The 135,005-nt window shown below is 36.0% G+C and overlaps 7 protein-coding genes across 13 annotated transcripts; 5 read left to right on the forward strand and 2 right to left on the reverse strand.

Moving 5' to 3' along the window:
• Positions 1–2,042: 2,042 nt before the first annotated feature.
• Positions 2,043–13,963, forward strand: supv3l1 (SUV3-like helicase). Its single transcript, XM_073833987.1, has 15 exons — positions 2,043–2,434; positions 2,667–2,744; positions 2,931–3,038; positions 3,118–3,232; positions 3,319–3,487; positions 3,583–3,694; positions 7,796–7,873; positions 10,269–10,360; positions 10,554–10,734; positions 10,929–11,022; positions 11,119–11,338; positions 11,426–11,506; positions 11,604–11,780; positions 13,047–13,195; positions 13,363–13,963. The coding sequence occupies exons 1-15, from the start codon at positions 2,176–2,178 to the stop codon at positions 13,739–13,741; spliced, it is 2,292 nt and encodes a 763-aa protein (XP_073690088.1). The 5' UTR covers positions 2,043–2,175; the 3' UTR covers positions 13,742–13,963.
• Positions 13,964–16,072: 2,109 nt separating this feature from the next.
• Positions 16,073–28,229, forward strand: hkdc1 (hexokinase domain containing 1). Its single transcript, XM_073833986.1, has 18 exons — positions 16,073–16,279; positions 17,715–17,877; positions 18,408–18,556; positions 19,097–19,216; positions 19,385–19,480; positions 19,578–19,677; positions 19,804–19,987; positions 20,301–20,456; positions 20,952–21,185; positions 21,282–21,586; positions 22,771–22,919; positions 23,521–23,640; positions 23,790–23,885; positions 24,146–24,245; positions 24,339–24,522; positions 24,874–25,029; positions 27,015–27,248; positions 27,341–28,229. The coding sequence occupies exons 1-18, from the start codon at positions 16,217–16,219 to the stop codon at positions 27,489–27,491; spliced, it is 2,760 nt and encodes a 919-aa protein (XP_073690087.1). The 5' UTR covers positions 16,073–16,216; the 3' UTR covers positions 27,492–28,229.
• A 1,064-nt stretch (positions 28,230–29,293) lies between these two features.
• On the forward strand, positions 29,294–52,887 carry hk1 (hexokinase 1). 2 transcript variants are annotated; one of them, XM_073833984.1, is made up of 18 exons: positions 29,294–29,421; positions 37,632–37,794; positions 40,711–40,859; positions 41,842–41,961; positions 42,132–42,227; positions 42,321–42,420; positions 43,917–44,100; positions 44,186–44,341; positions 44,462–44,695; positions 46,955–47,259; positions 47,786–47,934; positions 48,348–48,467; positions 48,555–48,650; positions 48,773–48,872; positions 48,992–49,175; positions 49,820–49,975; positions 50,099–50,332; positions 51,722–52,887. In XM_073833984.1, the coding sequence occupies exons 1-18, from the start codon at positions 29,308–29,310 to the stop codon at positions 51,867–51,869; spliced, it is 2,808 nt and encodes a 935-aa protein (XP_073690085.1). In that variant the 5' UTR covers positions 29,294–29,307; the 3' UTR covers positions 51,870–52,887. The 2 variants fall into 2 exon arrangements, with proteins under 2 accessions (XP_073690085.1, XP_073690086.1); XM_073833985.1 differs by lacking the exon at positions 29,294–29,421 and adding an exon at positions 34,147–34,416.
• A 969-nt stretch (positions 52,888–53,856) lies between these two features.
• Positions 53,857–63,845, reverse strand: tacr2 (tachykinin receptor 2). Its single transcript, XM_073833988.1, has 5 exons — positions 63,288–63,845; positions 61,446–61,640; positions 60,115–60,265; positions 59,464–59,660; positions 53,857–58,503 (listed from the first exon to the last, which is right to left on the reverse strand). The coding sequence occupies exons 1-5, from the start codon at positions 63,680–63,682 to the stop codon at positions 58,311–58,313; spliced, it is 1,131 nt and encodes a 376-aa protein (XP_073690089.1). The 5' UTR covers positions 63,683–63,845; the 3' UTR covers positions 53,857–58,310.
• Positions 63,846–68,632: 4,787 nt separating this feature from the next.
• Positions 68,633–92,443, forward strand: tspan15 (tetraspanin 15). Its single transcript, XM_073833990.1, has 8 exons — positions 68,633–68,766; positions 74,682–74,867; positions 76,659–76,733; positions 77,349–77,444; positions 80,196–80,309; positions 84,875–84,925; positions 85,314–85,430; positions 89,561–92,443. Exons 1-8 carry the CDS (start codon positions 68,683–68,685, stop codon positions 89,720–89,722), a joined length of 885 nt encoding a protein of 294 aa, XP_073690091.1. The 5' UTR covers positions 68,633–68,682; the 3' UTR covers positions 89,723–92,443.
• Positions 92,444–103,761: 11,318 nt separating this feature from the next.
• rufy2 (RUN and FYVE domain containing 2) lies at positions 103,762–122,287 on the forward strand. Of its 4 annotated transcripts, none has more exons than XM_073835052.1 (19): positions 103,762–103,952; positions 105,228–105,362; positions 110,149–110,322; positions 110,702–110,819; positions 111,206–111,307; positions 113,655–113,778; positions 113,867–113,931; positions 114,042–114,107; positions 114,219–114,288; positions 114,373–114,474; positions 114,701–114,817; positions 114,920–115,087; positions 115,164–115,261; positions 117,737–117,856; positions 117,945–118,074; positions 118,733–118,827; positions 118,911–118,959; positions 119,120–119,200; positions 121,369–122,287. In XM_073835052.1, exons 2-19 carry the CDS (start codon positions 105,287–105,289, stop codon positions 121,510–121,512), a joined length of 1,899 nt encoding a protein of 632 aa, XP_073691153.1. In that variant the 5' UTR covers positions 103,762–103,952; positions 105,228–105,286; the 3' UTR covers positions 121,513–122,287. The 4 variants fall into 4 exon arrangements, with proteins under 4 accessions (XP_073691153.1, XP_073691154.1, XP_073691152.1 ...); XM_073835053.1 differs by lacking the exon at positions 103,762–103,952 and adding an exon at positions 104,772–104,780; XM_073835051.1 differs by lacking the exons at positions 103,762–103,952; positions 105,228–105,362 and adding an exon at positions 107,636–108,164.
• Positions 122,288–125,262: 2,975 nt separating this feature from the next.
• hnrnph3 (heterogeneous nuclear ribonucleoprotein H3 (2H9)) lies at positions 125,263–133,703 on the reverse strand. Of its 3 annotated transcripts, none has more exons than XM_073833991.1 (10): positions 133,657–133,703; positions 132,691–132,800; positions 132,439–132,594; positions 132,206–132,349; positions 130,486–130,624; positions 129,808–129,998; positions 126,289–126,494; positions 126,052–126,187; positions 125,913–125,969; positions 125,263–125,798 (listed from the first exon to the last, which is right to left on the reverse strand). In XM_073833991.1, exons 2-10 carry the CDS (start codon positions 132,776–132,778, stop codon positions 125,725–125,727), a joined length of 1,191 nt encoding a protein of 396 aa, XP_073690092.1. In that variant the 5' UTR covers positions 132,779–132,800; positions 133,657–133,703; the 3' UTR covers positions 125,263–125,724. The 3 variants fall into 3 exon arrangements, with proteins under 3 accessions (XP_073690092.1, XP_073690093.1, XP_073690094.1); XM_073833992.1 differs by having other exon boundaries at positions 133,634–133,666; XM_073833993.1 differs by lacking the exons at positions 130,486–130,624; positions 132,439–132,594; positions 132,691–132,800; positions 133,657–133,703 and having other exon boundaries at positions 132,206–132,334.
• Between the last annotated feature and the right edge of the window lie 1,302 nt (positions 133,704–135,005).

Genomic DNA, 135,005 nt, shown 5'->3' on the forward strand with positions numbered 1-135,005 from the left:
ATTACTGTGCTCAATTGGCCTGCCAACTCTCCTGACCTGAACCCCATAGACTAGAGAATCTGTGGGTTATTGTGAAGAGAAAGTTGAGAGACGCAAGACCCAACACTCTGGATGAGCTTAAGGCCGCTATCGAAGCATCCTGGGCCTCCATAACACCTCAGCAGTGCCACAGGCTGATTGCCTCCATGCCACGCCGCATTGAAGCAGTCATTTCTGCAAAAGGATTCCTGACCAAGTATTGAGTGCATAACTGAACATAATTATTTGAAGGTTGACTTTTTTTGTATTAAAAACACTTTTCTTTTATTGGTCCGATGAAATATGCTAATTTTTTTAGATTTTTGGGTTTTCATGAGCTGTATGCCAAAATCATCAATATTAAAACAATAAAAGGCTTGAACTACTTCAGTTGTGTGTAATGAATCTAAAATATATGAAAGTCAAATGTTTATCAGTACATTACAGAAATAATGAACTTTATCACAATATGCTAATTTTTTGAGAAGGACCAGTATTATCTATTAAAACCCACAATAATATTTTGAATATTAGTAAGCTTAATATATATATAAAATCATCATTTATTAGGTATTTTCAATTGGGAGGTGGCTGTCCTGAACCCTAACCACTAAATTTCAACATTTTATTCCATTGTTGTTTTTAAAATTATATTTAAGGTTTTTTTGTGTTTTTTTTTAAGTGAAGTTCAAAAAAATATTTATTTTGTTTTTGTTTTATATTATATATTTTTACATTAAACATGTAATCATTGTTTTGGAAGTGACAAAAGGGAACACATAGTCCTTTATTTGGGGGAAATAAACTTTTAGTAGCCTACAGTTCTGCATTTTTTGTGTGGTCGCTACTGAAACATTACTGTCACTACTGAAAATGTGCAGTCACTACCGTTCTGTCAAAAATAAAGTATACTAAATTATTAACTAAGATGTTATGATAGTGTTTGGTTCAATATATGATCAACTTTTTGCCTTTTGCAAAGAAGAATTGTATTCAAAATGCAACAAATCTCATAAATCACACTTGAAATATTGTTTAAATTGTAATTATTGATTAACCTGTGAAAACGTTTTAATAAAATAGAAAAAACTGTACTTACAAGGAAGATGTAAGCTAAATAATAGGTCAGTATAACGCTTCCTAACTGTGTTTCGATTGTGACAATTTGGGGAGAGGACAAATATTACAAACCTTTCTAAAAATACAATATGACAATTAACTAACTGCACAATTACCAGAAATGTGTAGCTTGGATATAATACATTTCGCATATATACAATATTTGTCGAAAAAGACATTTTCAACTCTGACTTTGAAGCAATTCGAGCTCTCCTGACGGATTTCGCGGGAAATTCCATATGGCTCATTTGCGTGTGCGTGACTTTGCTATTTGTTTAGCAAAGTCATGGTAAAATATTTTTAGTGAATATAATTTAACGGTTATAATCTGCTGTAAAATATTTAAACTAGATTATAAATCTTTCAAGCCTTGAATATATTTGATTTGTGATTGAATTATTCAGAAGAGATATATTGGGGTCATGGAAATTCTGGAAACCTTTCTTTTCTTGAAATAAAATATTAATGGAAATAAAAAAGTGCTCAGTTTTGCTTCCATGTTGTCATAATTTATTTGCTATTGTTGCTTTAAGATTATAGCATAAAAGTGAGCTTTAAGAAAATAACGTCATTCAAACGAGTTAGTTTCGTTTGCGCTGAAGTCAACTGGTTACAACTGTTTGTACCACATGTCTAGTGTAATACCTCGCAAGCAGTTTCCGTTTGTGCCACTTTTAAAAAAAATATTAACCTTTAAGATTGCACATGTTATAGTGAACGTATTCTCTTGATATCACATTTAGAACTCACTCGTAATCTATTTAATAAATTTGTCAAATCTTGACTTTAGCATTTGACTCAATAGTGAAATAGAAAGACAGGCATTACTTCGGGCACCAAAAATTATTGGGTCCTTCAGCACGTTGTTACTGAGAGGAACTTGACCTCTTGTCATCATAGGAGGTGGCACTGCTGCTGAAGCTAAATAGAGTATACGTATAAACGTAACATGAAATTTATAATATAAATTGTGCGACCGCGACTGTTAATTTTTATTATTCTGTTTAACCAATTGTACATGGTTAACAGAAGCTTAAAATGTCGGTAAATCGCTGTGTTTACTTATTGTCGCGCTCTCATATCCGAAACCGGGTATGTGCTAGCACTGCTGCTGTAGCAAACAACACTTTACTGCATCCAACGAGAAGGACATTTGAAAAATTATTAAGTAGACATTCATCCTCAAACAGTTCATCCAGACCCCTAGACACATCACTGTTTGTACCGCTCACCGTCAAAAGTGATGAAGGCGGAGACGGGGCAGTCGGCGAGGAGTTGACGCAACCGCTGGACAAAAGTAAAGACTGTGTTTATTAGCGTTATGCTATTAGTATATTATGTAATCGATTTATAAATGACTCACTTGAAGTTCTAGACATTCGTATTTGCATCTGAATGCGTCTTTAATATACCTCATTCAACATATTTATAAACCATGCAGATTAAAATGGGAATATTAAATATTACTTGATTCAGTTAACCATTATCAGAAATACATCTGATCGTTGTTTATTTACCCGGTTTAACAGGTGAACTTCTCAGGGTGCTAAATAGGTTCTACAAAAGGAAAGAGATTCAAAAACTGGCTGCTGACCAAGGGCTTGATGGTAAGAATCGTGAACCCATTATTATTACGTGATTTTACATAATTAACATTTTATTTGTCAGTCATTTTGTTATTATGACAACACACCCATCTAAAAACTGTACACATTAAAGTATGCCAGGAATACTACTGTATTTAGATTTTTACAAAGCCTTTTTGTGATTGTTGTTTATTTGTTTATCAACAGCTCGTCTCTTTCATCAAGCGTTTGTCAGTTTTAGGAAATTTGTGCTGGAAATGAACTCACTAAATGCTGACTTGCACATCAGTCTTAATGACATAATTTGTGGAGCTGGTAAGTATTCACATCAGACATATTGCAATGACAATATCCATAAAACCTGTGTGCATAATATTTCTTCCCGTCTTTCCAGGTCACATAGATGACATTTTCCCATACTTTATGAGACATGCCAAACAGATTTTCCCTATGTTAGACTGTATGGATGATTTACGCAAGATCAGTGACTTGCGGGTCCCAGCAAACTGGTACTGAGAGTTTCAGATCATCTTTACATTCTCATCTGCACAATACTGTTTTTTTTTTTTTTTTTAACGTGATAAATGTGTTACAGGTATCCAGAGGCCAGGGCTATTCAGAGAAAGATAGTTTTTCACGCAGGACCCACCAACAGTGGTAAAACCTATCACGCTATCCAGAGATTCCTTGCAGCCAAGTCTGGAGTTTACTGTGGACCGCTAAAGCTGCTGGCCCATGAAATCTATGAAAAGAGTAATGACGCAGTGAGTTTCATTCCTCAGACTAGGTTGTTTTGGTTTTTAATGTAATTACACCTTAGTTGTGAATGTTAAAGCCACTATGTATGGTTTTCTAATAGGGAGTGCCATGTGATCTGGTCACAGGAGAAGAAAGAATATTTGTTAATCCAGATGGAAGACAGTCTAACCACATTGCCTCTACGATAGAGATGTGCAGCGTCACAACTCCATGTGAGTATAAAGAACATGAACTGTTAAAACAATATACGATACCTGGGTTTATGTTGAGTGCTGATAGTATCTTAAAGGATTAGTTCACCCCAGAATAAACATTTCCTGATAGTTTATTCACCCTCAAGTCATCCAAGATGTTCATGTCTTTCTTCAGTCAACAAGAAATTAAAGGAGTAGTTCACTTTCAGAACAAAAATTTACAGATAATGTACTCACCCCCTTGTCATCCAAGATGTCATGTTTCTTTCTGAAGTCAGGGCTCTAGACTAACTTTTTGCACTGGTTGCACTGGTGCGCCTAACTTTTTTTCTTAGGTGCACCAGCACAAAAGTTAGGTGCACCCAAATTTTCAGCTGCATCACATTTTTCACCGTAGTTTTACAAGTTCACTTTTTTTTTTACTTTTTTTTTTTATTTATTTTTTAATCCCTGTCCATATAGGCAATATTGACTTGTAAATGATTAATTAACAATCTGGTCAATATAAAGTTCTTTATTTGAAGCATATTTTTTTCCCCAGTACTTTACCCTACTTTGTGTAATAACGAAAACATTTCAGTGAAAAAATAAGTCCAAAACTCTCTATTTTAACATTTTGAACAATAGGGCTCTACAAATTTTTTTATTTTTTAGAAATTCTTGTTTTAATTTTTCTCATAATCAAATGAAAGCATAAACATTTATTTATTTTTAATCAAATGAAAAATAAACTTTTTTTAATTTTTGGCAAACATATATATGATTTATAAATAGGAATATATAAACACCTACATTATACTGTACAAAAGTAATACATGACTAATATTGTTCTGTTTCATGTTAAACCGTACTTTTATTTTGACAGATTGCCGTGAAGTTTATGTGTGTACAGTATGATATGATGCTTTCTCAAATGAAACGGTAAAAGTGACACAGTAGGTTTGGAGATTGAGTTTATCTGTTCATGTGAGATGCAAATGCCAAAAATTAGCGGGAGCGTCACGCGTGCTTCAGTAGCCTATACGCGTGTAGTTAAAAAAAATAAAAAATACACGTCTCCACCATTAATACATAGAGGCAAACGGAACATGCAGGATTTATTTTAAACGGTCTTTTTGCCTTTCAGTTTTCATAGACACTAGTCCATATCGCGATTTGAATTAAGTGACAGACCAACTTTTGATTAATCAATCCAGAAATCAACGTATTACGTGGCATTCCGCGCCATAGTAAATTCGGTTTTTATGAATGGAGTCCGCGATCCAGTCCGTGTTTTTGCGGAGGAGGCATTGTAAACGCTTGACAATGTAGAGACATCCTGACTGCATCACATGCATTTTCAAACGTACACACGTACAGGAATATCTGGACCACGGACAATCAGAGGGGGGGCGGGATCCGTCCTTCATCTCTGATTGGTTTAGACCACGATATGGGTCTAATGTGTGTCTGTTGTTGAGCAACAGGGAGACTTTAAGAGTGACGGAGTTTCGTTTTTTTCCCCCTCGAACGGCTGGTCGCACCGGTGCAACCTTTGATTTTTTTTAGTCGCACCATTGAGAAATTAGGTCGCACGTGCGACCAAATTGGTCGCACTCTAGAGCCCTGGAAGTTGTAAGGAAATTGTTTTTTTGAGGAAAACATTTCAGGATTTCTCTCCATATAATGGACTTCTATGGTCCCCCCGAGTTTGAACTTCCAAAATGCAGCTTCAAATGGCTCTAAACCAAGTGTGCCGCAGGAGTCCCGAAAAATGAAGCCCCCCGGTGGCCGGCTGCAGTATAGGTCATAAACCCCGCCCTCTCCATGTAATCTAATGGGACGTGAGACAAACTAAATAATCGAATAACACTTCAAATAATTTATTTCCAAAGATGGTTTCCATCATGTAAGGTAGTTTTTATAATGCTGATTCATGTTCAAGTGTTCCTTTTTCTAAAAAGTTTACTTTTAGGTAGTTATTTGATACTATTAAAACGGGGTGTAGTGTCATGATTGTGATCTTGCAGGAGTTTGGGCGGGACTTTGATACTGCCGCTCCGCCTCACAACACTACTGCGCAGACACTGGCTCCAAACGAACCTCTAATGCGCAAACTCTGGCTCCAAATGACGTAATTTCCCCCAGATGGCAGCTGCCATATTGAGACGCTTTGGCTTCACTTTTTTATATGGAATGAAGTGGAGATGCGTCGTCCATCTTTTTTTACAGTCTGTGCTCTAAACGATCACAGCCGAGGAAAAAAAGGGTCTAATCTAGTGAAACGATCAGTTATGGCGCTTTTCCACTACACAGTACCAGCTCACCTCAGCTCGACTCGACTCAACTCGGCTCTGTTTGGTTTTCCACTGTGTAAAAGTTGTACCTGTACCTCCACAATAGTACCTGGTTGTCATAGTGACGCTGCAGGAAACTGCCGTGACGTAATCTTCTACGCGACACACACCTGCTGTCTGCACCTCCTCGTTTGACCATGGCGTATTCTTCTGAGTTGCCATAATATGTAATGGATTGGATATGTCACGCAATCTCTGGCCAAACTTTTTAAAAATGGCGGGTTATTCTGGATACTATTGCTGGCGCGTGCAATGATGACGCAGTGAATAGTGACGATTCTCTCTGACCAATCAGCAGTCTGCTGTGTTTTCACGTCACATTTTAGTATTGCCTCAGCTCGCCTCAGCTCGCTTGGAACCTCGCCGGAGGTGGTACGAAAAAAAGTACCTGGAAGCCGGTACAGGTACAACTTTTACACAGTGGAAAACCAAACAGAGCCGAGTCGAGTCGAGTCGAGCCGAGGCAAGCTGGTACTGTGTAGTGGAAAAGCGCCATTATTTTCTAAAAAAAAGTACAATTTATATACTTTTTAACCTCAAATGCTTGTCATGTCTAGCTCTGTGTGTACTCTGTGTAGAGATTAAAAAGTATATAAATTGTAAATGTTTTTAGAAAATAACCGATCGTTTCGCTAGATAAGACCCTTCTTCTTCGGCTGGGATCATTTAGAGCCCTTTAAAGCTGCATTTAAACTGCATTTTGGAAGTTCAAACTTGGGGCACCATAGAAGTCCATTATAAAGAGAGAAATCCTGAAATGTTTTCCTTTAGAAAATATAATTTCTTTACGACTGAAGAAAGAGACATGAACATCTTGGATGACAAGGGGGTGATTACATTATCTGTAAATATTTGTTCTGAAAGTGAACTAGTCCTTTAAGATTTCTGAGGAAAACATTCTGGGATTTTTCTCCATATAGTGGACATCAGTGGTGTTTAGCGGGGTTGAAGGTCCAAATTGTCTCAATGCAGCTTCAAAGGAGTCTACACAATCCCAGCCGAGGAATAGGGGTATTATCTAGCGATCAAACAATCGGCCATTTTCTTAAAAATAAAAATACATACATTTTAACCACAAATGCTTGTGCACTAGGTCTGCGTAGCACATCTGTAATTGACATATCACATTGGAAAAGTCACATGTGGTTAGTTCTTTGTCTATGTACTCCGCTTCCAAAAGGTATGTTAGGGTGAAAAACTCCATCTCATTTTCTTCTCCAACTTCAAAATTGTCCGACATTGTTGTTTTACCATTTTTTGTAAAGGATGTTTGACTTTTCACATTCGCTTTGTAAACACAGGGTCAGTAATTTCACCTACGTCACGCATGACCCTTTCAACGTGAAGTCATGGACATAGAGCTACTGCAAGACAAGCATTAGTGGTTAAAAAGTATGCAGTTTTGCTAAATAAGACCCTTATTACTCGGCCCTTATTAATAAGCCCTTTGAAGCTGCATTGAAACTGCAATTTGGACCTTTAACCTGTTGGGCACCATTTAAGTCCACTATATGGAGAAAAATCATGGAATGTTTTCCTCAGAAACCTTCATTTCTTAAATTATAAGGGAATTTTAATTCTGGAGTGAACTAACCCTTTAAACTATCTAATGAAAAGGCATAAGTAAAAAGATATATGAAATAGAAGTAAATGTTAAAAATCATTCTTATTTTTTTTAACTTGATTGTTCTTTAATCGAATATTGACTGTAAAGATACTTTGAGCTTAACGAAAGGTACTGTGTAACTAAAACATATTATTATTGTTTGGATATTTTGTTTAGATGAAGTGGCTGTCATTGATGAGATTCAAATGATCAAAGATCCTTCCAGAGGATGGGCTTGGACGAGAGCTCTTCTTGGTGAGTTGGCTTTGGGAAGTTACCAGAAATGGTATTTATTTACATATACAGTAGGGTTCAAATATTTGGGAGCATATGAATTATTTGAGAGTTTAAACAAATTAAAACAAGGAAAAACAAGCTTTGCAAACTTATAAAAAAGATAAAATAAAGTCACTAACTAATTTTTAGCAAATTTCTGAAATTTAATAAGAAAAAGTTCTTTTCACCTAAAGCTATATATTGATTAATATCATTTGTAATGAAAACAAATGCATTACATCAGTAAAACTGCAAATTAAAAGCATTTTCATCAGTGGCCTTATTTATTTTCTTTTTTATGAATAATATTTAGATGCCATTCTAAATACTACTTTGCAAATGTTAAACTCTCAGACTATGCTACTTTTCATCTGCATGCATGTGTCATAGTTTGGTTTTATGTAAATATGTTGAATGAGTTATGTTGAAGGGATAGTTCACCCAAAAATAAAAATTCTGTTATTAATTACTCACCCTCATGTTGTTCCAAACCCGTAAGACCTTTGTTCATCTTCAAAACACAAATTAAGATATTTTTGATGAAATCTGAGAGCTTTCTCAGGGCTCTAGACTAACTTTTTGCACTGGTTGCACTGGTGCGCCTAACTTTTTTTCTTAGGTGCACCAGCACAAGAGTTAGGTGCACCCAAATTTTCAACCGCATCACATTCAACACCGCAGTTTTACAAGTTAACTTTTTTTTTACTTTTTTATTTTATTTATTTTTTAATCCCTGTCCATATAGGCAATATTGACTTGTAAATGATTAACTAACAATCTGGTCAATATAAAGTTCTTTATTTGAAGCATATTTTTTTCCCCAGTACTTTACCCTACTTTGTGTAATAACGAAAACATTTCAGTGAAAAAATAAGTCCAAAACTCTCTATTTTAACATTTTGAACAATAGGGCTCTACAATTGTTTTTTTTAGTTTATTTTTCGAAATTCTTGTTTGAATTTTTCTCATAATCAAATGAAAGCATAAACATGTATTTATTTTTAATCAAATGAAAAATAAACCTTTTTAATTTTTGGCAAACATATATATGATTTATAAATAGGAATATATAAACACCTACATTATACTGTACAAAAGTAATACAGTACTAATATTGTTCTGTTTCATGTTAAACCGTCCTTTTATTTTGACAGATTGCCGTGAAGTTTCTGTTTGTACAGTATGATATGATGCTTTCTCAAATGAAACGGTAAAAGTGACACAGTAGGTTTGGAGATTGAGTTTATCTGTTCATTTGAGATGCAAATGCCAAAAATTAGCGGGAGCGTCACGCGTGCTTCAGTAGCCTATACGTTTGCAGTTAAAAAAAATACGTCTCCACCATTAATACATAGAGGCAAACGGAACATGCAGGATTCATTTTAAACGGTCTTTTTGCCTTTCAGTTTTCATAGACACTAGTCCATATCGCGATTTGAATTAAGTGACAGACCAACTTTTGATTTATCAATCCAGAAATCAACGTGTTACGTGGCATTCCGCGCCATAGTAAATTCGGTTTTTATGAATGGAGTCCGCGATCCAGTCCGTGTTTTTGCGGAGGAGGCATTGTGAACGCTTAACAAGGTAGAGACATCCTGACTGCATCACATGCATTTTCAAATTTCAATCAGAGGGGGGGCGGGATCCGTCCTTTATCTCTGATTGGTTTAGACCACGATATGGGTCTAATGTGTGTCTGTTGTTGAGCAACATGGAGACTTTAAGATTGACGGAGTTTCGTTTTTTTCCCCCTCGAACGGCTGGTCGCACCGGTGCAACCTTTGATTTTTTTTAGTCGCACCATTGAGAAATTAGGTCGCACATGCGACCAAATTGGTCGCACTCTAGAGCCCTGTTTCTAACCCTGCATAGACGGCAACACAACTGCCACATTCAAGGTCCAGAAAAGTAGCAAGGACATTGTTAAAATGGTCCATGTGACATCAGTGGTTCAAACATAATGTTATGAAGCTGCGAGAATACTTTTTGCGCACAAAGAAATAAAAATAATGAAATTAACAATTTCTTCTTTTCCGTGTCAGTTTCTATACCAGACCACCAGCTTCTTTGTCAGCAGCACCACACGCATGCATTCTTTTTTTTGTTTGTTTTTTTGCGCACAAAATATTCTCATAAGGTTGAACCACTAATGTCACATGAACTATTTTAACAATGTCCTTACTACCTTTTTGGAGGGTCAGAAATCTCTCGAATCTCATCAAAAATATCTTAATTAGTGTTACGAAAGTGAACAAAGGTCTTACGGGTTTGGAACAACATGAGGGTGAGTAATCAATGACAGAATTTTTGGGTGAACTATCACTTTAAAGATATATTTAGATGCAAATATGAAGTCACTCTTTTTGAATAGGTTTGTGTGCTGAAGAGATCCATGTGTGTGGTGAAGCTGCAGCAGTGGACTTTGTCACTGAGCTCATGTACACCACTGGTGAAGAGGTTGAGGTGAGTCTCAGTAGTTCTAATTAAAAAATGTTGATTATTGCAACATAAATGCACATGCATTTTTTTTTTATTATGTTGATGCTCACTATTTGTTAATTTGTCTGGAACATAAAAATAATTCATTGTTCGCCTAATGGTTTGAGATACTGAGGCCATTATTATGCTTTGACATAAATGCTTTTTTATCTTTAAGGTACATAATTATAAGAGGCTGACCCCTTTTTCAGTCTCGAATCATGCAGTGGAATCCTTAGATAACCTAAAGCCTGGCGACTGCATCGTGTGCTTCAGCAAAAATGACATCTACTCAATCAGCCGACAGATAGAAGTTCGTGGCCTGGAGTGTGCTGTCATTTATGGCAGTCTGCCCCCTGGTAAGAGTCCTTGAGTCTATCGGTTCAGAAGTGTCATAAGAGTAATCGTGAGGGCCACATGATGCATTTATGATCTAGTTCTAGTTTGCTGAACTTACTGTATTATCATCATATTGCCGTCTCGTCATTCCGTCACAATGATTCAGTCGTAAATTTTATCTGGAAACTAAACTAACATTTTGATTGGTCAACAGGCACCAAGCTGGCTCAAGCAAAGAAGTTTAATGATCCAGACGACCCTTGCAAAATTCTTGTTGCCACAGATGCAATTGGAATGGGACTGAACCTGTAAGTAACTTTGTTACAAACGTTGTTTTATTTTGCACAACAGAGCTTGATTTATTCAGCATCTGAAGGAAAATACTGGTTCTTTGCTTTCTTTAGGAGTATTAGGAGAATCATCTTTAACTCTCTGGTAAAACCCAATGTGAATGAGAAGGGGGAGAAGGAGTTGGACACTATTTCCACCTCGCAGGCGCTGCAGATCGCTGGCCGAGCGGGACGCTTCAGCTCTGTGTTCAAAGAGGGTGAGGTCACTACTATGCAAAGGGACGACTTGCCTGTTTTAAAGGAGATCTTGGGAAAGTCTGTTGACCCTATTGAGGTAAGAGTCATTTATCTATTATTAAAGTAAATATGTTGTTTGAAAAACGTATTTATTAGTTCATTTCTCATCCATTCCTGATCTCAGACAGCAGGATTACATCCCACAGCAGAGCAGATCGAGATGTTTGCCTACCATCTTCCCCAAGCGACTCTCTCAAACCTCATTGTAGGTCTAAATATTCAACATTATCGCATAAATATATTATTGACTAGTAATTGTCGTCATTTAAAACACTGCCTTTCCTTTCTGTTCCTCTGTACAGGATATATTTGTGAGTCTTGCACAAGTGGATGGACTTTACTTTGTCTGCAACATTGATGACTTCAAATTCTTGGCGGATATGATTCAGCATATTCCTCTGAATTTGCGTTCTCGCTATGTGTTCTGCACAGCCCCCATTAATAAGAAACAGCCATTTGTTTGCACATCCTTTCTCAAGGTCAGTGAACCACTTGTGAGCTCAAAACCTGAATAATTTTTTATTTAATAGATTTAATAGAAAATAATAGAATTTTGCCATTTGACCATGAACATTTAGTCATTCAATTTGGTTTAGTTAAGAAATGATTTCCAATGCAAGAAGGAAGTAGCATGTGAAAATTTGAAAAATAAATTGTGCTATTGTGAGTTTGGACAAATGGTGCAGGAACCCTGTCATGGTTTGGGATCAGTAAGATTTTTTTAAGAAATCTTTTCTGCTCATCAAGGCTGTTTTTATTTAAATAAAAATACAGGAAAAACAGTAATATTGTGAAATATTATTGTAATTTAAAATAGTGTTTTTCTATTGTAACATACTTTAAAATAGAATTTATTCCTGTGATGCAAAGCTGAATTTTCAGCATCATTACTTCAGTCTTCAGTGTCCTTCTAAATCATTTAGAAATCATTCTCATATGCTGATTTATTATCAATGTTGGAAAGAGTTGTGCGGCTTAATTATTTTTTGGAACCTGTGATACTTTTTTCAGGATTCTTTGATGAACAAAAAAAGTTACTTTTTTTATTTGAAATAGATTTTTTTTTCTAACAATACACAACAATTGTTCAAACATTTGGGGTCAGTACATTTTTATTCTTTCTTTTCTTGAAAGAAATTAATACTTTTTATTTAGCAAGGATGTGTTAAATTGGTAAAAAGTAATAGCAAAGACTTATTGCTAAAAAAGTTTAATATTTTGAATAAATGCAGTTCTTAACTTTTTATTCATCAAAAAATCCTGAAAAAAGTATCACAGGTTCCAAAAAAAATATTTGGCAGCACAACTGTTTCCAACATTGATAAATCTAATAATAATTCAGTGACATAGAATGGTTTCTAAAGGATCAAGACTGTAGAAATAGATGATGAAAATTCAGCTTTGCATCACAGGAATAAATTATATTTTAAAGTGTATTAAAATAGAAACCATTATTTTATATTGTAATAACATTTCACAATATGACTGTTTTTTTTTTTTTTCAGTATTTTTGATTGAATAAATGCAGCCTTGATGAGCTTAAGTGACTACACATTACAAGTCTTACTGATTATTATTATTATTTTGTTGTTATTTCAGTTTTAGTAATTTTAGTATTATTTTAGCTGTATTTCAGTTATCGTAAACCATTTTTAATAGTTTATAGTGGTGTAGTTGTATAATAGTATATTAATAAATGAACTTTGATCTAGTTAATAAATGCTGTAAAAATCTGTCCTCTACAGTTTGCCAGACAGTTCAGCAGAGATGAGCCTCTGACGTTTAACTGGGTGTGTCGACATGTGAATTGGCCCCTGGCCCCTCCCAAAAACATCAAGGACCTTGTTCATCTGGAGGCTGTCCATGATGTGCTAGATCTTTACCTTTGGCTCAGGTATGTTTTTTGCTTTTGTTTTTTTACATTAAAGTTGAACCCAAATCATCTCTACCTATTTATCTACATTGCAGCATTAAACCACAGAGCAATAATAAAAATTAAAAAAATCCCATTTCCCATTTCATCCATAACGTTTAACCTCTTGGACTGCTTCCCTCTCACAGCTATCGCTTCATGGACATGTTCCCAGATGCTAATCTCATCCGTGATATTCAAAACGAACTAGACGGAACCATTCAGATCGGCGTGCGGAACATCACACGGCTTATCCGTGCCACAGAGGCTCAACCCGCCTCTGCAGAAACCAATGCATCTGTAAAACTTCCTGTTTTAGACGGACTGCCACTGAGGAGGGGACGAGGGTCAAAGATTCAAAGAACAGAGGCTAGGGTGACGGACTCTTCACTGAGCTCAAGGTTGGTGCGGGATGGACTACTGACAAAAGAATTGTTACAGCAGCTGCAGAGAGAATGGGTCCAAAAGCAAAGCCAAAGTGGAGACGACTCCAATTCAGCAAATAAAGGGAAAAGAAAGAAAACCTGAACGCTAACCTGCGCAACATAGACTTTTCTGTACTTTTAGAGGATCAAGAGAACTGTATCGCTGATGTTCTGAACTGGACATAATGGTTGCCTCTCCATTTCTGGAGCATTATCTTACTATAAAATGACAGTTTTCATAGAAATTCTAAACTGAGTGTCAAAAAGAGGCCTGTAACACCCCCTATTAGATGTGACAATAAAATTATATTGCTATTTTTAATAACTCCATTGTCTAACCATAGAAGAATTGTGTTTGGAAAAACTAAAAAAGATATAATTTTGGACACCCTCAGGTTCCCATGATCGAAAAAACGCAAGGTTGCACAATGACCTATAGACTAGATCTTGTCAGGCCACTGAACCTGTCATTGAAAACCAATAATTTGTATTTACCCTCTTCTATTTTTAGCATGGTTCTGCAGTCTGATGTTATTTTAAGAACTCTACTCGACCAATGAAATACTACAGCTGATATGTGGATTGATTTAGACATTGTTCAACTTACTGCAACAGCCTTGTACGGTTGAGGGTAGTGTCTGGGTCAGTTCAAAATCTGAGCAAATCAGAACTTGTCATATGTTAAACGATAACTTTAATAGTACCATCTACTAATAGGAAAAAAAGTCAATTTTCTTTTTTCACAAAATTGTTCTTAAAGGGATAGTTCACCGAAAAATTTAAATTTGTTATTTGTACAAAGTGCTTGAATTTGACTTTTTGAAATGTAAGGTCTGGAAACCCTTAAAAATAGCAATATTCCTGAAGAGGTACTTGAAAAGTGCTTGAATTATTGAAAGTCATTGTAGCTATATAATAAGTGTTTGATTCAAATCAGGACTTCGGAGCGAATCATTTGTTTTAGATCGGAACGGGTCTGTGAATTTATTGCTTATTGAAATATTCAAATCAAATGATTCCCAATACGCAAAGTTCTGATCTTAGTCAAATGATTTGTGATATGCGATCAAAGTCCTGATCTGAAATGTGACCCTGCACCACAAAACCACAAAGTAGCACAAGTAATAGCCAAAAATACATTGTATGGGTCAAAATGATTCTTTTATGCCAAAAATCATTGTGAAATTAAGATCAGATCATGAAACATTTGATTCAAATCAGGATTTGAAACTATTTTTTTTTCAGATTTTTTTTCTTAAATAGTAGAAAACATCAAACCATTAAAGCAGTATAGTTACGAAACAAAAATAAAATATACACAAATACAGTATCCTTAAGAAAAATAACCGTGGTTTTCCTATAGAAAAAGTGAAGTAATTTGTAATACTCTAGTAGTAATACTTAGTAATACATGTGCTTCTCTTTATTTTTGCCATTTTTTTGTGTATTTTTATTTATTTATTTCTGTATTTATTTATTTTTTTTGAAAGATAAGACATTGTTTGATAAGTGAGATCTCTGATTGAAGTCTTTGAAAATCAAAAAAGTAGTGCTTAAAAAAACAAAAACAAAATGTTATTTTGCAGTATCTGTACGAACCCTGTTAATTACTCGCCCTTATGTCATTCCAAACCCGAAAGACAGGTTTGGAACGACATGAGGGTGAGTAATTAATGACAGTATTTTAACTTTTAGGTGAACTATCCCTTTAAACCTTTAGAAAATTATTCAGGAAGTCAAACTAAGCACACGTTTTTTTGTATGTAATTTGTGAAAAACACCTTTATAGTTGCATTTTACACCATTGTAAATATCAACTAAAATGGAGCAGCTGACAGCGTTTATCATGATGCTGGGTCATTTTTTCAGGATGAATAATTCAGCAAAGAAGTGAAGTGTTAAAAATGTTTGGTAGATCAACCTGCTCTGTTTGCTAAAGGCCCCCGGTTAATCTCTGCCTGCTCCTATGGTAACCGCATTAGCTGAACGCCTGAGCAACATCTTAATCCCTGAACATTTTCTTTGGTTTTAGCCCATTAAACCCTTGTGAACTTACATTACATTTAATATCTTACAAAAGTTACAAACCCAGAGGAGCAAAGACCAGAAAACATCTGGGCAGAAATACCCTCTCATTGATCTTGTCAGCTCTGTCCTGGTGAATGTAGATAAGGCCGTTCTGCATTTAAAATGTTTTTATCACTTACTCTCTAAGGATGTTTACATACTGAACTTGAACCGAACAGAAAGGACTCTTTTTGATCTATTGTTTCGCTCATGATTGTTTTAAGGTGCTCCTGCTGTTTGGAGTGAATCCAAACACATTGCTAGGAGAGGCTGGAGAGCAAAGGGGCCGGACGAAGCTTAGATATTAATTATTTAGCCGTGAAAGGGGAGGGAAAAGCAAGTGCTGAACTCTCGCATAGAGAAATACAAGATCAGAGGAAAACTTTACCTCAGTCATACTATTGCTCCTGAGGAGTCAGGGGGACATACTTTGAAATCTGATGATTCATTTGGTCTTTCAATAAGTAAATCACATTTTATCTGAGGTTGCCACCTGTGTTAGGAAGTCAAGATGTTTGCGGTTCATCTACTATCCTTTTACTTCTCAAAGCTTCAGGAGGATCAGATCAAGAAGGTAACTGTTTTCAGACAAACTAATGATTGTTTTTCACAAAACAATTGTGAAATCTGTTTTTATTCAGTTCTCTTTGTTAAGGTGTCTGTGAAGTTCTTTGCTGTTTTGTGATTTTGTGTTTAATTCGGTGAATTGTCAGATGTAGTCTGGTGTCCATGATGAATGTGATTTTACTGCAGCCTGTGGAATCATTAACTCTTCACACAAATGCTTTCTGTGGGCAGATAACTGACTGCATGAGGAGAGAGAGGACCTTGACCTACTCATCCGCATTTATTGAACAGATTTTTATTTCCATAAAAGTTAACACCTTTTGTGAACCAAAATGTAAACAATGATTTTTTTTTTTTTTTTTACAATTTAATCTCTCTCTCTCTGTCAGTAGTTTACAAAGAAGGTATCTGTTATACTTTACCAGTTAAAGAGGCCTACTCGCTCTTTATTATTACTGTTTTTACCATTTTATAATAAAAGTTAAGTCATTGAAGTGATAAACTAACACAAAATAGAAGGATGGGAAATATATAGGGAGCAAAGGTACATCCTGGGTTTTTTTTTAAACCGTATTATAGGAGTTCATAGATACGCTGGACAATTGTTCATGCATGTTCAGTAAATATATAAATCAAATGTACAAATTCATAAAGAACTCTATAGAGAGCTTAGATTTGGATGAAATGTATCTCCACGTGTTCACTGATAGTTTAGACTATGTCATTTTACAACAGGTATCATTTTTATCTCCAGAAACACACCTGCATTATCTTTCAATATGACATATAATTGCACGTCACCGATAGTATTAGTGTTACTTTTTGCTTGGTCATTGGTCACACATATTGTCATTCCTCCACAGTGTTGAAATACATTTTATCATTCTTGATATTATTTTTTGTCAGTACTTTGTCTTTGAATCATTTGTTTTAACTTGTTATTCAGCCACGTATTCCATAATATTTAGTTTCACTAAATGTATTGAAGAGATAGTTCACAAAAAAAGGAAAATTCTGTCATTAATTACTCACTTTCCAAACCTGTAAGACCTTTGTTCATCTTCAGAACATGAAGATATTTTTAATGAAATCTGCGAGCTTTCTGGTATTAGTAAGGACATTTTTAAAATAGTCCATGTGACATCGGTGGTTCATGCATCATGGTATTGTTGTGAATGGTGGTCAAATGGATCATTTTATCAATGTCCTTACTACCTTTCTGGGCCTTAAACATGTCAGTTGCATTGCTGTCTATGCAGGGTCAGAAAGAGTTTGAAGATGAACAAAGGTCTTACAGGTTTGGAATGACATGAAGGTGAGTAATTAATGACAGAATTTTCATATTTGGGTGAACCATCCTTTCAAAATAAGAACGTGTGAAGGAAACAAAGCTGGCCATCAAAAGAGAAATCAAAGAGTTAAATAATTGTGTTTCTCCACAGGTAGACCGATATCTGTACGCAATGCGCCTGTCAGATGATCAGCTGAAGGACATATCAGCTCGGTTTCGGCGGGAGATTGAGAAAGGACTGTCAAACGAGAGCAATGCTACAGCTGCAGTAAAGATGCTGCCGACTCACGTTTATTCAACACCTGATGGCTCAGGTACACTGATATTTACAAGGCTACTATTCTAATTTTTCACATGCACAAGAAAAAGCCGAAACCACTTCATTTGAGTAATATTGAATAATTAAATCCTATGTTTATGAGAACTTTCCATATGTGACCCTGGACTAGAAAACCAGTCATAAGTTTTGAAATTGAGATTCATACATCAGCTGAAAGCGGATATATAAACTTTCCATTGATGAATGGTTTGTTAGGATTGGACAATATTTGGCTGAAATACAACTATTTGAAAATCTGGAATCTGAGGGTGAATCTGAGAAAATTGCCTTTAAAGTTGTCTAAATGATGTTCTTAGCAATGCATGTTACTAATCAAAAATTAAGTTTTGGTATATTTATGGTAATAAATTCACAATTTATCTTTACGGAGCATGATCTTTACTAATCAATAATTTTGACCCATACAATGTATTGTTGGCTGTCGCTGCTAATTTAACTGTGCTACTTATGACTGGTTTTGTGGTCCAGGGTCACATGGTTCTCTTTCATATATTTCTCCCACAGAAAAGGGTGAGTTTCTGGCACTGGATCTGGGGGGTTCGAAATTTAAGGTGCTACAGGTTAAGGTTTCAGAAGATGGCAAGGGGAAAGTTGAAATGGAGAGTGAAACCTTCCCCATCCCTGAAGAGATCCTTAATGGCAGAGGAAGTGAGGTGATTATTGCTTCACAAATATGAGTTGTTATAATAAGGAAACCATTGCAGATTACAAGCTGTTTCCAGTGAATTGTAATTAGGGGCAGCCGTGGCCTAATGGTTAGATAGTCGGACTTGTAACCCAAAGGTTGCAGTTTCGAGTCCCAGGTCCGGCAGGGATTGTAGGTGGAGATTGTGAATGTACAGCACTCTCTCCAACCTCAATACCACGACTTATCCCTTGATAATTTCCCTTGAGCAAGGCACCGTTCCCCCAACTCCGCAACAATGGCTGCCCACTTCTCCGGGTGTGTGTGTGTGTGTGTCCACTACTGTATGTGTGCACTTGGATGGGTTAATTGCAGAGCACAAATTCCGAGAATGGGTCACCATACTTGGCCTCACGTCACATCCTTTCCTGTAATACCAATGCTGATAAAGCAATTATATATTTATTCATGCATTGCTCTAGTGCAATAAACAATATCAGCTGACCTTGATATGAATAAGGGTCAGATTATATTCATTTAAAATATGTTTTATTCATTTCTCTTGCAGCTTTTTGAGCATGTGGCGGAATCTTTGAAGTCTTTTCTACAGAAAAAACACATTAATCACACAACAAAACCTCTTGGCTTCACCTTCTCTTTCCCATGTGCACAGTCCAAAATAGATGAGGTATATAAACTCTATATAAAATTTAATCTTAACTTAGCCTGTTTAAATTGAATCATGGTGTTAAAGTAATTGAAATATGGATTCAGTACACTAGTGAAATGGAAGAATAGATACACATATCATCAGTGTCGATCTCATCACTGACGTGTTTTGTTTGTGTTGAAACAGGGTGTCTTGCTGTCATGGTCAAAGAATTTCAAGGCTAGAGGTGTTCAAGGCAACAATGTGGTGCAGTTGTTACGGAAAGCCATTAAAAAAGTTGAGGTATGGATACCATTTTCTTCTCTCATCATTTACATTGGTAGACTTTGTAATTCATGTTCATGTTTTTCAAGCAAAGATTTTTTTGTTGTGTGTGAAGGATATTGACGTGGATGTCCTGGCTATGGTCAATGATACGGTGGGGGCCATGATGACCTGTGGATATGATGATCAAAACTGTGAGGTGGGGGTTATTATAGGTAAGGCCTCACTGGATGCTTTTCTCACAATAGGTTTAAAAAGAAATACAACTTTTAAATTTATATGAATCATGCAAAGGTAAGAAAAAATAAATGTTTCATTTTCTTTTCTTTGCATTTCTTCAGGTACCGGCACTAATGCGTGTTACATGGAGGAAATGCGACACATTGATCTGGTGGAAGGAGATGAAGGCAGGATGTGTATTAATACTGAATGGGGGGCATTTGGAGATGATGGTGTGCTTAATGATTTCATCACAAGCTTTGACCGTGAAATTGATGCCGCCTCAATTAACCCAGGAAAACAGCTGTAAGTGCTCATTAATAGGCAAGTCATCAGACTGCTTTAACACAGAGATGCCGAAATCAGGGCTTGTGGGCAAAGTTGACTCTTAGGCTACATTCACACTGCAGGCAAATGTGGCCCAAATAGTGGCCCATATAGTTGGATATAATGCAACATTTACTTTATCATTTGACCCTCAATTAAGTTTTATAGTAAAATGTTTGGGCACCTCTGATTTAAGGTTATTCCCAAAATATGTGCATTTAACTCTATTGTTTCACCAAGTTTTATAGTCTATGTATTACCACCTTTGTAACTCTGGTTGTGTCATTCCCAGGTTTGAAAAGATGGTGAGTGGGATGTACATGGGAGAGCTTGTGAGACTCATCCTGCTGAAGATGGCCAAAAAGGGTCTACTCTTTCGTGGCCAAATCTCTGATGCTCTCCGAACCAAGGGAACTTTCCAGACCAACCACATTTGCTTGATTGAACAGTAAGATTACATACTCACAAATATAAACTAATATAAAATGGGTTAAAATAAGCAATATATTTTTCTTGTAAGAGTGGGTGTGGCCATTTGTAAATTTTATAGGTCTGGCTTCTGGTCCTATCTCCATCCAAAAATTTTTAGCTGTACAAAACAGCTCGTTTTGCTGCTTCATATTGCAAATTGGTGTGTCTTACTATGTTATTTTAATGTATTATCTTATTTGAACACACTGGTTCTTGTCATTATTATTTTTATAGCGACTAATGAACCGGAGGTCTTGCACATAGTCTTACTTCTGTGGTAAAGAATAAGGTGGATATGATTGATTTTAAGTTCTAAATCGTCATGTTTTAGTGATTATCTGAGAACTTCCCCTGCTGAATAGATTATCTTATATTAGTTTGAATTTCCACCCTAGCTCAGCTTGGTTTTTGGCGGTTAGTGCTGGTCAAGAAGGGGTTTAAATGTACATATTCTAACTGAGGATGTTTCCAGGTATAAAGGCGGTTTGGAGAACACCAAGGAGATCCTGGAAGACCTGGGGCTAAATCCCAGTGACGAGGATTGCATTGCTGTCCAGCATGTCTGTACCATCGTCTCCTTTAGGTCAGCTAATCTGGTTGCTGCCGCTTTGGCTGCCATCCTCACACGGATCAGAGAAAACAAGAAAATGAAGACCCTTCGGACCACAGTAGGAGTGGATGGGATGGTCTACAGAACACATCCACAGTACGTCAATTCACCTTCACATACAAAACCCAAGAAGATTTTGTATGAAAAGTTTTTTTTTTTTTTAAACCCACAACTTGGTTTTGAATTTTAAAGGTACCCCAAGAGGCTCCACAAGGTGGTCCGCCATCTGGTGCCAGACTGTCATGTCCGTTTTGTGCTGTCTGAAAGTGGCAGTGCAAAAGGTGCCGCCATGGTCACTGCAGTAGCTCAGCGGTTAGCGTCCCAACGGAAGGAGATTGACGATACTCTTGCAGCCTTTGCCTTGAGCCCCACACAGCTTCAGGAAGTGAAGGCAAGGATGCGCGTGGAGTTGGAACGAGGCTTGAAGAAAGACTCCCATCCCACTGCCTCAGTCAAAATGCTGCCCACATATGTTTACAGGACTCCAGATGGGACAGGTAAAGGAAACGGTCTACTCATTAAAGCTGCACGATTAATTGTTTAAAGATCGCAATCTCAATTCAAACACCCACGTAATCTATTAAACCTTTGTCAAAGTCATATCAGAACATTCAAATCTGTGTTTGCGCTGCTGCTGACAAGGAGAGTTTGTCATGTTTAGTCTATTCAACCACATAGTATTATTTCTGTCTTACAATTGTTCATATTATCAAAGAAGTATTGGGAAAAAATGTATATGGTAGTGATCAAAATGAAGCAAATCATCTTTTGAAAGTAATTTTTGCTTTGAATTGGAGCTTCAAATAACATTTCTTGGTTACAGTGAATCATTACAGATTTGTGCAAAGCTTTTGTGATATTTTGTAAATGACGATAAAAAACCTATTGCGAATTGATAGCGTTTTGATCAACTGATGTTATGCGACTAAAACATTTTTTTTCCTCAAGATAAGTCATAGCCACAGATGTTGATAGGTTTACATATATTGCAGTCACCGCTCTAGCCATTATTTTTAATCAAAGGAAAGACCCTTATACTTAAAACCACCTCATGTGAGTGTAAAAACCTTTTTGCAATGTATGGATGTTTCCATTGGGCATATTTTCAATTTCAATTTGCGCAATTTGAATGGAAATGCTACTGTTAATTACATTGTTTCACCACTAGGCTTTGACTGTTAAATAATGATTTGACATTGAATCATTCATTCAAGAGATTTGTTCAAAAATGCTGATTCATTCAAATTATTGAAACATTTTTGAAAAGAAAAAGGCAATGAATATTTTGTCACAGCCTCTAGTAAATTATATCATATTTAGCTTAGTTGAAAATCGTGGGAGAATCATGATCTCAGTTTGAAACAAAAAAATCGGAAAAAAATACTCAATTTATCCAGAATGGTGCAGCTCTACTCCTCATAGAAATCAGTAATTTTTCTTCTTTTTTTGTGAGTTATCATTTATTTTAGCCCTGTTATATAATTTAATATAATATCCATTTTCCAAACCTCTTGTCATATTTACAGGTAAGGAGATGCTGCAGATTATATAGTTTTTCTTTTTTTCTTTTTGATGTTATTTGTATAATCAGTGGGAAACCGAATAGATGTAATGTCTGAGCATAATGATAATTGACTTATTAACATATATTTTATGTCATTGAATGTTGTTAATTTCATAGAAAGAGGAAAGTACCTTGCCTTGGATCTTGGTGGAACCAATTTCCGTGTGTTGGTGGTTAAGATTCGTACCGGTATGCGAAATTCAGTTCGGATGTACAACAAGATTTATGCCATTCCACTGGAGATCATGCAAGGCACAGGAGAAGAGGTAAACACTATCAACAAGGAAACAAAATCACATTAGTCCAAATGAATACATTAGTATCACATATGTGACCCTGGACCACAAAACCAGTCATAAGTAGCCAAGTATATTTGTAGCAATTGCCAACAATACATTGTATGTAAAATTATCAATTTTTCTTTTATGCCAGAAATCATTGGGATATTAAATAAAGATCATGTTCCATGAAGTTATTTTGTAAATTTCCTACTGTAAAAATATCAAAACTTAATTTTTGGATAGTAATATGCATTATCAAGAACTTCATTTGGACAACTTTAAAGGCGATTTACTCATTATTTAGATTTTTTTTTGCACCCTCAGATTCCAGATTTTCAAATAGTTGTATCTCGGATAATATTGTCCTATGCTAACAAACCATACATCTATTATTCTTATTTATTTAGCTTTCAGATGATGTATGAATTTCAGTTTAAAAAAATGTACCTCTATGACTTGTGGTACAGGGTCACATATTTAAGGTCATTGTGCTATATAGGGTCCAGAAATGTATCAGTACAACCTTCACAAGATATTTTAAGCTATTTTAATGATTGTTTTTAAAGGTTGTTTTTTATTATTTCAGTTGTTTGACCACATAGTTCAGTGTATCTCGGATTTCTTGGACTATATGGGGATGAAGAACACTCGCTTACCACTTGGCTTCACCTTCTCTTTCCCATGCAATCAGACAGGTATTGATAAGGTAAACAAGCATCTACTTTGGGTTATCAGAGGTCACTTCAGTTGTCAATATAATTCTCATAACAAGACTTAAACACTTTAAAACAAACTGTTAAAGCACACAGACAAACAATACTCTCAATTCATAATTCTTGCCATCCACTTGTTTAGGGAGATCTGGTCTGCTGGACGAAAGGCTTCAAAGCAACAGATTGCGAGGGGGTTGATGTTGTGGATATGCTGAGAGAGGCCATCAAAAGACGAAATGTGAGAGGAAGCAAACATTAAGTTGTTTTTGCATGCATGACACACTCATCCACTTACACAGAAGCACTATTTTTATTATTAATGTTAATTAATGTTGAATTGTCAAATAATCAGAGTATTCAGACTTAACCAAATGCTTATTTTTTTATAAATGATTATAATGTAGCTTATAATCTTTTTTGAATGAGACTCTAGTTTTGCCTATTTTGTGCTGCTGATGTTTGTATTGGTGTGATCATGAATGAATTTGTTCCTTTCAGGAATTTGACCTTGATATCGTTGCGATAGTGAATGACACAGTTGGCACAATGATGACATGTGCATATGAGGACCCTAAATGTCAGATTGGTCTTATTGCTGGTATGCATTTCTGTGGTGTTTCAGTGAGGCTGTATGGTAACTGACAACCATGTTTGCAACATGTCAACACTTCTATGATTCTTAACTCTGCAGGAACGGGAAGTAATGTGTGTTACATGGAAGAGATGAAGAACATTGAGGTTGTGGAGGGTGATGAAGGCCAGATGTGTGTGAACACTGAATGGGGAGGATTTGGAGAGAATGATAATATTGAGGACATCCGGACTAGATATGACAGAGAAGTGGACCAAGGCTCACTCAATCCAGGAAAACAAAGGTAAAGATGACCAATGTTATTTTTCAATGGTTATCTAAACAGTGCAAGTGCAATCCAAGTTTTCTGCATTAGTCCACATGGAGGCAGTATACGATCAGGAGTTCATGCAAACAGCATGAAAACAATGTTAGCACCCTGTTGTAATACACATAGCCTTTTAAGGGCGAAAAGGCAAAAAATAAGTCGCATTAAAATATTTATTAATTACTTTCTTTGCTATTAATGTTAAGATTATCATTTAATTATATATTTATATTAAATTATTAAATTAATTCTTTTTTCTTTTCTTTTTTTATATACAAAGTGTCAAGTTTTCAAAATATAATCTGATGTGTTATCTCTCATTTCCAGGTTTGAAAAGATGACCAGTGGAATGTATTTGGGAGAGATTGTAAGACAGATCCTCATTGATCTCACAAAGCGTGGTCTTCTGTTTCGTGGTCGCATCACAGAGAGACTGAAGACCAGAGGCATCTTTGAGACCAAGTTCCTTTCACAGATTGAGAGGTACAGTACCCATTTACAACAGAAATATTGGTCATGTGACTGACCCCAACTCCCTAAATATTTTTGCATATTCTTGATATATCATGCCAATATTGTTCAGCATACTCTGTAGATTTTACCTTTAGCTGAAGGCCATATTTAGTATGCACCTAGTTGCTTATTTATGAGCAATATGTGAGTATATGATACTAATGTCCTGGCTCTTTCTAGCTTTATAATTGCAGTGAATGGGTGTCCAATTGAAGTCCAATGAAGTGTGTCCATCCACCATAAAAACTACGCCATACAGCTCCAGGGGTTATTAAACAGTGTTGTTTTCATCAACGATGACGATGATGAAATCATTTCATTGACGCATCTTTTTTTCATGACAATAACGAGACGATGACGAGATAAAAATGGCTCGTTGATGACTAAAACATGACGAGACGTGTGTGAGTTTTCGTTAACGAGACGAGAATAGACGAAAATGTTAGTGGGTGGTCCGTCAGACGTTTAAAATGCACGACATTTCTGCTTATTGTGCATGCCTAAAAAGTATCTGCCGCTATGGCAAGCCGTTTTAGCATTAAATACTCTTTGCCATACTAGTAGGCTATGGCAAGCCGTTTTAGCATTAAATACTCTTTGCCATACTAGTAGGCTATGGCAAGCCCTTTTAGCATTCTATCCTTGTTTGGTTACGCCCACCACCTGGCGTGCAGCGCACAACCTGCTCAACATGTTACATTGTTGTCACTCAGACAGACAGACGATTAACCATGATGGCGGCAGTTTGCACATTATTTCAAATATATGTCTTTTATGTCTAAAACCATTCCTTCATTATTGTAATTATTGGTGAAAATAGTCGATCCGGAAGCTCAAATTGAGTTGAACTATAGATCTGCTATTTTCACAACTTATAAGTGACACTACCCAACAGCAAAATACTTACTGACCTACATTAATTTGTTAAAAGACTACTTTTCCCCCTTTTTTTGACTAAAACTAGACTAAAACCTTTATGACTTTTCGTCGACTAAAATTGGACTAAAACTATCACATATAGAAGTGACAAAAATTTGACTAAAACTAATAAGCATTTTAGTCCAAAAGACTAAGACTAAGACTAAATCTAAGATGGTTGTCAAAAACAACACTGTTATTAAAGGCCTTCTAAAGTGAATCTATCTATTTGTGTGAGAAAAATATCCACTTTTCATCCATAACCGTATAAACCGTAATCTCTAGCTTCCGTTAACTGTCATGCGTGTGTTCACGAGAGAGTGGTGTTCCAGCGGATGACGTAGGCATAGCGTAAGCTACAATGAAAATATGCTAGTCTTGTGAGAACCAAATTTTGTTTACAGCAACTGAAAATGTCCTCTTGGCTTATATCGAAATCCTTCAACATTTTCTTTACAGATTCTTGTTTTGTACCTCGTTTTGACCAATGTTGTTTTGCTTTCTTCTCTGCGCTTCTGCGTATGTAATTTCCACATTCATCACCACGTTTACCTACGTCATCTGCTGAAATGGCACTCTCTCATGAACATGCATACGACAGTAAGCGAAAGCTACATATTATGGTTTTAAGAATTTTAAAATGGATATTTTTCTAACAAAAATGCATCGATTCACTTCAGAAGGCCTTTTTTTAACACCCCGGAGCCGTGTGGAGTACTTTTTATGATGGATGGACGCACTTTATTTTGGACTTCAAACTTTCAACACCCATTCATGGCCATTATAAACCTGGGAAAAGCCAGGACATTTTTAATATAACTCCAATTGTATTCATCTGAAAGAAGAAAGTCATATACACCTAGGATGGCTTGAGGGTGAGTAAATCATTTGGTAATTTTCATTTTTGGATGAGCCATCCCCTTTTTTTCCCATTTTTTTCTTTCTAACTTCTAAGTGAATAAATGCAATATTATGTATTATTATGTTGTTATTATTATGTATTTTGACTTATGCTTTGGCTTCTTCTATTTACCTAGTGACCGTCTGGCACTACTGCAAGTGAGGTCTATTCTGCAGAGTCTGGGTTTGGACAGCACATGTGACGACAGTATTATTGTGAAAGAAGTGTGCGGAGCCGTTTCCCGTCGAGCAGCTCAGCTCTGTGGAGCAGGAATGGCTGCTATTGTAGACAAAATCAGAGAGAACCGTGGTCTGGACAGTCTGGAGATTACAGTAGGAGTGGATGGCACCCTTTACAAGTTACATCCACAGTAAGTAAAGATTAGCGGAACATTCACATTTACATTTACATTTAATTAGTGTTGGATTCATATCCTAAACTACACGTTGCTTTTCATGACAGCTTCTCCACAATCTTAAAGGACACTGTCAGAGATCTCGCGCCTAACTGTAAGGTGGAGTTCATCCTGTCAGAAGATGGCAGTGGGAAAGGGGCAGCCCTGATCACAGCTGTAGCACGGCAGCATCATGTAGAGAAACAAGAACCTCACTAGACGCTCAAACTGTTTTTTGTTTTTTTCAGGGCTAATATGTTGTTTTTGTTGTTCAGGTTTCTATAAGTAATCAAATGGATTTATCAAAAAACAACGCTCACAAATTCTCATTTTGCAGTTTGCACTAAAAATTATATCAATTTTTTTGCATACAAAAATGTGCCATTAAGTACCCTTAAGTGTTCATTGATTGCTTTTTATTATTATTATTATTTTGAATGTATTAATGAGTGCAATAAAGACTGCACTGATGCTCATCGTGTTAAGCATCGTCGTTTTAATCTCACTGTACATTGCCTCTTTGAAGGCCTTTTTTCTTGCTTTCCTTTTGTTCAGACTCAGTGAGCAGTTTGCATGGGCAGTCAGAGTGAAAGGCTCACAGAGGCCAAACTAAAGGGGGCGATGGCTGTGTGCTGAGGAATGTCATGACAGTATGTTGCTCTAGTGCTCTGTGATAGTGTCTGAGAAGCTTGGAGACCAAACATCCTTATTAATTCAGGAACTGCTACTGTACTTCGAAAAGCTATTTATTTATGTGAATAGTAGAGGCAAATTACACTGAATAGTAGAGGTTCCAAAGGGGCGTTTTTGCAGTGATGCCACAGAAGAACCATTTAGAAGAACATTTTAAAAATCTGAAGAATACTATAAAGAACCTTTTCTGCATTTTAAAGATTCCATTGATGTTCTTCATGGAACCATCAATGCCAATAAATAACCTTTATTTTTAAGACTGAAGAGCTGTTTTTTGCTGTATTGTGAAAAATAACTTATAAGATTTTATTTTAAGCTGATTTTACCAAAAAAGTAATCATTTACTTTATCATTTACTGTACATTTATGATACTTTCACATTCATTGTAATCTGTAATTTTATGAAAAATAGTGACGCATTAAATTGATCAAATGTGACAATGATTGTTACAAATTATTTTTATTTCAAATAAATGTTGTTCTTCTGAACTTTATATTCATCAAAGAATGCTGACAAAGTATCATGGTTTCCACAAAAATGTTATGCTGGACAACTGTTTTCTTGTTTCTTGAACAGCAAATCAGAATGATTTCTAAAGGATCATGTGACACTGAAAACTAGAATAATGATGCTGAAAGTTCAGCTTTGCCATCACAGATATAAATTACATTTTAAAATATATTAAAATATAAAACAATCACTTTAAATTGTAATAATATTTTACAACGTCACTGATTTAAATATATATTAACCAAATAAATGCAGCCTTGGCGAACATAAAAAACGTTTTTTTCAAAAACATTTAAAAAAATCGTACCATCCCCAAACTGAACGGTTACTATATTCGTATTTGACTGCTTTTCAAAGATTTAATAGATCTATTTGGAATAACATTAGCACATTTCCCTTTTGTGTTCACTAATTTAAGCTCCTAAGGGATTTAACAAAGCAGTTCAACCAGGCCAGCTCCTGCTCACAAATCCTCATGGAGCAGGAAGGGAAAAGTTTGCTCATCGTAATCCTTCCTGCTAATGCTAACTAGCTTCACTGCTGAACAATAGTAGCTGAAGCTAGCAGCCATGCTTTCCAGCACGTCATGCTCACTTTGTAAAAATACACTTTTAAGGTTAACTAAGTTAGACAGTAAAAAGACGGGCAGTCTTGATAAAATAACTGCGTTCAGTGGCATATAGTTTACCTTTGTAATCAAACTCGATACAGGGAAAACCCAGCATTGTTTAGCACTGTTTGTTATTAGTTCCATATCAATAATTATCAAAGGACTAGTTCAGTAACAGTCCTTACAATAGAAGCCTTCTCATTGCTGGGTTATGCAAGAGCATGTGTTTAATCCGACTTGATCTGAAGGAGCCAACTAGTTCAGCTGACGGTGAGATTCTCTATCCTATTTTTTTAAGAGTAACCCACCTGCCTTCATTTATGGAAAGTGATAAGGTAACAAAAACTTACATCCTACATCCTTTATCTGTTCAAATAGCCATGTTTAGAAAAGAGGCTGACATTTTGTAGTGTTTATTTCCTTAAAATGCTCTCCCAGGTTCTGCAAAAGCCTTATGTTAATATAGTATTAGGTTATACATTAAGTTTATTTGTCATTTCTGCCATATACAAGTATACGGTCAAATGACAAATCATTATCCAGGTCCACAGTGCAAATTCCAGACGGATTAATGACCTAATTATATTAGGCCTGATGCATTTTATGTTAGCGTAAATCTAGAGCATTTCTCTTACCCCTTGTAGAGGATGTTTCGCTCTGCCTCAGTAAACTAAAGACTAGTTAGAACAAGACACACATTCAGTAGAGTTTATTCCTGTTCTTCTAGATGTTCTGTTGAGGACATGGTATAATTAGCCTACTTCTTACAGCATTTTAGAAAGCAGCTGGTAAACATTAAGAATACCTTTTTTCCTTAAAATGTCTTTAATTATGCATCTCAAATTTATAGTTCCACTGGACTGCCTTGATAAGCTAATCCCTGTCATGAGTACTTTAGTGTTGTTATTCATGGGTTAGTCATGACCAAAATAACCTTAAAATTAAAAAATACTAGGAAAATATTTTTCATTTATGTCTTATTTTTTTAGTCACAGTTTTTTTTTTTCACACAGGACCTTAAAGCAAAATGAGATGAACTTATTTATGAAATTCACTGCTTTTACTGATCTGGATCAACCATTCCTCTTTATGGAATGGTCTATGAATATGTCCAGATGTGCTTGTTTCTTTTTCACCAGTCGAAAAGAAATTAAGGTTTTTGAGAAAAACATTCCAGGAATTTTCTCCGTATAGTGGACTTCAATGGTGCCCAACAGGTTGAAGGTCCAAAGTCCTGTTTCACTGCAGCTTCAAAGGGCTCTACACGATCCCAGCTGAGGAATTAGGGTCTTATCTAGCAAAACGATTGGTCATTTTCTACAAAAAAAAATAAATAAAATTATATACTTTTTAACCACAAATGCTCATCTTGCACTAGCTCTGCAATGCGCATCTTTACACGTTATGTAATCACATTGGAAAAGTCATGCTAAGTTAGTTCTTTCTTGGTGTATTTCAGTTAAAAAAAAGTAGGATTCCATCTCGTTTTCTTCTCTAACTTCAAAATCAACCGACATTGTTGTTTTACCTATTTTGTAAAGGGCATTTGACTTTCTTTGCACATTCCCTTTGTAAACACTGGGTCGGTACTCCTGCCTATGTCACGTGTGACCCTTCCAACATGATTATGTAATGTTTGAGGTTGAGCTAGTGCAAGACAAGCATTTGTGGTTAAAAAGTATATAAATTGTTTGTTTTTAGAAAATGTGCTAGATATAATCCTTATTTCTTGGCTGGGATCGTGTAGAGTCATTTGAAGCTGCATTGAAACTACAATTTGGACTTTCAACCCATTGGCTCCCATTGAAGTCCACTATATGGAGAAAAATCATGGAATATTTTCCTCAAAAACCTTCATTTCTTTTCAACTGAAGAAAAACAGACACAAACATCTTGGATGACATCAGGGTTAGTAAATTATTTTGAAATTTGTACTCTGGAAGTGAACTAATTCTTTAAATTGGTTAAGAACTGGCCAGTGTCCTTGAAAAAAAAAAAACTGACCTCTGTCATGGTATCTGTCTGCTCATTCATGCATGAATATTTAGCTGTAGGTCTACTGGGAAGGTCATTTGTGAAAATGCCAGACATTATGTATTATGTCATATTTCTGCTTTCACAGACACTAAGCAAACACAAGCACTCCAAACACAATCTGCCAGGAAGTTAGTCATTGCTTTACTATGCAAACTTTAATTTGTAAAGAATATTCAAATCGATGTAATGCGAAATTTGTATTTTAGAGTCTTTGTAATGAACATTTTAAATGATAATTTAGTCAAATAGTGACATTGATCTTATGAGACAAGAAATTAATTTCCTTTAGTACTTCGGCCAAGAAGTGACATTGTTCTACTATGCAAAGTACTTAACTGACAGGGCATTGGTCCCCTTGTAAATAAACTTTCAGGAATGAGAGACATTTGAATGTGTGCCAAGCGGTGACTTTTTTGCCAGTATGATGCATGTCCTGTACAAAATAAACAGCTCTGTTCCAGGAAACCTTATCTCACTTTGAGTCACCTTCATATATTACGGTCATAAAGGACTTTGATGTTTCTAGAATGCCACTGTCTATCACTAAAAATAAATTGCAGCAAGATAATCGAAATGTCTCCAAGCATACTTGGGGACTGAATATAGTCAATGTGTGTACTGATATAAAAGAACATAAACATCTTAACCTAACTGTTTTATTTGCTTTATAATATTGCATTCCTTGTTTCAGTACAATAATATGCACATATTCAAGATATATGTGCTCTATGTTTAAATATATGAATGAATCAAATCTGTAATTTGTGATGCTTCAGTGACGTATCTCAGTGTAATTCTGCCGTGATTGGCTGTGTTCAGAAAGAGGATGTTAGGCTCTCACATTCACATGCTTCTGAGAGGGGGAGGATGGGCGCGTGCCTTAAAGCACGACCCACAGTAAGCTCATCTGGCCTGTGTTGCTATCACCTCACCCGCTTCCATGGATTTTCCAATTACCTTGAATGTTTTCCACCGTGACATTCCCCTGGGACCCTGTAAAATGAACTCCTACAGTTTAAGCTAAATCAGATTTAATATTACTTCCTCACATCAGCATTTAATATGTCCAGTATACACTACCAGTCAAAAGTTTTTGAATAGTAATTTTTTTTCTTTTTTAAAGAAGTCTCTTCTGTTCACCAAGCCTGCATTTATTTGATCCAAAGTGCAGCAGTCATTTGAATATATTTTAAAATGTATTTGTGTACATTATGTACATTATTCCTGTGATCAAGGCTAAATTTTCATCATTTTCATCTTCAGTGTCACATGATCCTGAAGAAATCATTGTAATATGCTGATTTGCTGTTTATGTAACATTTATTATTATTATTATTATTATTATTATTATTATTATCAATATTTAAAACAGCTGAGTACATTTTGTAACATTATACACTATACCGTTTAAAAACTTGGAGTCAGTATAATTTATTTAATTTATTTATTTATTTTGGGGGGGGGGGGTGATATTCAAGTAAGGGATCCACACTTGCTTAATCTTCTTACTCACTTTCAATTTATTTGACTCTTTTTCAACAGAGAAATTAACAGCCAGACATTTCAATCAGCCTTAAGAAAGAAATTATAGAAATGAATACAAAAGATTTCTATTCCAGATAATTGCTGTTCTTCTGAACTTTCTATTCATCAAAGAAACCCGAAAACATTCTACTCAGCTGTTTTCAGCATAATAATAAATGCTTTTTGAGCAGCAAAACAGAATATTAGAATAATTTCTGAAGAATCATGTGACTGGAGTAATGATGCTAAAAATTCAGCTTTGAAATCACAGGAATAAATTACATTTTAAAATATTTCAAATAGAAAACATTTATTTTAAATAGTAAAAATATTTAAAATTTTTACTGCTGTTTTTGGATCAAATCAATGCAAGCTTGGTGAGCAGAAGAGACTCCTTTAAAAAAACATTAAAAATCTTACTGTTCAAAAACTTTTGACTGGTAGTGTATATTATAGGATACCATTTGTTTTATTTTTCTTATTTTATAAATTCATAAGCATTTTATAACCAGCTAATATCACAGGGAATATTTTTCTTTTCTTTTATTATATTAGCATTTATTTTTTAATACATAAGCATTTTAGTATTCATCACATATCAAAGGGTAATAATTGTTAAATATTAAATATACATTTTTATTTACTTTTTAAATAATTATAACATTAGTCTAATGTTTATTATTTAAGATTTAAGTGTTGCTGTTCTTTTTAGAAAATTAACAAGTGCACGTATAAAATCGGTGATGCAAAATGAGTATTTAAGAGCCTCACTGACTGTAATGAACATGTCAATTAAATCACATAATGACATGGATATTGTAAGACAAGGAGTTCATTTCCTTTGCATTGTGTCATTATGTGTATATCGTCATCACCACGTTATGCGCATCCTCTCTTGTTTTCAAACGTAAATCATCCCCAGCTGTTCACACATTATAGGCCAGGCCTTTCCAGACTGACCCCCTGATGACATTTTGGCCTCCATTGTTTTGACCATCCCCCAAAATAATGTCACAAGTCTCCTTATTTCCTCCAGCGTAACCCATTTATAACGGTCCTGTCGCTGAACTCCAGAAGCAGGAAACACACATCTCTGTGCTGATATGACTTTGGCACTTTGGCATAGCATTACTCAGCATTTTCACTTCTCCACCCAAATCTACCAACCTAACCGCTTTTAAAAACTCAATCGGCGAGGCTTTTGTACTGTGACGTGTTGAGGACGTGCACTACGTGCCTCTTAGGTGAATCCCCTCTTTCCTTTACTCAAAGTGGATGAGAATGAGGAAGAAGGAAGAATGAACGGGACTGAATGGATAGAATGGAAGAAGGAGGGGTGGGATCTGAGAGGGAAGAAGCAAGGAGAGCCAGAGGAGGGGGGCCTGTCAGCTGTGCTCTGCCTCAGAAGCCTGCCCATAAAGCTCAGCCAATAGGAGCAGAGAGAGTGGGCAGGGCTTTAGCCGTTCCCCATCCTAGCCTCTGCTGCATCTCATGCAAGCGCATTATATGCAGCTTGACTTCCTAGGCCGACAAGAGTCAGACATTGCCGTAGCGCTGGGAGGGAACACCCCTACGTGCCGGCTTCTCGTTTTACAGTTAACCCACTGTGCTTCTGGGCTCAAATTGTTTTGCCTGCCTCTCTGGGAAGGATCGTAAGGTTGTTCTTTCTCTCTTCTGTTGGTTTTTCACCAAAGAGGTGAAGCAGGATGATAGCAGCACAGCTTCTGGCCTACTACTTCACTGAACTGAAGGATGACCAGGTCAAAAAGGTGAGTTTCGTCATTCGATCATTTGTCGTTAACCAGAACTGCCCTTGCAAGCTTTTCCGGGCGTGTAACAACAGGTGACACAGGCTTGCGTTTTAGAGCTGCGAGTCGTGAGATGCGCCTCATCTCACGTCCTCCATCTGCAGCTTCTACGTCACACGAAGTGCGACGGCGAGGATGAGAGGACGAGGTATACCCTTGCAGATGACGACACAACGTCGTCGCCATAGGTTGTCGGGTTCATGCTGCAATGTCCTTGAAAGCAGGATGTGGGGCATTATGGAGCTGCCATGAGGAGAGGAACGATTTTTTTCTTCTTCAGTGTCTCTGTGTGAACGTGCTTATTGGAGAGTACGTCTCTGAGTGGGGGAAGGTGGTCGTGAGCATCAACCCCCCTCCCCCGGAGGAAGAGTGTCGGGTTACAACAGCTGACGAACGGCATGCCTTTACCGTAGAGTTTTGACAGTGTTTAAATGCATTTGTGGAGGGAGGGACAAATGTGTAAACAGAGCAGGACTGCATGTAGGCACATGACTGTGTGTCTCGCTTTAAGAATACGCAGTCTTTATGTTTTAACTGTGTTAGTAAAAAAAAAGAAGAAATGCTGTAATATAAACACATGGATTAAGATGTTAATATATACGTATTCATTTATAAGATAAGATTTCCTTAAATATTAAAATATTTGATTATATACAGTATATATCCATGAATATGATCAGATACCAAATCCACACATTTTTAATAATCTGATTAAAAAAAATACATAATTTAATTCTTTAATTATTATTATCTTATATTGCGCTGAATTCTTATAGAGTAGTATATTGAAAACATTTGCACAAAATTAATTAACCAGATTTTGTCTCAAACTTTTAGATTTAATTTGTGTGCCACTTTCTCTGGCAATGATGGCTTGGATCCATGTTAGATATTTTATAGGCCTCATCATTAATTTCCACAGTGCTATTTGTATACTATTTTAGCATTTAATAATATTTATAATAAGCTTTTGTTTTATATTTTCATTTTAGTTTTAGTATTTTTATGTGCTTTTGTCTTTTTTTTAATAATTTAGCTTGAATTTATTTTCATTTCTTTTTTAGTAATTAAAGTCATTTAGTAGCAATTCAATTTATTGCAGTTAATTGCCAAAGCAATTTTGGTTTAAGTTCAAAGGGATAGTTCACCCAAAAATGAAAATTCTTTCATTAATTCCCCACCCTTATGTCGTTCCAAGCCCATAAAACCTTTGTTCATCTTCGGAACACAAATTAATATATTTTTGATCAAATTAGACAGCTTTCTGACCCTGTATAGACAGCAATGCAACATAGTAAGGTCTTTGTTAAAAACTGACACGGAAGAGAAGAAATGGTTGAAAAATGTGGTTATTTTGTGTTTTCTTTGTGCACAAAAACTATTCTTATAGCTTCATATCATTAAGGTTGAACCACTGATGTACCATGGACTATTTTATCAATGTCCTTACTACCTTTCTGGCTCTTGAATGTGTCAGTTGTGTTGCTGTCTACGCAGGGTCAGAAAGCTCCCGATTTTTTTCAGAAATGTCTTAATTTGTGTTCTGAAGATGAACAAAGAGTCTTACAGGTTTGGAACAACCTTAGGGTAAGTAATTTTAGTTTTTGAGGGAACTATTCCTTTCAGTTTTTCCTCTAATACTTTATTATTTTATTTCAGATTTCAGTAAACAACTTTTTAACTGTTTAAGTTAACAGGAACAACACTTTTCCACAGAAGCATGTTTACACTTCAAAGTAAGAAGCAACAGTTGTATTGTGTAACATGGTTACTATAACAACATGAAATGAAATCCATCCTGTGTGATTCAGTTGTGCACCTGCAAGCTTCTCTCTCCTGATAAGAGTTTTATGACCCATAGATGCCATACATATAATTTGATTAGTTGAACAGTTATTCGTTGCTATTGTGACAGGAAGTTCGTGAATAAGCGTTTAAACAGTGGTGAAGCATAGTGTACATGACATAGCATTTGCAAACAAATCACACAGTCAGAAGAACTAGTCAGTGCTGTTAGCATAGTTGAAGATAATGCCACCATTCACCTCATTGAGACGGTTTTGGCAGCTTTACCACTGCTCTCATGTTTTTACGAGGAAGTTGGATGTTACTCATACTGGTTACGCAATGACCCATTTTACACACTCTCCTTTTTTTAACGAAACAAATCCAACAAATTGAAAGAGATTGCAGTGCAGAAATGTCATCATGAAAGCACATATATACTTTTCCTTACGTGTGTGTGGTATTTGTAAAAAGTAATAAATTCATTAAAATAACATTTCCCTACGGTTGGTAAGATTACATAATGTACAGAACTATATGTGACTCTGGACCACAAAACCATAAGGGTTTTGAAATTGAGATGTATACATCAATAAAGCCGAATAAATAAGCTTTCTATTAATGTATGGTTTGTTAGGAGAGGACAATATTTGGCACTATCTGGAATCTGAGGGTGAAAAAAAAATCTAAATATTGAGAAAATTGCCTTTAAAGTTGTCCACATTAAGTTTTAATATATTTAAGTTAGGAAATTTACAAAATATCTTAATGGAACATGATCTATGCTTAATATCCTAATGATTTTTTTGCATAAAAAAGAAAAATAGATAATTTTGACCAATAAAATGTGTTGTTGGCTATTGCTACAAATATACTGTGCTACTTAAGAGTGGTTTTGTGGTCCAGGGTCACATATCTGATTGAAAAATAATTTCTAACTAAAATTATATCATAATATTGTCTTACAGCACGTAATGAACAACACTTTGCATACACAGATTTCGCATCATACACAGATTTAAGGCGAATCTCTCTTGTGCTCACTCTAGACTAGAGTTAAAGACTTAATCATGAGTCAGCATATGCAAGAGCAGGTGCTTATGTTTACAGTATTAATTCACTTTTGTGGCATTAGACTTCAGTGAAATATCTTTCACTAGCCATTTTCCTGATTAACATCGTCTGTTTATAAATGCAATTGCCCATAGATTTCTTGTATGTCTGCATAGTCTAGGCCACTGGCCATATATTTCAAGGACACACTGACCTATCAACTGACAGGCAATGACTCGACTGTTCATCAATAGTGATTACTAATAAACACCTGGGTGCTTTAGAAAAAAGAGAGGCACAATGTAATTTGTTTGTTTATTGTGTGTCCATTTTTGTAGATTGACAAATACTTGTACGCCATGCGGTTCTCTGACGAGACGCTGCGCGACGTCATGGCCCGCTTCCGACGGGAAATGGAGAACGGACTGGGACGAGACACTAACCCTACAGCTACCGTCAAGATGCTGCCCACCTTTGTAAGGTCCATTCCCGATGGATCAGGTGAGCTTATAAATTTTATGGCCGCAAATCAAAAATTAATGCTTTATATTAAATAAAATGTACACGGAATGCAAACAGAATACTTAATACTAAATAATCACAAAAGCTTGCTTTGGAAGTAACTGAGATAGGAATACAAAGTATATAAAAATAAAAATCAGCAGGGCTTTCCTCATAAATTAGTGTCAAGCAAACTGTGGAGTCTGCAGGAACGTCCATCAGGGCAAATCAGTCTCAAATAAGAGAAGTAAGCTTTCTTCATTGTACTTCTTTTAAATGCTTTGACTAAAGAAAGAACAATATTTTTTTCTGAATCGAAGAGGTGAGATGCTTACAATTAACTATTTAAAGAAATTGTTCACTTCCAAAATGGAAATTTCAAGATAATTTACAGTACTCACCCCCATGTCATCCAATATGTTTATGTCTTTCTTTCTTCAGTCGAAAGGAAAATAAGGTTTTTGAGGAAAACGTTCCAGGATTTTTTTCCATATAGTGGACCTCAAAGGCCCAAATTGAAGTTTCAGTGCAGTTTTAAAGGGCTTTACACGACGCCAGGCAAAGAATAAGGGTGTTATTTAGTGAAACAATTGGTCATTTTCTAAAAAACAAAACAAATGTATATACTTTTTAACCACAAATGACCTCACGCATTACATAATGTGGAAGTACCAACTCAGTGTTTACAAAGCGAACGTGCAAAGAAAGTCAGACACCCTTTACAAAAAAGGTAAAACAAAGATGTCGGACAATTTTGAAGTTGGAGGAGAAAATGAGACGTTTTTCACCCTACCCTACCTATTTGAACCGAAGTACAGCTTGTGCAGAGCCCTTTTTAAGCTGCATTGAAACTGCAGTTTGGTCCTTCAACCCATTGGCCACCACTGAAGAGAAAAATGTTTCCCGAAATGTTTTACTCAAAAACCTTAATTTTTTTCAACTGAAAGAAAGACATGAACATCTTGGATGACATGAAGATGAGTAAATTATCAGGAAGTTCTTATTCTGAAAGTGAATAAAAATCCTTAAGAGTCAAAGATACCTTTGCATTTCATTAGGTAAAAGAAAAAAAAATTACAACCTTAGAAGGCATTCATTAAAAGCTGTTTACAAGCTGTGAAGAAAACTAGTTTAAACGGTTTTTCTGCAAGTGTAGAAAAAAAGTTTTGGCAATCTGTTGAGTTTTCATTGTAACTGTTTGTTAATCCATTTTTAAATGCATTTTCTGCATATTTTATTAATTTAAATAATGGTTACATCTGGTTATATTCTTTTAAATGGCGTTTAAAATAATAACATTTGCCTGCTTCCGAATGTATTTACTATGCCAATCTTACCATAATATAGAATGGAGTGAACCTACTACTGAGTGTTCACAATATTGAACCAATCCCCCCCCCCCCACCACAACACATTGAGAGCTGCATTGACATGTGCTCATGCCTTTCTACATGCCCTGCAGCATCCAACCAAACTCATTGGGTTACATCATAGATTATATGAGCTGTAATCCCAGTCAGATTGGCATGTGAAAGTTGAATTCAGTGCTCTGCAGGGCAGTTTCGTTCTAATTAATAATGGCAGATTTATTGCTCATGTAGCAACAAAGTAATTCAAAACAATTGTAACAATGTAGACAAATCTGATTGATTTTGTGCCTACATCAATAATCCATTCATCACTGGAATATGTAACATAGCATACATCCATCAAGTTCAGAATAGCTTGTCAAGGGCAGCTCTCTAGTCCTAAAGTGCTGGACACTACAGCATAAACATTCTATATATAGATTCTGACCTATTAACATCCCAATGATAAAAGTGTGTGCAGCAAGTCTGTACTACAGCAGTGACCGCTTACCTGCATTAAAACAAATAAATCTAATTTCTAGTGGTTTGATGTGAATTTAGATGTTACATAACATAATAGTTTAAATTTCGCCAGGTCACTTCTTGTATAAACTACACTTTTAGTTATACTACCCTTTATATTTGTACTCATCTATCATTTAAATAATAAAGTTTTCCTGGAATGGTTTTAATATGTTGTTAAATCACATATTAAGTTTGCTAGCCATTAAAGAATACATTCAGGTTGTTCAAACTGTTGTTATGTACAGTATCCTGTTCATGCGAATAACATTTTACTGTAATAGTTTGCAATTCCAGTTACCTGACCTTTCCAGCTGATGCTGAGTGTACAGTATTAAAAATCTTCACACTCCCAGACACCTGATTTCCAACCTAGAAACAGAAGACAGTAAGAAAAAAAGAAAGGCATTTGATTTCCAGTGTTGCTTGGCAACAAGCACTGCACATGATATCGACAATCTGGACACGTCGAGGAGCCTCAGGAAGCAAAAAAGACAGTTACAGAGAGCATTTTTGACCTAACACTAACGTCTCTTGGCATTACTCTTTCTCTGTTTAATCTATGGCATAAACAGATTTGTTAATCACCATTTTACTACAAACATTTTCTGAAGACTCTGTTGGTAAGAATCCACGTTTTCTCACTGTGAGAGAGCTGCCTGGGGTGATCTGTCTGTGTCTTTGGCCAGCTCAGTAAAAAAAGCATTCCTGATTAAGCCCCCTTGGTCACGACCAAAATAAATTCTGATGCACTGTCTCACCATTACAAGAATGGTCCACTATACCCAGTCAACTTTATGACATGTTGTCATAAGGATAAGCAGCAGTGTCCTTTAGGTAGCTTAATAAAGCAACTTCCAGAAGGGGAACGTTCTAGCTGGTTTAATGTTACATGTTTTTAAGTATCATTAAAGGGCCACTTCCCCAAAAAATGGCAATGCTGTCATCATTTATACACCCATAAGTCATTTTGAGTGTTAACTTATGAACTCCTGATAGTAGAAAAATACTTGTAATATTAATGATTTCTTTAATTCACTTACAGAGAAGGGAGATTTCATTGCCCTGGATCTGGGTGGCTCTAATTTCCGTATTCTGCGTGTCAAAGTGTCGCATGAGAAGAAACAGACAGTGCAGATGGAAAGTCAGAATTACGAGACTCCAGAGGACATCATCCACGGCAGCGGATCACGGGTACATGACCAGTTCTTCATCCACCTGAAATCATAAACAAGCAATTTTTTTGAAAATATGTGTGGAATAAAGTATATAAACGAATATTGAACATAGTTGTCTGAATAGCCAATATGTTTTATGTTTACAAACACTGTGCCTACTTTACATTAGACAGTTTAAATACCATGTTCTGTCATGAAACTCTAGATGGCACATGCTGATGGGTCATTAACAAAAACTGATGATATGTGACCCTGGACCACAAAACTAGTTGCAAGTAGCACGGGTATATTTGTAGCAATAGACAAAAATACATTGTATAGGTCAAAATTATAGATTTTTTTATAATGCCAAAAATCATTAGGATATATAGTAAAGATAATGTTCCATGAAGATAGTTTGTAAGTTTCCTACCATAAATATATCAAAACTTAATTTTTGATTAGTAATATGCATTGCTAAGAACTTCAACAACTTCACAACTAAAGGCAATTTTCTCTATATTTTTATTTTTTTGCACCCATCAGATTCTAATTTTTCAAACAGTTGTATCTTGGCCAAATATTGTCATTTAATACATAAACGGAAAGCTTATTTTTAACATATAAACTACTTGTCACAAGCTGATTGGTTCATGTTGCATAAGCAATCAATGAGCTTGCTGCTTTAGATTTAAATGGCTGGTTAGCATTCACAAGAGCATTTCAAAGCACACTCTGAGAGTTCCTCTGAAACCCTCCACCTCCCCAGCTCCACCTGTATAGATTTGCTATGGGGTATTATATTATTATTATTTCAGCAGCAATAATCTACAACAATAGAACTAACCAACAGCAGCAGCAGCGTGGCAGATCTATTCCACCAAAACCAAATACATTCATATACATTACCATGCTATTATAGAAATTCTGTTCTGATCTTCTGTCTAAGCCATTCAGCTTTTGTCTACAATCTTAATTGTCTCCATTTTGTACATTCATATTATTATTATTTCTTGCAGTTATTTGACCATGTTGCAGAATGTCTTGGAGACTTCATGGAGAAACAAAAAATTAAAGACAAGAAGCTTCCCATAGGATTCACGTTCTCATTCCCTTGTGCACACACTAAACTGGATGAGGTAAGAGCATTAGATTCAATATGGTTTGCCAAGAAATTATGACAATTACATTTTATATAGTTCTGCTAACTGTGTGTCACAGATCTAGTTTACACAACTGAGATTTCGATTTTGTATTGAATTCTGCCTACACGCTTGTGAAAATATTTTTTACTATTGTATTTTTGCAGGCTGTTTTGCTAACATGGACGAAGCGCTTTAAGGCCAGTGGGGTTGAAGGAATGGATGTAGTAAAGCTTCTAAATAAAGCCATCAAAAAACGTGGGGTAAGTCTGATAAACAATTTTTTTTGTGGACGGTATACAGGTAGATATTAATTTTTTACTAAGGGATTTAATGGTTTAATAATTCACTTACAGGACTATGATGCAGATATCATGGCTGTCGTCAATGACACTGTGGGAACTATGATGACCTGTGGCTTTGATGACCAGCGCTGTGAAGTCGGCATTATTATTGGTAAGAAAAAAAATCTAATCTTTCTTTATTTTATGTATTTTATCAAACTCTGATAATGAGTTTAAAATTAGAATTGTACAGTTGCGATGCCCATTTGATTCACATACAGTGCCTTGCAAATGTATTCATACACTTCATTTTTTCACATTTTGTTTTGTTGCAGCACTATGTTAAACTGCTTTAAATTAGTTTTCCCCACATCAATTTACACTCCATACACCATAATAATGACAAAGCAAAAACCAGATTTGCAAATTTTACAAATTTATTAAAAATAAAACACTGAAATAAGTACATTGCATAAGTATTCATACCCTTAACTCAGTACATAGTTGAAGCACCTTTATAGCCTCAAGTCTTTTTGGGTATGATGCTTTGCACATCTGCATTTGGCAATTATCTGCCATTCTTTGCCTCACCTTTTCACCTCTCAAGCTCTGTCAGCTTGGATAGGGGCTGGCAGACATTTTCTAGAGTCCTAGTTGTTTCCAATCGTCTTCCATTATGGATAATGGAGGCTACATGCTTCTGTGAACCTTCAATGCAGCAGATTTTTTTTCTGAACTCTTCCCTAGATCATTGCCTTAGCGCAAGACTGTCACTGAGCTCTACAGGCAGTTATCTTGACCTCAGGACTTGTTTTTTGCTCTGATATGCATTTTCAGCTGTTAGACCTTTTCTTAGAGCTGTGTGCCTTTCTAAATCATACTCATTCAAATGACTTTGCCACAGTTTAACTCCACTCGAAGTGTAGTAACATCTAGAAGCAATCTGAATGCTCCTGAGCTAAATTTCGAGTGTCCCAGAAATACATATGAATACTTATGCAACGGGATCTTTTCAGTTTTTTTATTTTTAATAAATTTGCACAAATGTTAAAAAAACTATTTTTTGCTTTGCCATTATTGAAAAAAGTAATTTAAAGTAGTTTAACATAACCAGCAACATAACAAAATGTGAAAAAAATGAAGGGGTATGAATAATTTCGCAAGGCACTGTAAATGAACAGTGTACAGATGAATGGTGAATACCACAAATATATGTGACCCTTATATAAATATATGTCTTTTTTAAAAGACATATATCTTTCCATTGATGTATGGTTTGTTAGAATAGGACAGTTTTTGGCTGAGATTGAAAATCTGGAATCTGAGGGTGTAAAAAACTAAATAATATCAGAAAACCACCTTTAAAGTTGCCCAAATTAAGTTCTTAGCAATGCATATTATTACTCAAAAATTAAGTTTTGATATATTTAATGTAGGAAATTTACAAAATATCTTCATGGAACATTATCTTTACTTAATATCCTAATGATTTTTGGCAAAAAATCTATCATTTTGACCCATACAATGTATTTTTGGTTTTAGCTACAAATATTTACTATATACTGGTTTTGTGGTCCAGGGTCACATATTTGATATTCTAAACATGCTCAATCAAAGCTTCTGGATTCTTGAACATGTGCGATGGCATATGCTGCTGTGATCCCTCAGGTACTGGTACTAATGCATGTTACATGGAGGAGCTCAGACACATCGACCTGGTGGAAGGAGATGAAGGCAGGATGTGTATTAATACTGAATGGGGGGCTTTTGGAGACGACGGCACACTGGAGGATATCCGAACTGAGTTTGACAGGGAGATTGATCGCGGGTCCCTCAACCCTGGAAAGCAATTGTACGTCACAGAATATTAAAAGCTCTCAAAAATCTATCTATCATAACGTTTGAAGAGATAAAGGTAAATGTTGGATTCTTTTCAGATTTGAGAAGATGGTCAGCGGGATGTACATGGGAGAGTTGGTGAGGCTGATCCTTGTCAAAATGGCTAAAGAAGGCCTGCTGTTTGAGGGCCGCATCACTCCAGAACTGCTTACAAAAGGAAAAATTGAAACCAAGCATGTTTCTGCAATTGAGAAGTAAGTTATCTGTTGATTTGTTTCATTATGGTCATTATTAATAAATGATATAGATGATCCTTTGTGACTCTAAAAATCATGATTTTCCAATCTTATAACAGTACCACTTTGTTTCTTTAGGAGCAAAGAGGGACGTACCAAAGCGAAGGAGATTTTGACACGCTTGGGTGTAGAGCCATCTGAAGACGACTGCATTGCTGTGCAGCATGTTTGTGCTATTGTCTCTTTTCGCTCTGCAAATCTAATTGCTGCCACTCTGGGTGCAATCCTCACACGTCTCAAGGACAATAAGAACTCCCCACGCCCCCGCACCACAGTGGGCATCGATGGCTCCCTCTACAAGATGCACCCACAGTGAGTATTATATTTAAATCATCAAATCAGACTAAAACATGACAAATCAGTAATAGTATGGACCCCGCATGCTTAGTAAGTCATCACGGAGGGTTTGGGGAAAACATCTGCAGGTGCACGTGACACCCTGAGTGGCGCTGAACCCTCTTGAGGGCTCTTCAGACAAAGGCGAGCTCTATTAATACACACTGAGTAGTTTTCCATAGGAGCAGCTGCACCTCTATTTGCTGTGACACTCTACTCAATCACCTTATATCTGGGTACTAAATTGGACATAAATTGGAGCTTACAGGGAGATTCGCTGGAAAAATAAAAAAAGTAGAAAATTAAATTAGAACTGATATCAAATTTCTGTGTCATACTATTCATGCCACCTATTTTCACCAACAATTTACAGGCATCTTTGAATGTCAGAATAGACAGTAAGTCTTTAAATAAACATGAAAGACATAGCAGTGCTCTGTACTGTGAAAGAGATATGGCTGTGTTGTGCAAGAACACTGTCCTTAATAATAAAAGCCATAAGCTGAACATGAGGGGAATTATATTTCATTCAAAAGCCTCACACGCTAACCTGCTAAAAAAAAAATAGACAGCATCACAAAATGTGTAATAGTTTACTGGTTATAAAGAGACTTCAATTGGTTTTAATGGAAACTGTATTAGACCCTGTGGGTTTCTTTCTACTGATAATTGGTTGCTTTCTGTTGGTGGCTTGTTAAAACCACCAAACGCTAATGGAATATGTCCCAAAACACACTACAGAATACCATTTTTAATTGGTTTTAATGTTTAAAAGTTGATGGTTTGTAATTGATTTGATAGTGGAAACCATTCAAATTTCTGTGATGGTTTCTATTGTTTTTTTCAGCAGGGTAAACTGTTCAAATAATGCTTTGTCTGACATATTCAATTATTACATGACGCTTTGGAATACTAGATTCGATAGGTCTCTGCATTCGAAGTAACCGTTGACACAGAACGCTTTTCATTGTTTTTCTTCACCGTGACTCATTCCGTGATGCAGAATTCTAAAAACGCGGTATTTCAACAAATTAGGGGTCATTCACAAAGAACGCATTCTTTTCCATTGAAAAGCGTCTCAATTCGTTTCAAAAAGTAAACTTACCTGAGGATAGCATTCTAGGAACGCCGTGTAACCCGTTCCAGAAGCTGCAAAAGACTTAAGAGGGGAGCGCAACGGTCAACATGTCCACCTAGCAATGTTTACATAGAAAATTACCTATCGGCATTTTTCCTTTGCGTTTTTAAGCGCATAAACGTGCTATAAGGTCAAATGGTAGGCCTATAATGACCGGTAAACAACAGGTTTCTGACAACCAGTATGACGTTTTAGGTTCTATTTAGGAAATATCTCAATAACACGCGTGATATGTATAAAACAATTAAATAATGGAGAAAATAATATTGCGTAACTTAGGCTACATTTTAGATACGTCAGTTACTTTGTGTTTGCTCCTCCAACGAATATGGTTCTGTACATAGCCAAATTAACCGTCTTCGAGCAACACAAGTCAAACGTTTTTGAACAGTAAGATTTTTAAGGTTTTTTAAGAAGTCCCTTCTGCTCAGCAAACCTGTATTTATTTGATGTTTTTAATATTTAAAATAACTGGTTTCTATTTGAATATATTTTAAAATATTTCTGTGATTTCACAGCTGAATTTTAGAGTCATTACTTCAGTCACATGATCCTTCAGAAATCATTCTAACATTCTGATTTGCTGCTCAAAAGAACATTTATTATTATGTTGAAAACAGCTGAATATAATTCTTAAAAGGTGTCTTTGACGAATAGAAAGTTCAGAAGAACATCTGAAATAAAAATCTTTTCTAACGTTAATGACGAATTCGTCACTTTTAATCAATTTAATGTATCCTTGCTAACTAAAAGTATTAATTTCTATAACCCCCCCCCCCCATACAGTGGTATATAGGCATATATGGTATGTAGTGTATAATAACAGTTACAAAAGCTTTTTATTCCAGAAAAAATGCCATTTTTTTTAGATCTTTCTATTCATCAAAGAATCCTGAAAAAAATGTACTCAACTGTTTTAAATATTGATAATAATAATAATAATAAATATTTCTTGAACAGAAAATCAGCATATTAGGATGATTTCTGAAGAATGCTGAAAATCTAGCTTTGATCATAGGAATAAATTACATTTTACTGCAATAATATAGGAACAAATTACATTTCATGAATTATGTTCATCCCTCTGTTTCTCCCAGGTATGCCCGTCGGTTGCACAAAACTGTGCGTCGTCTGGTGCCGGAGTCTGATGTTCGCTTTTTGCTCTCTGAGAGTGGAAGTGGCAAAGGAGCTGCAATGGTAACAGCCTGGGCTTCCCGGTTGGCCGATCAGACACGTCAGATTGCCGAGACACTGGAAGAGTTCCGACTGACCAAAGACCAACTGCTGGAGGTGAAAAAGAGGATGAGAACTGAGATCCAGAATGGACTGAGCAAAAGTACCCAAAACACAGCCACTGTCAAGATGCTGCCCACCTATGTGCGGAGTACCCCGGATGGATCAGGTAAAAGATCTACAGCTATGTATTTTGGTAAAAAAAAAGTCAAAGAATCCTAGATATTCAATAATAACCCACACACAATCTGCCATTCCTTCACTGAAAATGAAGTGTCATGATTACATTAATCGGAATGCGTTCATGTCTGAAAATTTCAGACTGAAATCCAAATTAAATTCTCTTTATCCCTGTCGAATTGCATCACAGTATAATCCCTTACTCAATACAGGCACATGACATTGTATTGTATCGCTGATGGTTATTTAAGGTAAAGGATTTACTGACTAAGAATAGTGTATACAGATGTGTTTTTACCATTCAACAAATATCAACACTGAGCAAATCTGCAGAGAATTCAAAACTTTCTCAATTCACAAATAGAGAAATAAAATTAAACAATGGCACAGGAACTTTATGCTGTTTGAAGTCCTCTCATTGTTATCCTAAATTATAAATTATGTCATTATGTAATACATTTTTGTATGCAGGATTCATGACTTTTTTTGTATTTATGTATTTTCTTTTTATACAGAAAATGGTGACTTTTTGGCTCTGGATCTTGGAGGTACAAACTTCAGGGTGCTTTTGGTAAAGATTCGCAGCGGCAAGAGGCGAACTGTGGAGATGCATAATAAAATCTACGCCATTCCCATAGAAGTAATGCAAGGAACCGGAGAAGAGGTGTGTGGTCATTGTGACATATTTGCACCTTACTAGACTTAAACAAAATATTTTATATAGTTATATGCATTATGCACTGCTTTTCAAATGTTTAAGGTCAGGAAGGTTAAAAAAAAAGCTTTCTATTTATCAGAGAATCCTCAAACACTGCTGAAAATTTCACAATTACTGTGTTGAAAAATGTATTTTTAATCAAATTAATGCAGCCTTTCTGGGCATAAGAGACTTTAATCTTACTGACCCCAAAGTTTTAAACTTTTCAATGTATATATGATACAACTACACAAGTGTATAAAAAGTAAAAGTGAAAAAAATTAAGTCTAAGAAGTCTTTTTTATTTGTTAGTAACGGATTTGCATCTCTTAATATTGCAACACTAAATGATTGAAATTGCTGTTTCACATCTCCTACAGCTATTTGATCACATTGTGTACTGCATATCTGACTTCCTGGACTACATGGGGATGAAGAACGCCCGCCTGCCTCTGGGCTTTACCTTTTCCTTCCCCTGCAGACAAACTAGTCTGGATGCGGTGAGCTGCCTGTTTGCTTTTTCTTTTCGCTTCATTTGTTCATCCATTGAATAAATCTTGATGATTTTTATGCTTTAATGGATACAGGGAATTCTGGTAACTTGGACAAAGGGCTTCAAAGCCACAGACTGTGAAGGAGAAGATGTTGTGGGCCTCCTGAGAGAGGCGATCAAAAGGAGAGAGGTGAGTTATGGCATACTGTACTGTCACATGTGACAAGATGATAGAAGCTTTGATAGTGTGATTCATTTTTAAATCTTGATCCTTGTTTGATGAATGTTTTGTGCATGCTATATTATGTACAGGAGTTTGATTTGGACGTCGTAGCAGTAGTGAATGACACAGTGGGTACAATGATGACCTGTGCATATGAGGAACCCACATGTGAGGTTGGGCTGATTGCAGGTAAATACGATACAAATCAATATATCAAATGTGACAACATTTAATTAAATTGTATCTCTAAATTTTAAAGACTGTTATAAACACATTTGAGTTAAGAAGTCATTGACGTGTGCTTTTAGGAACCGGTAGCAATGCCTGCTACATGGAGGAAATGCGAAATATTGAGACAGTGGATGGAGTGGAAGGCAGGATGTGTGTGAACATGGAGTGGGGAGCGTTTGGAGATAATGGCTGCCTGGATGACATCAGGACTCAGTATGATAATGCTGTGGATGATTTATCCCTCAATGCCGGCAAACAAAGGTGAGCAGTTTTATCAACTCGAGTGTGATGAAAAGAAAAACATTTTGGAAATAAATTGATACAAATGTTTTAACGTAAGAAAGCAAGTTTGGAAGAATTGATCAGATGCCTAGAAGGAGTCCTGTGTTTGTACCAACATTAAGAATGTAAATGCAGATACTCTAGATATTTATAGTGTTACTTTATATTCTTTTTACAATTTTATCAACTATAACATTATTTATTATAGTTTATGTATTTTTTATTAAATAGATGCAGCATTATGGTGTGCATAAGAAATGTCTTAAAATTATAAAAAAAATCAGTAACACTTTACAATAAGGTGTCATTTGTTAACATTAATTAATGTATTTACTATCATGAACGAACAATGAACAATACATTTATAAGAGCACTTCTTAATCTGTGTTATATTAGTTAATAAAAATACAGTTGTTAATTGTTTTTTCTAAAATTAACATTAACTAAGATTAATAAATGCAGTAGAAGTATTGTTCATTTTTAGTTCATGGTAACTAATAAACCTCATTGTAAAGTCTTACCAAAAATTTTATCAACCCATAATATTTAGATATAATAATTTTTATTGTTTATAATGTTTTGGCATATTTGAGCTCAAAAAAAGTTTGTTTTTTCACTTTTAGGTATGAGAAGATGTGCAGCGGCATGTACCTGGGTGAGATTGTCCGGAACATCTTGATTGACTTGACCAAGCGTGGCTTCCTCTTCAGAGGACAGATCTCTGAGACCCTGAAGACCAGGGGTATCTTTGAAACCAAGTTCCTTTCCCAAATTGAGAGGTACTTTCAGATTACATTGCCACATTTCATCACAAAAACTCTGAACAGCTAAATTACATCCTGTTTAGAAACATTTCAAACTGCTTGATGGTCATGGACTAAAATGTTCTTTCTTCCCTCTAGTGACCGTTTGGCGCTACTGCAGGTCAGGTCCATTCTGCAGCATCTGGGACTTGACAGCACATGCGATGACAGTATTATCGTCAAGGAAGTGTGTGGAGCTGTTTCCCGCCGAGCTGCCCAGCTCTGTGGAGCAGGAATGGCCGCAGTTGTAGACAAAATCCGTGAGAACCGTGGCCTGGACCATCTGGACATCACCGTTGGGGTGGATGGCACTCTGTATAAGCTCCATCCACAGTAAGTACATGCAGAATAAATGTATTTTTTAATTGCTTTTGTGATGTACATACAAGGGGTGGATGATATACTGGTAGACATGATTAACTGAGAGTTTGGACTATAATGTCTATTACAGTTACACGCTCATGTGACGTTGCTGTGCTACGTGGTCATGAAAATGTATTCTTTGCATTTTCATGACCACTGTGAAAAGTTCACTTCCAGCACAAAAAATTACAGATAATTTACTCACCTCCTTGTCATCCATGATGTTCATGTCTTTTCATTCGTCAGTAATAAAGAAATAGTTTTTTGAGGAAAACATGTTAGGATTTCTCTCCAAATAATGGACTTCTATGGTGCCCCCGAGTTTGAACTTCCAAAATGCAGTTTAAGTGCAGCTTCAAACAGCTCTAAATGATCCCAGCCGAGGAAGAAGAATCTTATCTAGCAAAACATTTGGTTATTTAAAAAAAAAAATAATTACAGTTTATATACTTTTTAACCTCAAATGCTCGTTTTGTCTAGCTCTGCTTGAACTCTGTGTATTCTGGTTCAAGACAGTTAGGGGTAGGTCGAAAAACTCCTCCAACGTCAAAATCATCCTACATCGCTGCAGAAGTACCGACTAAGTGTTTACAAAGTAAATGTGCAAATAAGATCAAACGCCCTTCAAAAAAAAGGTCAAATAGCCATGTAGGGCGATTTTAAAGTTGGAGGAGAAAATTTGGGGAGTTTTTCGACATACCCTAACTGTCTTGAACCGGAATACAAAGAGTACACACAGAGCTAGACAAGACAAGCATTTGAGGTTAAAAAGTATAAAAAACAAGGGGGAGAGTAAAATATCTGTAAATTTGTTCTGGAAGGGAACTTCTCCTATAAGCAATGCAATTTAAAAACAAGTGATTTTAAGCAAATGAAACAATCTGCAGCGAGAGAGAACTCATTTCCCTATATGCGCGCGCTGACTGTTTCCGCTGTTTTTGCCTTTTTATAGGCTTTAACACAACAGTAAACACAGTATATTAGGTCTTAAGTGAAACAGCTGAGAAAGAAAACACATGCGTAACAGTATATTGGATCTGGGCAGCTCTTAAAGTGACAGCAGTCTAATATTTCTGCTGTCTGTCATTTCTGTTAATTAAACAACAAAAGATTAATAAATATGTATTTAATGTACACAGTGAAGAATATGCAGTCTCTTTATACATTTAATTACTTCATACAATCTATTTTCAAAGCAAGAATAACTATATAGTGATATATATTGTTATCTTCAAATTAAATTACTCATCTTGTGATAGATTTTGGCCATATTGCTCACCCCTAGTAGGTACAGAACATATTTTTCAAAAGTGATGGGCATAGATGTGGTCCCTAACTAATCCCAAATCTTCTCTTCAGTTTCTCACGGATAATGCATCAGACTGTGAAGGAGCTTGCCCCCAAATGCAACGTCAACTTCCTTCTCTCTGAAGACGGAAGCGGAAAAGGCGCCGCCTTGATCACGGCCGTTGGGTGCCGCCTGCGGCAGCAAGAACAAAAGAGCTGAACAAGCATCGAACAAGCCCTCAGCTCCTTCTCCGGCTCTCTCAAGGGCGTATACATTTCCACTAGCAGCTGTGACTCAGCTCTCATCCACCATGATCCGGCACATTCTACTGCTGTGATTTGACCCTTTTGCTTTGTATTTCACTCCTACATGTTCAGCCTTTCTCTGTGTATGTCTATGTGTGTTATTAGGGGTTGGTCTATCTGTGTCCACCCAAGCTATATAAAGATGTTAAACTGTTGTTAAAGTATTTATGGATGTATATTGGAAAAAGGGAAGAAATGTAAACACATTACAAACATTAAAGTTAAGATATTTGACCAAGTATATGAAGATATTATTTATTTTATTTTTATATTTGATGGTAGGACGTAACAGGAGTGGATACCTGAGGGGATGAAGGTAATTTGTTGCGGATATGCCAAGCTATTTCCAAACCTCTGCGTAGTGTCATTTGTCTGTGTGGCAGCTTGTGGTGTGAATATTGCGAAACATTGGGGAAGCGTTCACTAATCATAACAGCCTCCTCATTGGTCAATGTTGAAGTGAGGAAGACATGCAAGTCCAGTCTCGCAGTCACAACTGCCTTCCTGCGTAATACAAGCCCCCGGTCGCCATATAAATGAACAAGGACAGGAAACCTATTGCCTTTGCATATCCACTTTCTCTGAAATAGTCTTATCCTCTCATTCCCGAAGAATTTAGCGGATTGTATCATGCGTGTTGCTTTAGTCAGCTTTTTGCTGTGTGTGTGTATGCAGATTTGCGGGTTATCGGTACTGATTGCCAGTAAATGTCCTTCTGTGTGCCATGGCTGGTTATTTGTGAGTGATCCTGTGTAGTTGATGTGGGTGAATCTGTCTAGTGGCTCAGAGATCTTCTGATGAGTGCATGCCTTATTTGGTTACCGAGGTCTAGCATCCACTAATTTTGTACTATTTCATAGTTGCACTATATGAATAGATGTTCCTGGAAAACCCTATAGGAGAAAACCATAAAAATATTTTGATCAACTCAATTCGTGTTCTGTGGTGTCCTTCGTGGTTGCCCAAACACTGTAGCGTTTTTTTTTTTTTTTTTTTCCTCAAATTTACATCTTATGTTAAATTTGTTTGTGCAATAAAAAAATTCCTTTTATATCGATCTGGAATGAACAGTTGATTTGCCAGGTGATGCGTAATAACCACACCTGAACAAAATTGTTACAATTTAAAATGATTGTTCAATCACACAGGCTACATATTTCCTACCGTTACACTGAAAATTCTGTTTTTTATTGTTTTGTTTTTTTTTGCTATATTTTTTATTTACACATAAATCCTATGGGTTACTGATTTCACAAAATCACAAATAAATAAAGATTTAAACTTTATCCTAAGGGAGTCAAATGTGAGCCTTTTTTTGATTGAAAGCTTCAAGCTGTAAAGTCAGATAACTTGTCCGATTTTTCAGCCTACTGCATACTGCCTACTATACATACCTGGGTTGTCTTATTAGAGTACATCTCAATACATCTGTTCTATTTTACATTTTTGTATTTGACAAAAAAATTAGTAAAGTACAATGTTGGGAAAAGTTACTTTAAAAATCTTTCTTTGTGTTCTGCTGAAGAAACAAAGTCATCTTGGATGCCATGGGGGTAAGCAGATAATCATCAAATTTTCATTTTTGGGTGAATTATCTCTTTAAGGAAAAGTAAATTCACGTCTGTTCAGTAAAACACAGAAGAAGTCAGTTCAACACTCTCAAGCAATAAAAAAAGAAGAACAAATGTTAGATTATCTTGAGTAATTTTTGCTTATTAGTATGGTTGAATTGGATCATCGAAAGTCAGCAGCAAAGACACTGGTTAATAATGGGTATTTTCCTGTAAATTAAAAAGTAATATGTTACTTTACTAGTTACTTGAAAAAAAGTAATTTGATTACGTAACTCACGTTACTTGCAATGCATTACCCCCAACACTGGTAATGTAATGCACTAGTAATGCAGTAAACGTAGAATATCCTTTACTTAGATTTAAACACAGAACACATAATCATACAATTACACAGATGGTAGATCATACAACCATGCAAAAAAGAACAAAATTACCAGCAAAATCAATAAAAATATCAATTACCCACTGCCATTATATGTGACATTATTACTCAACTACATCTTGGAATTAGATTAGTTGGATGTTGTACTTGAAAGAAAAAAAATACATATTATTGGAATTGAAATATCTCTTTGTCTCAGGGCTAAAACTAATTTCTCTTTAATCAATCAAATGTATGGATATACATGCAGATGTATACATGATGTAAACATTGAGTACACAGAGAAAATGTGAGCTTGCTTGTGTATATACAGTACGACTGCAAGTATTTGGTTTTGTTCATATTTTAGCCTGCCTATAAATATATACAATATATACAGAATGTCCTCGACCACTATTGATAATTAGGCAACACATTTTTCTCACCTAATTTTGTCTTTCTTTTTCCATCACTGCAGTTCAACCTAACAAGCATTGTCCTGCTTACATTTAACTGTGTGTATTTAATGTTGATTTTGCAGTTCTGTTTTTACATTTAAATTTGCCAATTTGACATTTAACCAATATTTACAGCTCTATAGTGGTGCAATAATTAACATGGTAAACTGCCGTTTAGGTTTATGGTTGGTAATGTTTTTGAAAGTATCTTATGCTCAACAAGTCTGCATTTATTCGATCAAGAATACAGTAAAAAGCTGAATTTTCTGCATTTGTTACACCAGTCTATTTCACATGATCCTTCAGAACATTTCTTATTATTGTTAATGTCAAAAACAGCTAATTTTGTGGAAACTGATACATTTTTCAGGATTATTTGATGAATAGAAAGTTCTAAAGATTAGTATTTATTTGAAATAATATATATATTTTATGGGTTTTTATGGGTTTTCCATTAATAAACAGAAGCTGAAATATAACATTTGTATACATTTGGGGAAAGGAACTATGGATAGTTGGATGAATTTCCCTTTGGGTATCAATAAAGTATCTATCTATCTATCTATCTATCTATCTATCTATCTATCTATCTATCATCTATCTATCTATCTATCTATCTATCTATCTATCTATCTAATACAACAAGCCATTCAACCACTGGAAAACCACAGCACTTTCAATATTTTTGTAAGGAACCAGGCCCGGCTCCAGATATGAGGGGGTAGTTACATTATTTTATTATTTTAAAGAGAGGTAAAAGAATATTTTAATTCAAAAAATTATTGTCTCAAAATTTAGTACACTATAGATTAGTACACTATAGTACACTATACACTATTATCTTACGAAGTACTAAATAATTTTTTGTATATTAAGTATATAATTACTGTGTGAAAACAAAGTATTATTTAAGTGCATTATGGAAGTGCACATTTTTTCCATTTGGGGTAGTTGGTGTTACACTGTCTTTGGTTCTATGCTGATTACATTACTCAACCATCGCTGCAGCACCTTCACTGTCATTTGGCATTTTTATAGAAATAAAAATCATTTACTGCAGTTGGAAAATGTAAGCTACAATTCTAAACTGAAAGAATCTGACAACAGGGTTACCAGGTCTGTATGACATAACTAGCCCAATTGCCAGTCAAGAACAACCTAAAATAGCGCACTGACCATATCGCAAATATCAAAACTTATATATGTAATTTCCATATCTAAAATACACATTTTACAGTTGTGCACATTAATCATAAGCACAGCTCAAAGGCCTTCACAAAACCTAATATCCAGTACTGTTTTATCATAGGTAGAACGCAAAATATTTAAATACAGGCATTTTATTGAAATTTAATTTCTGCAATATTTAAAACCTTTAAATAACTGGGGGAAATCAACCCATGGCAACAGTTTAAAAGTAGACCAATTCTTGGCAACCCTGCATCCAACACGAGCTGCTGGAGTTAAAGGTTGTATCAGCGATTTCTAGCCTGAAACATAAAGTGTAAAATTCAGCTGATCTTTCATCACGATCCGCTCGCTGCCTGCCCCATAAATTGTCTGTGAAAAAACCGCGTCTCTCTGGTCAGCCTAGGGTCCGAGATATGCCAAAAAAACAATCGGCACTACCAACCTTTCCACAGCAAAAACAAACATTGTTCAAACAAACTCATTGCACACATGAGTACGAAATTTTCGTCCGAGATTTTTGCACGTTAAAATAAATACAGGTTATGTTAAACGAGTTTACACACTGCCTCTGAAACTTTCGTCCGTCATAAAAAAATTCGGATCGTGTTTGATTTTCTGCATTTTCGCATCCATAATAAGCATTTTGATAAGGATGGCGAATATGAGAAAACTAAAAAAACGCATACGAAAATCGGACTCAGTGTACAATGACTTTTTAATTTTGAATGATCACGGGTCGAAAGTAAAGAGAGATGACAAAAATAGACTGGAGGATTTGCTGCAATCTTGTACTCACCGACAAATATCTATTGTAAGATGTGCTGCTCCCTTTACACAGAGTGTGCGTTATCGCAAAATCGAAGGTAAAAGTAAACAGCGCGAGCACTCATTTAAAAGCGATTTCTATACCCTGCATATTGAAAGTACGAAAATTATATACAATATTAGAATATTTGCGGGTGCGCCGATAAGAAAAAAATATGGAGCTCAACTAAATATCGCGCCAATTTTGTGATTGGCTATGTAGTGTGGGGCTCGGGTCGGGTGGGCCAAGCTTCTGATTGGGTGGCCGTGGAGCCGGGCCTGTAAGGAACTATAGACGATTTTCCTGAACACGGAAGTAAGTCCGACTCTTAACTGAAAGAATGCTTTGCATTTCCGGTCTGCATTGTTTCTAGTCAAATTAGGGTATATTCCGAGCTAATAAACTAATGTTAAACCTATTAAAATGTTTTTAAAAAGCACATGGCTCCATAGCGCCATCACTTGGCAATGTCGCAATGACCGTCATTTGTCAGTGCCTCACTTTAATGCAAGTGCACCTGTCTGCAGCCTGCAGATCGAGGCGGGGCTGAATCTGGGGTGGAGCTGCACGTGTCGCCCCGCCCACATGCCTTCTCATTGCTAGTAGGTAAATTAATGACGTCGACGCAACATCCCTCCCACAACTCATCTCATTGGTTAGTGAAATGGATTGACGCCAAATGCAGTTGGAAACTATACTTGTATGAATTATACGTTTAATATAAACGCTGAATCCTTTTGCTTATTTATTCAGCTTTCAGATGTGTACAAATCTCAATTAAAACGTACGCTTATGACTGGTTTGTGGTCCAAGGTTACATACATTTACAAGCATGTTATGCAATGTTAACCAGTGGTGTTTATTTACAGCTTTTTTTTATTATTGTCTTAATTGTTAATAAGATACATAAATGTGGAAAATTATCAGAAAGAGTGTCCACTATCCTTATGTTATTAAATTAATAAATAGAAAAGTGTTGTTAAACATCAGAGTTGTTTATAAATACAAACATTTATGACACATGAATGAATTTCACTGTTATTTATTTAAGATAATAATGTTCACAGTTATTTCTGATTCTCACTCCCGATCTTAGTGACACGCGAAACAGCAGTCTGGGTCCTCTGTGCTCAAATACATTAATTTCTCTAAGGAATTGAAATAACACCCTATAACCATCTGTTGACCCTTCCCGAAGTATATCTACTAAATTGAAACATATTTTAATTTCTTCTAATTTCGCTATTAATTTACCATATCGGATTACTTGTTTAGTCATTTCTGGTCAACTGTACTGTGGCGTAATATGAGCGTACTTTGTTCGTTTTCTCTACATAATCCACTCACAATCGAAGAAAAGTGTTGTTTGTCTAAGAGGACCAAACGTCCATGAATACCGTTTCAAGAATGACAGATGCCAGTTTAAAAAAAAATAGAGTAATTCGGCTAAATATGCGCGATTCATTGCTATGATTGACAGTAATAACTGGACCAAACATCTGACAAGCTGATGCCAAAAAAGAGCTTAAATGATTCAGACTAAATTTAGAGTAACAAAACTACAGCGGGAACAAGTATGGTTAATAGATCAATAGATTTTAGAGTTCAAGATAAAACTTAAAAGATGTTATTAAATTTTTGATCCGCTGTGTAAATCCTTCGGCCGGCCGACCGGAAAGTCCCGATTGCCACTCCGCCCCTGTATCTATATACTTTCTGCCCACAAACCTTTTAAAAGTAGTGTATACAGTATATACAAAATGAACTGATCTATACACATACTAGGACTAGTACTTCAAGCAGCAACACAGAAATAAATGTTTATGCCATAGGAGTAGATTAATACTCCACCTGTAAAGCCCACTAAATCCACTATACAGAACAACAGGAGGGAAAATCTATTTCTGATGTGAGGTATTAAATGCAAAGTGTGGCCCTGTATAGCCAACAGGTGTTTTTTTTAGATTCAGGCTTTGATTAGTTTGGATGTGGTGTCTTCTGGTTCACCGACGTGATTACGGACCACCACGCTGGTGGTCTCAGTGCGATAACTGCGTCTCATGTGGAAGGTTCTCATGTGCTGCAGTTCCATGTTGTCCTCCTCAGAAATCTTGATGAGGGGGCACCACTGGAACGCTTTGCGAAAACCTGAACGGAATCTAAAGAATGACAAGCAGATGCTAGATGTAAACGTCCTGTGAGTGAAGAATGAATATGACTTCTTGAAGAATAAATACAATAATAAAGACATTAATGCAAATGCTAAATATTTGTGTTAATGTGTAGGCTATACACTACCAGTCAAAAGTTTTTGAACAGTAAGATTTTTCTGCATTTATTGCATTTATTTGATCCAAAGTACAGCTAAAACAGTACAAATTTGAAATATTTTGACTATTTAAAGTAACTGTTTTCTATGAGAATATAATTTAAAATGTAAATTATTTCTGATTTTAAAGCTGAATGTTTAGCATCATTACTCCAGTCACATGATCCTTCGGAAATCATTCTATGTTGAAAACAGCTGAGTAGAAGTTTTTCAGGTTTCTTTGATGAATAGAAAGTTAGGGAGGACACTATTTATCTGAAATAGAAATGTTTTGTAACATTATAAATGTCTTTATCATCACTTTTGATCAATTTAAAGCATCCTTGCTAAATAAAAGTATTAATCTTTATAATTTGTTTCCCAAAATAAATAAGTAAATAAATAAATATACTGACTCCAAGCTTTTAAATGCTGATCTTTAGATCATTCTATTGATCAAAGAATCCTGAAAAAAAAAAATCACTAAAAATGTGTCTTGCATATTTAATTATTAATTATTTCTGAAGAATCATGTGACACTGAAGACTGGAGTAAGGATGCTGAAAATTTTGCTTTGTTCGCAGGAATAAATCATCTTTTAAAATATATTCAAATAGAAAGCAGTTATTTTGAATAATAAAATTATTTCAAAATTGTACTGCTTTTGCTGTATTTTGGATCAAATAAATGCAGGCTTGGTGAGCAGAAGAGACTTCTTTAAAAAACATTATAAATCTTACTGTTCAAAAACTCTTGACTGGTAGTGTAAATCTATTTGTTTTCTCTTTCCTAAGATGTAATTTGCATTTACCTTTGGTTTAGACAGCAGTAAATGATGGGGTTGTACATAGTAGAACTCATGGCAAGCCAGAAGATGGACAGATAGACCTGTTGGATGTAATGCTGCTTGTATATGTCCCTGTTGAAGCTCCCCAGGATGAAGTAGATATGGTAGGGAAGCCAACATATTGCAAATGTCGTCACCACCACTATCATCATCTTCACAACCTTTATAAAATTGTGAAAATGGCATTAATCTTTTTTGCTTTCAACCCTACGAACTATAATCAAAAACCATAAATAGCTGCTGCCACCAATAAAAAATCCTTCTGGTGAGAGGCGTATTATTATTAAGGACACAAGAAAGAAAATGTGAAAGGAATGAAAAAGCTGATTTCCTGTTCTGCCAAAAAAAAAAAAAAAAAAGAGTTCTGTCTCGAGGGAAGGTCTTACCATTGATTCTGAAAGATTTTATGGAACTTAAATACATTTGATCATAATAATACTTTTTTTTTTCTCAGATGTAGCTATTAATGATATGTATCTTTATAGAGTTTAGAAAACACGAGAACTGTCTTCATCTAAATGTGCATTTGGACGCATAGCTTAGTTTGTTAGGTGACTATGCAGCGAAACTGCAATAAATAACAAAATGAAATGAGTAAATATTAGCATCACTGACTTTGCGTTTCGCCTGCATCTGGTTCTGGTAGTGGTCTGATGCTTCTCCAGGGATCTCGCTGCCCCACAGCCTCCGTCCCACCAGGCTGTAGGTCACCAACATCACCAGCAGAGGGAGCAAGTAAATCAGGATAATCACAGCTATCTGATACCTAGTGAGATCAAGCATCACTTCATGAGTCAAATGTACATAAATGCGAACTTTTAGGTATAAATATTTTTTAATAATTCTGTGTTAAGCCTTTGATGGGCAATAAAATCTTTGAGAAGTACAAAATTACCATCAATGTTTAACCTCATATAAATGTTTTTCGAGTTGCAAAAAATAGCAAATATATGGAAGCCCATTTCTGTCACTGAATAAAAAATTAAAAAGTGACTTTATATCTAGCAATTCTGACTATAAGTCGCAATTGTGAGTTCATATCTCACAGTTCTGAGGAAAAAGTCAGAATTGCGAGAAATAAAGTCAGATTTTTTTTCTCAGAATTGTCTATTTCTGAGGGGAAAAAAAGGCTGCGAGTTTATATCACACAATTCTGAAGTTTGGAACTGGCAATTGCGACTTATCTCACAATTCTGACTTTTTGCAATTGCGAGTTAATATCATGCAATTCTGACTTTATAACTCGCAATTTCGAGTTTATAGGCCTATCTCACAATTCTGTAAAAAAAAAGTCTGAATTTACAGTTTGTATCACACAATTGTAGGAAAAAGTCAGAATTGTGAGATAAGTCGCAATAACTTTTTTTTTTATTTTTTTTTTTTTTTATTAATTTAGTGGCGAAAGCGGGCTTCCATACAAATATCCACCTTTTTCTTTAATGCAGAAGTAAGCCTATGGGTGAGACTTCCGGTTCATTGTCCGCTATATATGGAGAAGAATAACAACGTGCAGTTTTACGTGGTAAAACGGTTTGCACTACAATCCAGTGTGCTCATAATTAAGATAATACATTAAAGGTTGTATCAGCGATTTCTAGCCTAAAACATAAAGTGTCAATTTCAGCTGACCTTTCTTCACGATCCGCTCGCTGCCTGCCCCAGCTCAGCTGAATTTGACACTTTATGTTTCAGGCTAGAAATCGCTGATACAACCTTTAAAATAATATAGTAAGACACATTAATTTGCAATATCAATCAGCAAAACAAGCTGTTTTGTACAGCTAAAAATAGCTGGATGCTGATGAGACCAGAAGCCAGACCCATAAAAATTATATGGCCGCGCCTGTTCTAACTGGAAGAAATGTTGGACACTCCTTAATATTTCAACTATAGGAATTACTGCATAATAAATGGATTATTGATATATTTTTGTCGACTTTTCTTACGAGAGCTGATGTTTTCCTCCATAATCGTCAGGCCATTCCACCATACAAACAGTCCGAGGAAAGTAGAACTTGGTGCTGGCATAATAACATTGAGGAAAGGCCAGTGAAAAAGCCACAGTCCAGATGACCCCGATCAGAACTTTAGTAGTAGTAGAGGACAGCCTGGGCTTCAGCGGGTGAATTATAGCCATATATCTGCGGATTTCAGCCAACAACATCTTAATGAAATTGAACGTATACCTTTAAATGATAGGCTACCATAAATTTGATGAATAACATAATGCAAAAGGCTGCCAATACCACTTTGTTGATGCTCCCTTCTAGTGCCATTCATTGCATTACAGCGCTTTTTTGAACGGAATTTACTGCATATATAATGTATCACTGGAGCACATCCAAAAAGAGAGAATTGATTGGATGCGTTATTTCCCATGCGTAATTATTATCATCTACTTGTTGGACACTAAATCAGACCTTTTATTTATATCGTCAGGACACAATGTGGAAAAGCGATCCACACTGCGCGAAGTGTTCCTTCCTACCCATTTTACGCATGAGTCACCAGGTCAGCTGGAATCGATTATCCAGGAATATCAAAAATGCATGATTTGCGCGCAGGAAATGCACTTTCATTACGTAAGCCACAGGAAAACTGAATGGGTACGCGCAGGTAAATTACATATTTGACATTTTCGGACACGTTGCGCGCCCGAACTACGTGCGCACAGGTTCTCATTTAGACCTATTGAAGTGTCGGTCCTAATCACTTCACAATTTTACATGAGCACATTTTGCGCTTTTCACAACACTTTCAGGTAACCATGACAATTGCTAAAGACAATTACTAGCCTATATAACACAAAAAATATCAGTTATTTATCATTAAAAGGGACAAACATGAATATTGTTCTATGATTTCTTTCAATGGTAGCCTATCTACTTTTCAACATCTGTGGTAAATGGTGGATCACAGATAAAAGCTTCATACTTCAGCCTTTGAGTTGATGCATTTACAGCTATTTTCCTTTGTGTACAGTGACAAATCTACAATTTGGTCGAATTAGGTTTATATCCCTGCTGGGGAAGAATAGCTCTAATAGCTTCATCAAGGTCTAGGTGTCGGTACACCTGATTCATCATCTAGATCAGCTTGGACAAGCTTAGTCTTAACCATGTATGTGACCCTGGACCACAATTTTTTGAAAGTGAGATTTATACATCATCTGCTTTCCATTGATGTATGGTTTATTAGGATAGGACAATATTTGACCAAGAAAATCTGCAATCTGAGGGTGCAAATAAATCTAAATATTGAGAAAATCGCCTTTAAAGTTGTCCAAATGAAGTTCTTAGCTATGCATATTACTATTTAAAAATTAAGTTTTAGTATATTTAAAGTGGGAAATTTACAAAATATCTTGAAAATACTATGATCTTTACTTAATATCCTATCTTATTGGCATAAAAGAAAAATCAATCATTTTACAAATACACCAACGCTACTTAAGACTGGTTTTGTGGTCCAGGGTCACATATGACCAGTAAATTAACATGTCAAACCAGCTGCCATCATAATGGTAAAATATCATATATAACCTCATGTATGTTTTGTCACAGCTACAATTAGGCTTTCAGGAACTTGCAGGCTGTAACTGATTTATGACATGGTTAATGTCATGTTATCATAATAGTATGATGATTAATCATCTTAATCCATGGGAACATGCTATGGTAAAGTTAAAAAGAACTAAAAATCTTTAGATTATTAATTGCAATTTATGAATTGTACTGTTGTAAATTAACTGCAATGATTTTCAATGAAGTGCTTTGTTGTCTGCTTACCTGTCAACAGCAATAGCCGCCATTGAATAAATGCTTGAGAACATTGCTGTTATCGGAAAGAAGTTTTGAAATTTACAGTATCCCAAACCAAAATACCAGTCATTGTGTAAAGCATACACGAAATTAAAGACAGTGTTGAAAGTTGCCATAGACGCATCAGAAAAGGCGAGGTTTACAATGAAGTAGTTGGTCACTGTCCTCATGCGTTTATGTGCCAGAATGATCCAAATAACGGTGACATTGCCAATGATGGACACAATTACGATCAAAGAATATGCAATCGCCCATAGTGCCACCTTCCAATCCGGCTGCTCGAATAAATTGGTGGAGGTTTCGTTTCCATCTTCCTCGTCGTAGAGAACAGATGCTGAAAGGGGATCCAAAGTGGTATCCATTTCAGTTGTCTGCAGTCACAGGTGATAAATCAATCTGTATGCTTATTCCAGTGAGTGACTCACTCTGCTTTCGCTACGACATGGTAAACTTGTGTATTTTAGGTATTTGCTGCAGTTCATTTTCCAAAGTGTGAGTGAGTGGTCAGTGCGCCTCGTGCCGCCTCGTGTCCAACCTGCCTCCTGAAGCGCGTTATTGCGCCTGCAGGGATGATAGCACTAAAAAACTGATGGAATGTGTGCCAAGTGTTGGAGGTGTGTCAGGTCCAATGTGGTGACGTTGAATATAACACACTTTGGCCAGCACGCAGTGTGACGCACAGCAGCATCCTGCTCTTCTTGTACTAGAAAGCTGGCGATAAACAAAATATTTAATTGGCATGCAATTGACGCGTTAACCGTGGACAGCTTGCTGTCATTAATAATTGCCAAACCCCTATAGCGTACACTAATGGAAAATGTCACAGTTTAGAGCAAGTGTGAAGTCTGCTGTACTTGTTCTGCTGAGAGGTTGCTTAGATACCCCTCATTTATCTAGTTGTATGAGGTGATATTTGTTCATTTTGTCAGAGCAGCGAGACAGGTGTCTGGGCAGCAGGTGGAGAAAATGGATTGTGAGTTAGTGTAGGCTACATTACTCTTAGACACTTCAAGTGTATAGGCTGTTTCAGGTTGATGTCCGAAGATCTGTCTTTTTCATTATTGTGCGATTAGGGTAAAATGGAATGGATCCCCTCCACTGAAGAGGTTAACTTTCAGAATGATTTTTTCCTGAAAATTTACTTACCCCAATGTCATCCAAGATGTTCATGTGTTTCTTTCTTCAGTCGCGAAGAAATTAAGTTTTCTGAGGAAAACATTAGGAATTTTCTTCATATAATAGACTTCAGTGGTGGTCAACGGGTTGAAGGTGCAAATTGCCATTTCAATTCAGCTTCAAATGTCTCTACACGATCCCAGCCCAAGAATAAGGGTCTTATCTAGCGAAACGATAATTTTTTTTTTCTTAAAAAAAGTAAAAATATATGTACTTTTTAACCACAAATGCTTGTCTTGCACTAGCTCTACAATACATGTTGTGGCGGGAGGGGCACACGACAGACACAGTGGGTGTGGCGTCAGGCCTCGGAGAGGCTTTTATTAAACAGAAAATAAGGGGAAAACGTGGCCATAAAGGAAAACAGTGTCCAAAATAAAAGGGGAATCTGGTGTCCTCGGGTGCTGGGGCAGCGTGACGGAAAGGTAGTGTTCGAAGGGGAAGGGTTCAGGAGAGGGGCGGAGTCCGGCGGCCGCGGGCGCTTCCCATACTGGCGCCGGGGTGCTAGGGCGGCGGCATCTCCGGCAGGCTCATCCCTCTCGAGCTGTCCGGCGCTGGGGCGGCGGCTTCTGGCGGCCTCGGCCGGACCGCGGGTCCGGCGGCTCTCCAATGTCCTTGTGGCGCGGGATTCCCTCTTCACCCCTTCCTGGACCCGCGAGGACACCAGCGTGCATGCACGGGGGAAAGAGACCGGTCTCCCGAGGAGAGGCGCGCTCGGGATTTAAACAGCGGCGGTGATGAGGCTTCATTTACTTCAGGTGTCCCCATCACACGCCGCCAGCCCGAGCCGATTACACGCCCCTCCTCTCCCCTACACACCCACTCCCGTCGGGAGCCTGGAGAAGGGCGTGTCACGGTTCAAACAGGGAGGTCTGGGTCCAGATGCAGGTTAGTAATTTTTAATGAACAATAAACAAACAAACAAACAAACAAAAGGCCAACACGGCACAACACGACACGAAAAACAAGAGCAAGACTGGAGCAAGAGTTCAAGGGACACAAAATACAAACCAACAGGAAACAATGCAGACTCACAGAGTGGGGAAAGAGTGGAGATTATAAAGTCTGTGATAATGAGGGTCAGCTGTGGGTGTGAGTGATGAGACAGGTGTACGAGATCAGGAGGGAAGTGCGAGAGGAAGGGAAAAGGGGAAACAGCGACCTCAGGTGGCTGAGGGAAAACCCCACAGCCCAGATCGTGACACTACCCCTCCCCTACGGAACGGCTCCCAGACGTTCCCTGAGGCCAAAAACAGTCTGGAGGGAGGAGGAACGGGGGAAGGTGAATCAGGGGGAGGGATGGGGGGCCAGGCCCGTGCAGTTGCAGCAGCCCCGGAGAAGAATGTTCTGGGAGGCTGGGCAAAACCAGCGCAGGGCATGAGAACTTGGGCAGGGCACGACCGGACCCAGGAAAAACGTCCGTGGGCATCGCCGCCAGGGGAACGTTAGTTGGCCTAGCCGCCAGAGGAACGTCCGCGGGCACCACAGCCAAGGGAACGTGAGCTGGCCTCGCCGCCAATGGAACGTCCGCTGTCATTGCCGCGTCCGGAACAGAGAGCGCGGTCACCGCCGCGTCCGGAACAGAGGGCGCAGTCACCGCCACGTCAGGAACAGAGGGCGCAGTCACCGCCGCGTCCGGAACAGAGGGCGCAGTCACCGCCGCGTCCGGAACAGAGAGAACGGTCACCGCCGCGTCCGGGACAGAGAGAACGGTCACCGCCGCGTCCGGGACAGAGGGCGCGGTCACCGCCGCGTCCGGGACAGAGAGAACGGTCACCGCCGCGTCCGGAACAGAGGGCGCAGTCACCGCCACGTCAGGAACAGAGGGCGCAGTCACCGCCGCGTCCGGAACAGAGGGCGCAGTCACCGCCGCGTCCGGAACAGAGAGAACGGTCACCGCCGCGTCCGGGACAGAGAGAACGGTCACCGCCGCGTCCGGGACAGAGGGCGCGGTCACCGCCGCGTCCGGGACAGAGAGAACGGTCACCGCCGCGTCCGGGACAGAGGGCGCGGTCACCGCCGCGTCCGGGACAGAGGGCGCGGTCACCGCCGCGTCCGGAACGGTCAGCCCAGATCGTGACAGGGCGGCGAATAAGGGACGGGGTGGTGATGATAATTAGGGGGGGAGGCAGACGCCTCGCCACAATGTCTACACTCATTATGTAATTACATTGGAAAAGTCATGTCCAGTTAGTTTATTTATCTGTGAACTTCAGTTAAAAAAGGTAGGGTAGGGTGAAAAATGTTCACCTCCAACTTCAAAACCATCTGACATTGTTGCTTTACCTTTTTTTGTAAAAGGTGTTTGACTTTATTTGCACGTTCACTTTGTACACTATAGGTCGGTACAGCATTTGTAGTTAAAAAGTTTATAAGTTTGTATTTTTCTTAGAAAATGGCTGATCGTTTGGCTAGATAAGTTCCTCAGCTGGGATTGTGTGGAGCCCTTTGAAGCTGAATTGAAAATGTAATTTGGACCTTCAATCCATTGGTCACCATTGAAGTCCACTATGGATAAAAATAATAGAATGTTTTCCTCAAAAACCTTCTTTTCGACTGAAGAAAGAAAGACATTACCATCTTGAATGACATTGGGGTGAATAAATTATCAGGAAGTTTTCATTCTGGAAGTGAACTTCTCCTTTAATGGCTACGCTATTTTTTATTTTGTGTCTCTGAGAAAATAAACCCTCGAAATTAGACCCTTAAAATGAAAAAGAATTGGTACAGAAAGACTCAAGTTGCATGTTGTTACCAGTGTTATTATTTTTAAATTAAATATTTATTGTAATCAGTCTGGATATTATGAAATATTTTCATACACATGTCAGTACATTTCAGACATCTTTAGGTTAGCCGAGTGAAATCATAAATTTGCATTCATAGTGTTGCTATTAAGACTTATCTTTACTTTTTAATGGACAATTAAATATGTAATTTGTAAAGTTCATAGATGAATCTCTTTTATTTGGATTATGCTTTTTTTTAAATCTAAATTATCCAAATAAAATATTAAACAGTATAGTTATTTTAGTATGGTACATTAATGACACTTAAAAATTAAAATATTCATAATAATTACACTACCAGTTAAAAGTTTTTTAACAGTGACATTTGTAATGTTTTAAAGAAGTATCTTCTATCTGAATATATTTTAAAATGCAATTTATTCTTCATCAAAGCAAAATTTTTAGCATCATTACTTCTAACATGCTGATTTGCTGTTCAAGAAACATGCTTTAAATTGATCAAAAGTAATAAAAAAAGACATGTATAATGTTACAAAAGATTTCTATTTCAGATAAATGCTGTTCTTCTGAACTTTCTATTCATCAAAGAAACCTGAACGAATTCAACTTTTTTTCAACATAATAATAATAAATGTTTTTGAGCAGCAAATCAGAATATTAGAATGATTTCTGAAGGATCATGTGACTGGAGTAAAGATGCTAAAAATCAGCTTTGAAATCACAGAAATAAAGCATTTTAAAATATATTCAAAAAGAAAACAGTTATTTTAAATAGTAAAAATATTTCAAAATTGTACAGTTTTTGCTGTACTTTGGATAAAATAAATGCCGACTTGGTGAGCAGAACAATTTTACTGTTCAAAAACTTTTGACTGGTAGTGTATATCAAAAGCTATTACTTTTGACTGGTAGAGTATATCAAAAGCTATTATTACTTTCTGTAATAGATCTCTTTCTGTATGCAGTTCTGTATCCTCTTGCCGTTGAGGTTCTTCTCTTCTGACCAAAATGAAAAAGGAAGTATAGGAAACTGTCAGCAGTCAGAAAAGATGTTAAATCAGTGGTGTTCACATTAAAAACCTATGTAAAATCTATTTAGATATATAAGTCTAATTATTATATTCAATATCTTTATATACCATTAATATACATTCATATATAACATTCTCGAGCGAATTGTAATGTTAAATCCAAAAGTAATAATGTCCTTTAAAAATATGAGCTCTGAAACCATGAACTCCTGAAATACAAATAGCCTACAATAGCCATGTGAAATCCCGCTCTCTCATTGGACAAACCACCCATCAATCAAAACATTGCGATTCATATTGGCTTGTGTGATAATGGAGCGCGTGCTCGGCTCATTCAGGTAGACGTTACAAACAAACCAGGAAGTGTCTGCGCGAACGTATTTCGTGTTATTTATATTTTTAAACATGTCAAATGAAGTCCGATATTGCGACAGGTGCTCGTACCTCTTTCTCAAGTTCTCGTTAATCGTATATGCATCAATTTTCTGGGTGAGTGTGATTTTTATCATTTAAAAAATCGATGGGACAAGTCTGTGAGGTTGTCAGCAAATGTAGACAAGTGCTGTGTTAAAAGTCGGAAAGAACAGAGAGAAAGGAAATAAAATAACGTTAGTAGAATATCACGCGTCTGTTAGCAGTAACATTTGCTTTTATGTTTATGTATTTTTAATTATGTTATTATGTCACTCATATACCTGTTCCAGTGCTCTTGACCCCACCCTCCTCTTCTTCTGTACTGTGGGCTTATGGGTTAAACAAGTCAAATGTTTTTTTTACATTGCAAATGTTTATAAGTTGATGTATTAATAAATATCTGACGACGCTGTAGAAAATATTAAGGGAAATGGTAAATTAAACAGTAGGTAGGCTAATGAAAACACTTCATTGTTAAGTGCATGTGTGAATTTGTGCAACAATAAATACATTGTATATAGTTATACAAGAGGCAGATAGAAACTGAAACAGGCTTTTTTTAGTGGTGAGTGGTTATTTTGCTTCTGTTATTGATTGCATGATAATCAGATGACAAAAATACTGTGTGGTCAGCTTTAACTCTTATCTAGCATGCAGTCAAAGAGCATTAAAACAATCATTCATATTTCATTTGCACATAATCATTATTACTCAGTTCAAGAGTGTTGAATTTGTGTTAAGAATCTTTTTTCTCATCTTTATGAACCTTTATCTTTTGCCTTTAGTATGAAATTAGTTTGCTATTTATAAAGACCTCTATTTATAATGTCAAACTTGTTTGAAACCAGGATTACAATGATTTCTTGAGGCAAATGCAGTTTGATTGATATGTATGGTATGTTCAAACTCATAGCTCTACACACTTAGAAAAAAACCTTTGCTTAAGTCCTTTCGATTGTTACTAGTATGTACACATTAGGTGCTAATATTTACTTTTAAAGTACTAATATGTACCTTTACAGTACTAATATGTATCATTTAGGGGTAAATAAAGTACAAAGATTAACCTTTTAGGTTTTGTACCTTAGGTAAGAAATGAATATATATAAACATGTAATTGTACTGTACTTTACTGTACTTTGGTGAATCTTCCAGTGCTTTTAATTCAAAACATGATCAAGCATGTATTTCTGTATATAGTTCCCAAGTTACCTAATACTCTTATTTACTGTTGTCAGCCTGTGACTTACCAAAAATAAACTACAGTCATTTGGGGTTATATAAGCACTGATATTTGATGTTTTAAACTCCTTCAACAGTTCAAACTCAGATCTAATTTAAAATCCTAAACTGAAATCCAGATTATAATTACTATGCAATGTTTGTGGGGTTTTTTTCAGTTTCATTTTTTTTTTCATTTTCTTTTATACAGTTTTCTACTGAATAAATTATTTTTGCATCATCTTTTTTATAAACTCTTATAATAATCATTTTTTATACCAGGCAAAAGTTTTTGGACAGTAAGATTTTTAATGTTTTTATAAGTCTCTTCTGCTCACCAAGCCTGCATTTAGTAAGAATAATTTTGAAATATGTGTATTTTTAATTTTTTTTTGTAACTGTTTTCTATTTGAACATATTTTAAAATGTAATTTATTCCTAATTTCAAAGCTGAATTTTTAGCATCGTTCTCCAGTCACATGATCCTTCGGAAATCATTCTGATTTGCTGCTCAAAAAAACAAACAAAAACATTGATTATTTATTGTTGAAAACAGCTGAGTAGAATTTTTTCAGGTTTCTTTGATGAATGGAAAGTTCAGAATAACAGCATTTATCTGAAATCGAAATCTTTTGTAACATTATAAATGTCTTTATCATCACTTTTGATCAATTTAGGAAGCATCTTTGCTAAATAAAGGTATTAATTTCTATCATTTATTTCCTAAAAATAAATACATAAATATATTGACTGGTATAATGTATATTGTTACAAAAGCTTTTTATTTTGGATAAATGCTGATCTTTAGATCTATTTATTCATCAAAGAATCCTGAAAACATGTTCTCAACTGTTTTAAATATTGTTAATAATAATAATAATAATAATGTTTCTTGAACAGCAAATCAGCATATTAGAATGATTGCTGAAGGATCATGTAACACTGAAGACTGACAAGAATTATGATTCTGAAAATTTAGATTTGATCACAGGAATAAATTACATTTTAAAATATATATTAAAATAGATTTCTAGTAAAAATATTTCAAGATTTTTCAGTTTTTGTTTTACTTTAAATCAAATAAATTTCTGAAAGACTTGATTTAAAAACATTTAAAATCTTACTGTTCAAAAACTTTTGACAGGTAGTGTACATTTTACAATTGTGCCATTAATGGATTATTTATATTGTTTAATATGCAAATAACGCTTTTCATAAAAGTGTTATTCAAGTTTGAGGTGTTGTCATGCTGTAGAGACTATGACATTCTATAGTTATCTTTATTCTCATCTGTTATTGACATTTGAAAAAGATTACTGTGAGTAAAAGGCTGGTGTCAAAGCTACTTTGGGACTCCAGAGCCAGAGGTTTGAAATATTACGGACTGCACCATTGTGCTTCTCTTCCTGTTTTCGGTCAAGAGCAGGTCTGCACCTGTTAAACCCATCACACTGACAGCGTAAACAATGGGCCCCATACGACCCTATTTCAGACCATTATGCCACCAGCCAAGGCTCTTGGTGGCCCATTGGCACCGTATTACAGTACTGGCTGACCCAGCGCACACTTTGTGCTGCTTTCATCACAGGTTTCACAAGAGACCAGGAACATGTGCCTCAAATAGGGCTGCAAGGCTGAGTTATTATGTGTGGATGGCTATTCTGCTCATGAAGGCAAGGGAGTACATCTGTTCTCATGCACTCATGGTGATTGGTAAAAGGCATTCTGAAGTGCACTTTCTTACAACTTGCAATTCACAATTTCGTACAACTTGCTTGACTTGTGCTAACTTTATAGACTGGCATAATGGCGGTTTTGGATGTTTAGAAATAGTTTTGAATTGTGTATATTTGCAGAAATATGTGGTAGAGGTTTTGTAGATTGCTGTCAAGATGCTCTTTGTTTTTTATTTACTTTTTAAAAAGGTTTAAGCAATGTAGTTTAACATAAAGGTGCTTGAAAATGTGTTGTAGATATGACTACCCAGATGGAGCCAGATTCAGCCTGAGAGAATTTGTGTTGAAATTAGGTGGTAGTGGTCTTGGACTCTATCAACATTTATGCCGTTAGTCTTTATAGTCTGCCAAAGGTCATAAATCTGGTTGACACTTTCCAACCAATTTCCCATGTAGCTTTTGAAAATCTTATTGAAGAATCTAAACATAAAAGCATTTCTTGTTTCTGTTTATCTATTCTTTATTTTCCCCAGTCTTTCAATATCTAAAGGGCTTGTTGTTGTCCTTTAAAAGGCAAGTCATCAAATTTTCATTAACTTACTTTACTTTATTCAAAATTACTATTATAGTATTAAGCAGAATATATGTTTTCAACTTTTGTAATAATAAGAAATGTTTCTTGAGCAGAAAATCTGCATATTAGAATGGTTTCTGAAGGATTAATGAAAATTCTGCTTGGCATCACAGGAATAAATTACATTGGAAAATATATTAAAATACAAAACAGTTATTTTAAATTGTATAAATATTAATAAATGTATTATGTTTTTTTTTAAATCAAATTAATACAGTCTTGGTAAGCATAAAATACTTTATTAAAAAAGATTTTTATTTTAATTTCACTACCAGTCAAAAGTTTTTGAACAGTAAGATTTTTAGTGTTTTTAAAGACGTCTCTTCTGCTCACAAAGCCTGCATTTATTTGATCCAAAGGACAGCAAAAACAATACAATTTTGATTTTTACAATTTAAATATATATAATTGATAATTTATTCCATCAAATCAAAGCTAAATTTTCAGCATCATTACACCAGTCACATGATCCTTCTGAATTCTAATATGCTGAATTGCTTTTCAAGAAACATGTATTTATTATTATTATTATTTATTTATTTATTTTCAGGATTCTTTGATGAATAGAAAGATCCAAAAATCATAAAATCTTTTGTAACGTTATGCACTATACCATTCAAAAGCTTGGAGTCAGTATAATTTTATTTTTTTTAATGATTGAAATTAATACTTTTATATTTAGCAAGGATGCTTTAAATTGGATCAAAAGTGATGATAAAGACATTTATAATGTTACAAAAGATTTCTATTTCTGATAAATGCTGTTCTTCTGAACTTTCTATTCATCAAAGAAACCTGAAAAAAATCTGCTCAGCTGTTTTCAACAATAATAATAAATTATTTTTTAGCAGCAAATTAGGATATTAGAATGAATTTCTGAAGGATCAAGTGACTGGAGTAATGATGCTAAACAATCCAGGAATAAGTTACATTTATAATATTCAAATAGAAAACAGTTATTTAAATAGTACAAATATTTCAGAATTTTACTGTTTTTGCTGTACTTTGAATCAAATAAATACAGGCTTGGTGAGCAGAAGAGACTTCTTTTTAAAAAAAAAAAACATTAAAAATATTACTGTTTAAAATCTTTTGACTGGTAGTGTATGGTAGTTTAAGTAAGACTTTTCAATACATGTTAATAGTTTTATATAGTTTCATAATAAAAAAAAAATACTGTAACATGCATTTGTTTTTCTTAAACACTACTACACGTTGTTTACTGATATGAATAGCCACCTTCTTTTTTTAAACCCATCAGTCAACAAACCCTCTGTAAACTAATGATGACGATATACAGAGGTGGACCTTTAATTTAACCAAACTTAATGACCTTCATTTCATCCAGATCGCCCACAGATCATTTCATGTTTCAAGTTTATTTAAATTTAAACAAGACTAAAAGTGGTCTGAGTGGGTGGGTCGTTTACTCTGTAATTATCCATTCATTTCCACCAGTTTGACCAGTTGACACCCCTTCACATTTAACATACAATTTAACTGCCTCCCTCTGAAACTTGACACACTAATTTAACTGTTGAACAGTACAGTATCGTTTTAGAAAAATGAGCAACTTACGCACTGAGTTTAAAATATTTACGTAATATTTATTTTCTCATCTAATTAATTTTGAGAAACTTCCCAGTACATACCAATCATTCTTTTTGAGGAAAAAGATTACAACTTGTCCATACAGATTACATGCTGGTGTGGTATTGAATGAGAAAGGAATGCATTACCACAACAAATGTGTTGTAAAGCCCATATGCACACAGACATGCACACACACACACACACACACACACACACACACACACACACACACACACACACACACACACACACACACACACACACACACACACACGAGTTAACAGGCGTGGAGTGGTTTTACTGCAATTACCAGGGCAGCATTATGACGGTTATTATTTGATTATGCCATTAAGCCATGTCACTGGAGCTCAGTGTTTGTTTCTCAGGGTTACAGAAGTGCTTTGCTCTTCTATGTCAGTTTTGCATCTGAACTTTATCTGAATCCCTTATCTACTACTATTCTTCATCTTGACAGAATGCTTTGGGGTTCACAGCACATGCTTTAATTCTTTAATTAGTCAACCATAGCTTTGATCAGTACAGTATGATAATCATGTAGAATATTTCCAAATGGAAATCACACTCTGCGCATTGGGGAGCCATTAATATTCAAGGTTAGAATGCATTAACTCAGGAGGTCACAGTTTCACATTGCTCTGCTTGGGTCTTGTTTTAACCATAATACCTTTAAATATGAAAAACAAACTGAAGAATATACTTTTAGGTTCAATAATGTCCATTTTTGTCACTTATTGAGGTCCTGAATGTTTTTTAAGATACTAAAAATCACTAAAATAGTGATAATTATCCTGTAATGTGATTTTTGCATTAAACCCAAATGGTCTGATTTGTGTGATTTGTTTCAGCTGATAGGGGGCCTTATTTTGGCTATTGGCATTTATGCGGAGGTTGAGAGGCAACAGTACAAAACATTGCAAGGAGTATTCCTTGCTCCTGCCATTATCCTCATTGTGCTCGGTGTGGTCATGTTCATCGTCTCCTTCATCGGGGTTCTGGCATCTCTCAGAGACAACTTGTGCCTTCTCAAAGTGGTAAGTTTTCATTTTTCCATCAGACTCTTGCATATAGTAGTGTCCTCTACAACACAAATACTATACTTCAGCATAACACTAACTATGTAAACCAAATTGATTTTCTGTACACAACACTTCATATTCTGTTCTTTGATGCTTTTTGAAGGAATCAAACATAAATATCAGTAATAGTTCACCCAAACATGAAAATCCTGTCATTATTTAGTCACCCTTTCATGTTGTTCCAAACCTGTATGATTTTAGTTTTTCAGGGGAGCGCAACAAATAATTTGTTTTTGCCACACACATACCTAGTGTTGATATGGTCCCCAATGACTATAATTATATGGACAAAACCGCTTTTCAAAACATCTTCTGTGTTCCACAGAAAGAATAAAGGCTGAAAGGGGGTCAACAGTAGAAAGTGGAAAACATTCTTACTTTAAGAAGACCTATTATGCCCCTTTTTTACAATATGTAATATAAGTCTCAGGTGTCCCCAGAATGTGTTTGTGATGTTTCAGCTCAAAAAACACCACATATCATTTATTATATCATTTTGATATAATAAGTTTTGAGTTTTTTTAAATGCCCCATTTTGCAGAATAGCGCTGTGCCTTTATAGCTTGTATCTCAGGAACTGTGCCAAAAGAACATCTGTTTGGATTGGATTATTATGTCCCGCAGGGCATCGAAGATGTAGGTGACTTTGTTTCTTCAGTAGAACACAAACAAAGATTTTTAACTCAAACCATTGAAGTCTGTCAGTCATATAATGGAAGTCAATTGGATCCAAGGCTTTGAGAGTAAAAAATATACACAGACAAAACCAAATTAAACCCTGCAACTTGACGATACATTGAGATCTTAACAAACTCGTCACTCGTTGTTTACACAGAGAGATGTGAGTAAGACGGCTACTCAAAATGGTAATTACTTGTGCTTATCCTAATTGTTGCAACCGATTTAAAAACTAAAAGATTAGCCGGTCTGTGTATGTTTGTTTTTTTTACTCTGAAAGCTGTGAATCCCATTGACTGACATTATATGACTGACAGACTGCAACGGTTTGAGTTAAAAATCTGTGTTTGTGTTCTGCCGAAGAAACAAAGTCACCTACATCTTGGATGCCCTGGGTGAACTGTCTGTTTAAAGCCATATTAGTTTAAACTTCTGATATATGGTTCCTGAGCACACTTTCATGTCTTATTGTGCTTAAACTGTCAAACAGTTTATGTTAAAAACACACAGGAGTTACAAAAACAGTCTTTTATGTCTGTGAAGGTAAACAGCTGGGAAAGAAATCGCATGTTTACATTAGATCTGTATGGCAGCAGTGTAATATACAGTAAATAAATCAATAGATTCACTGCTCTGCTCTCCTCTGAGGCTGGGACTCTAAATGGTGTCCTATGCTCGTTTGTGCAGCCAACAACAGAACAGTTAGCATGGTTTGCTCGAATGCCATTAGAACTGTTAGACCGCTGTCATATTAAATTCCTAAAGTGCAATTATGATCAACCGGATTGAAAATGACAAACAGTACTAAGAGTGCATCCTGTTTCAGAGCATCCTCTACATATACAACTCCGTAATCACACACTAGCTAGAAAAAAAGCTGATGGGAATTGAATCCCGTTATGAGCTATTTGTATTCACTGGTCCATCTGCCTTGTGAAAATGTCACTGGGTGCTGTACATGCATAGACAGACTCACTGCCCATGTAGGCGTTTCTGTTGTTTCATTTGTTTCTGTAATGTATGCATGTCTCTTCCACTTAAGATCCACTGTTTACTGTTGCCTTGCAGTTTCTTTACATGCTGGCTCTCTGTCTCATTTTGGAGCTCATTGGTGGGATTGTTGCTTTGATCTTTAGGAGACAGGTACAGTCATTTTTATCTTTCTTCTTGTTTCATGTATAATGACAGATTCTTGACAAATCCCGTGCTTCATAATAAGTCTGTTTTTCGATGTACATTTTCAAGTGGTAGACTGTGATATGGGTCACAGAAATAAATGTATACATACAGAATTCAGTATTGCAGTATTTTCTAGTCAGTAGCCATGCATTGTGACAATAATTGTTGTCAGTTTCTTTGTTATTCATTTCTTCAGGCTAATGGGATCCCTGCTAATTTGAAAAAGATAATTATGAGTAACGTTACATGGTTGCTGGGACATGACTGTTTTCTGATTAGATTGTATTTCAACATCAGCTGGGTGTGGAAATTAGTTTGGCTTCTTGACACTTCAACAATCATTAACAAAATAATTTTGATGCCAGAGCATAATTACCATTGTATACTTATTTTCAGTCATATTTTTAAGCAACTAACTGCACCAGTCTTCAGATATTACAGTTTGTTTTTTTTATCTTATTTCTAACTGCTTCAAAATAAATGAAAGGAACAACAAAGCATTACATCCTATGTTTAAAAAAAATCATACTTGTAACATTGCATCTTCCTGTTATAACACTGACTTTCTTTGTCAAACAGACAGAGGACCTTCTCAACAAAAACATCCGTAAAGGCATCGTCAATTACTATGATGACCTTGATTTCAAAAACATAATGGACTTTGTTCAGAAAACGGTAAGAGATTTATCATGGACACATGAAGGGTACAGATTTAATATGCAGATTTTTTAAGATTGCATTGAAGGCATCTGTTAACTTTGTTTCTAAGGTTTTCGTTGTTTATCATTAAAAAGCATTTGAATTTAATAATTTAACATTTATTGTAAAAATGTATTAATTTATTTAGTCTTTTAAAGATTGTAATAAAATGAAAATAGAACAGTTCCAACTGGTTCGATCTCTTGACGAAAATGTACCTGTGGGAACTTTTCCGCAAGATGCGCAATACACTGCCATGTACATTTTGTGACGTGTTCGATGTGAAATGTCCATTGAGTGGTGCTAAAAGAGTGTTCGTTTTTCCCCCTAAAACAGATGAACATACATATGGTAAGTTTTATGACTTGACTTGGAAAAAAAGCGAAAGCAAAACATAATGGAGCTGTAATCATAACTGTGTATGAAAACGATTACAAGTGCTCGATGTTTTACCACTTCTGTTCATTTCTGTTGAAAACTGCAGTGATATGTACTTATTGCTACGTATTACGCATCTCCCGAAAAAATTGCGACAGGTACGTTTTCATCATGAGATCAGGTAGCACAGTTCCTTTTTACAACAAACAATGGTAAAATGTTAGTGAAGTGAAATCTCAGAGCATCTGGAGATAAAGTTCATGTAGATGTCCTCATATAGTTAATTTTTTTATTCTATACTTTTGACTTAACATTTTCCAAATTCCATCACATTCTGCTTTATAAATTCTGTTTTAATGACTGGATAATGAAATTCGGTCTGTGTTTTTCACATCACTAAAAAAACCATTAGGCCCTATAATCAGATGTAACTCAAATTACAGTTTTTCTTGTTGTTGTTCATGTATTTTATGACCATTAATTAGGTACAACAACTTTAGAGTGTATCCAGAAATAACATTAAAACAAACAATTAAAAACACATTTGTGTTTATTTTGGACGAGTCCATTTAAAGAGCACTGCTTGAAGTCTAAAATGTTAGGCACCCAGCAGACACATCTACTACATTTCAATGCTCAGACATTTCAATGGCAACACTCTCAGAGAGCGCTGTAGTTCTGAGATGCATTCAGCTGAATGAGAATGACTCTGTGCCAGTCCACCGGCTGCACAACCTCACCCAGAGCATCTGCATGTACCTGTTAAATTTAAGTAATTACAGTGAGCTGTTTCAGCAGCGCTCAATTATGTACAGAAATATTACAGCAATTTAATTCTTTTAACAAGCTCCTTTCTGCCTTGACTTTAAAGAAACAAAGTACAGTGGCGCCTCTAAGAACAGTCACTTTCAAATAATCATTCCTCACACTGTGATGGTCGAAAGAAAAAGGTTTAGCACATTCTGTTTGGTCCATTGTTAAAATAAAGGGATTATTTTTCTGTTTAAACAACCTTTAGTGCCTTTTTTTAAACTAGATTTTTTTTGCAAATGCAAAGGGCTTGTGTCAAACAGTATCCCAATAAGCTCAACATGACACAATAGGAATTTGTTGTTTCTACTTCACAGGATAATTATCTTTAATGAGATTGCAGATCATAGGGCATATGTGTTCAGTCTGAAGGACAATGAAAACATCACCGGGAGCAAGTCTACATTGGAATATCAATTTACAAGATTTCGAGAAAGAAAGAAACCTGACAGTCATTTTGTATATATACCCCCACAGTACATCACAAATTTTGGCTAAAATAAGTAATGAAAAGTAATTCTGTTATTCCTTTCATCTTAAATAATCTCTAACATAGTTTCCACATTGCACTAGTATTTGTGGATCAGGAATTGTCTATATCGGGGAGCATTGGATTACGTTCCAAATGAGCAACCTTTGTGATTAAGGTTAATTGACCTAAAAATGAAAATTATGTCAATAATTACTCACCCTCATGTCGTTCCTAACCTATAAGACCTTCTTTCATCTTTGGAAGAAAACAAAAATAACAAAGATAAATGAGGGTCTTATGGGTTTGGAATGACATAAAGATGAGTAATTAATGAGAGAACTTTAATTTTTGGGTAAACTATCCCTTTAAGTGAAGTGTATTTTTACAGATATCCTAATCTCAGTATTGTAGAGAGCAGTGAACACTGTGCAGGGCACTGTGAATCAGAACATAGTTAGTGTTTTCTGTTTTCTCTTTGTCTGGAACTCCATTCCCAATGGTGTTCTGGTCATTCCTCATTTATTTGTTTTGTGACCGACATCCCACGCTGCATGCTTTCTGCAGTAGGACGTCATCAAACAATTATGCTCTTTGTTCATATAATTCTTTCTTGTACATCAGTATGAGATGGGTTTCTTATAAGAGAATCAAGCAATTGCTTAAGTAATTACCTCTAATGTTATTCACTGCCATTTAAATGAGCTAAGGGGGAAGGAATATGAATTATGTCATTCATTGAGGGAAGACAGAAGCCTAATATTTATTCATAAAAAAGTTTTGGCTCAATAAATGAATACAGAGCAGCTCAGATTATTCATTTCACCTCTCACGTTTCATGCCCTGTCAACCTAGCTGCAATTTAGCTGATGACACTAGCAAGTTCAACTCGTATCCCACCATTTGCACATTACCCAAATGTTGTTTTTAAAAATGCAATATACAAATATCCTTCCAGTTGTCTTGTACATCACTGTCTACAGTAGTGCCAGATGAGAAGACAGCCATCTTTTCCAAATAATAAGTCTATAAGCAAATAATCTTTTCAGCTTTAATTCTTGTTTTTCTAGTTCAAATGCTGTGGGGGAAATGACTTCGCAGACTGGAAGGTGAACATGTATCATAACTGCTCTGCTCCTGGTCCACTAGCGTGTGCAGTGCCTTACACCTGTTGTGTGAGCAAGGTTTGTCTATGAATATTTTTCATTCCTTTTGCAGTGTGCACGTGCACACACACACACACACACACACACACACACGTTGGGTTTCCATGTTTTATGGGGACATTACATAGGTGTAATGGTTTTTATGCTGTACAAACTGTAACTTCACCCAAAAATGAAAATTCTGTTATAAGTTACTCACCCTCATGTCATTCCAAACCCGTAAGACCTACACAAATTATGATACTTTTGATGAAATCCGAGAGCTGTCTGACCCTCCATAGACAGCAAGGGTACTCCACCTTCAAGGTCCAGACAGGTACCAAGAACATCAACAAAATAGTCCATGTGACATTCAGTGGTTCAGAATTTATGAAGCTTCGAGAATGCACCACAACCACTGATGTCACATGGACTATTTTGTTGATGTTCTTGATACCCCTCTGGACCGTGTACATGGAACAACCCTTGCTGTCTATAGTAGGTTAAAAAGCTCTCAGATTTCATCAAAAGTATCTTAATTTGTGTTCAGAAGGTGAACGAAGGTCTTACAGGTTTTTAACAACATAAGGGTGAGTAATTAATGACAGATTTTTTTTGTGTGTGTGAACTAACCATTTAACGCACCTTTTGAAAAAAGTGTCACATTTATATCACTCCAATTTGTCATAAAGCACATGCACAATACAAGGTTTTTTGTGTGTGCTTGTTTTTAAAGAAATTAATACTTTCATTCAGTAAGGACACATTAAATTGATTAACATTGACATTTAAGACTTTTTGCATTGTTACATAAAGGTTTTAAATAAATGCTGTTCTTTTGAACTTTCTATTCATCAAAGAAAAATGTATTACAATTTCCACAAGAGTAGCAAATCAGAATATTAGAATGGTTTCTAAAGAATCATGTGACACTGAAGACTGAAGTAATGGCTGCTAAAAATTTTGCTAAACCATCACAGAAATAAAATACACAAAAAATGTAATGAAATAAAAATCAGCTGTTTGTTTTTTAATATTTCACAATATTACAGACACTACTTTCTAAAAAAAAAAAAAAAAAAATCTAGTGTACACATTAGATCAAATATTTAAACTACTCTAAGTGTCTGAAGCTGGTTAAAAGAATCATGCTTAACCCTTGTGCGACCTTATGGACATTTTTGTCCATTTCAGTTTTGTTTTTTGTTATATGTGTGTCTGTGTTAATGCCAACTGCATAAATCTTGGCTCAGGTGTGTGTTTTTATTAAAATTTTAATATTTCACCCTCATTTCCTTCAAAAAATCAATTTTACCCTCCGTACAAAAAATACTCACACTCAGGACCTTAAGGACAAAAATGTCCACATTGAAACCTATTTTAGCTGCAATTTTTTTGACCCAGGGCCATTTGACTATACAATGATGCAATATTTGCTAATATGCATTCATTCTATCGGCAAGGCTTCAAATTTTAAATTTTTAACATTTTTTACTAGATTGTGCCATTTTTTTCAAATTTGGCATATAAAATAAATACTCTATACTAAATACTGCTTATGCATATTATAGTCTATTATAGTCAATTGTAAAAATAATGCAGCTATAATTGTGTGGGTATGTTGGTAAGGATGTCAGAGTGTGGTTTGCATGTGTTTACTGAAAATGTTATGTCTTATGTGTGTAATTAGTTTAAAAAAGAAATGATATTGTACTGGCAATCAAAAATCCTACTCTATGTATATGAGTCACACCCGTTGCAGGGTCATAGGGCCATGTCCTCAAAACTATGAATAAGGTCAAAGAAGGTTAATGAGCTTTGAGGATTTTTCTTTTTCATCCAAACACACATCTTAATCTATGATTGCACTTTTTCATTTGTTATTGTTTTTGTACAGAGATAAAAGGTGAGCTTGAATTTGATGTAGAAGTTCAGCCCCTAAACACATTGTTTTTGTTTTAACCACAAGAAAATGCTGATTGTTTAGTCTGGTAGATTTTATACAAAGTTTGAGTGTTTGCACAGCCAAACAGGTGTTTGCACGGCCAAACCTATACATATTTGGTGCTTGAGGGCTTGGGCATTTCATTGCTTGCAAGATGAAGAGACGTTACTCAGCAGAGGAAGCTCATTATGGACCTAAGTGTTAGTTTTTAAAAAAAAATTTTTTTATTTGACACAAAATGAATGAAGTTGTTCTTTACTGACACACCCAAGAAGCTAATAAGCAAAAAAAAAAAAAAAAAAAAATCATCCCGCTTAGCATTTAGTATATGGAAATTAACTACTGTTTTTAATTTTTTCATAAAAAAAACACCTGTGGCATTATGTAAACAAACCAGCATTTAAAGGTTTACAATTCTGAAAATTAATAAATGTTTGGTATCTATGGATAGAACAGATGCTGGTTAAAAAATCAACATCAGTGAAAGTGGAAAAAATATTAATAAATCATATTTTTATGACAGTTTTTGGACATGGACATTTTTGTCCATTTTGCACCCATGTGTAACTTTTTTTTTGAATGCACAAGGGTTAAGCATGTTTCCCACAGTCCTCTTATCTCCAGGATCTTTTTGCAAATGTTTCATAAACAAATATTGCTGTATGTCTGTAAACTTTGGCAGAGTCGTTGCTGTCAGCTGTCGAAAAACCTAAATATACAAACCTTATGTTAACTAAGAAATATAATCCTAGCCATTTTAAGTGCATTTTAAGTGTTAACTCATAAACTAAATGGGAGAAAATACTTAAATTCTAAATTTAAATCAGCCCTGTTTTACTTGCCAAGACTTGACGCATTTATTGCCTTTGTGATTGAGTCTTTCATGAGGTTACTGTTTGCTCACTTGAAAAGAGACTAAAGGGAGAAATGTGGGCAGATGAAAAGCATAAATGGTCACTTTGTGTTTCAGCATTCCACTGTTAGTTTAGTTTTGTCCCATTCAAGCTTGCTCATATCTGCTTTCGGTTTCACAATTACCTGGCACATTCTAAATTTTACAGGTGCAAAAACAATGGCATTGCATCTAGTGAACTGGGGAAGAACGTTGTCCACACGTCACGTTTGTGAAATGATGCATGAAGTGTTTTTCTGCTCAGGCTTTCCAGTTTTTATAATACCCAGTTGCTTTGCTTTACTTTTTGTTCATTTATGGAAACGCCGAGCTCATAATGATCCTGCATTATCTGGGTTATTCCTGTGCTGTGTATACCTTTTGAAATCTATAACTGCTAAAAGTGAATAATCTTCTGTTATTCTTGTTTTATTTTAAGTAGTATGTCTATAAAAGGGAGACCAGACTTTCGAAAATATGCTCTGGTGAAGCATTGATTTATAGCTTGATTATTTACACAGTGGCAATAACATGAACAAGACGTCTAACAGGATGGAAATAAAGAGCTAGAGCTAGCCATTTCTTAGTGAGGGATTGAGAGTTCGCTTACATGAGTGTCAATTAAAGCTGGAATATTTGTGCTGCTGTTGTTGTGCCAAAAACTACAATGTTGGAAGGAACCTGACTTTTGTTAATTAGAGGCATAGTTCACCTAAAAATGTTTGTTAATTCTGTCATAATTTACATTTTCATTGAATAGAATATATATATAAGTAAATATATATATGTGTGTGTGTTCCACAAATCAAATAAAATCTGTGTATTATGAAGTTCATTATGACATATGATGAGGACTTGAAAATGTACTGCTTATCCCATCTGCAGAAGTTTTAGTTCAGAAGATATTTATTACACTATTTGGCGATAAAGACAACATTGATTTTTGTCATTTTCAACACAAGAGTCAAGACCCATCTTGAAATTACATTTAGCTGAATATTAATTGAGCCCATTTTTGGAGTTGCATAGGACAGTTTAAAAATAGGTCCTCTAAAGTGCGATACTAATGCAGGTCTTACAGTCAAAGGACATTAATTTTTCATTTGTTTTGGAAAAAGCACAGAGCCTGTTTGCTGACATCCAGCTGTGTGCAGATTACCTATGGACAAGCATTACCTCATCACTACTTTAGTCTAAGACAAAGCAATTCTGTCTATATATGAAGATTATATCATAAAGTTTTGTCTAAAATCAAATATCAGAATCTAATCTGATGACATTACCTTTAGTGATGTTTCATTAACAAATTTCAGGAGGAGCTCGCGCAGATAATTAACACGGCCAATTCATCATCAGCAATCACTCCCTATCCAACCACTCTCCCTATCCAATTACTACAGTCCCTTTAAATAACCAAGCAGTCCTACCTTCAGCTATCTCTGATTCCAGCATCATTTAAAAAGCTTAGTACATCTCATCTATATCTTAGAATGACAAAATGGGGATCAAAGCTAGTGTAATGGAAACCTGTTACGAGAGTAAGCTAGTCATTAATCAGCACCAAGTGAAATTTCATACCTATGATCCAGCGGGTTGGGAATGTTAAATGTCTTTTTTTCCCTGAGGTTTTGCTGTTTTCCAAATCAGTACTTTTACATAATCTCACAGTTGAGTGAGAAATACAAGATAAAAAGTTTAGCTACTGTATGCATCTAGGTGTTTTACCTTTATGAAAATATTAAGACTGCACTTGCTTATCTGTTACAGCCTTCTGAAGTTGTTAATACGATGTGTGGATACAAGGCCCTGGAGAAAGAGGTAAGTGCCCTGTTCACCTCTCTATCTGCCCATATCTGCTTTTAAAGTTGAAGTAGCTTATAAGTGCATTCTGATATTTGAAAAGTGCTATGTGCTACTGTGTCGACCCACCTAGTATAAATACGGTCGTTTGGAGAGGTCAAAGGTCTGATCATCTGAGAAGAGCAATGAGAACCACCTTTGAATTTTAACAGGCTGTGAGGATATGCAGCACCACAGATGAATGATGATCTGCCTTATAATTGCCTCCACTTATCCCTCAGTACATTTTCAATCAATGACTTCATAACACTGGTTGTTAATGAGACATGCAGTGATGGCAGTTTTTTGACTCTGCGATGTAATAAATAATGTAATAATATATCTATTGCCTGACCTTTGCCCACAGAGGCTAGAAAATATAGAACAGATCTACACCCGTGGTTGCACGAACGCCGTCTTCATTTGGTTCATGGACAACTATAAAATCATGGCTGGAATTCTTCTGGGCATCTTAGTTCCTCAGGTGAGATTCATTCTTATATTTTTAATTCTACAAAAAATCTACTTTACATAAAACATACTGAATAAGACCCGAATAAGATATTTCACATAAAAGACATTTACATATAGTCCACGAGAGAAAATAACAGTTGCATTTATAAAAATGACCCTGTTCAAAAGTTTACATACACTTGGTTCTTAATACTGTGTTGTTACCTGAATGATCCACAGCTGTGTTTTTTTGTTTGGTCTTCTGTAGCTTCTGAAGGGCAGTACTAAATGAAAAAAATATATATTTAGGCAAAATAAGAAAAATGTACACATTTTCATTCTGTTCAAAAGTTTACACCCCTGGCTCTTAATGCATCGTGTTTCCTTTTGAAGCTTCAGTGAGCATTTGAACCTTCTGTAATAGTTGCATACGAGTCCCTCAGTTGTCCTCAGTGTGAAAAGGTGAATCTCTAAATCATACAGTCATTGTTGGAAAGGGTTCAAATACACAAAAATGCTGAAAAACCAAAGAATCTGTGGGACCTGAAGGACTTTGCTGAAGGACAGCGGGCAGTTTAACTGTTCAGGATAAACAAGGGACTCATGAAGAGCTATCATTAAACAAAAACAAAAAATCATTCAGGTAACAGCACAGAATTAAGAATCAAGCGTATGTAAACTTTTGAACAGGGTCATTTTTATAAATTCAACTATTATTTTCTCTTGTGGACTATATGTAAATATCTTTTATGTGAAATATCTTATTCAGGTCAGTACTAAAAAAAAAAAAATAACATGCATTTTGTATGATCCCTCTTATTTTGGTAAAATAAATATAGCAGATTTTGCAAGGTGTATGTAAACTTTTGACTACAACTGTACATGCTGTTATCATTTATAATTAAAAGTCTGTAAGCTTGCTAGGAAAGTTTTTTGGAAATGCTAATATTCATATTCACATATTTACAAAACATGCCAAAACAAAAAAATTCCAATCATTTTTCTCATCAAAAGACCAAGAATTTGACTTTATGTGGAGACTTCATTTACTCTTTATTCAGGTTTCATCATTATCTGTGCCGACTCATAAATTCAGTGTAATTAAGAATGCTTTTTATAAAATAACCCCTCATTAAGTGTTTTTTACACTGTTTAAGAGGTGGGCGGTGAGAGAGACATGGTTTGAATGAATTAAAATATTTCTCAAAAGAGTACCATGAGTAGACAGGTTTTCAGCAAATTAGCAGTCTGGAAATCCGATTCACTTTCAAAAGCAGCCTCTAATGTTCAGCTGTTTCTGTGTGTCCTACCACTTTAACCAGTGTTAAAGAGGTGCCTTGATGCACTGAAGAACACCACAGCGCTGTCACAGATGTAGATTATCATAATCACATTAATTTTGAATTCATTTTGTAGTAATTTCAAAAATGCTGCAACTTCAATAACCCACCAACACTGAAAGCACATGAACACCAAATGTAATTTAATTCTTTCTTATAAAGGCTCCAGTACATTAAAGGTGCTGGGAACAGGGCTAAGTTTCTATTAGGTCTGACAGTCCTCTATCTGTAGGCTGTTTCACAGGAAATGATGGCAGAAGATATAGAGCTTCATCTGTGATAAGCACAGGTATTGTTGAGAGACTTTAACATAGCATTGCCAACAGTGACTTCAACATTCACATCAGATTTGATTATAGTGTTTCGATCTGAACTGATTTCCAGTCTGATTTTTGTTTATATTTACGCTAGTGGAAACAAGCGGTGGAACTTGTTTTTTTTTTCAAGAAAATTCTTGAGGCCGAGAAGCTTTCATAATTAGTTTCATAGTTTGTCCGTAAATGGCGATTCACAGTTGAGGAAAGTCATTAGTCAGTCTGCCTACACTGTGAACCATCCCAGATGTTTATTACAAGATTTATTTTGCTGTACAAATTGTATAGCTGCAGTATGAAGTATGCAGACTAAAATGAAGGTTCACACAAAAATAAAAATGTAGTAATCATTTACTCACCCTTGTGTTGTTCTAATGCCATATGCCCTTTTTTTTAGCCAGCATCAAACTATTAAAGGGAACCCCGGTAAGATTTGAATGGCTATATATAACGTAAATTATGTCTCTAACTAAAAAATGTAATAGAATACCCATGAAAGACAGGTTATTTTTAAAAACGCACATCGTTTTATACGTATTCTAGACTATGGGGGACGCCATTATTTCGTTAATGTGAAATGGCTTCACTTGGTGAGCTACTGCCGTTACCTGTTGCTATTTTTACCGCAATACTACTCAGAAAAAAAAAATACTGATACAATGCCACTTTGTGCAGCTTTAGGCTGTAATTTTCAGTCAAATGGCAACAAGGGAAGTTGCTTCCCTAGCAATAAGAAGAGGAGAAAAGAATGGGATGATGCCTATGGATGAATAAAACTTCCTAAAGACCCGCATCTTTGTTCTCTCCACTTTATCCCTTGTGCTTTTGAGGCTTTTAGTAGACCACAGCTTTTAAAAAAGCTTACAAATGGCAGAGACAAGAAATGCTAGATGCCATCCTGGCAGGATGTAAACATGAGTCTTGTCATGATGCTACAGCCACTAAAGGAGTTTCTCAGCACGGATTTCTCTCAATATCCAGGGGCGTTTAGACGGGATAATTGATGGTACGCCATTTGGTTTAAGTCTACGCTTATATGCAGCTATGGTCATCGTATCAGTATTTTATTTTCCATGGATTTTTCACAATCTTAATTGCATGCTTCGTAGTGAACTCTTGTGTTAATAGAGTCTCATGACTGTGACAGCCAAGATCAGGATTTTCAATAAATAATCCATTAAATCTCTTTTTTTATTAATTTTTTTTACCAAACCCTATGATATACCCCTAAGACACTTGGAATATAAAACACATTTTTGCATCTTATTGTAAAAGCTTGATGCTGGTCACTATTCACTGCTACTATATGGACGAGCGTGAACGATACATTTCATTATGTTTCTCATTAGGCTAGTTTTGAGCTATTTTTCATTGGCCATTTGACTAGTATTTTTATGCAGGCATGGCAACCTCACCACACCTTATATAAACCTCTGGTTTGGCCATAAGCTCTGAAGTACATGGTACCATAAATGTCAAGACTAAAAGAGCCGCTTGAGCCTTAAAGGAGGACCGTTGAAGGATATGCATCTGAAATGGAATTGAAAGCCATTTTTAAGCAACCTGATCTCATGACGAAAACGTACCTGTGGGAACGTTTTTGCAAGATGCGAAATGCGTACTGCCATGTAAGTTTTGTGATGACATTCAGTGTGAAATATCCAATGAGAGGTGCTAAAAGGGTGTTCGTTATTTTTCCCTAGAACAAATGAACGCACATATGTTGAGGGGTGCTGTAACGCTAATGCTCCGTGACGTTTTAAAATAATGTACCATAAAATAATGTCTTGACATGTAGCTTTTTAGTCTTGACAAATGTAGTGTAAAAATGCAATTGCAAGCATGCTGGTTTAAATTGTTTTTTCGACCTCTCATCTTTCAACTCTTTCATCGTGAGTCATGTTTTTGATGGGATTCGTACCCAAGGATTCTGCATCCTAAGTCCAATTCCATGCTGGCTGAGCTACAGAGCATGCTTGTTACGTCTGGAAAGCAAAACTTATAGAGCTATAATCATAACTGTGTATGAAAGCGATTACAAGTGCTTGCTGTTATACCACCTCTAGTGTTCATTTCTGTTAGAAACTGCAGTGGTATGTACTTATTGGTACATATTTTGCTTCTCGCACAGTTTTCATCAGATCATGTAGTTTTTAAGCTATTGTAAAAAAACTAAATGGAGAATATGTCCAGACAAGACCGTTTCACCAAATTTACCCCAAGAGCAAATACATCAGGAAGTCCCAAAGAACCCAATTGGCGCCATCAGTAGATTTGCAGGCATGGCAACAGTTAATCAAGTTAATTAAGAGTGCATTAGGCAAGCATTAAAAAACAGGCTGCACAAATTGTGCAAAATGGTCATCTGTTGAGTGTTTTGGAAGGAAAAAGTCAAAGTTCAGATCTTAATCCATTTAAAATACTTTGGGGTGCTTGCAATACATGCAATAAACCACTTTAATATCACAACTTTTCATTTTCTAAAGTAAAAGTTTTTTTCTTCTTAGTTTTTTGGCGTGATCTTTACCTGGCTTTATATCACCCGTGTGGAAGATGCCATCGAGGAGTATGGACACTATATGGATGGTCTGTTGGACGGCGGGCCCCGGGAGGCCAAGAAACAAAGCAAGTGGGCCAAATGTTGCAAATGCATGCCTTTGTTTGACTGAGTGCAAAGCCTTACATTGGAGAGTAAAAAGGATTTATTTAGGTACTGTCACCTGCTATGAATGACATGAACTGTTTGTAGCTCTGCCAAACACAACTGTGCTGTTACTTTTGTAATATCTAACACAGACACTGATGCAAGCAAGCCATTTTTGTGCTGTCAATATCATTTTCACAGTTACTCTCAGGATTCATTATTTCATCTGTCAGTTGAAAATAGGTTGGTTTTTTTGTGTCAAAATTTACTAATGCTAGGACTGACCTTATGTGTTAGGACTAAATCAGATCTGAAGCAGTACACTTAAGATGTCATGTTGACAGACTCAGAATGCCTTTAGATTTTACACAGCTTAGTTTTGTTTAATAGGGAAACTTTGGACAATTGGCACCCTGTCAGTATCAGGTAATGAAATTCAAGGTTTCTTTTTTCCAGTGCGAACAGTGCTCTTCACGTAAGTGAACTTCTACCGTTAAAGTCTATACAGCTATATGCAGCTACATTGATCGCATTAACAGTGCTGTTTCTTTTGTTTGTACACTGTCTAAGATGAGTAACGGTTTTAAATCATTACCTGAAACAAGTTTTTCCTCTTAATTTTATTAAAACACTGCTTATTATGAGCTAATTATTTTGTAATCTGTGAAACTTTTTCAAACTTAACATATTTCTGTCAGAGCTGCATGTGTAAGTCTTCTTAAATCTTCTAAATAGTTTTTTGCCAAACGGTGATGGTTTTTATATTCTCATCTATTTTGTTGTCTGCCGTGTATTTCATAAGCATGAGAACAATTCAAGTTTACCGCATATCTTGACCTGTTTTTACATAAGATGGTTGTTTCTTGTCAATCAATCACAGTAGAATAATCTAATGCCATATTTATTTAAAGTTTGCTACAATTTTTTTTTATGTAAAATGTAGGGATGTAACGGTATCAAAACTTCACGGTACGGTAATACCTCGGTATGAATGGCACGGTACGGTATTTATTGAATCATTTACAGGGAAAACAAAACTAATGAAGAGACTCGAAAAAAGTGCCAGAAGTGTTTATTAAACAGATTACATGAACACTGAACATATCAATGGCATACGAATTAGCCATCTATCTGTAAACTTTTAAACTTCAATTTTTCAATTTTAATAACAAAAAATTATTAAACCATGTAACCACGTTACTTTTTTTTCGCAGTACTTTAGCCTACTTTGTGTAGTAACGAAAACATTCATTTCAGTGGAAAAATAAGTCCAAAACTATGTTTTAACATTTTGAACAATAGGGCTCCACAATCTTTTTCTTTTTTTTTTTCTTTTTTTTTTTTTAGAAATTCTTGTGTGTTTTTATTTTTCTGATAATCAAATGAAAGAATAAACATTTATTTTTAATCAAATGAAAAATAAACCCTTTTAATTTTTGGCAAACAAACAGAGGTTTACTGTTAAAATCAATACATGGAAGAAAAATTATATTCAGTTTAAAACGTTTAAATAATAATTGTAGTATTTTTGTTCTACAATTAAGTGGTTAATCTTGTTGTAATATTTATTTTTTATCATATATATTGTTTTATGTAAATTATTTAAATAGGAATATATACACGCCTACATTATACTGTACAAAAGTAATACAAGACTAATATTGTTCTGTTACATGTTAAACCGTACTTTTATTTTGACAGGTTGCCGTAAAGTTTCTGTGTGTATACCGTAGTATGATACGATGCTAGTTTTCTCAAATGAAACGGTAAAAGTGACACTCACAGCAGCTTTGGAGACTGAGTTATCTGTTCATGTGAGATGCAAAGGCCAAAATAAGCGTGAGCGTCACGCGTGCTTCAGTATGAGTGTAGTAAAAAAACAAAAACGTGTCTCCTCCATTCATACACACAGAGGCAAACGGAACATGCAGGATTCATATTAAAACGGTCTTTCTCCATTTCAGTTTTCACAGACAGTAGTCCATATCGCGATTTGAATTAAGTGACAGACCAACTTTTGATTTATTAATCCTATAATCGACAAATTCCGTGGCATTTCGCGCTATAGTAAATTCCGTTTTTATGAATGGAGTCCGCGATCCCGTCCGTGTTTTCGCGGAGGAGACATTGTAAACGCGTGACAGTGTAGAGACAGAAATGACATGCCTTCGTGTAAATAAGATAAATAACATAAGGCAATTTAGTTTGTTTAATAAAAGAACAATGTATAGACCGGTTCTATAGGAAAGATAACCTTAAATGACTTCTATTGTGATCTGGCGCTATATCGAAAATAAAGGGAACTTGACGTTCAAGGGGGGCGGGCAACAGACCGCAAAGGATGACGGCCACACCTGGGCTGATGGGAATTGTAGTTCCCGCTACCTCCCGTTCGCTCCATTCGCCTGAGCAAACTTTTCTTTAGAAGACCTATGGTTTTATCGAGTCATGCGACCACGGTAGTATCGAAAAAATTTGCTATTGCGGTACGACGGTATTTACAATACCGTTACATCCCTAAAAATGCCAAAATATAACATTAGTTTGTCATTATTTAGTGTCAGATAACTGCAGACAAACAGGTTGAAGTGAATAATGATATTAAGCCTTAATTTTTTTGTAATCAGATTTCTCTGCTGTATTTATGTGATTTCTATGACTATGTGTTGACCTGACTGCTAAAGCTAGAGTATTGCCCTGAACAGTGAGTGTCCTGCTGAATGAATGAATAAATGATGTTTACAGAGCTGTGTTCTGCTGCTTCAGTGGATGTTCTTATCTGTTCTCTGTCATGCTGGTTTTTGTGTTTGCAGGGGGACTGCGGCACTCTGAATATTGCACTTTAGACATGGTCTGGTATCATCTGGTATCACAAGTATGTGGCAGTCTGTGTTTTACCTACTTATTTGTTCTATTTTCTTTATCTCTTTTAGAAAGTGCAGCTTTAGGCAGTTTAGATAGTTTAGAAAAAAGAGTGTCCCTTCTTTTTCTAATAACTAATTCCACAGATTCTGATAAAGTATGCGTGAGCCACCTTTCTGAGGACTTAGTGCTGCTTAGTGCTGCGTTCTACCTGTGAAAGTGCAATGGAGCAGCAGTCAAACCCGTGACTTCCTACCCGTGAACTCGTACTAGATTGATGGACTCCCAGTTCCGAGTTCTGACGTAACATAGCCCGCGAAACAACAATGTCAGCCCCTACGGTGCAGTGTTTATGCAAGTGGTACACGGTGAAAATATAACGTTGCAATCAATTTAATAATAATAAATGCGCTCTATCTACTGATTGCCATTATCAGACTCTCTCTATTTTTTATAAGTTGTAAAAACAATATCGTGGAGTTTTTCTTTTGCTATTTGAGCAAATGGGAATGCAGAAAATAGATTTGTGGTACTCTCCCATTCATTGCCCTCAAAGTTAACCCAACTATGATGACTTCTGCTGCTGAGAAACCTGGAAATGTGAAAAAGGTCCATGGTGGCTCTTCAGAAGCAGGGTTGGAGAAGACATTTGTTGATACAGAATTTGAATACAAAACTGAAGATGCAGATGCCCAAAAAGGCTAACATAAGAAAATTAGATCTTGTTTGAATCTAACAATGATTTTTGGCCAAACTGGTCAGAAGTTAAGCAGAAAGGTCAATATTTTATATCTTTTAACCAGTAGGTGATGCTGTGCCGAAACTACTTATGTGCCCTCATTGTCATGCTAACACATGCCAAGTTTGGCCAGAATCTGCTAAAGTGTTGCAGAGATATAGCCTCATGTCTGTTTTTGCACAAACTTCGTCAAATTCGTTAGCACGCTTTACAGAAATGGTTTGGCATATTAAAAAGCTTTTAGCCAGAAAGCTCTAAAGATATGAGCCAATTTTGGTAAAAAATTGGACAAACTGTCTAGGACAAGTTTGAAAAAGTAGATATTTTGAAATATTCAAAGTTGCAAAAAATCTTGACCATAGAAATTCTCATTTTCATTACGGTTTTGAAGTTATTCGCAGAAAAATGATTGCGAGTTCGGCCTATTGGTGGCGCTAAAGAGTTAAAGTTAAAGACTCCAAATTTGTTGTGGTTAATGATGAGACTGTCCTCTATCCATGTGCTAAATTGTATAACTTTTTGCAAGCAATTCTATTAGATTCATAAGATTCATAAGAATACATCATAGTGTTTTAAAAATACAGTATTTTACTACAAAATTGGGAGAGTTTGGTATTGTTCAGTTGACCAGTAAGTGGTGCTGTGCCGAAACTACTCATGTGCACTCAAGTCACGCTTAGTATAAATACCAAGTTTGGTCTGAATCTGTTAAAGCATTGCAAAGCTATAGCCTCATGTCCATTTTTGCTCAAATTTCATCAAATTTCATTAACACATTTTATGAAAACGGTTTGGTATATCAAAAAGCTTTTGATATTTTTTGCCAGAGCTGTCTGAAGATAGTCTGTGCCAATTTTAGTCAAAGTCAGACAAACCATCTAGGAGGAGTTCGAAAAACTAGATTTTTTGGCAAAATTCAAAATGTTGGTATGCATTCAAGCCAAGGAATCAGAAAAAAAAAGAATTTTGCTTCTAGACCTCACGGTTCAAAGGTTATTGTGCAAATTTGGCCTGTTGGTGGCGCTAGAGAGTTTTGTCCTTTATCTGTGTGCCCACAAGTGGGCTGCCATAGACTCCCAGAGTGGAAGAAGAAAAAAACCAACAGATACAATTTTGGTGCCTAAACAGCTTTGGTGCTTGGCCCCTAATAAAAATGGTAATGAAATATGATAATGGATTATAAAAATATCATGTATTATAGCTCTTATTCATATAGTGATTTAGATTACAGCTTCCCCACAGATTTCCCCATTTTGCTTAATAGGTTAGAAAATCAAATTGAGCTTTTTACTGATTTTACCATAAAAAGCATTTTTAAAGCAGGAAGAAAACAAATGAGTTCTTGCAGTCATCTCAACACTGGCTTTTGATTTTTGGTTTGTTAAAAGAAGGAGGAGCGATGACCACTGCCGTTTCTGCAATCACATGCCATTTTAAGAAAAGTTCTGATCTGATCATTGTGAGGAGGTACGTTAAAATAAGTCACTCTTGCATACGCTTCATCAAAAAATGTGCCTTTTTGATATGCTTCTTCTATTGCATGTAAATGAAATTTTTAGTTCTCCTGTGGAGTGAAAAGAGGCTTTTAGAAAAGGTAGTGGAAAAGTCTTGAACACAGCCTGGGACTCAAAAGTTCATATTTCTTTTATAGTGATGCTGAAAGAGAGTTTCATAAAAAAAAATGAGACTCATGAAGTCCAGTGTCATCCAGGAGGTAAGTGACCTTCATACAGAGAAGGCATAAAAGAAATTTCAGTTTGTCACTGCAAGTGTAGTTATTTATAATTTATAATGCAGTCTTTGTTAGCTAAAATGCAGAATATGAATCATTGTGACCTTAATATTTTTTTAATTAAAATTTTTATTTTATTATTATTTCATTTTTCCCCCTATTTTTTTCCTTTCTTCTCACACATAATTGGAAGAAGATGACCGAAACATGGCTAGGTCGTTAATGTGCTGGTAAAATCCTCCAGGAAAACGTACATATCCTTAGGGAAAACCTACTATCAGTGATTCTATATGCAATTGCTTTGGTTTATTGGGTTTTTGTGTTTGTTTTTCACATGGTGTGCTATGTTTTTAGAGAGTGCTTCATGCTTATAAGCAAAAAAAAATCATGACCTCTTGTCACCTCTTTGTGTCTGTTGGCTCATGGGAATGTTTATGAGAGAGATGTCAACCCAGCATCCAACTTCACATCATCCTTATTAGATTGAAGACGGCTTTATACTGACAAGGAGCTCATCTGTCCTTAGCGCTCTCCTGCTGTTTACTAGTATATAATTAAGCTTCCTCTCCAGACTAGAGGAATATGAATCAACCCCCCTGAGTTTAATGGCGCTGCCTCTACAAATCAAGCAGTTGTTTGCCCACCAGTCCTGTGAGGTGTTGTATGTATATGATTGTCAGTCATACACATACATTTAGTGGAGAATGTAACAACATGGGACCTTCTAAATGTGACCACAAACAACCACACCTGTCACTAACTAGGAAAATTAGTGAAGGGACAGGGTTGTACCAATTCCGGCGGCATAATCTAATATTACCCGTCATTTTAATTTTCATATTTTATTTACAGTAACACATTTAATTGCTATTATTTTTGTTCACATTTTCATTTTTAATCAAGATCAACCAGGACGATGGGCTTATGCATTTATTTAGAACTGTTTATTTAGATCACTGTATTTTAAAAGTGAGTATTGGCTGTGTGTAATCAAAGATTCATTTCAGTTTAATTTTTGTTCTGGCTTGGCTGCCACAGTGGAGCGCACTCGCCACCAACTGGATAGTTGGATTGCACGGTTAATGTACTCCTAATATGTTGTTCTGCTAATTTATGTTGTCCAAACCATTGAAAAAATGTGTGGAAGCTGCTAAATCTCATAGAGAAGGATTTAGTAAGCAGGAAAGGGCGCAATTTAACGAACTAAAGTTAATAGGTGGTAAAGATACGTACGAGCAGTATTAATTAAGATATTAGCCTAAGTTTTCACTTACCTGACTGGAAATGATAAGAACAAACACAAATGTTGTCAAGATTCTTGTACTGGAAATCCTGGTTCAGGACACAAATGCCTTTGTTCCTCAGACAAATGTTTTTCCTGGTCCGACCGATTAGCCTAAAACATGACAATAATTGACCATTTTCAGTAGCAATAATCAGCAAAATATGCAGTGTTTCGCGGTCAGTGGCACTGTTTACATTCAGTGCGGCCATTATGGCCTATTTTGAACACCCTCTAACAACAGGTAACTTAATGTCATCAAAATAATGGCGCCCCCCATAGTGCAAAATATGTATAAAATTATGTTGATTTTAAGTCTTTTTTTTTTTTTTTTTTTTTTTTTTGCATATACAAATCAATATTTCATGTCCATGTACTTATTTATTTATTTGACGATAAGCGGAATAAATAATCACATCATCACGCCAACTATCCAAGAGATAAGTGAATTTACCAAGACGAGCGATTGACAGAACTGAGGGTATAGTAGCTGCTCCTCTTGAATTCTTGTCTACCAGCTGATTCAATCAGCACAACAAAACGTTTGCACTCTCTTGTAAGTCATTTTGATGAGAACGTGTCTGCCAAGATCATAAACGTAAGTACACGACTTAATTATGCTTGCTAGATGACATATAGTGATGGAAAAGCACACCTCATTCCTTCTGCGCCTTAAGGTCACAACAGAAAATGAACTATCGATCACAAGTCAGCAGACAGCTGCATCGCGCATTTATAGCTCTGATCATCCACATGTTTATCGATAGACAGTGCAGCGGCTCAGAAAAATACGAAGAAGCATTTCTGACCTCATGAAGATTAAAGAATATAAAATTATACTTGAACATTTGTTTACGTTTCTGAAGAAATCGAAAAGTAGAAAACATGTTTGTGGATGAATAACCTGCAGTCACAATGTTCAGAGTGGTTCCAGAGCATTGCTATTCTCTTGCTAAGATGTTCTAAATGGTTGCTAGGGTGTTACAGGATCTTTATGATCATACATTTGAATTACGTAGTCTGAAGGCCAAAAGACATTATGCATTATAGGAGACCAACTCACGTTCTTCAGCAGGAGGTCTTTATTTATTTAATAAGCTGAGCTCTTTCCTCATTTGAGCGTGTTCTTTAAATAGACAAGATTATAATTACCTCCTTTGGCTTAGTTAATAATGAAGTAGAAGAATACTGTAGGTCTTGCCGTCTACACCCCTCGCTGATGTAAAAGAGGCTTTCGCAGACTCATTTATCATGTCCTTCGGCAGACAAATTAAAGTATCAACCAATATCAGTATCTGCACACACAAATCCTTTTAAGATCTAAATTTCAGGCCTTTGTCATATTAACTGATGTCTAAGATCAAAAATCAACACTGTGCTGTCTATACTTTATTAAGGTTTTTGAGGAAAACATTGAAGTGCACTTGGTCCTTGGACATGGTCCAAATTGCAGTTTCAATACAGCTTCAAGGGGCTCTTCACAATCCCAACTGAGGAATAAGGGTTTTAACTAGCATTTTCTAAAAAAAAAAAAAAAAAAAGAATGTTAATGTACTTTTTAACCAATTTTAGTCCACTGTATCGAAAAAATGCTGGAATGTTTTCCTCAAAAACCTTAATTTCTTTACAACTGAAGAAAAGAAAGACATGAACATCTTGGATGACATGGGGTGAGTAAATGATCAGGAAATGTAGATTTTTGAAGTGAACTAATCCTTTAACTGACCTTCCACTTTTCCACTTTTTATAAATGTTACACCAGCCTGTCATCATGTTGTGTGTGCACAAAAACTATGAATATCAAACAAGAACATCTTTAAACTTTGACTATTTCACAGGAGCTTCACCATGATGGCAGAGTGCCTCTCCATGGCAAATACCATCATCCCAAGGCTATGGAGATGGAGAGACAAAATATGCACTCATTATACTGATGCGAAAGATCAATGCTATTTATAACCAACCAAAATCCTTTAGTGAGAGTCGTCTGAAGGGAATGCCAAGACGCCAGCAGTTAATCAGATGTTGTTGCCTGGTTAAATGTCTGAAGAACCCTTCAAACTCAATCAGATGTGATTTTCTATTCATTGCTATGCTGATGATTCTTGGTCCCGTGCCTGTGGCATCTTTTGAGTTACTAGACGGCTTTGAACCTTTGTCAAGAGTCATGAAAGATGCAACCAAATCCAACAAGACTATTAGATTCTGTTCATGATTATCCAGTTTAATGGCTCTTGTGTTTTTCACAGGAAGGCACCAACGCTGCAGGCTTGTGCGATAATGAAAACCCTCCTCACCCTTCATAATGATGGCTGTGAGGACTTTTACATAATGTAGATTTTGTATTTGTTACATTGCGTGAAATAACTACTAGATGGAAAGCTAAAGTGTGTAATTACATGTAAATTTTGAGGGATGTTTTAACGCTTGAAACGTCCCATGAATGGTGTTGAAGCTCCCACACACACACACACAAAATAAAGCTTCCAAAAGAGAGTTTTCACAGCAATGCCATAGCAGAAACATTTTTGGTTCTCCGCAGAGCTATTCAGTTAAGACAGATTAAAAAAAAAATTCTTAAGGCTGAAATACACTACGTGACTTTTAAAATCTAAAGCACTGGCCATCATACACTTATCGACTTCTGATCACAACTAAATTATGCAGAAACGCACACCTTGTTGGTAGGAGATGCTTGACAAATGAAAACTATGCGTCCTCCTACTGGATGGAATCAAAGTCTGAAGCCAAAAAATCTGCGACCATCACACACTAAGTGATTTTCTATGGGATCAACTCAAATTTGCAGACTGGCTCTCACTTTCGGCAACTAGCCTCAACTTCTTCAGATTGCAAATCAGCGGAAAATTTGGGCAAAAATTGTGTAGTGTATTCAAGGCTTTAGGGTGAAGAACATCTAAAGAACCTATTCACACTATAAAAACCTTTTGTGTAATGGAAGGGATTCTGTGGATTTAAAGTTTTTTCATGGAACCGTCAATGGCAACAAAGAACCTAAGCCTTTTAAACCTGGTATACAATATAAAAATGTTGTTGATATAGCTAAATAAATCCACTGTTTATTTAAAAACAATGTAGAATTGTGAAAAATTAACCATTTTGAATCGTTCTTTGATTGGAATTGGTGGAAGCCATTCAAGATATTATCCAAGCATACAGAGGGTTTGCACTTACTTCATGGTTTGGTTAGTTACCCAGATTCATGGCCATATTGGAGATACTCGGATGTACTCCAGCATGGATTGCACATGTACTACTGAATACGTTGGTTTGCTAAACCATGGAAAAAAATGTGTAGAAGCTGCTAAATCATATAGAGAAGGACTTAGTGAGCAAAAAAGGGTGCAATATTTTGACAAACTAAAGTTAGGTGGTAAAGATATGTACACACAGTATTAATAAAGATATTAGCTTAATATTTCACCTACCTGACCAGAAATAATAAGAAATTTTACACTGGAAATCCTGGTTTAGTTTGGCCAATGACAAATGCCTTTTGTTCCTCAGTTTTTGCACTTCTTCTTGATTTGTTATCAATTTTGGCAGTCTATAGTACTGCAAATGTTTTTTTTCCTTGTCCTACCGATTAGTACAGCCCAAAACATGGCAATAACTGAACATTTTCTGCAGCAATAAGAAGTAAAATATGCAAGTTTTGTTTGGTTCAGTGGCATTGTTGGCATTGTGAAAACATTTTTTTTAGATTAGTGAATGGGTGACATAGCGCTGAACTGTGGCTATTATTTTGTGTTAGTTTTATCTACTGGATAGTGAGCATATGTAATTTTTTTATTATTGAACAATGTCAAAACATTCAATACAAGTCAATTACAACAAATGCAAAGGACATTTGGAAAGCTAGGGGGAGATAAAAACAATATCATAGGAATACATTAAAGGAAGTACAGGCTTGCACAATTCACAGATCTTTTTGTTTCTTTGAGGGCAATATGGACTCAATATAATGCTTCACTTCATTTTTTAATGCAAGAAAACATGTATTTTTACCTGAAAATTTACATTTATGAATAATGAATATGAAATTTGGCCATTAAAATAAGGATATTAATACAAAAAAAAAAAAAAAAAAAACCTGTGGGTCTGTTTGTCTCTAGAACATATGAACTATGGCTAATATTTTGGGTTGGTTTTATCTACTGGATAGTGAGCATATTTAAATACACTCACTGACACATATCACTCTCAGTGTTTACATAAGCTTTTGATTTGTTTGTTTGCATGAAAGGCATGAACGAAGCTATATATATATATATATATATATATATATATATATATATATATAAAACAGTAAGTCCCATAAGTTGTATGAGTTTAATGCACAGCACTTCAAAACAATAATTTAGATGAAAGCTCTTCACTGCTACTAGCCATCTCATCACAACATAATTTAGCTTCTGCTTTCAGGAGGATCACAAGTGTGAAATCCACTCGTGAAGACTTTAATCAAGTCTGAAGTGGATGTTTTTTTAAATACTGAAAAAGTAGATTAACTAATTGAAGAAGTAATGAAGTGATCAAGATAAATTAATGATAATTTAGCAAGATTAACCCAGTGACTCATACAGCCTAAGTGTCTGTGACCTTTTCTGCTTCAAATTAGAAATAAAAAAAGTAAGATGTGTCTTAGAAACACACTTAGTTTAATTGTGGAAAGACCACTTCACCCCTATTAATATTAATACAGTATTATTGCAAGATTCAAATGGATAGAAGACCAAATACAGTTTTGGATTTTTTACTCCTTTTGGATGATACTGCCATCTTCTGGTCAAAGATAAGGCATAGTAGGAAAGGGATTTTTGAGTACTGAATTTCATGGAAGTCACTCAATAAAATCATGGAATTGTATTTATTTAAAGAAGGAAAGAATATTGAATACAAATAATATTGTATAGAGGGTTTTCTCGACGCATATTGGCGGCACTGAATGTAAACAATGCCACTGGATCGAACGAAACTCGAATATTTTGTTGATTATTGCTGCTGAAAATGATCAACTATTGTCATGTTTTAGGCTGTACTAATCGGTCGGACCGGGAAAAACAAACAAACATTTGGAGTACTATAAAGTGGCAAACGTTATAACAAATCAAGGAGAAGTGTCTGAGGAACTAAAAGCGTTTGGCCAAACTGAACCAGGATTTCCAGGGGAAGAATCTTGACAACATTCGAGTTCGTTATAATTTCCGGTCAGGTGGGTGAAATATTATTCTAATATCGTAATTAATACTGCTCCGTATGCAGGGCTGCCAACTTTTGAGTTCAGCTTGGAGTGAGAATTCCCACAGCCGTCCCTGTAGGGGGGTAAGGGGGCATGCTTCTCTGTAAGAAAATTTTGTACATTTTAGAGTTAAATTCATCTATCTGGTGCACTTTGAAAGTTCACAATTCAGAGCTCCAATGTAGTTTAAGTGTGCAAACTAAACAAAGAAAAAAGCTAGTGAATTGACTTGATCTTGAGGTTTAAAGGGGACTCAGTCCTCTTTTTAGTTGTGATATGGTGTGTCAGTCTAAATTACTCTCAAACTGGTATATTTAGAAACCAAACAAATTAGAATATAATTATAATAATAATTTTATATTATTGTTCTTACGACAGTAATATTGGAAAACAATTCTGCAAAATAAATGAAAATGAGTATTTCACAGGTATGTAATTTTACCTTATTCTACAGTAGGGAAATAACAATACTTTTGTCATAATTTCTACACTTGCAAGTCATACTGTGTTTTTATTATAAAATTATGCAGTGCTGCAAAACTATTAACTTTTTACCACAACAAGAATAGCAATGTACAGTGAAAGAATTGCAAGATTTAGTCATTATACTTTTATAAATAATTGCAATCGCATTTAAAAAAATATATTTTGATACGAAAATTCTAATATTTTTCTGTTAATCTATTAGTCTGCTGTTCTGAGAAATTACATTTTTCTCCCATTCGAAAATGAATCCTTCATTCATGAGGGATTTATCATTTCCAAAACTTTGCTTCTTGCTTCCTTAGCAGGACGAAAACAAAACTTTTATTCAAATTCTGAACGGATTATATGTATCCTAGTGCAGAACAGCCCTTCCTTGATAATCACTAAAAACGTGTCACTTCAGTTAAACGCAAAAGTACCTTTATAATCAATGAATCGCTTATTTGCAGGACTGGAGAAGACTAGCAAGTGTACAGAGAAAAACTTGGCATTTAGAGGTGAGTGAATTCACGACGCAATGGCCAATCACAGGCGTTCTAGATCAACAGAAATGTCTGTGATTGGCTACATTGCTCAGCGCTACGAAAACGCGTCTTTTGATGATTTCCAGAGCACAAACACAAATACGCCCTGGAGCCTTTACCAAATCTGTTTAGCAAATGTCTTATTACAGTTTTAAACGAGGGTGCTTTTGACTGCGTGAGAAAATGGATGTGTGGCGTGAGAGCGTTTGAAAAGTGGCAATAGCGTGAGAGTTGGCAGCCCTGTCCGTATGTATCTTTACCATATATTAACTTTTGTTTGTCAAAATATTGTACCCTTTCTTTCACTTTCTTTCAGTACCCTTTCTTTCTTTTCCGTGGTTTTAGACAGCGTAATTAGCAGAACAACGCATTCAGGTCAGATTTGTTTATATAAGGCCATCCTGAGAATTTTCACCATTTTCAATTAAATCTTGACGAAACCAAATGGCAAAAAGCTGAAAAACAAAAACAAAAAAACATTCTGAACACATGACCGAGTTTAAACACCAATTAACAAGCTCCAAAAAACTTTCCTGGAAGTTTGTAGTGAGTCTGAAGACCTTGATTAGCTGGTTTAGATGTGTTTAATTAGGACTGTAGCTAAACACTGCAGGTCACCGGCCTTCCAAGAACAGGTTTGGACATCCCTAGTTTAATACATCCTTGCTAAACAAAAACATTAATTTCTTTAAACAGAAGTGTATATTCAATATTTTCTGTGAAATCATCAAAATCCAAAAGCGCTACAAAAGAATAAGGCATAATACTTAGTGGTATGCCTGTCACATTCATGCTTATTGCAGTGCAGTATCATCCAGAATCCCACTTCCTGAGTAGCCTGCAGCTCCACACTTATTGGTTGGCCAGTATGCTCACATGTCCCACCCCCTTTGTTTGACCGCCTCTGCTACCCTGCACCCAGTGCACTCAGCTGTTCCAGTGAGAGACATCTCCTCCCCACTGCCCACTAATGCAGCAAATGGTTACGCCTCACCTAATCAGCTCTCCCGGCCCAATAGTGCCAGAAGAACACCAGCACAGGGTGTAGACCACTGATCTATATAATGACTGGATTGCTCATTGCGTTCTAAACTGCCGTTAGGCAATGAAGCCACCAGAAGTGTTCGATCCGCCATCTTACTATTCCCTACCTGCAGGGAGCGCCATTGAGTCACATGTAAATTGCTGACCTAAAATCACCCGATTTGAAGCGCATCTTTCACACAGGATTATTTTTTAAGATATGTGTATGTAAATTAATTTTTACTTAAGATGTTTTCTGGAAAGTTTATGGTCTTTTCGGGCTGGATAAGTGATATATTGAAATCGTTTAGATGGACGTGTCAGCTGCGCACTTGCAGAAACAGGTAACTGATCCATCACAAAATATATTTCTTTATGTACCTAATTATGCAGGAAATAATAAACATAACCATATACCTGGTATTCGTATCTGAAATTGATTCGATTATACAGTAAATAATACAATACAAGTCTCTGTTACTATATTGCTCGTTGTATTGAAATTCAAATCTTTGAAATAAAGCTTCATGTCTTTAAGTCCGTACCATTTGTAGTCAGCGGTATATTCTCCGAGTTATGATGTGTATATTTTTAATTTGCATGATTGAGCAACATCTATTTCAGACTCTTCAGATCAGCAAATTCTGTTATGATTTACTAACATTAACGTTACCGTTTCCATCTGAGTAAAATACTGTGTATGTTGAATTAATTATTAATCAATTATTAAATCATTACCTGCTTCGAAATGAATACTGATAAGTATTGTTGAAACATGCAGTTAGTCTACTGTACGAATATAAACAAAATGACTTAAACCGTGAATAACTGTACTAAGATCGTACGATGTTTGTTTATCTGATGTACGTGACTGTAATGTAGGCTATGAATGTACATTTTTAATAAGCAGAGGGAATTCCTAACAGTAAACAAATAACCGTTTACATGCTTAGGACGTTTGCATTGTGAAAATGTACAGTGAGACTTCAGATATAAAAACGTTGACTTGTTATGTGATGTTTTCTCAATAAAATCGTATAATTTCCTATTCATTCAATAGAATGTATGTGAATACTAGGGAATACTAATATGGCGGCGCGGTGGCTTCACTTTTATGACGTCATGAGCAATCCAGTTCTCTATTATAGATCAGTGGTGTAGACTCAACAGGGGTAAGTGTGTATTATGTTGCTGCAGCACCACTGAGTGATTCAGTTATATTTTAAAGCAGAAGTGCCTAAGCAAGATGACAAAGCATGAGATGTTTGAATTCATGTTGTTTATTAGCTCTAAATGTTCACTGCACTGAAATCTTAAGGCGTTTTGTCTGTTCAGACCGAATCTGTATACATTTCCTTCCATGTGAGGCGGGACTGTGGTGCAGGAAATCAGAGTCATATGATAGCCAGACCCTGATCAGCAGAAAACAACAGAAACATGTTGAGTTTGAGTCTGGATGTAGGTCAGCAGCTGCATGCAGGATAGCAATCAGCTTATATTTTCTGCTACTTTTCAGTTAGTTATGATTACTTGATGATACATGCTGTTAGTTTTGTTAGACGAGTGATGTTTAAATGTTAACCAACTTTATATTGTCTGTATGTGTTCACTGTTTTCAGGGCTCACTGAGAAACAAGAAGTTCATCTCCACCCTGAAAGGGGTTGTGGAGCTGCAGTCATGTATTCTCCTCAAAGCCTCCACCGGTGGGGCATCACCCATAGCGAAAGTATGGAGCGTTTGGCCTACAGTCAAGGTAAGCTTTTAAAATTTAATATACTAAGTTAAACAATACAGAGTATATAAGTTATAGCTGGTTAGAACTGGAGACCCTCCTCTTTGTATCTAGCATAGTATGGTGACACCCTACTCTACAAGGAGACTAATCCTGACTCAGCACCATTGAGGTGGTTGTCAGCAGAGGTTGTCAGTGCTCATTTTAAAGTTTAAATTTCTCAGTGTCACAACTGTCAGAGTAACACTTGCACTTAATAAAAATCAGTCAACTTTAATTTAATTAACTCAATTTATAGTGGGATTATGATTGATCCTTGACTTGAAGTTTTTTAAAAGAGTTATTGTTTTGTTTAGTGACATCATTAAAGGGATAGTACACCCACAAATGGAAATTACACCATGATTTACTCACCCTCAAGCCATCCTATGTGTATATGACTGTCCTCTTTCAGATAAATACAGTCTGAATACAGTTATGTTAAAAAATGTCCTGGCTCTTTCAAGCTTTATAATGGCAGTGAATGAGTGTTGAAATTTTAAAGTCTAATGAAGTGCATCCAGCCATCATAAAAAGTACTCCACAAGCATTTGATGCAAAATATTCATATTTAAAACTTTATTAACTCTAGCTTTTGCTGACTGTTATGCTCATGTTCACAAAAGAGTGGCGTTCCTGCGGATGATGTAGGAGCAGTGTTGCCAGGTCCACTGTTTTCCCGTGAAATTGGGCTACTTTAACACTGTTGCCGCGGGTTATTTTTTTATGTCTGCGGGTTGGAACGACACTAAACACCCCTATTTAACCCCTGGAATGCGAATTTTATCAGGTAAACCACACCAAAAAAAACATGTGTTTTACCTCCCGGAATGCAATTTTTATCAGGGACCCCCTCCGAAATGCGATTGGTCTAGTTTTGAAAAGCAGTTGGGTGGGTTTTGTTGTGAAAACCTGTAAGCTCCGGTGAAAATTGGAAACACAATGGATAGAACAATACACTGGTGATGAATTAGAAGTACAAAATAAGCATTAGTAAAAGAAAAATGCTTTCTATATAAGCTAAGAAGAGACTGGTTTTCCTTTTCTGTAAACAAAACTTGGTTCTCGCGAGACTAGCATATTCTCACCTAAGTTCACACTACGTCAGCCGCTGGAACGCCACTTTCTTGTGAATGCGCGTACGACAGTTAGCGGAAGCTAGATATTTAAATATGGATATTTTTCTTACACAAACGCATTGATTCACTTCAGAAAGCCTTTATTAACACCCCAGAGTCGGGCGGAGCACTTTATATGATGGATAGATGTACTTTATTGGACTAAAAATCTCAACACCCATTCACTGCCATTATAAAGTTTGGAAGAGCCAGGACATTTTTAATATATCTCTGATTGTGTTTGTCTGATAGAACAAAGGCATATACCGCTAGGATAGCTTGAGGGTGAGTAAATCATGCGGTAATTTTAATTTTGGGGTGAACTATCCCTTTAAGGCAGAGGTCTCAAATGCAATTCCTGGAGGGCCGCAGCTCTGCAGGGTTTAGATCCAACCAGCTCCAACTCACACCTGCTTGGAAGTTTCTAGTAATCCTGAAGACCTTGATTAGCTGGATCAGGTTTGTTTGATTAGGGTTGGAGCTAAACTGTGCAGAGCTGTGGCCCTCCAGGAATTAAGTTTGAGACCAGTGCTCTAAGGTGTGGACACATTTAATTTTGTTCAGTAGATTTTTGCAAGCAAACTCCAATCAGTTTTGACAATTTTGCCCACAAACCACACCTTTAGTGAGTTTTGTGCTGACTTAATTATTCATTCCAACAATTCGTATGAATGAAATTCAACATACTACATCTGCTAGTACAAGTACCAGTTGCATTGCATCACTGCCATTCACAACTCTCCAGCTGTGGCTTCATAGTAAAGTGTCCATCAAATGCACACTCCAGAATTTGTAGAACTATTCATCAGGGTACTGTTTAAGAATACTGTTTATGCGGTCATACTACTCTTTTGGTTTACTGTTTTTCACATACTATATAGCATGGAAGTATGCATCTTCGATGCAGCACGAGTCGGACACGAACGAAACAAGAAACAAATTTTATTTATAATGCTAATAAATAAAAAAGAGAGACCATTATTACGATAAATACTATGTGTTAAGACTGTTAAACTGTGATTATTTCATAATTTTCTAAATTAAATACTTAATAGTCCAGGACAATGTTCCACACAAGCGGTAGAGGGTAGTATATCCATACTCTTCCACTGAATTACGTCTTTTTAACGTTATGACACCACCCCTTTGCTGCAGACGGATCGTGCAGGAGTGCTCGGGTGTAAACAAATCTACAATCTAGCCATTTTTTCGCAAAAATATCATGATCATATGAATGGAAAACAGACGTCGCCTTTGGGGCGTTGACAAGGAACATCAGAAGGAAAAGCGTTTGAATTACATCGTTAACTGTTCATCAATGCCGCTCAACACATCACCGCCGTGGTTGTTAGGTGAAGCGTCATCCTAAACTGTATGATATTCTCGTTAACGATGGCGACACCTGCAGAACAGGACCTTGTGTTGGCAGAAGCAGAGAGCAACAAAGAGAGAGTGCAAGTGTTCGGTATCCTCAGATTGCAGGAGGATAAATCGGCCGGTGAGAAAGCGAGCAGCCCTGCCATGAAATCTGGAGACGGGAGATGGCAGGCGCCCATATTCGCGTTAGCCAGAAAAGCGTCAGAAACCTTCTCGGGTGGCATTCACGTCTTGCCCAAAGTGACAGAGCCTAAAACGTCGCCTTTTTCAGAAGAATGGGGTGCCAAGGGTAGGTTATGGATAACATTAAAGCCCCTGGCTGAGGTCGGGATTCAGTTGTTCAGATGCAGAAGCCTACGTGTATGGCAAGCCGTTTTAACATTGTTTGCTTAAAACTAACTAGAATCTGTTTTGTTTGTAGCACTTGTTTTTAATGACTAGTAAAATATATACAATACTGAATAATATCTATTCAGTTAGTCAGTTGTCTTTACTATTATATCCCCCTTTTGCTCCTAGTCTGCATCCCAATATGTGCCAAGTAACTAGTCCATTATTACTGGTAACAAATTGCACTTTTTTGCAGTTGAATTGGAGTACAGTTGTTGCTAATAGCTATTTCATTTTAACTTGTAAGAGATGCTACTACTATATTGTTTACTTACCTCTGATTGTTCAAATAGCTATGTGTCCCGATTGTTAATAGTAAATTTTTTTTTAATCTTGCTAGTGAGATTTTTAATTGAACTATAAAGTGTTCATTCAGACTAACGATAACAAAAGACAACCTAAAAAGTAATCGTTTGAAACTATTGAAATGGTGCCTAGGCGTTAAAGAATAAGCTCTATTATGTAATGAAATGAACAAATATACTAGTCATGTACTAAATTATAGATGGTTTGCTCTTACGTCACTATTTGGTCAGTTACCTGGATGTGAGGCCACGATACTTCGATGTAAACAACCACATGGATAACAGTTAATGTACTACTGAATATGTTGTTCTGCTAATTTATGCTGAATCATATAGAGAAGAACTTAGTAAGCAGGAAGAGGCACAATATTTTGACAAACTGAAGTTAATAGTTGGTAAAGATACATACAAGCAGTATTAATAAGATAAAACCTTAATATTTCACCTACCTGACAGGAAATTATAAGAACAAAACGTTTTTTGCACACTTCTCCTTGATTTGTTATAACTTTTGGCAGTTTATAGTACTCCAAATGTTTTTCCTAATCCGACTAATTAGTTCAGCCCAAAGCATGACAATAATTGATCATTTTCAGCCGCGGTAGTTTTGTTCGGTTCAGTGGCATTGTTTACATTCAATGCCACTAATATGGCCAATTGATGACGTGTCTTGAAAACACACTATACTTTCTAGTATTTACCAATAAAAGATACTAGTTTTAAGATATTTGTTAAAATGGCTTGCCATACAACATTTTTTGCATGATGTCATAATAGTATGATGTCATGAAGAGTGTGCCTTGTTGGTTTTGTATTCATTTGTGCAGCATCTGATAAATCTTGGTGTTTTATGACTACAAAGCACCAGTTCATTCATACAGTTACTGTGCAAAATGTCTTTTACTGATGAGATAGGCGTGTCAGTCAAGTCAGTATACTGTTGTTTTATCATGATTTGTGTTTACTCCACTCCCATGATCATGACAAATAGCCTATCTGTTGGGGAATTTGTTTAATAATAACAAGAAAAAGAAGATACTGAAAGGTGTGGAGAAATGCAAAACATGAAGTTATTTACCCCAGAAGTCTGATACAAGGCTTCATTCACATCATAATATCCAAATAAATTGGAAATGGGAACCAACCGACATAAGAGGGAAGTAGATTACCAGTGTCAGTATGCTTGTTAGACAGAGCCTGTCAAAATGTGTTTGCATAAGAGTAATTGATTAGCTTGATAGTGAAAACAGGGTCCAATGTTTCACTGATAACTCAAAATTGACATGTATAGTATTTGTTGTTGAAACACAAAACAAAAAAGTTAAATGCTGCTCTTAAGGTCTGGTGAATGTCAGTACAGTCAAAACCAGTGAAAGCGCTTTAAGGGTTTGTTAAAATTTAAACTCAGCCATGCAAAGTGTGGTCACATGTTAGCTCTAAAGAAACAGCCGGAGGTTTAAGTGCTGTGATGAGTTGCGGTTGTTGTTTTTCATTTTCATGTTCACCGTAAGACCTTGATTTTTGGTGATAATGCTGTAAGTTTTAGATAAATTAGTCTGTGGGCTTTGTGTCTTCCAGCCTGTCGAGACCCTATGGCAATGGAACGAGCAAACTTGCTTAATATGGCTAAGCTTAGCATCAAAGGCCTGATCGAGTCAGCTCTGAGCTTTGGACGAACTCTGGACTCTGACTATCCGCCTCTGCAACAGTTTTTTGTTGTCATGGAGCACTGCCTGAAACACGGTCTCAAAGGTACGATATGTTCAACCATCACCGAACAGCCAGCCACAGAGAACCATCTGTTAGCCACAACTGTTATTTAGATTATAGCTGATTTAGTGTTAAACATATTCTGTGTTATCAATTTCTCTTATATATTTCCTATAGTGTTATTCTTAGGCACCAGACAGCTAGCAGCCACTCTTATACCACATCTATTATAGGAAAAGAAAATAAGGAAATGCTTTTTTTATTCTCAGATGACAGATCATCTCAAGTTCTTGTCCAGTGAGCCAGTGCTGCAATAAAATTTGAATACTATTTTGGGTGTTTTATCAAAGTGTTTGCATGCTCTGTATTGCGTATTATGACCCTGAAGTGCTTAACAAACACGTTTGTCTCCATCTCCCAGTGAAGAAATCGTTTCTTGGATACAACAAGTCGTTGTGGGGGCCTCTTGAGATGGTTGAGAAGCTCTGCCCAGAAGCAGGCGAAATCGCAGCCAGTGTACGAGACCTTCCCGGCCTTAAGTATGTTCAGTACACCATATTCTGCCTTATTGTTACATTGATAACTTTGCACACATATCTGTAGCATTTTCAATTTTGTTTAAATCTTTCAATACTCTAATAAAAAAAGCAATCATGCCCCCTACTATATGCTTTCTCACAGTTATTCCTCAGTACATTAAGAAATGTGCTATTCAGAATAGGGAAGTGCAAATTTCAGTTCTAGTTCCCTGACAAAACTGAAACTTGCAACTGCGACTGAAGACTATTTCCAGAATCATGCATATCACTGTCTGTCTATCTATCTATCTATCTATCTATCTATCTATCTATCTATCTGTCTATCTGTCTATCTGTCTGTCTGTCATTTTTAAATCGACTTGAACATGTCTGTATGTGTTTGTTAGGACGCCTCTGGGCAGAGCCAGAGCTTGGCTGAGACTGGCACTGATGCAGAAGAAATTAGCAGATTACCTACGTCTCCTCATCACCAGGAAAGATATACTTAGGTTAGTATTTTCCCTTCCTATACCTGTGATTCATTCTTTCTTTCTTTGTCACAACAGTTGTGGTGGAAAGTTGGTGATTAGAGAAGTGATAAGATGTTTCTGAGACAAACAAGTGTTGTGTTTCCTGCTCAGGCCATCAGAGTGCAGTCAGCAGTGCTCGCTAGAGGGTGTGCATCACATGTAGCTATCTAAAAAAATCTTTCTACTGCTGCTGACTGAGATTTAAGAGAACTGAGAATTGTTTTCTATTGTAATATATTTTAAAATGTAATTTGTTCCTGTGATGGGAAAGCTGAATTTTCAGCCGTTTTCAGAATCACGTGATTCTTCAGAAATCATTCTATGTTGATATGGTTGATATTCAAATATTTTTTCAGGATTCTTTGATGAATAGAAAGTTCAAAAGAACAGTATTTGTTCAGAATTATTAGTGCTGTCATTTGAATAAAAAATAACAAATCACACATTTTCTTAAAATGAAAGGTTTTTAAATATACTTTTACATTTCAGTCAATCTTCAAATTAATGTAGAAACAACATAAAAATGAATTATTAGTTTAATGGCATCTTTAATGGCATCACTTAAGGCAAGTATCACTGATACCAATACTACTGATGTCTCTGGGAAATTGTTCTTTCTTTCCTAATATTTACCACTGACTATATACCATTAACCATTGACCAACATTTAACCATTGACACATAAACCCCAATATTTATCTGTGCCCTTCAGCAAGTAGGAAATATACAGAAATTGAATAAAGTTATCAAATACTAAATTCTAAGTTAAATATACATGAATCCTTAAAACTACTGAAGTTATTGATTTCCTCTTTTTTCTTTTGTTCTTTGATTAATAGAAGTCACAGTAGCTGAGTTATTAGGTTACTTGACTGCTATTACTTTAAGAGCTGCCGCTGCTGAACATGACACAGACACAGAAAGAGACCGAAGCAGCAGTTATGAGGGTGGTGGTGAACCCTAGCTCCACCCCTGCATTAAAGGAGAAGTTCACTTCCAGAACAAAAATTTACAGATAATGTACTCACCCCTTTGTCATCCAAGATGTTCATATTTTGTTTCTTCAGTCGTAAAGAAATAGTTTTTTGAGGGAAAAAAAAATAGGATTTTTTTTTCCATATAGTGGACTTCTATAGTGCCCCGAGCTTGAACTTCCGAAATGCAGTTTAAATGCAGCTTCAAACAATCCCAGATGTTGTTGTAAACGATCCCAGCTGAGGAAGAAGGGTCTTATCTAGCGAAAAGATTATTTATTTATTTATTTATTTTTAATTACAATTTATATACTTTTTAACCTCAAACTCTTTTTTTGTCTTGCTTTCTCTGAGCTCTGTGTTTTCCGGTTCAAAACAGTTAGGGTATGTCGAATAACTTGTGGAATGTCTTGTTTTCTCCCTCAACTTCAAAAATCATTTTGAAATCATTCTACATCACTGCAGAACTACCAACCCAGTGATTGCAAAATGAACATGCAAATAAGATCGAACATCCTAAGGTAAAACAAGCGATGTAGGACGATTTTGAAGTTGAGGGAGAAAATGAGATGGGAGTTCAGGCAGAGCAAGACAAGACGAGCATTTGAGGTTAAAAAGTATGTAAGTATATAAAAAAAAAAAATGATAATTTTGCAAGATAAGACCCTTCTTCCTCGGCTGGGATCGTTTGAAGCCGCATTTAAACTGCATTTTGGAAGTTCAAACTCAGGGCACCATAGAAGTCCATTATATTTTCCTCAAAAATGTTTCCTCAATTTCTTTACGACTGAAGAAAGAAAGACATCTTGGATGACAAGAGAGTACATCATCTGTACATTTTTGTTCTGAAAGTGAACTCCTTTAAATGTGTTAAATATTTTTTACGTTAAATATCGCTGTTAAACTGGAAAAATGAATCGCATGTTAACACGCTAATTTTGTCAGTATATATTTTTCATAAATTTCACTTTTGATAATTTAATACGTTCTTGCTGAATATAAGTATTCATATATTATGGATGGATTTTTTTGCAGATTATGATTATAATGTCTTTACTGTCACTTTCCATTAATTTAATGTATCCTTGGTGAATCTTCCTGACCCCAAATTTTTGAACGGTACAGACAGATTTTTTCCTAGTTACTGTCTGACTATAATGAAGAAAATAAATATGGCTTAAAATTGTATTACCCTTGTGAATGCTGTCAGAAGGAAAAAATGTATGGTACAGTAGATTACACAACAAGTTCTATATAATGCAATTATTTTACAATGGAAAATCAACACTTGCAATTTCACCGCATTTTTTTTTTTTGATACTCATAAAGCTTTTGTGTGTGTGCATTTGCAGTGAGTTCTATGAGAACTCAGCAGTGATGCTGGAGGAGGAGGGAGCTGTAATTGTTGGTCTCCTGGTGGGACTCAACGTCATAGATGCCAACTTATGTGTGAAGGGCGAGGACCTCGATACGCAAGTATGATTGTTGAGAATTGGCCATTTTTAATAACCTGCCGTCTGGCTTCGGTTTGAGAAATATTAATGCCTTGTATTGGAATCCACAGGTTGGTGTAATAGACTTCTCCATGTATTTAAAGAATGACATTGATGACTACAGAAGTGAAGAAAGGTAGAAAGTATACTTAGTACACAATAATTAATTACATTAAATCATTGTATTATAACCTTGATATATTTTGCTGTTTGAATAACCACAGTTATCAATATTGTTTTAAATAGAAATGGACAAATTGCAGCTATTTTGGATCAGAAGAACTATGTTGAAGAACTAAATAGGCAGCTGAAGTAAGTTCATGCTCTTTTTTAAATTTTTGTAAAATATTTATGATGAGTTATTATGGCTAAAACTGATATGAGTGCTTATGAATTTTATCTAACACTTTGTCTTGGTCAAAGTTCTACAGTTCAAGGCTTACAGGGACGCGTGGAGTCGTTAGAAAAATCCAACTCCAAACTCATCGAAGAGGTACTGTTTGATATCAGAAGAATAAATCTCATCTGGTAAATAGAAATATTGTACACTAACTTGTTGTCATCTTTTTCATTACAGTTGGCAATAGCAAAAAACAACATCATTAAATTACAGGAAGAGAACCACCAACTCAGAACAGAAAATTCAGTCATACTTATGAAAGCACAGCAGCGACTTGAGGTACTGTTTGTATGCAACATAACTGTACATCATTCAGAACGTAATATATAGTTCTTATAAACATGTTATTGTGTCCCTGAAGAACTTTCTGCCAGTGGTTATGATCCATTTATGTTTAAATCAATACAAATATTATACAAGTGTGAAAAATGTTATATTTAAAATATACAATATTAGTATATACTATAATTGCTGTATATTGTATGTGCACTGCACTCTATTTCAGATGGCAGAAGGAGATTTAAACTGTGAGCTTGACACATACAAGCAGTCACGGCAGGGCCTGGATGAAATGTACAACGAGGCAAGACGCCAACTCAAAGAGGAGTGTCAACTCAGGCAGGTCTGTGTTTGTATACAAAAGGAACCTGCTGTTTGGATTGTGCGGTGGTACACTGGCACCTATAAGAGGTCAAACCTGTTTTTGAATGTATCTGTGCTCAAGGATGTGGAGAACGAGCTGGTTGTGCAGGTGAGCATGAAGCAGGAGATGGAAATGGCCATGAAACTGTTAGAAAAGGACATCCACGAAAAGCAAGATACTCTGATTGGACTTCGGCACCAGTTAGATGAAGTTAAAGCCATCAATGTGGAGATGTACCAAAAAATGCAGGTAAAGCATCTTTTATTAAGTGTTCTTCGTGATTTGTGGTTAAAATATTGTAATCAAGCAATTTAATGGCCAACAGTCTTCAGATGACAGCATGAGACAAAAAAATGACATGATCGCACGATTGGAGGAGAAGACCAATCAGATAACGGCAACTATGAAACAACTAGAGCAAAGGTGAGAAGCAGCTCCTAATTTATTTTGAATCATGTCGAGCGTAACGTTTAGTTATCATACTCCTGAAGTGCACTGAGAACATTTGTGGCCAGTTGTAAGGTTTTAAGATTTTTGTTTGCAGAAAGTAGCATATGTACACTACCAGTCAAAAGTTTTTGAACACTAAGATAATTTTTTTATAAAGAAGTCTCCTCTTCTCACCACGCCTGCATTTATTTGATCCAAACTACAGCAAAAACAGTACAATTTTGATATATTTTTACAATTTTTAAAATAAGTTTTTTTATTTGAATATATTTTAAAATGTAATTTATTCCTGTGATTAAAGCTAAATTTTCAGCATCATTACTCCAGTCTTCAGTGTCACATGATCCTTCAGAAATCGTTCCAATATGCTGATTTGCTGTTCAAGAAACATTTTTTATTATTATCATTATCATTATTTTTCAGGATTCTTTAATGAATAGAAAGATCCCAAGATTAGCATTTATCTGAAATATGAAAAATTTTTGGGGGAAAGAAATTATAGAAATGAATACTTTTATTTAGCAAGGATGCTTTAAATTGATTAAAAGTGACGATAAATAACATTTATAATGTTACAAAAGATTTCTATTTCAGATAAATGCTGTTCTTCTGAACTTAATATTCATCAAAGAAACCTGAAATTCTACTCAGCTGTTTTCAACAACAATAATAATAATAATAATAATAATACATGTTTTTGAGCAGCAAATCATAATATTAGAATGATTTCTGAAGGATCATATGACTGAGGAGTAATAATGCTAAAAATTCAGCTTTGAAATCACAGAAATAAATTACATTTTAAAATATTCAAATAGAAAACAGTTACTTTAAATAGTAAAAATAAATTTTATTGTTTTTGCTCTACTTGGATCAAATAAATGCAGTCTTGGTGAGCAAAAAAAAAAACATTAAAAATCTTACTGTTCAAAAACTTTTGACTGGTAGTGTACTACTGTTCAAAATTTAGATTTTTTTGAGAAATTAATAATTTTGTGTGGCAAGGGCACATTAAATAGATCAAAAGTGATAGTGAAGACATTAATAATGTTACTAAAGATTTCTATTTCAATTAAATGTGATTTCTTTGGAACCCCCCCCCCCCCCCAAAAAAAACCCAGATGATTTCTAAAAGGATCATGTGACACTGAAGGCTGGACTAATGGCTGCTGAAAATTCAACTTTGCCTTTACAGGAATAAAATACATGTTAAATATATTACAATTGAAAACAGATATTTTAATAGTATTAATATTTCACAATATTACAGTACTCCCAACTTTTGAACGATGTACCAGTGTAAATGCATTTCAGGATATGATATCTGCTTTTACAGACTAAATCAAATTAGTGTGCATTGATGGTGTCCGAACCATCAGTGCTTTTGTTTCATCAGTAGAACCGGTTTTCAGAGGCTCTAGAAGTGGCGGATACCTGATAGCATGCGAAAGACTTTGAATGCATGTATTCTGAAGACGCATCGAATGGCTTTCTCTCATCTAACCGCTCATCCTTTAGCATTTGTGTTCTTTTGTTGTGGTGACGTGGTGCTGTCATGTCCACTTCTCTGTCCACATGAATCATCCTTCCCTTTCTTCTCTGTTGATTTACCGCCATCGTATTTCTGATGTTTTATGACTGCACTGCTTAACAAGTTCTTAAAGCTTTGGGATGAATTTGAAATTCACTGATATTTACATCCTCTTTCCCTTTTTGTTCCCCTTTTCATTTCTTTTTTCTCATCTTCTCCCTTTCTCTAATTCCATGTTTTTCCTCGATCAACAAATAGCGACAAAGACCTACTCAGCCAGACAAGAACTCTTGCTATGTCGTTTGTAAAATGCGCTAGCACAGATACCGAGCACCAATACAAACTTGTCAAAGATATTTCCTTCTGATATTAAGATAAATTTGCTCTTTGTTACTTAACGCTAGCTATGTGGCAATATGCAGTGTTCTTAAAAAAAAGTTGATCATTCTTCACTAGCCCCCTTTTAAGATTTATTTGATGATGGTTACTGTTTTTCCACATACTATTTAGTGAGCAAATCCTTCATGTGGTTCTATAGCATAAATATTTACCTGTAACATTTAACAATCAAAGAAACCACAAGTATGACCTGTCTTTTATCACAGTCTTCAATAAATTTGATGTTTTCAACTACTCGTGACTGTTTACTTGATGAATTATTTGTCCAAAAAAAAAAAAAAAACGTTAGAAAATCAGAGTAGTCCTGACCCCTATAAAATAGCAGACTCATTTCAACTTTCTGGCTTTTCCCGCAGCGCAACATTTCTGTTGTCTGGCTCTGTATTTGTTCCCGCTCTATTGTGGCTGTTCAGTTATGGCCATTTTTTTATTTTGTCTCGCATATGTTCCAATACATTCCCGTCCATTCCATTACATTCAGAGCCGTAGTTTTACCCAGTTGGTTTGAATTACACCAGATTGCAGGATGCCGAGAGGGAACGTGCCGGTGCCGAAGACGGGGTGCGCAAATTCAAGCAGGACTTCACAAACAAAGCTGACAGTCTCCAAAAGCAGATTGCCCAGAGAGAGAAGCAAATGTAAGTTCTGCAACGGTTATGAAAGAGAATTCAAATTTTAGTTGGAGTGGGACGAAAAAGTGGATTTTAATTGCAACTTTTTGTTTAGGATGCAGCTGGAAACAGACTTGAAAATAGAGAGGGATTGGCGGCAGACGTTACAGAATGAATTAGAAAGAGAACGAGAGACCATCACCCAACTCACCACTGAAGCACAGCAAATCAACGGACTCAAAAAAGTAAGATGAATTTCTTTTTAATAATGGTGAGAGAGAGAAATATAATAATCATTAAAGGGATAGTACTCACCCTCACGCCGTTCCAAACCCATAAGACTTCATCTTTGGAACACAAATTAAGATATTTTTGATGAAATCCGAGAGCTTTTTAATCCTACATAGACAGCAATGCAACAAACATGTTCAAGGCCCAGAAAGGTAGTAAGGACATTGTAGAAGAATTTTTTTAATGAATTTTTTTTTTTTTTTTTTTTTTTTGCAGACAAAAAGTATTCTTGTAGCTTCATAAAATTACGGTTGAACCACTGATGTCACATGAACTATTTTAACGATGTCCTTACTATCTTTCTGGGCCTTGAACGTGGTAGTTGCTTGCTGTCGATGCAGGGTCAGAAAGCTCTCAGATTTCATCAGAAATATCTTAATTTGTGTTCTGAAGATGATCGAAGGACTAAACGGGTTTTAAACAACATGAGGGTGAGTATTTAAAACCAGTTTTTCATTTTTGGGTGAACTATCACTCCTTTAAGACCACAGTAAATTTGTATGAGGAGTAAGGTGCCTGTGTCATTTAATATTCTTCTTCATGGATATTTTTGTTTTGCGGAAAGTCAAACATCCTGTCTTGGGCTCTGACGTGTCTTTTGTTTCTTTCCAGGAGTTTCACAGACTGCAGGATGAAAATACGCAGCTGAAGGGAATTTGTGAAGAGCAGGAACAGGCGCTGGAGGAGCTGGGCTGCAAACTCAGCGAGTGTGTATGATTTAAACATCAATGTCATTTGGGAGCCTTCAAATCATCTTAATTCTTTTACTGATAAACACATTTTTCTTCAGGTCAAAGTTGAAAATCGAAGATATAAAAGAAGCCAACAAAGCACTTCAGGTTTGAAACATTATTTGAGAAACTAAAAAGCACCTGGATGTGGTATATATCAATGTACCATTTGAAACTACCACAGTGCTTTTTTGTTAGAGAATTGTCAAGGTTAAAATAAGTCATGTGTTGTTTAACGTGTTCATATAAATAAACTTTTTATTTTAAGGGTGGACAGGTCTGGCTAAAAGACAAAGATGCTACGCATTGCAAGCTTTGTGAGAAGGAATTTTCAATCTCCAGAAGAAAGGTCAGAACCAAATTGCTATTCTCTATCACAGCTTGCTGTCCATTCTCGCACATCCACACTAATTCAACTGCTCTAAATAAAGAAATTTACTGGCACAAAGACCGTTCTGGGTTTATGCACTTGAAAATATTTCCAAATGAGAATTAGATGACGCCTGAATAAAAGGCTGAGTTGGCAAACAATGCGCAGTACTCTTGAAGTTGGTATGAAATGAAACATTTTGTAAATGCATGTTATTGATCTGTGAAGGATTCATTTACACATGTTAAATTTTTTTGGGGACCTCCTAATATTTAATCAAAACGTGATAATTTGATGTGTGCCAGGCTTCTTCAAACATTTAAGCTGTGTTCCAATTCAGAGGTTGCATCTTTCGAAGGCTGCATTCCAAGATAGAATGCGTCACAGTGGTGCAACAAAGGCTGTCCCATTTTGAAGTCTCCTTCTGACATTTTTTTTCTAAATTCTGACTTTTTTTCTCAGAATTGCAATATATAAACTTGCAATTCTTTTTTTTCTCAGAATTGTGTGATAAAACAAACGCAGCTGCGGGAAAAAAAATCTGAATTGCGAGATTTAAACTCGCAATTGTGAGAAAATTAGAATTCGCACTTCTGAGAAATAAAGTCCCAATTCTGTAAAATACAGTCAGCAGTAGTTTATATCATGCAGTTCTGAGAAAAAGGTCAAAGTTGTGCATTTATGTCACACAATTGTCAGAAAAAAGTCAGAATTGTGAGATGCAAACTCACATTTGCAATAAAGAACTTTATCTCGCTATTATGACTATAACTCACAATTGAGTTAATATCACGCAGTTCTGAGAAAAAAGTAAAAAATGAGAGTTTATGTCACGCAGTTCTGAGAAAAAAGTTGAATTGTGAGTTTATATCACACACTTGTGAGAAAAAAGTCAGAATTGCGAGATTCAAACTTTAAAACTTTATATCTTGCTGTTCTTACTTTATAACTCCCAACTGCTTATATCATGTAATTCTGAGAAAAAAGTCAAAATTGCGAGTTTGTCACAGAATTGTGAGAAAAAAGTCAGAATTGTCAGATGCAAACTCAATTTAAAAACTCAGTTTTATGACTATAACTTACAATTGAGTTACATATCATGCAGTTCTGAGAAAAAAGTAAAAAATTAGAGTTCATATCACATTTATTAAAAAAAGTTGAATTGCGAGATGCCTACTCACATTTGTGAAAAAAAAACCTTTATATCCTGTTATTTTGACTCTATAACTAGCAATTAAATTTATATTATGCAATTCTGAGAAAAAAGTCAAAATTGTGAGTTATATCACGCATTTCTGAGAAGAAAGTTGAATTGTGAGTTTATATCACACAATTGTGAGAAAAAATATGAATTATGAGTTCATATCACTCAATTCTGAGAAAAAGTCAAAATTGTGAGTTATATCACGCATTTCTGAGAAGAAAGTTGAATTGTGAGTTTATATCACACAATTATGAGAAAAGATGAATTATGAGTTCATATCACTCAATTCTGAGAAAAAGTCAAAATTGTGAGATAAAAAGTTAAAATTATCTTTTTTTATTTTTTGTTAAGTGGCAGAAACAGGCTTCCATAGATTGTTATAGATAGTTTATAGTTTATTCTTGTTATTAAGTATATTGTATAATGGACCAAGGTGAACATATTTAGACAGGTTATGAACCCTGGTTTGTTTTCAGACAGTTGAATATCACTTTCATAAAAGTCCTGCAAAAACATTACTGCTGCTCGTCAAATGTGTCTGTCATTGTTGCTAAGTGACAGAAAAAATCTTCTGTAGGCTAGACCTTCCCATTTAACAAAGCTTGGTTCGGTCTTTGTAAACTTCTAACAATGCAGCCCCCTGAATTGAGACACAGCTTTAGTCTGCATAAGCCCCGCTCCTTTCATACAATTAACTGCAAGCTGATATTTAGATCTGCCTCCATTTTTATCGTTTTATCTTTAATGGGGACCTTACTCTGAAAACATTTTTTTGACTCCCTTGAAAAACAACTAAAAGGAAATTCCCCAGAGCAGCTTTTTGGATGAATCTCAGAATATCAGTTGTGAAGATTCCACTGAGTCATTTTGAGTCCGATCCAAACCAAAAAAGACAACGGGCCCCTTTAATTGAAAGCTCTCTTGCTTGTCTTTGTTTGAACAGCACCACTGCAGGAACTGTGGGGAGATCTTCTGCAACGCCTGCTCGGATAATGAGCTCCCGCTCCCAGCGTCACCCAAACCCGTGAGAGTCTGCGACACCTGCCACGCTCTGCTCCTCCAGCGCTGCTCCTCCAATGCCACGTAAGATAGAAATGACAGCACAACGTAACAAGGGCCAAAATCAGCTTTAACTCAGACTGCGCTGTCCCACATCGTCAAAGTGACCAAAACGGATGCACCCGTTTCTCTGTGTTTGAAGTTTACATTTCATATAGGATCAAGCCTGTTGCCGCAGAGAAGACTTGTGGCACGTGCGCAGATGGCCGATGCAGTGTTGTTCACAGAGCGTGCAATGAACGAAATGAGTTTACAAATGGGCTGCAAGTAGACTGATTTAGATTATTTATACTAGTACAACACTCCCATGCATTGCAAGTATACTTTTGATATACAAGGGTGAACTGGTTTCATTCCTCCAGAGTCAAAAGCAGGCAAATGCAGTTACTTAAAGGGATATAATTAGTTGAGCAATTGGAATACATAACCTTACATTCATGTGTGCCTGTATAACAAGCCAAACTGACAAACAAGGATTTGAAATGTTACTCTGAATTTAGACGGGCAAACAAATGTATGTGTATATACAAGTTAAAACGTTGTCAGTGCTGCTCAAGAAGTGGATTCACGTCAAATAGCACAGAAATAATGTTCTGAATATGGTGTTGAGGTTTCTTGTCTGCAAACGGTATTATTTCACAATTGCAGATTGACCTTGGTACGGAACTGGAACACTACTCACTTTGAGTATTTGTGCTAACTTTGTCTGGAGAATTACTCAAAATACAACTGTTAACTTAATGTGAAATTTATGTATGAAACAATACATACGCCTTAAACCACTAAAGTTGATTATAATTTCACGTCTCGTGTGATGGATCTTAGCATTACGGTTCTGCAGTACACAAACTATCATTCAAAGGTTTGGGATCAGCAGGATTTTTGTTTGTTTTGAAAGAAATTGTTTTATTCTGCAGAGACACATTAACTCAGGTAGTATCCACTTTTTTTTCTTTAACACAGAAGTAAGCCTATTGGTGGGACTTTCAGTTCTTTAGCAGTTATGGGGTAATAACGAGAAGAATAACAATGTGCAACGGTAAAACTACAAACCAGTGTGTTCATAATTAAGATAATACATTAAAATAATATGCAGTTTGCAATATCAACGTGCAAAATGAGCTGTATTGTACAGCTAAAAATAGCTGGTACCAGATGAGAACCGAAGCCAGACACTTTAAATTTACAAATGGCCGTGCCCACTCTTTCGGGAGGAAAAAGGTGGATGTAAACCTAAGATTCAGTCCAGTAATTGTATAATAATAATATAAAAGTTAATGTTATGTTAGGCAGTGCCTAATTTAACATTTATAAAAGTAATGTTTCTTAAGCACCAAATGTACCCTGGAAATCCAGAGGTCTCGCGAGAGCACAATTTGAATTGTCTCTGCAAGACACTCTGGTATCGAGCAATGATGCATGTTACTGCAATACGTAAGCAATTCTGGCAACCAATCAAATCGGTGTATCTGATGTAGGCGGGCCAGAGGCGAGCTAAGCTGATGACAACAGCGCTGCGACATCCGGACTCATGTAGTAAACATTGAAAGAGATCTATTCTACAGATGAACACCAGTTGTTTGAAATGGCTTTGGCCGCTACAATGACCGGGTTAGACTTGGCTTTTCATTTAAAAGAGCAACAGAAAATCCTTTGTCAGAAGGACGTTTTTGCTGTTTTGCCGACTGGATACGGCGAGAGTTTAGTTAGTTCAGTTAGCTCGCGACCACAAAGAGGAACAGATCCGAAGCGGGCAATGCCAGATAGCATTCGGCAGTCTCGAGTCCTGGCTGTTAAAAAAAAAGTGGCGATAAATGTTATCGAACAAGGTCTATCGGGACAACCTGATCGGGATTGTGGTGGATGAGGTCCATCTCATTTACAAATGGTAAGAGTCACTTGGTAAACTTACTGTAACGAAAAAATGAACTATTCAATAGTAATACAGTAGCCTAACTTGAACAGGACGATATGACTTGCTGCTGAATGAAACGCTAGTGTCCATCCACATATTAGTTGATACAATGAAAAGTTTGATCGGACCTAATTGTTTTATGAGGTTGATTCGGCTGTCGTAATTAATAGTTATTAATCTTGTCACATTGTTTATGTTATAACACTGAAATCCACTCTTATATGTTCACTGTCGCTCTGGATAGGTATACCATGTATTGTTGTGATTGGTCGTGGCATTATCCAATTGCATGCAGCGAGAGTTTCAAATGCACGTTTGGTGGCGCCCCTCGAGTTAGGTCCTTTTCATTGCTCAATGCCAGACCCTTAATCTTAATAGATTAGGGTCTGGATTTTTCCAGGCTACACCAAATGAGCATATTAGAATGATTTCTGAAAGATCATGTGACACTGAGGACTGGAGTAATGATGCTGAAAATTAAGAGTTTTGAATGTAAAATACATTATTTAATAGGTCTGGGTTTTGACACTAATTTCATAACTTGATTTGATTATGTTGCTATTTCAGTTGAATTTGATATCAATTATTTTGGATATACCTCAGGTACAATATATGGCACATTTATTTATTATTTAAAAAAAAACAACTAATGCTGTAAAACATGAGTCAGTTGGTATAACATTACTATAATATTAAAGGTTAAAATTAACACACACACACACACACATATATATATATATATATATACAGTAGTCAACATTCGAAGTGGATCAAAAAAGTTAATCAAAAGTTGTCCTAAGATAAGAATGGGTATTCTTTTTGGTTTTAGGACAAATTTGATGAAAGGTTTTGATCCACTTCGAATGTTGACTACTATATATATATATATATATATATATATAAACGCTTAAATTATAGCCAACTTATTTTCGAATAATAAATATACAGCTACAGAATTATATTTCTACTCAATTTATTTTTTTTAATGTAAACATTTAAATCGCAAAAGTCATAACTCGAGATTTATTCAAACGAATTAAATATTGAAGAAAATTATAATAAAAACATTTGTTATATGGTGCATACATTTAGCTAAATACTCCTCTCTAGAGTTCATTTTTCTAGCTCACCAAAGTTTATGGTCCCCAAATGGGTTTTTCCTGAGGTAAATGTGACATGACATCGTTTACAAGCTGTTATAGAGGTTTTTCCCACGGTTTTAAGACATATTGAGCTATTACATAAGACAGAATATCGATTTCGGTAAGTTATATTCTTTCAACATACCTTTGGATGTCAATTCGTGTTTATTTCGTCCCAAAACTGGAGATGATCAGTTTACTTGCGTTTTCGCGCTTCCGCTTCTTTTGAACTGAGCCGCTACTACAACCATGCTACAATCTTTCACTTCACCTTAAAACAGCGCCAAAACGGCATTTATTGTTTGAATATTGTAGTAAAATGGACAGAATTTAAAATTTGACACAGATTCATATTAAAAGTAACAAATCACAAAGCTTATTGCGATTTTTGGATGAGAGGTGCACTATAATGTTCCTTTCATTAACTGAAAAAAGGCTAGAGTAATCGATTCTTGGGATTTAGTTATCAATATCCTTTCAAATCAAGAAATCGATATTTTATACCCAACCCCCAACCCCCTGTTACACTAATTAAATTACTTCATTACATTACTGTTTTATTGATGAAATGCCACCAAAACATTTTAAAAATCCTACTGACCCTGGAGTTTTTAATGGTAATGTACAAAACTCAAGGCTCTACATCTTCCTGTATTAAAAAAAACAATACACTTTATTCTTACAATACAGTTGTCTTCAATAAACATTCTTAGGTCAAAAATTTAAATATATCAATAAAAGGTTTTATTCCACGGATGTGTACATTTCACAGGTTTCAATTAGAAATTGGACTGAGCAGCAAAAACAGGTAAACATCCAAAATGATGTTATTGCTTTGGAAAATAAAAATAAAAGTGCAATCTCACACACACAACTTGGGCTTCAAGCTATTCATAGTTTTGAGTCAAAATACATACAAAGCGTATCTCTGTAGTTAGACTTTTACACAGAATGCCATATAAAATTCATTAAGCAAAATGTACAGTAGCCGGTCAATCTATATGCAACAGCTCAAATATATATATATTAGATATATAGATGGATTTAGATTTCATTTTCTTCAAGCCTGGAAAATAGTTTGGGCATATTTCATAGGAACATGTGAAAACATATTCATATAAAAAGAGCTTCCAAGCTGGAAGCTCCAACTTTTGGTTGAAAAGTGCATGAATTGTAAGCATCCTCAATACATTCCCCTTAGTCCACTTCCTCGAGAGCCCATACTGCCAGAGTTGCCATAGAAACCTCCTCCGCGGCCTGCAGTGTTTTGATGCCCCAAAACAAAAGACTGACATTTGAATGTTGTCTTCACACCTTCTTATCCAAACACTTCAACAAACTATTACATAATCTCCACACAATCATACTAACCCATCTCGGACGGCCCACTTGAAGTTGAATTCAGGAAAAGCTCAATGTAACGATGCTCTGCAGGGAGGAAAACAGTAAATGTGAACCTGAAAAAAAATGAGGACAGCAGTACAGAGGTATGGAAATGGAGACAGCTTACGCATATGATTCTTGTCTTTGGACATAGCAGACACAGCATCTTCATGAGATCCAAACTCAACGTCTGCCTCTCCTGTAGACTTTCCATTAGGTCCAACATCAATGTGAACCCTCACAGGAATTAAAGGGGCAAAGAACTGAAAAAGAAACAAAACACCCACACAAGGCAATAATACTTTAATTAATGTAAAATGAAATATTGTAATATATCCAATGGCAACACTGTGGTGTTTCTTACATGTGCAATATCTGCCTCTGTAGCACGGAACGGTAGGCCTCTCATGTGCACAAAATGGCCGCTGTGAAAGCCTGAGTTTGAATCACTGCTGTAGCCATGACCTCCCATTCTTGCTCGTCCTCTGTCATCGCGCACACGATCTTCAAACATGCCGTTACCAAAGCAGTAGTTGTTAAAGCCATTGTAGTTGTCAAACCCACCATATCCTTATGAAGGAGAGACAGATCAATGCTGTTAGATCACTTCCTGTCAGTGGCGGAACTGTTCAAAAGTTTGAGATGTTCACCAAAGCAGAATTTATTTGATCAAAAATACAGTAAGTAGCAATATTGTAAAATTTTATTACAATTTAAAGCTAAATTTATAATATTAATAAGTCTTTAGTGTCACATTATTCTTCAGAAATCATTCTAATATGCTGATTTGCTGCTCAAGAAACATTCTGTATTATAATACTTACTATTTTTGAGGAAAGGGTAATACATTTTTAGTGATTATTAGATTAATCAGCATTGATTAATAGTAGAAGTCTTTTGTAATATTATAAATGTCTTTACAGTCACTTTTGATCAATTCATTGCACCTTCTATTTCACTGGTTAAAGGATTGGTTCACTTCCAGAATACAAATATCCTAAAAATTTACTCACGTCCATGTCATCCAAGATGTTCATGTCTTTCTTTCTTCAGTCGAAAAGAGATTAAGGTTTTTGAGTAAAACATTACAGTATTTTTCTCCATATAGTGGATTTCAATGGGGTTGAAGGTCCAAATTGCAGTTTCAAAAGGCTCTACATGACACTAGGGTTGGGTATCGTTTGAATTTTATTGATTCCAATTCCAGTTCTGATTCAGCTTATTGATTAAAATAAAAAAAATCTATTAAAGTTTTGAATCAAACAAATATTCTGTCTTTTGCCTATGGTTTTACCAAAAAAATACCACAGAAAAAAGAACAACTAGACAAACATTAAATTGGTAAAGTAATATAATAGGAACAAACAAATTGATTAGCAATAGTATAAATAAATAAAACTGAACAAATGTCAGGTACAAAAATTGAAATAAAAAAAAAAGTTTAAAAACACTGCATAGTTTTCTTTTCATAAATAAAATATTGATTAATCCTCATTAAATGTAAGAGATTCAGTCAGTTAATGATTTTTTTTTTTGTTCTTTTTAACAATAATGACAGCCAGCACATTTATTACACAGCTGTCTCTTTAACACTGAACAATGATCTAAAATTACTGTTACACAAGCATTTTTTTTTTTTTCACCTGTTTACGTTCACTCAAGACAGAAAATGCTGTGTTTATGAGGATATGCTGACGTATTTTGTGCATAAGGGTCAATAAATGTGAAAGAGAAGTTCCGGGCTGGAACAACCTTTTCTCCAGTGAAAATGCATGGAACTGTTTGAGAACGGACACAGATCGGGAATCTGCATTGTTCCGTGCTCGCTGCACGCAAACAGTGCGCAAGTTCTTTTCCTTCCTGCACTTAAATGGTTTAAAAATCACATTTTAATGCGAATGCGGGAATCATTAAGCAGAATGGAAATGCACGTGTCTTATCGAATAACCGGTTATTGGAAATTTGGAACTGGTTCTAAAATTAAACCGGTTCTCGATATCCAACCCTACCAAGAAAACTGTCATTTTCAAAAAAAATGTGTATACTTCTAAACCATAGATGCTCATCTTGCACTAGCTCGACCTCACGCATCATGTTTCGCTAGATAAGACCCTTATTCCTTGGCTGGGATTGTGCAGAGCCCTTTGAAGCTGCATTGAAACTGCAATTTGAACCTTTAACCCATTGGCCTCCATTGAAGTCCACTATATTGAATGTTTTCCTCAAAAACACAATATGTAAGATTTTTTTTTAATTAAAATATCCAAAAACCATTAGAACACTGCTGACTTGTGTACTTACATTATTCCAAATGTTTCGAAGAATGTTTAAATACAGAGAAATTAGCAATTTTAACTAGTGACACGGACCTTGTATCACCTGCCAATGATGTCATACACCCTTGATTTTCCGGTTTTATTTTGTAGAAAAAAAAGAAGACACCTTAATATATGTTACGCACTTTATTAGGCAGGTGGCGAACGCACAGAGTAGCATTATTAGAGAACTTTCACACTTAAATGTATCTAGTATGATAAAACAGCGCTGTTTTATCTCACATACGCTTGACCGGAAACGGAAGCAGTACCATATCGCGCTTGTCCTTTATTAGCAATTGTTCAAGAGATCTTGTTTAGCTTCCACAACTTTCAGCCCCACCCTGCTATATACTACAGTGACCTTAAAAAGTCTTCAAAGGGGTCCTATTATGCTCCTTTACAAAGTCTTTATTTTGTTTTTGGGGTGTACTTGAACATGCTGTCATGCTTAGTTGTTCGAAAAACGCATTATTTTTCACATAATTTACATTATTACAATAGCTTTCTCCCCAGGCTGGCACAAACGGCTCGATTAGTTCCGGGTTCCACCTTCCAAAAAACCAAATGTATTGTGATTGGTCATCAGTCCCACTGCGTTGCGATTGGCAAACAGTGTCGCCCTGCTGCGCCCCTTCCCAGAGCAGCAAAATAGATTAAAGTGGTTCTTACGTTTTAAATATGGATTTTTTTTTTTTTTTTACAAAAACACACCTGATCGCTAAAGGAGGCTTTTACCGACCGCCCCGGGGCCATGTGAGGCACTTTTTTATTATGGATCAACGTATTTTCAGTCTATGCTGTTCTATGAGTGCCAGAATTGATTTAATATAACTCTGATTGCATTCGTCTGAAAGAAGGAAGTCATATACACCTAGGATGAATGAAGGGTGAGTAAAAAATACGCTATTGTTGGTCCTATCGTCAGCATGCGAGATCTTGGATACGTGACATTATCATTATTGTGCTAATGTATTTAATTATTTGCATGTCCGAAACCATAAGGCTAGTGAAGCTATCTACTCTGTGTGATGAATAAATCTCTCTCACACTGCACGTCTACGGCGAGCTGTAGCATCCGAAAAGCGGCCGTCCATAATACATGGCTAAAGAATCCCCCACCCGCCAACAAATTGAATTTCAGTAGCCGGGACTTACGTTGTGACATAATAGCCTCCGGAAAACAAACGCTGTAGTCCAAACGAGTCGTTTCATTGTAGTTCTTGAAAAGGGTTTTTAAAAAACTAAATATCTCCCTTTGGAGTGGACTTCGAGATTTGTAACTTTGTAGATGTTTTTTATGGCCAAACATACACACCACACACTGGCTAAAGTTCAAAAAGTGAAAAAGCATAATAGGACCCCTTTAATACATTAGCTCATTTATGAACAAGATTTATGACAGAGTCCCGATGGATTGCATTGATTGTGGTGATGAAGACTACAACTCCCATTATTCCACACTCAATCACAGCATCATCAAACTGCATTCTGGAAGTGAACTAATCCTTGAACAAAAACCTGGTGAGAGTTAATAAAGCTATAAAAGCACTATTAAAATAACATACCGCTACTGTAACCGCCTCCGCTGCGCATCTGGTCTAGTACAGCACCTCCCCTTCCAGGTCCAGGCCCAAAGAAGCCTCCACGTCCCATCATGGGTCTGTCATACGGACTAGGCCTCTGTCCCATCATCCTCCGGGGTACTTCGTAGTATGCACGCATTTCATTTCGGCTGCTTTTGAATATCTCTATGTACCTGAGTTTATTTTGAAATTCAGTGTGTTAATAAACGTACAGGCTGGTGAATGTTAAACAGCAATGAGGAGGATTTGGGGCCCACTGACTAAATTCATTAAGGCATCACAATAACTGGCAGTTTATTGTCAGTTATTGACCAAAGGGAGTAGTAGTAAGTGTCTGAATTTCTGCCCAGAGTATAAGTCATAAAATTAAACTGCATCTAAAAGCCAATTTTAGACAGAAACAGAATCTTAAAAGTATTGTCAAGTGCCTGTTATAAAAAGGCTCCTTTGTTTCTGCAGTATGTGTTGCCCAACGACATTATGAAATCATATTTCTGCCTACTGTTTTGTCCCCTCATGACACAGTATTATATGAAATTAAACATTTCAAGTGTAATAACATGATCATACCATCTTTTTCCAGTGCAGAAAGATGCATGACCCCCCCAACCCCACATTTAGAGATAGCATTAGCACCCAGCCCAGTCTTGCCGGCCCCACCTGTGCCCTATTCTTTCCTTGTGTTTCCCCAGAGCCTTTTCTGCTATCTCCTTTGAGGCAAACTGCACGAAGGCTTCCCCTGTGCTCCTCCCCTGGTAGTCCATCGGCAATGTTATCCCATTTGGCACGATTTTCAACCCTTTAACCCAAGGACAAATAACCCCACATGGGGAGACATGTTAAAGAGCCGCAACATCTGCAGAAAATACATCCCCCCAAATTGAGCCCCAAAATCATTCCCTATGTCAGACAAAAAACCCTAGAGCAAACCACAAAGGATAAATGCATGAAATTAAAATCAAGAAATCATAACACAGCTGCCTCAGTGATGTTGACTTATAAATAATGCTAATACAGTTGAGGTCAAAAGTTTATATACGTCTTGCAGAATCAGCTAAAATGTTTTTACTAAAATAAGAGGGATCATACAAAATGCATGTTATTTTTCATTTAGTACTGACCTGAATAAGATTTCACATAAAAGAGAAAATAGTTACATTTATAAAAATGACCCTGTTCATAAGTTTACATACACTTGAATCTTAATACTGTGTTGTTACCTGAATGATCCACAGCTGTGTTTTTTGTTTAGTGATGTTGTTCATGAGTCCCTTGTTTGTCCTGAACCGTTAAACTACCTGCTGTTCTTCAGAAAAATCCTTCAGGTCTGACAAATTCTTTGGTTTTTAAGCATTTGTGTATTTGAACCCTTTCCAACAATTACTGTTGATTTTGAGATCCATCTTTTCATACTGAGGACAACTGAGGGACTCATTTGCAACTATTACAGAAGGTTCAAATGCTCACTGATGCTTCAGAAGGAAACACAATGCATTAAGAGCCAAGGGTGAAAACATTTTGAATTTGAAGATCAGGGTAACTGTAACTTATTTTGTATCTGGAAGTATCTTCTGTAGCTTCTGAAGGACAGTACTAATTGAAAAAAAATATGATATTTAGGCAAAATAAGTAAAATGTATACATCTTCATTCTGTTCAAAAGTTTAAACCCCTAGCTCTTAATGCATTGTGTTTTCTCTGGAGCATCAGTGAGCATTTAAACCTTCTGTAATAGTTGCATATGAGTCCCTATCTCAAAATCATACAAGTCCTTGTTGGAAAGGGTTCAAATACACATAAATGCTGAAAAACCAAAGAATTTGCGGGACCTGAGGGATTTTTTTGAAGAACAGCAGGCAATTTAACAGTTCAGGACAAACAAGGGACTCATAAACAACTAACACTTAAAAAAAAAAAAAAAAAAAAAAAACAGCTGTGGATCATTCAGGTAACCACACAGTGTTAAAAATCAACAGGGTCATTTTTATAAACTCAACTATTATTTTTTCTTGTCAGCTATATGTAAATGTATTTTATGTGAAATATCTCATTCAGGTCAGTACTAAAAAAAAAAAACATGCATTTAGTTTGATCTCTTTTATTTTGGTCAAATAATTATCATTTTGCAGATTCTGCAAGGTGTATGCAAACTTTCGACCTCAACTGTATAACCAAATCATACTGAAAAATCTGTTTTTATGCTAGCTAGAAGAGTATATAAAAAACCTTCAAAATATGATCTGAGTGACTATATAAGACAAAAAGGAAGAACTGACATGATTCAAAAAACAACCCACAAAACACAGTTTTCAGTAGTCCTAGCAGATGTCCTAGCAATACCTGCAAGTCTAGGAGATGTTGGAGTGAAACAACAGATGTACCTGAAAAGAACTGTACAATTTCTTCTTTACTGCAGCCGAACGGCAGTCCTCTTAGACGCAACATGCAACCGCTGCTGCTGTCATAGTCTGTGGGACCAGAGCGTTTCAGCACCCAATCCATCTCACTACGGTTTGACTTGAACACTGTGGGAAGGGTCAAGATTTAGACAATCAATTAATATATTTTTTAGCAAGCAAATACACAAGCATGATCCGCTTTAACAGGAATGTACCTTCGATGTAACGATGACCCATGTATTTACGATCTTTTGCCAAAGCCTTTTTAAAGTCCTCCGATGTCTTCAGCTCCACAAACGCCTCTCCGCTCGGCCTTCCCTCTTTGGAGAAGGTAAAACACACCCCATTCACTTTCCCTACAATGTCACAGTCTGGAAATGAAAAACAGGAAAATCACAACTGCACCTATTTTTCTGTAAACTCACAGAGCGATACAAAAGATGCTTTCAGTTTGATAGTTTGCATACCAGAGAAAAAGGAGGCCACTTCCTCTTGTGTGCATGACCAAGGTAAACCACGAATCCGTACCACATATCCTTCATCATTATGAGACATGTTTACCTCGTCAGGACTGTCTCTGAAAAAGAAATTAATGTAACATGATTCTGTGCCTCTAAACATATAAAATAGTTTGTGTTAGTCTTTTTTCCTGTTTTGACAACCTTGGCAGTGTATCAAAACGAGTAATTGTCTACCTAGACAGCACTGTGTTAATTAGTCAATACTCTTAACTCAATCAAAATAGTTTGTATTAGTTTTTTCCCTGTCTTGACAACCTTGGCAGTGCATCAAACATAGGAAGTTGCCTACTTAGAAAGCATTTTGGGCATTTTAGCTGAGTTCGAAACGTTAAAACGCACATATGACGCCCAAAAATGCTGCCTAGGTAAGCAACTCAATATATTTTGAGACACATCCATGTTGTGAAGAGTCAGAGGCTCCCTCCAAGAGATAAAAAAGACAAACAACGACATTTCACACAAAAGCAACATGTTTTGGTGTAGTTACGAATGCTGACTAGTATATGTCAGTTAGCACCTTATATTAAACGTTTATTTAAGTTATTTAGCTAGATAGACAACCACTACCGGCAGGTCAAAATACAGTAACGTAAGGGTTTTGAACTTAGGAACAAGCTAACATGGTAACGTTACATGTTATGCATAGCATTCGGAAAACAGGTTGGTCGTGTGTCAAACAAACTGCAATCGGCAACCGAAACTAATGAACTTTAACCACAACGACTAACATTAGCGAGATATTCTTCCGACAGGAATCAACGACCGACAAGTTGACAGTTTCAGGAACAAAAACCGCCACTTCCGCGATCCAAAGTACATAAAATATACTAACCATTGCATGTACACGATCAAATTATACATGAAAAGTTAAATACGAAGAAATATGTACATGAATATCGAATAGCTTCTCACCGTCAGGCGCCCGTCCTCTCAGGTAACCCTGAACGACAGTCCAGTAGTCCAGATAGTCGAACTCTCGCGAGAACGCGGCCTGTCAGAGGACATTGACCTCGCTGCAGGCGCACAGAACGGTCTGATGTGTGAGCAGAGGCTCCAGGGGCATGTATTACGGAAGAATCATAGGACGTAATCACTAGGGTTATACTTAATCTGGTATAATACTGCAATATGGCACATTCAAGCGCTCCAGACACATAACAGGGCCATGTGTACTGCCGCGAGACTCTATCTGCTGGTCTGTACAAACAAACACAGCTGTGGGAAGATTGTGGAAGCCAGTGAAGCTACTTTGAACTATCACATTTTTCCTCTTAATAACAGTTTTGAATGGTCTATCAACATGCGAAGAAAATAAATTTAAACACTCTTCAGTTTTTGACTGGGTTGACAGTGAAAAATAAACAATGCAAATATTAATATTGCAATTGAATCAAACAAATAATAATACGTAATAGAGAGTTTTCAGGACGCGTCATTAAAGGAGTAGTTCACTTTCAGAACAAAAATTTACAGATAATGTACTACCCCCTTGTCATCCAAGATGTTCATGTCTTTCTTTCTTCAGTCGTAAAGAAATGATGTTTTTTGAGGAAAACATTTCAGGATTTCTCTCCATATAATGGACTTCTATGGTGCCCCTGAGAACTCCATAATGCAGTTTAAAGGTTGTATCAGCGATTTCTAGCCTAAAACATAAAGTGTCAATTTCAGCTGACCTTTCTTCACGATCCGCTCGCTGCTTGCCCCATAAATTGTCTGTGAAAAAAACGCGTCTCTCTGGTCAGCCTTGGGTCCGAGATATTGCCAAAAAACAATCGGCACTACCAACCTTTCCACAGAAAAGCAAACAGTGTTCCAACCAATCAGCGTCAGGGGTTTGGTGTTGTGGACTTTCCTACTGGTGCAGGGATGTGAGGGAGGTGGAGCGAAAGTCCACAACGCCAAACCTCTGACGCTGATTGGTTGGAACACTGTTTGTTTATCTGTGGAAAGGTTGGTAGTGCCGATTGTTTTTTGGCATATCTCGGACCCTAGGCTGACCAGAGAGACGCGGTTTTTTCACAGACAATTTATGGGGCAGGCAGCGAGCGGATCGTGATGAAAGGTCAGCTGAATTTGACACTTTATGTTTCAGGCTAGAAATCGCTGATACAACCTTTAAATGCAGCTTCAAAGGGCTCTAAATGATCCCAACCGAGGAACAAGGGTCTTATCTAGCGAAACAATCGATTTTCTAAAAACATTTACAATTTATATACTTTTTAATCTCTACACAGAGTACACACAGAGCTAGACAAGGT

The sequence above is a fragment of the Garra rufa genome, chromosome 2 (assembly GCF_049309525.1).
Source record: "Garra rufa chromosome 2, GarRuf1.0, whole genome shotgun sequence".
Classification (NCBI taxonomy): Eukaryota; Metazoa; Chordata; class Actinopteri; order Cypriniformes; family Cyprinidae; genus Garra; species Garra rufa.

What these genes read in the sequence shown, in the direction of transcription:
- supv3l1 (XM_073833987.1), top strand. Translation starts at nt 2,176, where the DNA reads ATGTCGGTAAATCGCTGTGTTTACTTATTGTCGCGCTCTCATATCCGA. An exon ending in GTGCAGCGTCACAACTCCAT is followed by an intron (nt 3,695 to 7,795) that starts GTGAGTATAAAG and finishes TATTTTGTTTAG; the next exon opens with ATGAAGTGGCTGTCATTGAT. An exon ending in ATTGGAATGGGACTGAACCT is followed by an intron (nt 11,023 to 11,118) that starts GTAAGTAACTTT and finishes TGCTTTCTTTAG; the next exon opens with GAGTATTAGGAGAATCATCT.
- hkdc1 (XM_073833986.1), top strand. Translation starts at nt 16,217, where the DNA reads ATGTTTGCGGTTCATCTACTATCCTTTTACTTCTCAAAGCTTCAGGAG. An exon ending in CAGGACTCCAGATGGGACAG is followed by an intron (nt 21,587 to 22,770) that starts GTAAAGGAAACG and finishes TTAATTTCATAG; the next exon opens with AAAGAGGAAAGTACCTTGCC. An exon ending in AGGCCATCAAAAGACGAAAT is followed by an intron (nt 23,886 to 24,145) that starts GTGAGAGGAAGC and finishes TGTTCCTTTCAG; the next exon opens with GAATTTGACCTTGATATCGT.
- hk1 (XM_073833984.1), top strand. Translation starts at nt 29,308, where the DNA reads ATGTGTTTAATCCGACTTGATCTGAAGGAGCCAACTAGTTCAGCTGAC. An exon ending in CATGTTTCTGCAATTGAGAA is followed by an intron (nt 44,342 to 44,461) that starts GTAAGTTATCTG and finishes TTGTTTCTTTAG; the next exon opens with GAGCAAAGAGGGACGTACCA. An exon ending in AGGCGATCAAAAGGAGAGAG is followed by an intron (nt 48,651 to 48,772) that starts GTGAGTTATGGC and finishes TATTATGTACAG; the next exon opens with GAGTTTGATTTGGACGTCGT.
- tacr2 (XM_073833988.1), bottom strand. Translation starts at nt 63,682, where the DNA reads ATGGATACCACTTTGGATCCCCTTTCAGCATCTGTTCTCTACGACGAG. An exon ending in GGAGGAAAACATCAGCTCTC is followed by an intron (nt 60,266 to 61,445) that starts GTAAGAAAAGTC and finishes TGATCTCACTAG; the next exon opens with GTATCAGATAGCTGTGATTA. An exon ending in AGATGCAGGCGAAACGCAAA is followed by an intron (nt 59,661 to 60,114) that starts GTCAGTGATGCT and finishes AATTTTATAAAG; the next exon opens with GTTGTGAAGATGATGATAGT.
- tspan15 (XM_073833990.1), top strand. Translation starts at nt 68,683, where the DNA reads ATGTCAAATGAAGTCCGATATTGCGACAGGTGCTCGTACCTCTTTCTC. An exon ending in ACTTGTGCCTTCTCAAAGTG is followed by an intron (nt 74,868 to 76,658) that starts GTAAGTTTTCAT and finishes GTTGCCTTGCAG; the next exon opens with TTTCTTTACATGCTGGCTCT. An exon ending in TGGGCATCTTAGTTCCTCAG is followed by an intron (nt 85,431 to 89,560) that starts GTGAGATTCATT and finishes TTTTCTTCTTAG; the next exon opens with TTTTTTGGCGTGATCTTTAC.
- rufy2 (XM_073835051.1), top strand. Translation starts at nt 107,873, where the DNA reads ATGATATTCTCGTTAACGATGGCGACACCTGCAGAACAGGACCTTGTG. An exon ending in GCGAGGACCTCGATACGCAA is followed by an intron (nt 113,779 to 113,866) that starts GTATGATTGTTG and finishes TGGAATCCACAG; the next exon opens with GTTGGTGTAATAGACTTCTC. An exon ending in GAACTAAATAGGCAGCTGAA is followed by an intron (nt 114,108 to 114,218) that starts GTAAGTTCATGC and finishes TCTTGGTCAAAG; the next exon opens with TTCTACAGTTCAAGGCTTAC.
- hnrnph3 (XM_073833991.1), bottom strand. Translation starts at nt 132,778, where the DNA reads ATGTCTCATAATGATGAAGGATATGTGGTACGGATTCGTGGTTTACCT. An exon ending in AGTGGCCTCCTTTTTCTCTG is followed by an intron (nt 132,595 to 132,690) that starts GTATGCAAACTA and finishes TTTCATTTCCAG; the next exon opens with ACTGTGACATTGTAGGGAAA. An exon ending in GGGTCATCGTTACATCGAAG is followed by an intron (nt 132,350 to 132,438) that starts GTACATTCCTGT and finishes CCCTTCCCACAG; the next exon opens with TGTTCAAGTCAAACCGTAGT.